General features: G+C 43.4%; 1 protein-coding gene and 1 long non-coding RNA gene across 2 annotated transcripts in view; both read right to left on the bottom strand.

The window, feature by feature from the left end:
• Positions 1–17381: 17381 nt before the first annotated feature.
• Positions 17382–67089, bottom strand: VPS37D (VPS37D subunit of ESCRT-I). Its single transcript, XM_073616572.1, has 4 exons — positions 66702–67089; positions 45311–45482; positions 36740–36822; positions 17382–21661 (listed from the first exon to the last, which is right to left on the bottom strand). The coding sequence occupies exons 1-4, from the start codon at positions 66921–66923 to the stop codon at positions 20870–20872; spliced, it is 1269 nt and encodes a 422-aa protein (XP_073472673.1). The 5' UTR covers positions 66924–67089; the 3' UTR covers positions 17382–20869.
• A 74639-nt stretch (positions 67090–141728) lies between these two features.
• The window catches only part of LOC141128925 (uncharacterized), a 52855-nt gene continuing 50404 nt past the window's right edge, over positions 141729–144179 (bottom strand). Inside the window, exons 2-4 of the long non-coding RNA XR_012241750.1 lie at positions 143812–143960; positions 143460–143598; positions 141729–143039 (exon numbers count right to left, since the gene is read on the bottom strand). This is a non-coding gene — a long non-coding RNA (uncharacterized lncRNA). The remainder of the gene's footprint in view (positions 143040–143459; positions 143599–143811; positions 143961–144179) is intronic.

Below are 144179 nucleotides of genomic sequence, written 5' to 3' on the forward strand. Positions count from 1 at the left end.
TGTAAGGGTTTATTTACACTTCAGGAGAGAATTTGTTAGCAGAGCATTTGAGTTTATAGGGAAAGTAAACAGTTTAATTCAGATTATCACTGGTGACTTGTGATGTAATGAGGACTGGGTCTACAACAAGGCCTGTAGATATCAAACCTTGGATACATTTGCCAGCAGTTGTAGTGCTGGAAGCCCCAAATTAAGACATCCAGGCTATGCTATGTTTCCTAATGGTTCCTAACTTTAATGGCACACTTCCCTGGACATTCAATGTTCCCAAAGCTTTGGAGAGCTGGCTACCCTAACTCATTGGCTGGCGAACTGCACTTTTAGGTGAGGCTTGTGACCCAACTGGTGAAACCTTAACACACATGATGCCACCATGACTGAAGTGCTTTAAATTACTAAAGAAATCTCAATTTTAATCACAATACAGACAAGGGGTTGATTTATATAGGACCACAGCAAGGCTGAAGATTTTTCTTACCACCAATCAGGTTTTCAAATAAAACATTGAATATGACTGGTCACTATAGATAACCTCTTTATCTGTGCTCCAGTTTTTGCACTAGTTCTATAAATCAGGCTTAAAGTTCATTTAAAATAAGGTAAAATTAAGTAAAAATAAAATTCTCTCGCAATTTAATTACACTTTATTTCATAATTCACATTTTATATCAGGTTGTACAAATAACCCTTTAATTCTAGTTTAACATCAAATTCAGGACATCCTAGATAGGGATAACAAATGTAGAATTTTGTGGCACATTTACAGGCTGTTGCTGAAGAGGTCTGAAGGCTGAGCTTTTATTTTGTTATTCACAGTCAACAGATTTTCTATTTTACACTTACAAACTGCACTAGAAACATGGAAGACAGTGTTTGACTAGTGCATTTGAAAACCAGATCTGCTTTTCTTTGATATTTTGATTATGACACTCGATGTAAGCTATACAATTTTAACAGAAATGGAAGTAATATTCAGACCTGTTCCTATAGAATAAAAATGTAGTTATAAAAATTATAAAAGAGCAGTAGCTTAACCTGCTATTCTAAATGGATCACCAATACACTGAACTATTTCATACAATTGTAGAAAATAACATATAATAAGTCCATTTTTAAAAAGGTACCTTCTTGTATACAAGCATTCAACTCATTCCAGGTCTTCCACAAAAAGATATTTTTTTAAGTTCTGGTTTGGATAGTTCAGGCCAATTATGAACTTCTCTTTTGGTTCTACAGAGTCTGTTTGAGAGGCCAAATAATAAGTGGCTACAGAGGCTAACCATGCTCATCCACTATTGAAATCTAACATAACAGATCAAGAACAGTGGAGGGTTAATAAGAGGCACATGAGGGAAAATGACACACCATGTTACTTATGAAGCAACAGCTGGTACTGAGAGGTTCCAAGGGTCTGTTTTTATGGAGGCATTTCATACCCAAAACACAGAAAATCTATGGAAATGTTACAGGCCCTAAAAACATTTTTTTTTACTGCTGATTATTAAGTTAAAAATAGCTGTAGCCATTAGAATCCTTCATATGTCCAGTTATCAAGGCTGTTGTCTATTCTTCTGTTTTTTGGAAACATTATGCTTGTGGGCTGTTGTTCTCAAAGCACTCATACACTCTATGCACAATTATTATGCAAGTTAGTATTTTGACCAAAACATCATTTTTATACATATTGTCTAACTACAAGCTGTATAAACTTGAATGCTTATTGGATTTAAGCATATCAAGTGATGTGTATTTATGTTACGAGGGAGGGTGTGGTCTAAGGAGATTAACACTCTATATCAAGGTGTCCATAATTATTAGGCAGCTCCTTTTCCTCAGGCAAAATGGACCAAAAGAGAGATTTTCAACTGACTCTGAAAAAAGTCTTTCAGAGGGAAGCAGCACTCTTGAAATGGCTAAGATATTGGGGACTGATCACAGAACCATCAAATGTTTTGTTGCAAATAGTCAACAGGGCCGCTAGAAATGCGTTGTGAGAAAAAAAAAAAGAAGCAAATGAACTGCCAAAGATTTGAGAAGAATCAAACATAAAGCTACCAGGAACCTATTATCCTCCAGTGCTGTAAATTCCAGAACTGCAACCTACCTTTAGTGCCCAGAAGTACAAGGTTTTCAGTGCTCAGAGGTAAGATAGGCTGAAACCTGACCACTACTGAACAAGTCACAAAGTTGAAATGTCAAGACTGGGCCAAGAAATGTCTGAAGACAGATTTTTCAAAGGTTTTTTGGACTGATGGGATGAGAGTGACTCTTAACAGACCAGATGAATGGACCTGTGGGCTGGATCAGTAATGGGCACAGAGCTCCACTTTGATTCAGAGGTGGAGGTGGGGTACTGGTATGGGCTGGTGTTATTAAAGATAAGCTAACTGGACCTTTTTGAGTTGAAGATGGACTCAAAATCAATTCCCAAACCTACTGCCAGCAGTGGTACAGGAAAAAGTCTGCATCTTTCAAGAAGACCATGATATTTATGCAGAACAATGCTCCATCGCATGCATCGCAAGTACCCCACTGCGTAGCTAGCCAGTAAAGGCCTTAAAGATGAAAGAATAATGACATGGCCCCCTCCTCACCTGACCTAAAGCCTATTGAGGGCCCTTCTTAAACAGGAGATTTATGGTGAAGGAAAACAGCACACCTCTCTGAACAGTGTCTGGGAGGCTGTGGTTACTGCTGCACAAAAAGTTGATCGTCAACAGATCAAGAAACTAACAAGACTCCATGAATGGAAGGCTTATGACCGTTATTGAAAAGAAGGGTGGCTATATTAGTCACTGTTATTTTGTTTTTTTGTTTTTTTTTTAAATGTCAGAAATGTTTATTTGTAATAGTTTAATTTTGTTGCATAATAATTCTGCACACTAATAGTTGCCCAATAATTGTACACACATAGATATTCTCCTAAGAAAGTCAAAACCTCACTTTTACTTTCTTAAATATTCATTAACATTTTGGATTGACAAAGCACTGTAGTTGTTCAATAATGAAATTAAACCTCAAAAATACGACTTGCCTAATAATTGTGCACACAGTGTACATGAAATGGTCCTTGCCCAATCCTGCCAATTCATCTGTCTGTTTTTATTTTTTCTCTGGTGCCACAGGTGACTGCCTTCACCTACCCTAATATGCATGCTCAGTCAATCGTAAAATACAAAGATTTTTTTGTTGTTAGTTGGATTGTGCCAGCCATTCCAACCATTGTCTAATGCCTCTAGACTGCTCTCTATTCACATGAATACTTTTTTTATTATAAAACACTAAGCCAATGCTTTGCTGCTATGGGCTATTGAGCTCTGACAGCCCCCAAGGTTCCTTCACCGCCCCCCACCCTCCCATTTCCCAGAATGACAATCCTAAATTTCAAGAACTTCATTGTGTTGTTCTTAAAGTGTCACTAAACCCACATCATAATAAAACTATCAATTAATACTGTATTACATGCTGTCCATACTCACTTGGGATTTGTTTTTTTCTGTATTCTGCAAAAAAAAAAACTGGTTGATCCTGCTGCTTTCTATCTTTACCTTTTGTCCCCAATTAAGCTAGGGATTTTGCATCTGTGGTGGCAACTCTGCACATGCTCAGTTTTCTAAGTTTCTGTGCTGAACATTTCCACCCTATCACATCTAAGCAGCCCATGTGACTACAGAGTAACACATGTGGGCGTATACACAGTGCTAAATGACAGCCCACTCCCTTTCTCCTCCTCCATGCCCACTAACCAGCTAAACACAATGGGGGTGGGATATTACATAGTTAGTCTGGTTGAAAAAAAAAAAAGACACGAGTTTATCTAGTACAACCAAATAAATAATTACATGTAGATTGATGAAGGCTTCACCTCTCTTTTATTCTAACACAGGCTGAAGGGGCGTGACTGGTAGGACTCTGCTCACACCATGTTATTGCCAAAAGTAATAAAATTTTTTTTTTCAAATATATATATTTGTATGACCATCTAAAATAGTTTGAGATTATTTTTACTCTGTATTCCACAGGCTGTTTTTTTTTTTTTGAACATGTGATCAGCAGCAGAGGACTAGAAGCTCCTCCTGATTATGTTTCCCTGCAGACAGGCTGGGAAAGATCTGGGTTATGTGACAGCTGTATTTCAATTATGAAAAGGGTACTTAGATGTTGTTTTTTTATATTAAATAATTATAGTGCCATTATCCACATTTAAAAATAGAAAGGACAATGTAAATTAAATAGTGTGTGTTTAGTATTACTTTATTATCATAAAAATATTGTTTTAGAGAAGCAGCTATAAAGATTTTAGTGGATGTAGTAGTAAGCACAATTTAAATATGTAAGGTTGTACTCTATCACAGCAGATGTATTAATATCCAGACATTTTATTATCTTTATTTGTGAGCAGCAATAAATAGTTTTATTAGTATAAATAATTGTACTGTATGTATATTATGGTTCTGTTAGGTTTCCTATTCCAGGGATGTATGCAGACTGGTGCAAGAAGAATCTGGCTCCAATGGCAGCCATATATAACAGGTAGGAAACCTTACAGTGCAAGATTCCCTCATTAAATTTACATTAGTCCAATGCCAGTTGCCATCAATATTAGGAGCAGGGCAATTTTAGCACTATACAGAAATTAATAATCCTTGGAAACATACAATTACATTTTTGATTTCTGTTAAATTCTGAATGCATATGTTTGTTGCTAATCTTCTTCAGATACCGCCTTCATATTAGCTTACCATACCATAACTCTTGTTTGCTGACCGTTAACACTGTCCATTTTTTTCCATATCATTCTACTGAATACTGTTGCTAAAGTTGCCATACACATTAGATCGTGACACATTTTGTTCCTCATTATAGATTTCTACATGAGCACACACTTTTTGAAAGCTGGAGTGTGCATGCCATTACCTATAAAGGTTGACTTATCTTGCAAAACAAAGCAATTGGCAAAAATTAACCAACACTGACAATGGCTATATCACTTAGGATCAGTTGACCAGAGATGTGTGTTGTGCTCTTTTGGTGGCCATACTCATGAAGATTAGCTCAGGCCTTTGACCACTTTTAAGAGAACAAGTTAGACTTATGCAAGAATCTGAATATTCAGTCTTAAATCTGTTTACCTCTAAATGATTTATATTTGCCTCTTATTCAGCTTCATTTATCCTGAGGATGACTAAGCCTAAAGAATTAGAGGTGGGAGGCCATTTGAAGACAAGAAGTTTCTCCTCTGCCAATAGCCTGACTTTATGCCACTTCCTCCTAAGTGTGTGTAACAGCATCAAATAACCAATTTTAAAATTAAAAAATATTTTTAATTTTAAACTTGGTGTGTCAAGATCAAACGCTCTGGTTTTAAGCAGTATAGCGTCCAGCAAGGTCTTCAGCATTGAAAACCCTACCACATACTTTGGTATTTCCCACTGGCCTCTATGACACTACAGGGCTCAGTACTGATTTGGGGGCCAGCGGGAGGAGCCATTGTTTTGGCATTCGACTCTCCCAGAAGTATGTAACACTGAAGACCTTGCTGGAAGCTGTACTGCTTAAAGACAGTGGAGTTCAGAATGGTCACCTGTCAGGGGTCATGCTTTGAAACATTTTTTTTTTATTTGGAAAGTAAGGCTGGGTTCACATATGTATGGCCGCATGTTCCTGTACACTGGTTCAGGTGCGAATCAGGTCTGAATTTTTTCCTGAATTTGCACCTGAACCGAACCCAAACACGCACACGACCCTTTTGGAATGCAGACCGTGGTCCCTGGACCTGTGTGAACCACCTCCATTGTCACACTCGCATAGATCAAGGTGTACAGATTATCACACAGGGTATCACTCCTTAGTGATACCCTGTGTGATAATCTGTACGCATTGATCCAAGTCTATTTCAGAAAGTTGAAAAGGAAGCACTGAAGGCTGCCCAATCAAAAGTTGAGCTTTAAAACACTTCTTTTATCTCAGCTTGAGGTGATTGTAGCCGTATTAAGCCGCTTCGTAGGGCTGACAGCTCAGGTTGGAGACACTGTACTAACAATCTGATGTTAGTACAGCGATCTCCCCCGCTGTCCTATTGTGCTCTGACAGGGGGTCGCCCCCCCCCTCCATGCTAGAACACTCCAGTCAGCAGACCTTTTTTGGACATGAGCCTTTGGCCGGCTTCTGTCGGACTGGCTGCTATACACACAGGCTGAATGTCGGTCTTTTTTTTATTGAACCAGCCGACATTCGGCTTGTGTGTACTAGGCTTTAGTGCACTTCCAACAAAAACAATTGTGTAATGTGTGTGATACTTCTTTTTTTTTGCACTAAAATATAATTTTTTGAAAGCTTGTCCTGAAAACTTATATGTTAGTGCAAATAAAAAAAAATTATAAAACGGACAGTACTTAGTTGTTTCTGTCTTGTATCTTAGCAATGGCAAATATGGTTGTCATCAATTTGTGACATGCTGGAGGCATAAGGGGGTAGGATAAATAATGCTACTGCTTCCATAATAGTTAGGATTTCCAAAATGGAAAGACATGGGTATTAGAAGATCCTGGGCTCTCAAGCACCTGTAGGTACATTCTCACAATTCCTGGTGACAATAGTAGTTTAAAGTGATCATGTACATTGTCCATGCAGGGCAAAGCAACAGGTTCACTTTAAGGGCTCTTTCATATAAGCCGTGAAAATAGGTGGTTGGGTGGCTTCTACTGATTCCAAAATGTCTATCAACAGCACTCAAAATTGTTAAAATAGGGAGCAGATGTACACACTGCAGCATTAGAACTGTCTCACGTCAGGGTGAGGCAAAAATAAACGCTGCCTGCAGACCTCAGCAACTGCTTCCACTCACTTTTTGTGAAACCCACCACAAGCTCACCATAAAGGTACTGTATACACGCCTATGGCGCTTATAGTGCGTTTTTAGGTGTGGTGCCAAAGCATTAAAAGTGATCATTTACCATTTTAACCTTGTAAAAAATAAAAAAATAAAAATCTAAGAGAAATGTTTAAAGAATGTCACCTGACTTTACTTGAATGCCTGTGAAACACATCCAAAACACTCATTAAAACTACAGGGGTAGTAATGTACGTTAAAGGCTGCTCTGGAATCACTGAATCTCTGAAGCTGATTGAAAGTCTCCATTGATGGGGGAAGAGTTGTACTGCATTGTATACAATGGATAGTTTGTGGGATCCACAAAAACAGACATTTTAAATATTGTATTCGGTCTTACTTTCTAACCTGTAGTTAACAAATGACATTTGTCACCAAAGGTGCCTCTATTTTCTGTATATATTTCCCATTGTTTAGTCCAAACATATATGCAGATTTAGAAAAACAGTGGAGATCTACTTATGCCATCTGTAGCACACATTTTCATTTCAATTCCGAATATTTTTCGATTTTTCTCTTTAGCTCTAACAGTACAATTACAGTGCATACCACTTACGAATATAGGGTAGGTACCACTTTTCCTATACCATTTCTAGTATGATGTAGGGGACTGGACTTGCTCAGAAAGGTTGTGGGATGTCATGTATTAAGTTTGCATATTAGGTGCTTAACCTTTAGAAGGTAAGTAGCCTAATGTGTTGGTTCTGTTATGGTCCCTTTCACACTGATACAGTGTGGTTTGACTGCACCACGGGTGTGGCTCAGTGTACCCATGGGTTTGGTGCAGGTTAGCTGCATTTTCCCATAGAGTTCTATTATGTTCTGCAGTTTTGGTGCGCTTTTGGAAAAGGGGAAAGTGCAGCAAACCCGCGGGTACACTGCGGTCAAACCCACACCGCATCAGTATGAAAAGGGCCTTAGTGATTGAACAGTTCCTCAAATTAAAAGCCAAACATAAAAAAATAGGAATGGACAAATGTTACCCTATGTAAAAGAGAAATGGAAGAATCACCAACAGAAGAAATAAGCATTCTAAGAACTGTATATGGTTAGCACAAGTAATTATAGGATTTAGGGTTTGAATTATTTTTCTTTATTTCAAACTTTTGGGTTTATAATTTCCGCAAATTTACCTGCAGTCCAAGTTGTCCAACAACAGTAACAGGGGTTTTGAAAAATGATAACACTGCCAGAGGTGCTCAAGATGTTGTAGCAAAAGGTATCAAAAAAAAAAAAAAAAGTAAAAACGATACAACCCATGTGAATAAAAATTAACCACTACAAGCAGGCTTGGCAGCTTTATAGTTTTTTCACAAACCCTTTTATTGTAACTTGCTTGGACAGCTTGGTAGGCACAAAAATGTAAAGATAAGTATAAATAATGGAAAGTATCACTTAAAAAATCCATCCATATTATCACAAAATGTACAGAACATTTTTCACCATAGTTGTCATTTATTATGATCCACAGGAAACCAAGATATTGGACATTGGTATAAGTATGCTGTCAACCCTCTGAGTTATCTGTCACGTTGGGCCAATGGAGGCAGCAAAATGACAATAGTAGTAGCAGCAGTAGTTGTAGTAGTAGTAGTTGGGGTTTATGAACAGGAGGTTAATTGTGTTATACCACTTTCAATTTAAAAACGTTCTGTTACACTGCTGAAAGTTTTACACATTCACCCATAGTATTAAAAATTATTATAGAAACCAGTTTATAAAAATGGTACCATTTATAATAAGGGGTGCTGTTTATCAGGCAGGCTGTAGATATAGAGTGGGGCTCAGTAATAACCAAGGCAAGGAATAAAGCATTATTGCCAAAATCAACTAATCAGATTGCAGATTTTATTGTTCTAGGTCTCCGGGCAAACTGTCACAAAATGTATAAAGAGGATAGAGACATGCAAACTGACCGAGAATGGAGTGGAGTTAAGCCCTGTACACACGATCGGATTTTCCAACAACAAAACCGTGCATTTTTTTCTGAAGGATGTTGCCTCAAACTTGTCTTGCATACACACGGCCACATAAATGTTGGCCCAAAATTCCGAACATGAGAACGCGGTGACGTACAAGACGTACGACGAGCCGAGAAAAAGAAAGTTCATTAGCCAGTGCGGCTCTTTCTGCTTGACTCCGAGCATCCGTGAACTTTTGTGCGACGGACTTGGGTACACACGATCGGAAATTCCGACAACAAGTTTTGTTGGTGGAAAATTTGAGAACCTGCTCTCAAACATTTGTGGGCGGAAATTCCGACAGCAAATGTTCGATGGAGCATACACACAGTCGGACTTTCCGACAACAAGCTCACATCCAACATTTGTTGTTGGAAAATCCAATCGTGTGTATGGGGCATAAATCGTGTCTAGAATGTTTTATAAGGAATTATAGCAGAAATAATTTTAAAGTGCACAACTTAAAACACATATTCAGGAATGGTTTTACTTGCCAAAATATTGTAACGTAGTGTCAGTTCTCATTTATCAGTGGCATGGTATCGCTAGCAGTGGTTATTCACATTCAACTAGACTTGTTCTGTATTGCTGAAGAGGTTTTGCAAGTGTTCTTGGACAATCAACATCTGTCTTTACAAATTTCATGACAGCATGGTGGTTTAATTAAGGCAACTATGTATCAGTAGTGTGACTTTTACTACTGTGGTATATGTCTGACAGAATAGGTCACGTGAATGAATGGTGAAACATCTTCAACATTCCAGAACAAGTCCAGCTGAATGTGACAATTACCATTATAAGTAGTGCTCATGCATCTGTTGTGTTCTACCTACTCCTGCAATGCTAAATGATCTCCTGCTTCCTCTTAGGACTACAAGTGGTAATACCCAATCTCAGCGCTCTCCTTTTGTAAGATCAGCCAAGTACCCTGCCCTCCTCATCTTATACGGGCAGACAAACCCAACTGCAAGTGTGACTTCACCATTCAGCTGGCAGGAGGCAACTCATTAAAAAGACAGTTTCAGCCAATACTGAAGATGAATAGAAAAACAACTTCATTACATTTGAAGAGTCACATTACTGAACTAACAAGGTGTTTTTATATATTTACCTGTAGTTCTTCTTCAAAGGAAAAGCACAGTCATGACTAAAACTAAGAAATTTTAGATTAGCAAGAAATCACAAATATGAAATGATTATTATCACACATTCCCTTAGAGAGCTACATATTTTTTTTATAGCATATCAAGTTAATTACTATCATCAATACAGCCCGAATCTGAATCTAAATTTAATACGTAGCATATACTTATTTAACTAGTTCACTTGTCAATTCAATAACATTTTGTGCCTGGCTGGACTGTCACAAGCTACTCCTAAATTTATTTTACATATTTAGATTTTCTGGGACATTTTACTGTAATGTTACCTATTTAAGTGAAAAGACATCAAAGTATAAACATAAATACACTTCATTTAGGCGCTATTAGAGCGAAGATGGTGTGCAAACTCATAAAAGCCAAGCCGATCAACCATTTAGGAATTTCAGGCTGAACTCGATGCATGGCTAAATGCACACTAGAAATATACATGTATGACCTTATCTGCAAAAGGATCTGTCATTTTGTCCAGCCACTTTTGTGATTCATACACATGGTGACACCACTTCTTCTATTATAGGCAAAGAATACAGTGGTGTCATCTCCCCACTTGCAGGTGGCTGACTGGACAATAAAGGAGCAGCAAAACATGGATAAGTCATATACTCAGGACACTCTGCTCCAGGGCTGGGACAAGGGGTGGGCGGGTGGGGTGGTTGCCCTGGGCGCAATGATTTACTGTAGAGATGGGGGTGCCTTCCTTCTTTTGCAAGGCTGACAGGAGTAATGACAGCAGCGATTGACTGCTGGGTGTAGGATCCCCTAAGCTTGCACATCCTGAACAGCCCTGGGCGCTGGATGACCTTGTCCCAGCACTGTTCTGCTCTATGTGATCAGTTTGTTTCTTGCAAGCACGTGTGCATGTAGCAGAGCCAGATTGGCTCCTACTGCTGCCACCCCCTCTTCTAGTCTGAGTGCTGCTGTGCAGGGGATCACCTGATTCTGCCTTTAAGAGTTATATAGGCAAGTTGGTATCTGCGCCAGCTCCTAATACCTTGGCCGGGACTTCATTTTCCAAAGCCTGCTTGGTGTCCACGCAGTGAACTTGGGAGCAGGGCTGAAGGCAAGTATTTTGTTAGGTGGCTGCCACTCAGGGTGGGAGAAACACTCAAAGGACACCTTGCACTAAAAGTAAAGTTGTTCTTTAATAATATTTTAAAGGAATGCACAACTACATTAAAGTGGAACTTCAGTTATTTTTTCTTCTTTCCATCTATTAAATCTTCTGTCCTTGTTGTTTTAACTTTGGATAGTAAACACTTTTTTCTGCCAGTAAATACCTTATACAGCCCACTTCCTGTTTCTTGTCTGGTAAAAAGCCTAGACTTATGACATCGCACAGCTCTCTCTCTCGTGAGAGTTTGCCTGGAAGGGGGGGAGGGGTCATAAGAGGGCCAATGAGAGCTGCAGAGCTGAAGGCGTGCCTCTGTGTGTCTGTGTAAATCCAGGAAGTGAACAGGCAGCAGCTTCAGCTGCCCACAGTTAAAATGAATGCAGCCAGACTTAGTGGAGGGAGATTTCTCAGCATATTTGGCAAATACAGAATCACAGTATATATAAAATGATATGCAAAGTGGTTGGAAGGAAGCTTTATAAAAGAAAACAAAATGTTTTTATTACAAATTATGTGAGCAGACTGCAGTTCCTCTTTAAATTGTAATTTTATATCTACCTGGAGTTCAGCTTAAAGGGGGATTAAATACACATCATGGTGAGTGTGCTTTAGCCATTATGTACAGGTAGGTTAAACAAAGGGAAGTCTCCAGCACCCTGTAGTTCTATTGGCACAACTGACATGTTTGATCAGTCTTCTTCCTAGTTTGCCTTCCTCAGTTGTCTTGATTGGTCAGCTTGGGATCACAGCCTACCTGCCAGCAATGTTGTTTTTAAAGGGTTTAGTCCAACTTTAAAGCCAAACTTTAGGCACAATAATCTTAACAGGGCTCAAGCAATAAAACCATCCTTTTCCTCAAAAGCAACCCCCCTTGTCATGCCAGGATTAGTACTGCCCCCACTGCACTTCCAGGCCAATTGGAAGTAAGCACTGCTGGTTTCATGGACCCCAGCGCTGAGGTCATGTCTATGCCCCCTTCTCCTGGCCATTCAAAAGTGAAGCCCAAGTGTTTTGTAATTGGCCCAGAGGAGAGAGGGTGGAGATACGACTGCAGAGCTCTTACATCTGAGCAGCCAGGAAGTACAATGGCAGCTCTACTAATCCCTGCATGTATGTTTAACTGCTTTAACCCTAGTAGGGTTTGTGTCCAGAGGTGGGCTTTAGTTCATTGAAATCTGGAAGCACCTATGCTTTAATGTAAATTATGCTTGATAATGGGATTATCAAGAGAACGGTTATTATATAACAATACAAAGCACTCTGATAGATAAGAGTGTACTTCATCTCTCCCTATATTTATCAGTGAAATAAGCATTTCGTGAGATGATAAGACCAAAGTACTAAGAGTCCTCTATTATCAACATAAGCAGTGTTAAACCCAAAGCAAAAAATATAATATAATGTATTTTTTTACCTCTGTTTTCACCTGGTGATATGACTAGGACCACACCGCCTGTAATAGAGTGCTCCCACTCTAGGTCAGTGATGGCGAACCTTGGCACCCCAGATGTTTTGGAACTACATTTCCCATGATGCTCGACTACACTGCAGAGTGCGCTGAGCATCATGGGAAATGTAGTTCCAAAACATCTGGGGTGCCAAGGTTTGCCATCACTGCTCTAGATGAAGAAGCACAGAGACACCTTTTGGACAGCAGCATTGTCAGTCTGGGAGGAGGGGAGTGTTAGCTGTACTATTAGATTTAGATACACTAACAAGTTGAAGCCAAACTCCAGCTAATACATTATAAGCAGTTACAGCAACATTTTTTTTCATTTTGGGAAAAGGTTTTACATAAATAAAAGCTGATCATTGTAACCATCCTTGTTAGTCTTCAATGGCTTGCCACATCCCTGTAACTGCTACAGCTTTTTCTTTTGAAAAACAACAGAATTACTAGCTGGATTACCAGGTGAAGATAAAAAGGGAAGAAAGCCTAAAAAAGAAGACTAATGCAGCCATCACATCTAAGAATTGGTAAGCTGCCATATAATAAATGTTTTCTTTTGGGTTTAAAGTGGTAGTAAAGTCCCTGTTGTTCACTTGTACCTACAGGTAAGCCTGTAGGTTCAGAAAATATCTCCTAAATGTACATCGTTTAGGAGATAATTTACTATAGTAGCAGCCAGTAATGTCACCGGCGCATGCGCACTTCACTTCCATGGACAGCGTGCCATCCATTGAGAGAGCCGTGCAGCAGGAGTGACGTCATCTCGGCTCAGCCAGTCAAACAGCCGAAGCCTGCGAACCCGGAAGGAAGACCGGGTGAAGATAGAAGCCCTGTCAATGGTGACAGAGCGCCACTGGAGGGCCTTGTAATGCGAGTCTTTCATAATGTGCTAGTAGCACATTATGCTATTATCCTGCATGGGACTATTTTGTGGGAGTTTTTCTTTGCAATTTACTACCACTTTAATATTGCTTTAAGTTTGTTTAATGCTGGGCACATTGTACCTGAAAGGTGCACGTTCACATTTAAAGTTGACTTTATAAGTTCCTATAACCTTAAAAAACTTGATCTATTAATACTGTAACATATTCTGTGTAGCTTAGACCAACTTTCTGTTGTACGTAATCAGAAAATATTAAGTGAATCTGTCAGGATTTCAGATTTTTTTCCAAGGTTGTCATACTTATCTTGCTTAGCGAGTCAATGATGTTGAACAAACATATACTGGATATGCAACAGGTTTCTCAGCACCCAATACACAGATAATTGTTCTAGGTCAGTGATGGCAAACCTTGGTTTTGGAACTACATATTCCATGATTCCCATGGACTCTGCAATGTAACTGAGCATCATGGGAAATGTAGTTCCAAAACATCTGGGGTTCGCCACCGCTGTTCTAGGTCAATGACCCATGCAATAGTAAAGAAAGGATAAAGGAGGAAAGCCCTGGAGTTTGTAGCTTTAGGAAAAAAAAAAGTCAGCAATGGTAGCTCCCATATTTATTTCTATCTTGACATTATTCAAGAAAGGTTTGCTTCATTGCCCCTCAGCAGAAATACTCAACCTTAGCTCCCCCCCCCTCAAATATATCCAATTCTAAATAAAGTTCTGAATCTTTTACAAATATTTCTGTTTTTTAAAGCTCCTTTAAATAAGTCCTTGTTATATTTGAAATCCAACATTGCTTTGTATAAAATAGCCATTATTTACAGAATAACAATATATTCGACATATAGTATATCGTAATATACCTCAGCCAAGTAAACATTTTCATGTAAAAACTTAATAAGCCCTACAGCAGCTCTCGCACTTGCTAATAAATCATTTAGGCAAATTAGGCAAACACACATCCACATGATCATGGAAAAGTCCACTTACATTTAAATGTTTCAATGGAAAGATGGTATGTCTGTAATTTTGGTATACACGTTACATCAGCATTTGTCTCTGCTTGTGATTTAATATTGCCTTGGTATGATTATCTCATTGTAGAAAGGCAACTGTACACAGAGGGGCTGATTTACTACGGCTCTTGCAAGAAACATTCCCTTCACTTAGTGAATGAGGTGAAGCTCTGCTGGCTTCCATCATCCAATCATGCGCAAGCAAAAATAAAAATATATCCCCCCTTGTGATTGGGTATTCTTTCCACCTCATTCACTAAGCTAAGAAAATGTTCCCTTTGCAAAATCGACCACAGAACACTTCTGCTGTGTTCCTTTCTGTGTTTAACTCCAATTATGCAATTGGGAGTACAGGAAAGGTATCTGTCTTTATGTTTGCTCCACAAGGTCAATGCCACCACACTTAAAGGAGCACAGTGTATGTAAACTCCTGCATCAGGCTCCTTCTGATTACTAATGACTTATACTTCCTAGGAAGTACCACCAATATTAACTGCCAAGTGACAGTAATAGCCTACCGTAATAGTCACAAATGCCCAGCACTGTAATGACAAGATTTATAGATGTACATTGTTTTCTGGCTCCTTAAGACTGGTCTGGTTGTTTTCAGGTCACAAATACCAGCTCTAAATTTATACAGCACATACATTTTCAAAGCCATAAATAATATAAATTGTTGTTGTCAGCTACAGATATTTGTCCCAGATGCTTTTACTGCATTGAGCACAAATCTTATGCAAATCAAGAACCAGTACTAAACGACTCAATCTAACACTAAAACCTTAACCTAACCTTTATTAAAGTGTATCAAAACCCAAAAACAAAAATGTAATATATTACAGCTTACCAGTCCTTAGACTGAATGCCCCTGATAACGTTACATATGACAAAACGCATTGGGCGGAGCTAGGACGTACAACACAATATTCACCACGCATGCGCGACCGATCGTGGCCATTTTGGAAATTGTCAAGCGGAGTTGTCATATGCAAACCGTAACGTTTGTGTCTGTATACTGCAGTGACCATGTGCAATTTTTTTGTTTTAATAAATGTTTTATGCTGGATTACACTATGGTTGGCTTTCCATTCTATATATGATACCTGACCCGGTGGACTAAGTCAGAGGTCTGAATAGGGGACCGGCCTTAAACCGGGAACATCTTCTGCCTTAGCGTGGAGACCATTGGATTCCGTTTATACATATATGAGCCTGTTTTGACCACCTAATCAAGGTCAAAACCATCTGGTAAGCCCTCCTATTTTTCAGCACGATGTGGAGTGATCTTCTCTGCAGGGCTTTTCAACCTATTTCCACACTCTTTCCTTACTTGACATTCCCGCTCACGTCTGGACTGCTTGCTGTAAGACTATTGAATATACCGCTCCTTATTCATCTGATGGACAGTCTTTTGGGTTTAATTACTTTGGGATTGTTTTCAATTTTACAGTAGATAAAGTTTACTGCAATGCTACAACTTTATGCACTTTGCACACATTTTTTTTGAGACTATTGCATTTTGTATGAAATGTTAGATGTCTTTATAATTTGCATCTGATGAATTTATAGCACCATTATATTTATATGCACATTGCACTTTAGCGCTGCACATTTTCTAATTCCAGTCCTTAGATATGGTAGCTGCATTTGTTTTCTGTTTTTTAGGTTTTTGTTGTTATTTTTCTCTGGTGATCCTGCCATTGAAAAACTGTACTAATGTGACAACGCTTATTCACAGTACTGTATCTAAAGCAGCAGAGCCTTGTCACCCTAGTACAAGACCACTGACCACCACCCATCTGCTCACCCATAACATGGGGTGGGGGGGTTGTAGTGCACACAGCTGGGAGCAATGTTAAGAGTACAGCACAGGTAGTTATCAGCTCGCAGTATTTCTGGCAGGATCAACGGGTATTATTTTGCACTTATCAAACTGATAAAGCAAAATACTTTCAAATGTATTTTTAACATACCAAAAGAGAGCAAAAAAGAGAAGTTCATTGAAGTTCACTTTAACCAAAACCATAAACCTAACAAATAACCCTCAACCTAACCCCAAAAGCTAAACCTTAAAGTGTTACTAAACCCACAACAGTAAAATCAGTCTGTATATGCAGTAAAGCATGTTTTGTTATACTCACAGTGGAACCTAAAGGTTACTCCTCTGCATTGTGTAAAAAGGCTGTTTGATCCTGTTTTGTCTGATTCTCCCCTTCTTCCACAGCCCTCAATCCATCTGCTGATAGTACAGAGACTTGGGGGAACTCTGCACATGCTCAGTTTGGTGTGTATAGCTAGAGAGGTTTGTTTTTTTGGGAGGGTGCATGTGATCAGCACAGGGCCAATAAGCACTGTCCAGACAGAGGGTCAGGGGTCCTGAAGCCTCATAGGACAGTCAGATGACAATTAAAACTCCTTTCACAAGCTTAAACCAGTGCTCAGCTGGACACTGATAGAAGTCACAAGACTGCTAGATACTGCCGATGGAGGAAAGGTATTTAGCAGTTTATATTTACTAAAATAAAATGCAGTTCCATGTTCTGTGTACTGTGGGAGACCAGATACGGAGGATGCAGGGTCCTGGATTTAGTAACACTTTAACCTCAACATTACCCCTAAACCTCTCCATTAGCTTGAGCCTAAACTTTAAACTACACCTTACCTTAAACCTCAAGCCCTGCCATTATTTTAGCACCTAGGATATCGTCATGATGAAAGTTACACTTTAGTACAATTTATACTAATGTGTGAAAAAGTCATATGCCAAGAACAATCCACAGTATTTTATGCAAACATACAAATTCCAATTTACTGATGCAAAACACTGAAACATCCATGTCAAAGGCAACCAACTCAATTGATAACACAAGATTGTAGACCTTCATTAATAAATTACTGGCTTGTTTTTTTTTTAATTATACTTTAACTTATAAGTAATTTTTTTTTTTAATGTCATAAAAATGCCTTTAAACATCACCACTAATCAAGGGTAATTAAAGATCATTGAGAGTAATAGCAAAATAATTTCGTAAACTCCCCTATGGTTACAAAAAGATGCATTATGTTTGTGGTGGCTGCCAACACACAGCGATTACCTTTATATTTGCCCATCAGTACAGCCCCAAAGCAACTCTAAAATTAATGTACAAATGTTAACATTCTGTTGCTTTTGTAAACAGATACACTACCTCCCAGGTGCCAATGGCCAGACCTGATGGTAGGTTTCTCAGACCATGGACTGTGAATTTTGGGAGGAGGAGGGCAGGGTGTGTACATAATCCTCACAAACAAGTAGTAGAAAATATTGGGGGCTCTGGAGAAGCAAATGTAAAGGTAAGTGGTATCTGCCGAGAGCTTAATATGTCCATTGTAAGTCTGCCTTGGTCACAAGAGTTAGATTTGAAGTCAAGCTAGTGATTACTTCTGTTGGCCATTATAGGTTGCTAGACTTTGGACACTAATTTCTGCCATACAGAATAAGCCTGAAAGCGTCCTCTTATTTTCTTTTATTCTTTTCATTTTCATTCATTTATTATTCTTTTTGAGAATTCATAACCCTTATGCTAAAATGTGTCTTGTTGAAACTCTCATGCCAATTTTACTTGACTGAAAACAAACGTAACGCGTGGAGAAGCTACAGGGAGTAATCACTAGACTCTCTGCAGCACTGGTAACACACAGCAATTCTCTCCAGTAGAGTGACTTTTTGCTGCTTGAAATTTAAAGACCAGTTGGTCCTGCACATGGAAAACATGTAACTTGTCTGCAACAGCAGCTCAAAATTAGAATTCTGCAAGAATAATCACAAAGCATGAATGTGAATACAGTATGTGGAGCCTGTATGACAGGATATCATACATTATATTACATCTTCCTAAGACAGGATGAGCTATAAATACAGCCTGTGTCCTTTAAAAAAAAGAAACATCAGGTTGAGCAGCTAAATTCACAACTCTGAATACGTAAACCGGTACATCAAAAAAGAATGACAGCCCCTTTTTTGATACATTAGTGGATCGGTAATTTCTTATTAATGAATTATAAACAATATGAAATATTCCACAAGAAATATTACAATGGATGTTTGCTAAAGATATAAATTCACAATATAACTACTAAGTGCAAAATAAACAAAAGCAGCATGTCAATTTTAAATACCTAGTCCAAGAACTGCATACGTATAAACTAACCTACATCATGGATGTATGAGATTTGTGACTCACAGGTAGTAGAAGAAATGTAAAATGCCTATGTTTTACATATATCAAAAACACTGTTGAGGCCCAGTAAGGCTTAGGGCCTACAAGAGAATACTAAGGTGGTGTTTAGCCAGTCTAACACTGTGTAATTCTGCATTTTGTAAATATGCCACTAGATGGAGATGTAATGCCACATATACAGTATATACGGCCAAGCTCATTTATTATCACTTTTTAATAGTTGGGAATTTGGTCATTATGTGTCAATAAAAATATATAAATTAACTTGCCAGAATATGTAATAACCTCAGGTTGTCTTTGCATTTTAGCCTGTTATAAATAACAATAATAAATATATGATTTACAAAAAGTGCAACGATTCAGATAATTATGTTTCACAGTCATCCTTTATCCAAACACACTCTCAGAAATGGAGTTTTGTCACTGGGACCTGGAGACACACAACCTTTGGCATCTATACCAAAAGCATCTATCAGGCACAGCTCCGAGCATTATTCAGCTTTGCTGCTTTTGTTACAATAGAGCAGGGATATGCAATTAGCGGACCTCCAGCTGTTGCAAAACTACAAGTCCCATCGTGCCTCTGCCTCTGGGTGTCATGCTTGTGGCTGTCAGAACCTTGCTATGCCTCATGGGAGTTGTAGTTCTGCAACAGCTAATTGCATATCCCTGCAATAGAGAATACAGACATACCCTTTGCTTGTAGAGTTGCCTATTACTTACTAGCCAACTATTGTAATGGGAAAACTTCCAAAAGAAATAAAGCCAGTTGGGAACAGCTACCACTTGTTGAAATAAAACTGATCTTCATGATCAGGACAGGACTTCATCAAATCACAATTTAGAAGACCTTATATTGGAGGTATGCCTACATCCCGTTGTCAATTACTAATTAAAAGAAAATATAATTTTCACACTTGCTGTAAAAAAACAAGGTTCACCCATCACCATACAGTCTGCTTAAAAGATCACTCCAGCCAAAAGTAATACTTTAGTATTTGGTAAATATTGGTGAATATAGGAGTGTTAAACCAGCAAACAGTTTCCTTCATCTCTCAGGGACTTTAGTAATAAAGAAGGCTTTAGATCAGTGGTCATCGATCCTGTCCTCAGGGCCCACTAATAGGCCAGGTTTGCAGGATAACTGAAATACATCACAGGTGATATCATTTGCTGCTCAGTGATTGCAGTATTCTAGTCTGCATCTCCCCAAGGTAATACATAAAACCTGGCCTGTTAGTGGGCCCTGAGGACAGGGTTGATGACCACTGCCTTAGATGACTCGATTTTCTTTCCTTCTGAAAATCCCTTGATTCCCCCATCAACACATTCAGTGTTGGATAGCGAAGGATCAACTTGGGTACAATCAGACTGCCCATAAATGGATCGATATTCAGCAAGTCCCTGCTAAACCAGCTGAATTTCAATCCATGTATGGCCGGCTTAAGATCTCTGTGCTTTAGTTCCCAGGACTGCACACCTGCTGCAGCCATTACCCTTCCTACTTGGTTCATCGTTTATTTCCTGTTATAGAAAATACAACAGGAGTGGGAAAACTCCACGAGCATGGAAATATGGCAAGGAGATCTACCCTAGAGATACAAGAAGCCAGCCAGAGGCACAGCCCAGCAGTCTCCTCCTATAAGGCAATATTCCCGTTTAGTTAATGTGATCTTTTAAGTACAGACTTACCATGACTTATCATCGTCATACATATAGATCGCTTATGCATAATGTCCAGTGACAATGCACACATACTCTGCGTTCACACAAATTTAACATTCATATAGATTACTCTAAAAACATCAGGCAGGCACAGCATACACAGTGATTCTGCACAGACACACTCATTTTTTGTTACACAGTAAACAACCAGGAGGGAAGTATTGAATACACAGCATTCACATACACATTTGGCGCCAAACAAAATGACTCACTCAGTTACATTCTATACAGGCAATAAGTTCACTTGGAGCCAGCCTACACCTGCACACATGTACACTCACCTTTCATACCTTGAAAAGAATCAGACGAACATCCTGCTTTGACAAAGGAACAATGTCTGCAAAAGAATCACACAGCCATACTCACCCACAGGCTCACAGACAACTACCCTGTCCCCCGTCCCATAAATTGCCCCACTCCCTTGTCCACCCGCAACCCCTCACTTATCGCTTTGGAGGGTGTTGCTGCTGCTGCTGCCGCTGGGCTCTGGACAGCACCCTTAGGTGCCGAGTGCTCAGGAAGTAGATGCGAGCGATGAAACGCAGAGGAGCCCGAGGTGGCTGCTGCTGCTGACCGTTAGATCGCCCCAGAGGTGGCACACATCCTGGGGACTGGGCATTTGGACCCTGAAAAGGAGACAGCACCTCCGCTGGGATCAACAAAGCAGGCCCCATCCCACATGGCAGAGGAGGCAGACGAAATACAGCCGGGGGCATCTGTGAGGGGGCAGCAGGGGAAGGAATAGACTGAGCACAGGCCTGGGGGGTCTGATCTCTGGGGTTGTGGGGCTTTTCCTTGGGGTTGGAAGGCAGTTTCCTTTCAGGGGGCACTTTGCTGATTTGGATGGGCAGTTCTCGGGGTCGAGAAGGCTGTTTCCCCCCTGGAGCCACATCACGAGGCTTCATTTGAAGATCCCGGTTAGGGGGCATTTTGGTGGATTGAGGGGTGGGCAAGGCCTGCTTGGGGGGCTGTTTTCTGGACTGTGGGGGAAGTTCCTGCGACTTTGGAGCCAGGTTCTGGTCAGAGGGTAATTTGGCAGGTTGTGGGGAAACTTCCCGATCAGGAGGCAGTTCCTGGTTTGGGGCTGAAGTGTCCTGTTCAAGAGTTTCTCCCAGAAGCTCAAGCATCTTCTCATTCTGGATCCTGCGAATGTGACACTGAGCCCGAAGCAAGTGGTAAGAATCCAGGAAAAGAAGGAGAGGGAGGGAGCCCTCGAGGAACAGTTGAGAGAGGGCCTGTGGTAGATAGAAGACATAACAGGGTCAGAAGAAGTCAACATACAATCAGAGAGAAAAAGAAGAACATATCAACATAATATGAATCTATATGCAAGTAAAACACGACTTATTATTAAAAGAACAATAATAATAATAATAATAATAATAATAATAATAAATGCATTTGTAATGCTTTTATCGGTAAATTTAGAATGAGGAATGCTCGCATACAGAGAATTCCCCAAATTAGTCTAAATGGGAACCACATGATGTTCTTATGCATGAGGTCCAAATGTCAACAAGGTCAAAAATAGCTCTAAAATGCCCTTGATATAGCTGGTATTGAAGACTGTACAAATGTATGCTTATCACTTGGTTCCCATCCATACTAATCCGATCCAGGTATGTATTATATGCTATATACAACATACACTGCTACTCAAAGTTAAATATATATTAAAAAAATAATAATAATAATTCAGACCATAATGCATACAATCAAAAGAAGTGCAATAAATCAATACATCAACGTATAAAAAAAACACAAACACACACACACTGCTTAAAGCCAAATACAGCAACTGTTGCCTCACAAGCATCCAGTGCTTACTGCACTGGAATTGTCCAGTTTCTACTTACATTTGGCTTAAAAAGGAAATCTCTCATTAAAACTTTATAGATGTCTGACAGAGGTGACCACTGTCATATAGGTGTAGCGCTGGTAGATTTACAATCTACCGCAGATTAGGTAAATTTAGTAAATTGTGTTTTAGGAAGTATAAAAGTTTGCCTCTGTTCCAGCTTGGCTGACGTTGTGTATGCTTCCGTGCTGACCGGTGGGTGTAGCTGTTACCATTAGTCAGTGTTGGAAAGGCAACGTGTCGAAGTGTATAGATGCTCCTCTGTCTCAGAGGCAAGCTCGGTGGAGGTGGTCCTCCGAGTTGCATTCTGGGCGAGGGTATTTATGGGACAGACGCCATGTTCTAAGGTTGTTTTGCAGCCACCTGCTGGCCCTCCTGGCCGACAGGTATGCGTTAAGGAGCTACCTCGTGGTCCTCCGATCGGGAGGCCCACGATGCTACAGCGCAGGGGTGGGTCCAGAAGCTTGTCTGGGGACTACCACCGTGGCTGGGGAATGGTCCTGAGCTGTCGGTCCTGTGTGACGAAGCTGGACAGCCGAGGAAATCCCAGGGGAGGACCCGTCTTGGAGCGATCACGCAGCGTGCTGGTCTGTAGAGGGGCCTGGTGACTCAGCTGAAGGATGTATCCAAAAGAAGTAACCATACAGCATAGTGTCGCCGGTTCGGCTTAAAGGTTCAGGCACTGTGACTGACTGTTCACTGCAGAAGATCTGATACATCCTGTGGCAGAGGATCGTGCAGATTTACCCCCCCCCCCCCAAATAATTCTGTGGCAGAGACTTTAGATTTGTGCTGCGTACTGGCTGCTAGACCGGTGAGAGAGGCCTATCCAGATGAGCAAAGAGTGTGTCCCATGAGGGGAATGCATTCCACATAGTTATCTGAATCCTACCGGGACATTTGTCACTGAGATTTTTGCAAGAAGATATTTGAGTTTCTCCTGAGAGTTTCCTTTTCCATCTCTTTCCTGCTACTTCCTAAAGTTTGTCTGTTCAATAAAGCATTGAAAACGTACTCCAGTGTCGGTGCGTGTGTCGTCCAGCAGTAAACTCAACGGAACCCCTAGACCCGGTGGCGGTGAAACAGAGGGAAGCAAAGTGAAGGTAACAGACCCGCTTAAACCAGCAGCTCCACCGTGAGTTAGTGCTACATAGGAAATCGCCACCTCTTTCAGAACAGCATTATCTTTATGAATGCCCACCTTTAAAGTGTTTGTAATCCCTTATACACTATATTGCCAAAAGTATTGGGATGCCTGTCTGTACACGCACATGTACTTTAATGGCATCCCAGTAGTCTGTAGGGTACAATATTGAGTTGGCCCACCCTTTGCAGCTATAAAAGCTTCAACTCTTCTGGGAAGGCTGTCCACAAGGTTTAGGAGTGTGTCTAGGGGAATGTTTGACCATTCTTCATTTGTGAGGTCAGGCACTGATGTGGACAGGAAAGGCCTGGCTCGCAGTCTCCGCTCTAATTTATCCCAAAGTTGTTCTATTGAGTTGAGGTCAGGACTCTGTGAAGGCCAGTCAAGTTCTTCCACCCCAAACTCGTTCACCCATGTCTTTATGTACCTTGATTTGTGCACTGGTGCGCAGTCATGTTGGAACAGGAAGGGGCCATCCCCAAAATGTAATCATCCAAAATGTCTTCGTATGCTGAAGGCCTTAAGAGTTCCCCAAGCCCAACCTCTGAGAAATAACCCAACACTATAATTTCCCCTCCACCAAGTGATTTGGACCAGTGCACAAGGCAAGGTCCATAAAGACATGGATGAGCAAGTTTGGAGTGGAGGAACTTGGCTGGCCTGCACAAAGTCCTGACCTCAACCCGATAGAACACCTTTGGGATGAATTAGAGTGGAGACTGCGAGCCAGGCCTTGTCCAACATCAGTGCCTGACCCTACAAATGCGCTTCTGGAAAAATGGTCAAACATTCCCATAGACACTCCTAAACCTCGTGGACAGCCTTCCCAGAAGAGTTTAAACTGTTATAGCTGCAAAGGGTGGGCCAATTCAATATTGAACCCTACGGACTAAGACTGGGATGCCACTGAAGTTCATGTGCGTGTAAAGGCAGGCGTCCCAATACTTTTGGCAATATAGTGTACAGTATATACCTAGTAAAGTGACTGGCTTCAGATGATACACAGAGATTAAACAAATCCTCCTGTATATGTTGTACCTGTTTATCTGCAGTCTTCCCTTCCCTACAGGCATTCAAGTTGCAGAATTTTTACATCTTGTCTGAGCTTTCAGAAAGCAGGGGGTGGGGAGCTGAAGTTACTTTGCAGCACTCAGTGAGCAGAGCTGGAAGCTGACTGGAGGGAAGGGACACACACCCCTTCACACAGAAACAGAGCAGAAGTTGTCAATCACAGGCTGTGTGCTGGTGCTCCCTCCCCTGTCACCTTTTTATCTCTTGGTGTCAGGAAAAAAAGTCAGAAGTAACTAAGGCCCCTTTCACTGTCAGTTTTTCAGGCGGACCTGATCGGAACCTCCAGTCTCTTCTATGGAGCGGCAGATATCCGCTGACATCGGTCACCATCCAATCCCGTCCAGCAAAAACAGACGGATGGCGGTACTATTCCCCATCCGTCCAGCAAATAGGATGGCATCGGATGGAAATGGACAGATGGTCTGTTTCCATCCGATTGCCCATACAGGAGAGCAGGACTGTGTCCGTGTCCGCTCTGCATAGTGTAGCGGACACAAACCTGTCATCCACCTACTCCGCGGGAATCAGCAGAGAGATCCCAAACCGAGAAAGCGAATTCCGCTTAGCTGAAGCACCCGTGTGAAAAGGGGTGAAATGCAAATAGCAGAAGAACAAGGCAGCAGACAGAAACGACACTTAGTGCTTTGACTTGAGACAATTACAATATATACAGGAATATGCTATGTTCATATTTCATGTCTGAGGTTTATGACCAAAAATTATTTTATTTTATATTTAAAGTTTTAGTAATGTTTTATTTGTATGTCCCAATTTATCTTTAAAGGGAGCTTAGAGTTTTAATTATTATATGTCTTTACTGTCATGAGAAGATTAGGCCCTAACAAGAACCTATATTTGCATATATTTGAATGCATGTAAATGTTATACACTCAGTGCAATAATGTTAAGTGTGATGTTGTTCTATAAAGCTTGCTTCCATGTAGAGTTTGTAATTAGTATATGTACAATATATAAAATAAAATCTTATTTGGTCTTCTAGTCCCAAACATTTCCCCCCTTTCCAGCACTGTATTAGATCTTGTGTCATGTTTTCTGGCACTGATGCCATGCTTCCTTACTCTGTGGATGCCAATGCATGCATACTTCACCTAGCAAAGAATATGACATTTTCGGTACACCTAAGGCTGGATTCACACTGCTCCCGGATGCGGCTCGAGCAGGGGTCCGATGCGATCCCATTCTCCGTTTTAGGGACGAATCAGGGCCAAATTTTTGCCTGAATTTGGCCCTGAAATGGAGCCAAAGACGCACAGGACACCTGTGCAATCCCTTCCGCAGCGGCCACGGAGATATGTGAACTGGCTCCATAGAGAGCCGGTCACAATCTCCTGTCATGCAAATTGGATGCGGGGAAAGCCGCATCCAATACGCACTATTGTGAACCCAGCCTAAAAGGTAACTAAGGCTGCACACAGATTGCATAGGAGATCTGTGCTGTTAGTCAATGAAACTATTTACACCTTTGCATTTTTGTTAGCAGTTCCAGTGCTATTAACAGCAAAGGTTTTATTATACATTCTGAATACAGTTATACATGCATGTAGCTACACCAGAAATGGACGCATGTGAACAAAGTCCCCAAACAAGGAAAGGTAGGTAACTGAGCAGGTTAAGTGGATGTAGTTAGAAGCAGGGAAGGCTCAATACTTGTATTTAATGCTCCTCCCATCACCTTTGCTTAGCCACTGCTCCCCCCAGAAACCCTTCCCTTCCACAGCCACTGTTGATGACCCCCCCTTTCCCCAACACCACCACCACTGCTTCACAACCACCCCCCCTTTCAACCACAGCTACCTTTATGAACCCCATATTCCAAAACCACTTCTCTCCTCCATGACAACCTGCCTTTCCTCAGCAAGTGCTCCCTTCATCAGGATCTTTACCTCAATCTTCCACAGCCACCTTTCATTCCATCCCTCCACCAACTTCCACTTTTTTCTTTATACCCCCACAATTCCACAGCCACTGCTTATGACCCACATCACCCCCATGGTTTCATAGCCACACCCCCAATTCCTTCCGCAGCTACCTTTAGGAGCTCCCCATTTTAAACCACTCTCCACCATGACAACCTCTCCTTCATCATGATCTTTACCTTCCTCTTCCAGAGCCACTTATTCTCTTTCATTCCATCCTTCCATCACCATCCCACAGCCACTGTTTCCTTCATGCCCCTGCCCTTCCACCACTACTGCTTTTAGGATGCTCCACAAGCTATGTACTCCCATGTGCTTTCTGTGTGTCCTTCAAATGCAACTTATGTATGGAGGAGGTTTCTTTAAAAACACACAATGTACTCTACGGGAGAATTCAACTCTCAGAGCAAAGCTATTCAGTGCTTTAAAGGCCTTAGCCCATTAGTTTCCACAGGAGAGCCAAAACCTGAATGACATCTATGCCATACAGTCATTTTAAATCAGGCATGCTGACACAGACTGATCGTTAAGGGGAGTGCTATCATATATACATACGCAATGCTCCAAGTATCCATGGAAGCACAAGAAGTGGAAATATTTTTTTTCCAGTATAGTGTCTTTACTATTAATCTCAGTAAACCACAAGGTAAAAAATAAAAAAAACGTGTAAATTTACTTGATTTACAAGACCATCCTCATTAGTCAAGTGCTATATGCTTCTTCTTTTTTTTTGCATTGTATAGGTTTCAAGATAATGTTTGGATTTTTTTTTGAAATGCTAAAAAAAAAAAAAAAAAAAAAAATGCTATATGCTAGTTTCAAAGCAATCATTTTGAACCTATGCACTAAATCTTCCAAAAATTTCAGTGTGATTAAATACAAGAAAAGACTGCTTCCATCAGCGTTTTAAAAGCAAACAAACAAAAAAAGAAAAAAACACAGGATTTTTACTGTAAAATGCTTTTCTCAGAGTTCATTAAGGGACACAGGTTTAGAAGAAATTCTGAAATGCATGAGTTATACTGCCTTCTATGGGAAAACTGGACACTGGCAACAAACTGTTAGTTTGCCAGTAATAACCCTACCACTTCCATCTTGATTTGGTCTTGTGCAAAAATGGTAGGAGTGATCAAATGACAGAAGAGTGGTGTGTACATCACTTAATAAACTCAAAAAATATGTAAAAATCCTGGTTTCTTAATCATTCAGTAAAGGTCACAGAGTCAGAAGAAATTCAAGACATGGTACATCCAAAAGCAATCCAACTGAGAGTCAGCAAACACAAGAAGCAAAGCACTAATAAGCCCACAGGAACCTTGTCCTTAAAGCCTCATACACACTACTAGCTGAATAAAAAAAAAATGACAGCTCAGGTCGGAGCCTCTGTATTAACAATCCAATGTTAGAACAAAAATCTCCCCTCCTGTGCTATTGTGTTCTGACAGGGGGAAGCCCCCCGCAAGAAACTCCAGTCAGTACTCTCAGCCATCTGCTGAGCATGCTGATTGGGAGCCGGTCAGCAGACCTTTTTTGTTCATGACCCCTGGCCAGAAGCTGGCTTGTGTCAGACCGGCTGCCGTACACACGGGCCTAATGTTGGCCAGTTTCAACTGAACCGGCCGATGACGCTCGACATTCGGCCCGTGTGTACTAGGCTTAAGTCTGTAGGCTTGAATGATGAGTTGCCTAAGCCACCTAGAAATGGATGAACGAAAAGGCAGGTAGCCTCTTACGGAGACCTTGAGCAATGACAAAAAGAGTCAGTCTGAAAGAAGCCACAGCCAAGAGATAAACTTGAAGAGCTTGTGCCATATCCAAACAAGGAAAATCTACTTAGGATGTACTGAAGCACTATAGTGAAATGCAAGTACAATGTCCTGGTAAAAGGAAGAAACTACCTTGGGGAGAAAGGAGGCCCTGAGTTTCAAGACAATCTTGTCTCTGTTTTGCACAGGAAAAAAAAGGTAAAACAAAGAGGTAACGGCAATGACAAAGGCGACTTTTGTGCTTTGTGAGAGTAGACAGAATATATCGGATAGGTTAAAAGTACAGTTTTTGAAGAGCTTTCAAACCCAAGTTGGGGTTAGGTTATAAAAAAATATCCCAAGCTTTGAATATCTCACCGAGCACTGTTCAATCCAACATCCAAAAATGGAAAAAAGTATGGCACAACTGCAAACCTACCAAGACAAGGCCGTCCACCTAAACTGCCGGGCAAGGAGAGCATTAATCAGAGAAGCAACCGAGAGGCCCATGGTAATTCTGGAGGAGCTGCAGAGATCCACAGCAATTGAGAATCTGTGGCAAGATCTGAAAATTGCTGTTCACAGACACTCTCCATCCAATCTGACAGAGCTTGAGCTATTTTGCAAAGAAGTATGGGAAAAAATGTCACTCTCTAGATGTGCAAAGCTGGTAGACACATATCCCAAAAGACTTGCAGCTGTAATTGCAGCAAAAGGTGGTTCTACAAATATTGACTCAGTGGGGCTGAATACAAATGCATGCCCCCTTGCAGATATTTATTTTTAAAAATGTTTGAAAACCATTTCTAATTTTCCTTCCACTTCACAATTATGTGCCACTTTGTGTAAGATCCTAATAAAAATAAATTTACGTTTTTGGTTGTAACATGACAAAATGTGGAAAATTTCAAGAGGTATGAATACTTTTTAAAGGCACTGTAAATGGGCAATACCCTCAACAAAGGCATTTACCAAGGAATGAAAGGCAAGCAGCATTTGTAAAAGATTCGCTTGAGAGAATATCTGACCTATATTAGTACTCAAGGCCAAATGTTGATCCAGACCAGACTGGAGAAAGGTCAGAATGTTACCCACAAAGCATTCCTGGGATAAAATTTTCTTGCTTCCCACAATGCAAAGCGCAATGGTAAATCTTGCAAGAGGTGGATTTCCTAGCCTTTAGGAGTATAAGAATAACGGAATTTAACAGGTCCCTTATCTGTTAGAACAGCCACGTCATTAAAGGCAGCAGCTTTGAAGCAGGATGGTAAATTTGGTCTTAGGACAAAAGATCCATGTGATCTGAAAGAGCCCATGGAGTGTCTGCCAGTAGTCTGATGAGATCGAGTACCACATCCATCTAGGCCAGTTCATTGAAATGAGTATCATCAAAATATCCTCCATCTCAATCCTGCGCAGCAGACAAAGGTTCAGTCTGGTTTTGCACGCCTGTGACATAAGTCTTGAAACAGCTCTGGGTAAAAAGACTATTGTGCGAAGTCCAGATATTGATGAGTGAGGAAATCTGACTGCCAATATTGTACACCTGGAATGTGTATATCAGACAGGGCTGGATCGTGAAGTTCTGTCCAAGCCAGAATCTGATTGGCTGATCTTTGAGCTGTGAGACTTCTGGTTCCTTCCTGATGGGTGATGTATGCCATCACTGTAGCATTGTCCAACTTAATCCAGGTTAGACGGCCCTGCAATCAAGAGGGCCAGCATTGAAGGGATAACAGAATCACTCATGTATCCTGATCAGGAGATGAGCTACCTCTGTTGACCAAGTTCCCTGCATCGAAAGGTTATCCAGGCCTCCTCCCCAGGCGGGCATCCATTGTGAGAATCTTCCAGACATAGAAGCATTTCCTCACTTCCAGGGCTAGATTTGTGAGCCCCCAGGCCAGAGATAACCTGGAAAATCAGGAAAATCAGGAAAATCTAGAGACAGTTTCTTCTTGTCCCATACAGCCAGAAGGTTGATTTGCAACAATCTGGAGTACAACTGGGCCTACAGAACTGCCTCGAAGGAGGCTATCAAGCCCAGAGCCCTCACACAAAAGCAGAGAATTGGACAGCTACAAGACTGGGAGCAGAGAGTCAGACGTTTGTCTTGCTAAAGAAAAAACTGAGTAGTATGTAAGAGGAGACCTACATGCTGCAAGCACTGACTTCTGGATGTGGAGTTCAAACTGATTGTCTGAACAGAGTCTGAACAGTTTATTAGATATTGACTGATAAAGTCTGTGTCGACTGTTTTCTCCATAGGAGGTCATCCTGATATCTGGCTACTGGGATGCTTTGTAAATATAGCAAGACTAGTACAGAGGTTAGTGCCTTGGTGAATATTATAAGTGTAGTGAACAGATCAAAGGGAAAAGCAACAAACTAGTAATGATGCGTGCCCACCGCCAAAAGTAGTCATCATTGATACAGTGAGGGAAAAAAGTATTTGATCCCCTGCTGATTTTGTACGTTTGCCCACTGACAAAGAAATGATCAGTCTAATTTTAATGGTAGGTTTATTTTAACAGTGAGAAACAGAATAACAACAAAAATATCCAGAAAAACACATTTTTAAAAAAGTTATAAATTAATTTGCATTTTAATGAGTGAAATAAGTATTTTGACTCCCTTCGCAAAACATGACTTAGTACTTGGTGGCAAAACCCTTGTTGGCAATCACAGAGGTCAGACGTTTCTTGTAGTGGGCCACCAGGTTTGCACACTTCTCAGGAGGGATTTTGTCCCATTCCTCTTTGCAGATCCTCTCCAAGTCATTAAGGTTCCGAGGCTGACGTCTGGTAACTCGAACCTTCAGCTCCCTTCACATATTTTCTATGGGATTAAGGTCTGGAGACTGGCTAGGCCACTCCAGGACCCTAATGTGCTTCTTCTTGAGCCAGTCCTTTGTTGTCTTGGTCGTGAGTTTTGGGTCATTGTCATGCTGGAATACCATTCCACAACCCATTTTCAATGCTCTGGCTGAGGGAAGGAGGTTCTTACCCAACATTTGACAGTACATGGCACCGTCCATTGTCCCTTTGATGCAGTGAAGTTGTCCTGTCCCCTTAGCAGAAAAACAACCCAAAGCATAATGTTTCCACCTACATGTTTGACGGTGGGGATGGTGTTCTTGGGGTCATAGGCAGCATTCCTCCTCCTCCAAACACGGCGAGTTGAGTTGATGCCAAAGAGCTCTATTTTGGTCTCATCTGACCACAACACTTTCACGCAGTTCTCCTCTGAATTATTCAGATGTTTATTTGCAAACTTCAGACGAGTCTGTATATGTGCTTTCTTGAGCAGGGGGACCTTTTGGGCGCTGCAGGATTTCAGTCCTTCACAGCGTAGTGTGTTACCAATTGTTTTCTTAGGGACTATGGTCCCAGCTGCTTTGAGATCATTGTCAAGATTATCCTGTGTAGTTCTGGGCTGTTTCCTCACCGTTCTCATGATCATTGCAACTCCACGAGGTGAGATCTTGCATGGGGTCCCAGACCGAGGGAATTTGACAGATATTTTGTGTTTCTTCCATTTGCGAATAATCGCACCAACAGTTGTTTCCTTCTCACCAAGCTGCTTGGAGATGGTCTTGTAGCCCATTCCAGCCTTGTGTAGGTCTACAATATTGTCCCTGAAATCCTTGGACGGCTTTTTGGTCTTGGCCATAGTGGAGAGATTGGAATCTGACTGATTGATTGATTGCTTCTCTGGACAGGTGTCTTTTATACAGGTAACAAGCTGAGATTAGGAGCACTCCCTTTAAGAGAGTGCTCCTAATCTCAGCTTGTTACCTGTATAGAAGACACCTGGGTGCCAGAAATCTTGCTGATTGATAGGGGATCAAATACTTATTTCACTCATTAACCACTTCAATACAGGGCATTTTCACCCCCTTCCTGCCCAGGCCAATTTTCAGCTTTCAGCGCTGTCAAACTTTGAATGACAATTGTGTGGTCATGCGACGTTGTACCCAAATTAAATTTTAATCTTTTTTTTCCCCCACAAATAGAGCTTTCTTTTGGTGGTATTTGATCACCTCTGTGTTTTTATTTTTTGCACTATAAACAAAAAAAGAGCGACAATTTTGAAAAAAACACAATATTTTTACTGTTTGCTATGATAAACATCCCAATTTTTTTTCCTCAGTTTAGGCCGATATGAATTCTACATATTTTTGGTAAAAAAAAAAAAATCGCAACAAGCGTATATTGATTGATTTGCACAAAAGTTGTAGCGTCTACAAAATAGGGTATAGATTTATGTCATTTTTATTATTCATTTCTTTTTTACTACTAATGGCGGCAACCTGCGATTTTTATCGTGACTGTGACATTGCGGCAGACATATCGGGATACTTTTGACACTATTTTGGGACCATTGACATTTATAAAGCGATCAGTGCCAAAAAAAAAAGGACAGATTACTGTATAAATGTCACTGGCAGGGAAGGGGTTAACACTAGGGGCACTGAAGGGGTTAAATGTGTGTCCTAGGGAGTGATTCTAACTGTGAGGGGAGGGGACTGATGAGAGGAGGAGACTGATCGGTGTTCCTATATACAAGCAACGTACGATCAGTTCTCCTCTCCCGACAGAACGTGGATCTTGGTATTTACACACCGAGATCCACGTCCCTGCTCTGTGATGAGCAATCGCGGGTGCCCGGCAGACATCGGCGAGTGCATGTGCGATGCCTGGAAGCTGAGGATGTCATATGACGCCCGCCCGGAGGGACGAAGACGTCATTTTACAATACGGCGGTAGGCAAGTGGTTGAAATGCAAATCAATTTATAACTTTTTGAAATGCGTTTTTCTGGATATTTTTGTTGTAATTCTGTCTCTCACTGTTAAAATAAACCTACCATTAAAATTATAGACTGATCATTTCTTTGTCAGTGGGCAAGCTTACAAAATCAGCAGGGGATCAAATACTTTTTTCCCTCACTGTAGCTTGAAAGATCCCTAAGCCTGGATCCTCCTCTTCTCGGATCCCTCTTCTGTGCTCCTGGCTCCTTCCTCCTGTCAAGCGCCCCCACAGCAAGCAGCTTGCTAGGAGGGCACCCGACTTGAGTCACAGCTCCGTGTGTCCATTCAGACACGAAGCTGTCATTTGGCCCCACCCCTCTTTCTCCTGATTGGCTAACTGACTTTGATTGACAGCCGCGGGAGCCAATGGCGCCGCTGCTATGTCTCAGCCAATCAGGAGGAGAGTCCCGGACGGCCGAGGGACTCGTGGACATTGCTAGACAGAGATGGGGCTCAGGTAAGTATTAGGGGGGTGCTGGGGAGGCTTCTGCACACAGAAGGCTTTTTATCTTAATGCATGGAATACATTAAGATAAAAAACCTTTTGCCTTTACAACTCCTTTAAATCTGATTTTAGAAGCACCAAAGAGGCTGTCTCAAGTGGCTTACACAGTAAGCATTTTTGTACTGCTGCTCAGCTGACCAACATTTAGGCCAAAAGAGTCCTCCACATATGTAGGAGGAGCTTCAACACAGTAATGTAGGGCAACAGACAAAATCCAAAGGATCATTTAGGATCATTCCAGCTTACTTAGACATATTCATGGCCCAAACCCCCAAGGTCTGGTAAATGGACAAGACAGCAATGGCGAGATGCAGAGCCTGCAAGGGAAAAGAGGAACTTGGAAAGGGTTTCCAGTCTTTTTCAACCGGGCCTTTAAACTACTGAATGTCCTCAACAGGAATAGTTAGAGTTTTGTTAAGGTAAGAAATGGCCGGGTCCACTTCTCCTCAAAAGGATATTGTTTCGCAAAATGCTGGAGAGAGACAAATAGCTTGGGAAGAGAGGACCAATCACTATATGAAACTGGCTGTAGTAGAGAATGTACCCAGAAAGGTTTTGAGCCCTGACTAGTAACTTTAAGGAATTCAGATGCAGGTTGCTCTAGACATGCATGCATCGTGTTAATAAGAACCTAAATGGTATCTTTAAGCCTAGGAGTTATGCAAGTAGACTGAATCTCCTCAGGCACAAAATAATCAAAAAAGATAAAGTAAACTCTTCATCATCCTCAGCTGTGTGTGATGGAAAGGCCCACAGGACCAGTTCCCTTGCACTTAAGTATATGTAAGAAAACGGAGGCACAAGAGCACAAGAATCAGTAAAAAAATACCACATTTATTGGTAAAAACATAGGACACTTACATCAGAGTTGCCTGTGTTCGTCTCAGGGTACAGAAGGAAAATGTGCGTGTACCTCCAGGTGTGTGGCGGTACACAATTCCTTTCTGCACTCTGAGCTGAACACAGGCAACTCGGTTGTAAGTGTGCTAGGTTTTCACCAATCAATGTGGTACTTTTTAAAATGATTTCTGCCTCCTTGCAACTCTGTTTTCGTACATATACAAGTACTGCATCGGTCTCACATCTGTATTAGAAGCTGCAGGATCAACTTTTTCTGCTTTGCCATCACACCAAAAACTCTCTTGGACTGTACGTGAGTGTTTACATTGAGCACTGAATATATTTATGTGCATTTACAGTACCTAAACAAGTGTTTTGTTCCCTTGCACTTATGAACCACCACCACAGACAGAAGAAGTGGTTGCATGACCTTCTGTGACTAAGTCATTGTAGGTAGCAGTGAGGAGGACTGATTCTGGGACCCTCAGGTAAGCCAGCAATGATCTTTCTGAGGCCAAAGGTGAGAAAGGGAAAGGAATGGACGCATACACAGGGCAGTAAACTTAATGCAGCTTATTGTAGCAGTGGCCTGGAGAGCGCCCTGCAGCTAAAGGACAGCAGTAGGGTACTGGAAAGTGCCAATGCAGGACCCAGTGAAAAGATCACATTCTAAATTGTCTTTGCCCCTCTGGTGGGTATGCTCCCAGGAGATTTGGGTATCTGGAGAGCACCACATGCAAAGCCCAGTGCCCAAAGGTCACAATAAATGCAGACTCTGCATTGTCAACATAGCCGGTCCAGGTACAGCCTGCAAGGCAGGGGGTTCTCTTGGCACTGCAGTTAATGAAGAATCCAGATTTTAAAAAATGTTGTTGTTTTTTAAAAGAAAAAACTGTTCATGTTTCTTCTCTAAAGGAGAAAAAAAATGTAAATTCTCCTAGGACACCAGCAAAAAACTGAAGCATGGTGGAAGTGGGAGAGGTTATTCCTGTTGACCAATGTTTTTTCGTTGCCAGTGTCCAATTCTCCTAAACGTGGAAGTATAACCCATACATCTCAGAATTCCTTCTGACTTTGTGTCAATGATTAAGAGAAGTGTTTTGTGCGTTTTTTTATTTTTACTATTTCATAAACTTATTTGTAGATCTTTTCATGAAACAAGAATTGTGTGTAAGAACATTCAACATATTTTGTGGTAGTTTATTGCCACAGCATAAACCATACCTCCCAACATTTTGAGATGGGAATGAGGGACACCTACTAGAAAATGTATGTAGGCATAAGACATGCCCCCTGCCACACCACCTTAAAGGAGAATTAACCAAAAAAAAAGGTTAAGTGCTTTTTTACCACTACTATTTCTTTATATTGGCTTTTAAAATTTAAAATTGCAGCAATTTAGAAATCGGATGAAAGCACTGAGAAACACTATTTGAAAGATAAAAAGTGCATTTTATATACAACTATATAGATCAGACCAAAATGAGGGACAAATGAGGAGGAAAGAGGGACAGAGGGACATTTCTCCAAATCAGGGACAGTCCCTCAAAATCAGGGACAGTTGGGAGCTATTCATAAACCAGTGATTACATTAAAATATTTTGTTGATTAACTTTGCTTAAATAAATATCCCATTCCATTTTGGAAAAACATCCATCATTTGTGTATATTGTACATATATAAATCCAGATCCTTTACTATTTCAATTCCAAGATGGATAAATAAAGCCTCTTCTATAATAAAGGAACAAGGAATCCTGGTCACCTTTAGGTTTCCAGTGTAGTAGTACAGAAGAGCAGAATTAGATAAGTTATTCTGGGCAGTAAGACCCAGAGAAAGACGAATACAGAACGTGGTCATATGCAATGTAGCATCTTTGCCTCCGACCCATCTTTTCAATGGACATTGATACTGTATGTATTGCAAAAGGCACATAAAAGCCAACCTATCTGCACTGAAGCATCTTTACTCCTCATTACTTTAACTGACATTGATAATGACTGCAATAGGCACAGAGAAGCCACCCCATTTGCATTGCAGCATATTTGCCCTCCCCATTTCTTTACTTGACATTGATGCAATAGGCACAATAAAGTAACAAAATTAATTTGTACTGCCATGGCCTGCTCCATCAGACACTAGCTGCCTACAATTTCATCTTCCCTTGTAAAGGACTAGCAGGTACACAGCTTTGACCAAATAGACTATTCCCCTATTTACTGCAGGACCATGAATGGTGTAGCTGGGTACCCTGCTCATCCACCAGGCTCTAAGTTCCTGGTTACATTTCCTCATGGAAAATCTGGCACTGAGAAGACTTGATCTTCCTTCAGACATGTCCTGCACGAAACACAATTATTATCAATTACATTTTGTTACTTTTACATGAAATGACACTGACCTCACATTCTGCCTCGGTACTCTGCAGCTCCTCCTGCAGGTGGCTGAGTGCAACATGTGGATTACATTCCTGCAAGAGGCACTCTGGAAAAGAGAAAGAAAAAAATTATTTTCTTTGGTGTACTGTACATTTTACCCTGGCTCCAAAGACTCATTTCTATTGATCACATTACAAAACATTTGGCAGACTTTGAGGGTGATGTGCTATCTACAAGAGGAGGAAACAGAAGCACAACACAGCTGAACAACTGACCTACTGATTTTTCAAACATAATGCACAGGGGGACTTTATCAAGTAGATATGTAACATTTATATTTTATCAATGCAGCTCCAAGGTTTTCCCCATTCAGATAAAAGTAAAACAGATTTTTACTATGAACTGTATTGGATCAGTACACTTTGCAGAGATAAAGTACATGCCCTAGGATTGCTATCCTGATTCTGGTTTCACTACCTAACAAGTCAATGACATGAACAAGCATGCACTGTAATGCCCTGTACACACGGTCGGACTGTGTGATCGGAGCTTGTTGTTGGAAATTCCGACCGTGTGTAGGCTCCATCGGACTTTTTCCATCGGAATTTCCGACACACAAAGTTTGAGAGCTGGATCTAAAATTTTCCGACAACAAAATCCGTTCGTGTAAATTCCGATCATGTGTAGACAATTCCGACGCACAAAGTGCAACGCGTGCTCAGAATTAAGCAGAAGAGCCGCATTGGCTATTGAACTTCATTTTTCTCGGCTTGTCGTACGTGTTGTACGTCACCGCATTCTTGACGTTCGGAATTTCCGACAAGATTTGCGTGACCATGTGTATGCAAGACAAGTTTGAGCCAACATCCTTTGGAAAAAATCAGATGGATTTTGATGTCGGAATGTGCAATCAATGTCCGACCGTGTGTACAGGGCATAAGAGTACAACCTTTCAGGATTTCATTGGCTACTTGCTTGTTACTCATTTACTGACTAGGTAGTAAAACCAGGTCAGTTATACAGATGAAATTTAGTTTGTTTTTTTCTTTTTTTGCCATAGCTACAGTCACATAACATACCTGTAAAGAAGTATATCCCATGCCCCCAAAGGCTGATGGTTCCTGTTGCAGTCTTGTGCACATAACTTAACTGTAATAAAGTTGCAGCCCACAACCTGCAGGCTGATGGTTCATGTGGAAATCTTCTCTCCAGTGATGCACAGTCCTCTTCACAACACTGAACTTCCAGAGGGGGTTAATAGCTTTGGATCTATTACTGAAGAAAGTCCCAACAGGCACCCACCCCCTTCTGTCCCCTCCTTCATTGATAAAAGTTTTAACATTATTTTGACAGTATGTAATGTTCTGTGAATGGGGGAAAGGAGGATGAATGATAGGATCCTCTCCATCAATTCACAAAAAGTGTTGCATTCTGTGAAAACAATGTAATAACTTTTATCAATGGAGGAGGAGACAGTCCCGTTGGGACTTTCTTCAATGCACTTCAGTTTTAGATCCAAAGCTATTAACCCCCTGAGTGCTAGAAGTTCAGTGTTGTGAATAGGACCAGGCATCACTGGAGAGAAGATTTCCACACGAACCATCAGTCTGCAGGTTATGGGATAAACTTTATTACAGTTAAGTTATGTGCAGTTGTAGCAAATTCCGGAATTCGGAAAAAAAAAAATGGAACTTCCGCTTTAAGTGCAGGTGACCCCCTGACATGCATGTCATTTTTTGGGGGGGGAGTGGATATCCTCTTTTTTTAGAGGTATCCAGCTCCCACTTCCTCCCGGGGCTCCGCGGCACCGGAAGGAAGATCACCTCTCCCCCCTCCCTCCCTGCAATCTTCTGGGACACATCACAGGTCCCAGAAGATTGCCCAGCCATTCACAGCGCTCAGCGTGGCTCTCGCATGCGCAGTGGGTGCCCGACTGTGTAGCCACAGCTGGGCGCCCACAGTAAGAATGACGGCGCTGTGGAGAGGAGGGGGAGAGGAGCGGAGCTTAGTACGCCCGCATCACTGGACCGTGGGACAGGTGAGTGTCCAATTATTAAAAGTCAGCAGCTACACTTTAAGCTTTAAAATCTGGGAGCCTATATGTTTGAAAACAATTCACCTTTGGTATCTCCCATATCCCTTTCCTGACAGGTTGTCTGTAAAGTGAATTTATTCAGGTCATTAGTAGTTAAATAGGAACTCCAGGCACCGCCATCTTGACTAAGGGAAACCAACAGTGAAGCCTTGCGGCTTCACAGTTTGATTCCTGCTGCACTTTGCAAATGGGCTGCAGTCTTCTGGGACCTGTGAAGTGTCCCAGAAGTCTGCGGGGGAAAGGGGGGGACGAACTTCCGGCTCAGTTTGCAGACAAGCAGAGCTTCCCCTTTTGGGTGGAGCTTTGCTTTAAGTGGACTTGTTTGTGATGTCGAAGATGTTTTTTTACTCACACAAGTAGCTTCTTCAGCTGAAAAATCTAATTGGCCAACTAGCGAAATGTCAACATTACAAATCCAGTTGAATGTCACTGCTACTGGACATCTAGACAGGTTCACTTTATTTATTATTTTATTATAGGTACTTATATAGCACAGTCAATTTACGCATCGCTTTACACATATATTATACATTCACATCAGTCCCTTACCCTCAATAAGCTTACAGTCTAAGGTCCCTAACTCACATTCATACACACACATATACTAGGGCCAATTTAGACAGGAGCCAATTAACCTACCAGCATGTCTTTGGAGTGTGGGAGGAAACCGGAGTACCCCGAGGAAACCCACGCAGGCACAGGGAGAACATGCAAACTCCAGCCAGGTAGTGTCGTGGTTGGGATCACTTTAACATTTTCTTCTCACACAAGAGCATGAGAAAATAACACATGATCAAAAAAGTGTTTTATAGAACGTACAACATTCCATAGCAGCAAAAAAAACCATTCTATTTAGCATATTATTTAATTCAGAGCAGCAATGAATTGTGTAAAATCGGATTTGTTGCTTCTGGCAGCTGACTACCAAAAGATGTCACTTTTCTAAATGTAAACATCTGGTTGCTCTGGGCAGCTTTAAACACTCCAGGTATTTTTGTACACTTGTAGATGAAGAAAGCTCGATATTCCGCAATGAATGAGTTTATTAATCTAGGTGTGGTACAAATAATGCAGGGCTTACGTGTTTCAGCGTTTAGTCTTAATCGCGTGATTAAGGAAACACGCCAAAACGCGTAAGCCCTGCATTATTTTGTACCACACCTAGATTAATAAACTCATTCATTGCGGAAGATCGAGCTGTCGGCTTTCTTTCATCTACAGGATTCCTCATGTGCTAGGAGGACAATCGAGCTGCCGGCTTTCTTTCATCTAAATGTTTGCTCGGGTGCTAGGACACTACAAGCCAGTGCACCAACTGCTCACCACCTAAGGGAATTATCACAGGTGTTTTCTATTATATTTATTTTTTATACACTGACCCATAAGTTTATTTCCTGAAAACCTTTGATGACTGTAGCACATGTGGCAAACACAAGGCCCACGGGCCCAATCCGGCCCGCCAGGCTATTTCATGTGGCCCTTGCACCTCTTCTGCAGCTGCAGCACCCCCCTCGTCTCCACCCCCACCTGGTCTGGAGAGGACAGAACTCCTCTCACTTCTCCGTGCAGCCGAAGGGAGGCTCGTCTCTGCCCTGTTTCAGCAGTGGGCAGCAGAGGGGAGGACAGAACTCCTTCTACAGATACTGCACCTCTCTGTGCAGCCGCAGCACCTCCTCATCTCTGCCTCCCCTAGTCTCAGCATTAAGCAGACTCTGGCAGATGACTCCAGCCCTCCTCTGGTCCTCCTCCAAATCCTGCACTTTCTGCTTTTGTGCTCCACCCTCAGCTTCTTTCCGACAGCAGCACATCTTAAAGGTGGTGCACTGTGATGTAAGGGAGGGTGGGGGACTCTTGACATCTGGTACAAGGGGGAGGTGCTCTGGACATCGGCTTATAGTTGAAAAGAAGGGTCACACACTGCTGGTATAATCCACAATAAACTTTATTGGAGACTGCTTAGACAGAACTCTGAGGCAGATATAACTGGCCCCTTAAGGTCAACCACAATGCTGATGCGGCCCGCAATGACATTTTTTGAGGTTGACACCCCTGCTGTAGAGGGTAATAAGCTACTTTGTAGGGCATAAGTATAACCTGAAACCTACGCTTTTAGTCAGGGTAACAAATACAGCTCATTCCCAAACAAAAAGAGCAGGGGCACAGCTGCACTCGTCAGGGTGCCAATTGTACACAATGTTTCAACTAATATAACAAACCTAATAGGAAAGTTTCTGATAGCCAATACATACAACACGGTGGTACTTCCATCCATGCAATGAAAAGGTTAGACATAAGAATTCTTGAACCATGGTCAAGAATTCTTTAGCCCAGAAGCCGTTAACAAGAATTATCACCCAGTAGCCATTGTTAGCTTTGCTAGCCCTGGTGCTGTGCCACTAACCATCTCCTTCAGCCAGGAATAGAGAAGGGCTGACTTGCTCCAGCTTATAATGCACATTGCAAGGGGCTGTGAGTAAGCTATTCCAGTACAGGAGAGGAGCACAACTTTGCAAGAATGAAGGCAAGGCTGGCGTTTAACTTTAAAACTGTACTTACTTCCTAACTCTTCTCTGCTCTATTCAAAACTTACAAAAAAACTTGTCTGGAGATGAGCTTCCAGTCTCTTGAGCTTATTTGCTATTCTTTACGAATGAGTCTTTTCAACCATTGAAAGCACGGGTAACCCTTAGGTGATCTGCATACTTTCATTCTGTTTATTTGTCTCTTGGACCATTAATCCCTATCTATTTCCAACAAGATGCCTCAACACCCTCCATGCCTATCCATATCCTTTAAACAGTAAGGTTCTGGAGTCTTGGAAACTTTTAAAAGTGGACTCTACAAGAAGCCAAGAGGTTAATGACAATTGTTTGTGCCCTTCCACTACCTTCCACAATGTATTAAAATACATTTAATTGGCAAAGTGCATGTCATGAGAGAAATCAATGGTTTGACGTTGCTTATGATAAATGCTTGAGGGTTCCCACAACATGTTTCGCCCCACCCCTAGGGCTTAATCATGGTCTCCACACAGGTGAAACAGAGACGGTACATACTGTAACTCAATTATGGTTGTGATAAGAAAGAGCAAAACAAGTATTGATACTTATTCAAATATTTATATTAACTAAATGCCACCCATCTCTGAATTTAAAGAATAGGTATGGCCAAAGCTATTTTGGCACTACTTCTCCTATGGATCACAGGAGTGCAGTTCATTCTGCACTCCTGTGACCGTTTTTTAACGGACAGCAGGCTAAAGCCCATTGTTGGCTGATGTCACTCAGCCAGTCCAGGCTCTAGATTGATGCCGAATTTGTAGTCGGAATCCACCCAGGTGTCTGGACCGGCAGCTAGCTCTGCCACTCAGCGAGCCACTGGGTGACTGAGCAAGCTGCTCCTGCCTCCTTCACAGTCTGGTGCTCTAGCGAGCACTGGATGGTGCAGAGCAGAGAGCCAGTGACTGACAGTCACTGCTCTCTGCTCAGAGTGGAGGAGAGATCTGAGTAATCAGTGGTATTTTGTCTTTACTTTCACAGCATTTTTCTTTCAACTTTAATGATTAAGGCAGCAATGGCTACTTACATTTTTCTCTGCTCTCAGGGTCACAATAAAAATTAGCCATAGTCCTCTAAAAAGGCACATTTCTAATATGAATGGTACTTGGCTACAAAACCAACGGTTAAACATAACTATATACAAAGCAGCCGTTCCACTCACTAGCTTAAAGGAACACTGAAGGCTGGGGTTATTTTGCCATCTGTGTCCCTTTGGAAGTCAATTACACTCACCATGTTAATTATGGTGTAAAGAAGTAACTGCCGGTTCACACATGGGAAACACGACTTGCAGGTCGACTCTGTGAGGTGACCTGCACACGACTTCAGCGGCGAATTGCAAAACGACTTCTGTATAGAAGTCAATGCAAGTCGCCTGAAGTCGCCCCCAAAAGTAGTACAGGAACCTTTTTCTAAGTCGGAGCGACTTGAGTTGATCCTATTAGAACGGTTCCATAGTAAGTCGCTAAGTCGCCTGACAAGCCGCCCCTGTGTGAACCGGGGCTTAAGGTTGGTGTAAGTGTTACCCTTGATGGTAAGGTGTGTAAAAAGAGTGTCACACAAACTTTAATATGTCTTGATTTTAAATGCTTACTTTACTAGTACTTAAAGTAGAATTGTAACCAGGCAGCAGACATTCAAATATTTACTTACTCCTTAATCACTTGAGCACTGGAAAGGTTTTACCCCCTTCATGACCAGGCCATTTTTTGCTATTCGGCACTGCGCTGTTACTTGCTCAGTTATGTAACACTGTACCCAAACAAAATTTATATATTTTTTCACACAAATAGAGCTTTCTTTTGGTAGTATTTTATCACCACTGGGTTTTTTATTTTATGCGATATAAACTAAAGTAAGACCGAAAATTTTGAAAGCGAAACAATATTTTTTACTTTCTGCTATAAAACATGTCCAATAAAAAAAAATGTTTAAATCTAATTTCTTCATAAATTTTGGCCAAAATGTATTCTGTTACATGTCTTTGATAGAAAAAAAATCCCAATAAGTGTATATTGATTGGTTTGCATGAAATGTATAGCGCCTACAAACTATGGTATATATACTGGAATTTTCATTTTTTTTTTATACTACTAATAGCGGCAATCAGTGACTGCAATAAAGCGGCAGACAATCTGACACTAACTGATGCTGGACGGAACTGACTACTTGCCACTGACATTAATACAGTGATCAGTGCTAATACTATACACCGTCACTGTACTAATGACACTGGTTGGGAAGGGGGTTAACATCAAGGGCGATCAAGGGGTAAATGTGCGCCTATGTGTAATGTGCGTAAAGTGTGCTGCTTTTACTACTAGATCTCTGTTTCTCATCCCTGGAAAACTGACAGATCACTCCCTCTGTACAGAGCTCTATGTTGTTTATCAACACAGAGCTCTGGGCTGTGATTGCACACAACCAATCAGCAGCTCCCAGCCACAAATCACTGGCCGGGACTTGATGACAGGCTCCTGCTGTGTACAATCACAGCGGGTGGCAGGCATGCATGCATGCGCCTTAAACCCGGAAGTATGCAGCAACGTACGGGTACGTTGCTTTGCCTACAGCAGCCGCTCACCCACAGTACATTGCTGGCAGGCGGTCAGCAAGTGTTTAAGGTATAATTAAAGGCAAACTTTTTCTTTTTTTTTTTTTTTTTTTGGTATGCATAGAGTGGCATAGGGTTAGAACTTCTCTCAGGTTTTTATTCCTGTTTGTGTCCCTGGAGCTGGGCTACCCAGAGAAAGTAAAACAGACACTTTAACTGCAAACTTTGAGGATGAACTACTACCCAGTGGCTGCAGTTACAATGGTCAGTAAGGGCTTAAATTAAAGTCTTTTTACTTGTTAAGAACAAGCAAAAATTTGAATTTTGACTGTCTGACCAAAGATCTACTTTAAAATAGAAGTATGGGAATCAGGGTTATTGCACATTTGTACTTACTTAGAACCGAGCGATCTAACACCGCAGATCGCTCGGTTCCCACAGCTCCCTGAGCAGAGAGCAGTGATTGTCAGTCACTGCTCTCTGCTCTCTCCCCTCCTCACTCACTGGAGCACTGGGCTGTGGAAAGGGCTGGAGCGGCCGGGTCAGGCTCTCAATGGCTCGCTGAGAGGCTGAGTCGGGTGCCGGTCCAGGAATGTAGGCGTATCCCGACCCCAGTGTTGCGATCTTGCCTGAGCCTGGTCTGGCTCTGTGACGTCAGCAGACAGCAGATTTCAGCCCACTGTCTGATAAAAACGGGTCACAGGAGTGCAAAACGAACTGCACCCCTGTGATCCACAGGAGAAGTACAGCCAAACGAGCTTTGACTGATCTTCTTCTGGGACACCCCCAGGTTAAGGTTTAAGTGCCGGTTCACACTGGTGCGATAACACTGTGAATCCACTGCGTGTTCCCGCATCGCATGTCAGTTCACACTGCCATATGCGATTACGCTGGGGAGTGTCAATACATTGTTAACGACACCCCCAGTTCAGCTTGCATATCGCACTGCGAAATGACAGTTCAGACATGAATCGGATCGCATATGTGTGAACACACATGCGATCCGATTCTGGTCCGAACAGAAAAAAGGGTCCTGTGCGTGTTTGCACCGAATGCGGTGCGATATCAGCCATACTATCTCTATGGCTGATATCGCACCACACAGACATCGCATGTAATGTGAACGGCAGTGCGCTGCGAATTACATGCGATGTCTGTGCGATGTTTGGCATTGCACCAGTGTGAACCGGCACTAATGGACTGTGAATATGATACAGCCAAGGAAATAAGTAAAACAAATGATACAGAAAAACACAAAATCAAATTTGATGTGTCATGAAGACATGGACATAGACACACAAAACTCTGAATGACCATTCCGAGCTTATATAAAATTGACAAATTTTGTACATCCTTATGCATAGTAAACATAAAGGACATTACTTACGGATTTTTCGTAGTTTCCCACGACAAGATGCACATGTCTCACGTAACAGCTGGTACTTAATTGCCAGATTGGCCTTCCCAGTTTCCAAACGTGGGCGAAGAGACAAGTTTTTCTGAGCAAGATCAAAGTTAGAAGCCAAAGAAATTTTCCTCTCCTCTTGGAGTGCTTGTACCTGGGTGGGAGGTATGAGTTACAAAGTACAAGATGCAGGCTTTAGAAACTGAATATAAAGAAACATAGGTATAAACATTGTGTGAAAATGGAAGAAAAGTAATTTGGCACAAAAAAAAAAAAAAACACACACAGTTATACAGTGGGGACGGAAAGTATTCAGACCCCCTTACATTTTCCACTCTTTGTTATATTGAAGCCATTTGCTAAAATCATTTCAGTTCATTTTTTTCCTCATTAATGTACACATAGCACCCCATATTGACAGAAAAACACAGAATCGTTGACATTTTTGCAGATTTATTAAAAAAGAAAAACTGAAATATCGCATGGTCCTAAGTATTCAGACCCTTTGCTGTGACACTCATATATTTAACTCAGGTGTTGCCCATTTCTTCTGATCATCCTTGAGATGGTTCTACACCTTCATTTGAGTCCAGCTGTGTTTGATTATACTGATTGGACTTGATTAGGAAAGCCACACACCTGTCTATATAAGACCTTACAGCTCACAGTGCATGTCAGAGCAAATGAGAATCATGAGGTCAAAGGAACTGCCTGAAGAGCTCAGAAACAGAATTGTGGCAAGGCACAGATCTGGCCAAGGTTACAAAAAAATTTCTGCTGCACTTAAGGTTCCTAAGAGCACAGTGGCCTCCATAATCCTTAAATGGAAGACATTTGGGACAACCAGAACCCTTCCTCGAGCTGGCCATCCGGCCAAACTGAGCTATCGGGGGAGAAGAGCGTTGGTGAGAGAGGTAAAGAAGAACCCAAAGATCACTGTGGCTGAGCTCCAGAGATGCAGTCGGGAGATGGGAGAAAGTTGTAGAAAGTCAATCATCACTGCAGCCCTCCACCAGTCGGGGCTTTATGGCAGAGTGGCCCGACGGAAACCTCTCCTCAGTGCAAGACACATGAAAGCCCGCATGGAGTTTGCTAAAAAAAAAAAAGAAGGACTCCAAGATGGTGAGAAATAAGATTCTTTGGTCTGATGAGACCAAGATAGAACTTTTTGGCCTTAATTCTAAGCGGTATGTGTGGAGAAAACCAGGCACTGCTCATCACCTGTCCAATATAGTCCCAACAGTGAAGCATGGTGGTGGCAGTATCATGCTGTGGGGGTGTTTTTCAGCTGCAGGGACAGGATGACTGGTTGCAATTGAGGGAAAGATGAATGTGGCCAAGTACAGGGATATCCTGGACGAAAACCTTCTCCAGAGTGCTCAGGACCTCAGACTGGGCCGAAGGTTTACCTTCCAACAAGACAATGACCCTAAGAACACAGCTAAAATAACGAAGGAGTGGCTTCACAACAACTCTGTGAATGTTCTTGAATGGCCCAGCCAGAGCCCTGACTTAAACCCAATTGAGCATCTCTGGAGAGACCTAAAAATGGCTGTCCACCAACGTTTACCATCCAACCTGACAGAACTGGGGAGGATCTGCGAGGAGGAATGGCAGAGGATCCCCAAATCCAGGTGTGAAAAACTTGTTGCATCTTTCCCAAAAAGACTCATGGCTGTATTAGATCAAAAGGGTGCTTCTACTAAATACTGAGCAAAGGGTCTGAATACTTAGGACCATGTGATATTTCAGTTTTTGTTTTTTAATAAATCTGCAAAAATGTCAACAATTCTGTGTTTTTCTGTCAATATGGGGTTCTGTGTGTACATTAATGAGGAAAAAAATGAACTTAAATAATTTTAGCAAATGACTGCAATATAACAAAGAGTGAAAAATTTAAGGGGGTCTGAATACTTTCCGTCCCCACTGTACATTCCCATTAGATAGACAATGGATAGACCATTTAAATCCACATAGATTTACAGGAAAATATATCTTACTCTGTATTTAGGACTATATACAGTGACACCAAAATGCATATATCTGCACCTGACCCTAACAGGATTTGCAAGCCAAATGTGCTGAGGTCAATAACCCAACACATTTGGCTTCACCTTGCAGGAATATAATGATCGAGGGATCTACCATTATTTGTGTCCAAAGCCACAGGTTCATCAGGGTGGCAATCCAAGTTCAGCTGCTATTGGCAACTTGGAATGCCAAGTTAGTATTGGAATCTGTAACACGCTACTTTTACTGTATCTTTACTTTGTATGCTTACGCTAAAAGCCAGATGAATTCAAAAGTTCCTCACCAAAGAGGCTCTTAACGGCAAACTTCTTACTGGATCACAAGAAATCATACTGTAGTTAAGTACTACAGTCATGCCCCCCCCCTTTTTTTTTTCTGGCCAGCCCCTAGATTCATGCAATGAGCCAAGCAAGAAGTTCTAGTGTTTCCACTAATAACTGTACAGGTTTACTTTAAGCCCTGGTTCACAGTGCCACGACTTGTCATGTGACCTGAGAGTTTGAACCATTCTAGTCGGTGCAACTCAAGACACTCCAACTTAGAAAAAGGTTCCTGCACTACTTTTGGTGCGACTTTAACATGACTTGCATTGATTTCTGTTAAAGAAGTCGTATGGAAGCTGCAATGAAGTCACGCAGGGATGTCCGATTCAAAGCTTTGACAGTGTGAACAAGGGCTTAAGCAACGCTGTCACCATGCAAAAGATATCCAGCAAAGTCAGATCTGATGTGTAAAAGAACAAGATAAATGTGTACCTTTCTCACTGCCCATGTCACCAAACTCTGCTCCAATGCCATGAAATGGTCCACCGAAAAATCTAGGAAACTGAAACATCCAGGAATGTCAAACTCCTGAGTTCCCTGTAGCCTTCACTAATTCCTTCTGCTGACCACGTCATCACTACTGTATCTTCTAATGCTTGGAAGAAAGTTGCTGGAGACCCAGGATATCAACTCTACCAAAAGTGTCAGTTTTCTGGGTTGAATTCAGGGCACCATTTCACAGCATCTGAGATGAGTTTGAAAGCATGAATAGCAGAAGTGTAAGTATTTCTGCCTTCTTTATGGCTTTGCTGGGTGTTTTTTTGTATAGAGACAGGGCAGTTAATGGCGCTCTTTTCTTTAATGGTACTTTTTTAAGTCAAATTTAAATATATATATATATATATTTTTTTTAGGGGTGAGGGGTTGGAAACGCTGTCAGGTTTTAATTGCTGTCTATGTCCCCATTATGGAAATTCATTTTCTCTAAGACCCCATACACACAGATTTTCTGCAGATTTTTGTCTTCAGATTTACCAAAACCATATAATATGAGGTCAAACCTTAAGAGTTTCAAATTGTATGCAATCAGACAGGCCCTTCCACTACATGGTTATGGTAAATCTGAAGACAAAAATCTGCAGAAAATCTAATAGTGTGTATTGGGCCTTATTGTCTTGATCACTAATGTCACTGAAAATCAAAATGAGTGTAAATTCAAAAATTTGAGTTTCCACCAGAACAGGAATAGAGGGGGACTTTTCAAATGGAGCACTTGTTTCTGTGACAACTGGCCATGAGGGGGATATCCGCAGGAAGCGAAGTCCACCCTAATCGGACACAGATGGCAAAAAACTGACGTCAGTTTTAACCCTCCCTTAATCTATGCAACATTAAAAAAGTTTTGGCTTTAGATATACTTTTATATAAGCGAGCCATAGATGGGAAGATATTATCCTGAAGTCAGTGGCTGGGAAGATATTTACTTATCCTTGCATGACTTGTTTGAATGTTAGGACCAGCTACAATAGTTACCTGGCACAAGGCCCACAGAGAGGTTTTGCAACAGAAACTTTGAAAGACCTCAAAAAGCACCAATGACTGCTCGAGTTATGAGGAAATCAGTACTGAGGGACATTGCTGACCTTCCCCTAAAACGCTGATTGACTGGTCATCTCTTCAAACAATACTTCAAGTCACTGAACAAGCATGCAACTTAGTTTTCCAGAAAGTATTGAAGCCTTTGGATGAACATTATAGCCATATAGCTAACCTTTTTAACAAAGAAGTTTAGTAAAGACAGCCTGTGTATTTTCGGTACAGACTTCCTATAAAGGTATGAGAATAGGCCCCATTATTACAAGCGTTGCTTGAAATTGGGAACATCGCTTGCTTTTATCGAGTTGCATATTAGTAGCCTATATGAGTGTTTTATGCTACTCAGTTCTTCGCTTACCACCCTTACACCCATATCAATCTGACCACTTCTGAGTTTGTTAAAGGAATATGGGACTTTGTGACACTTAATGAGGCACATCTATCTCAGCAGGTGGATGAATAGTCTCATGTACTTTTAACTGTAATTAAGAAAACCTGTAGAAATTATTTGGCCCCCTTCACACTAGGTGCTTGGCCTGGGGGCACGAGTGAGTCTGATGTTTGGGGCAGTATGCTCCTCCATACTGCCCTACACATTAGTAGCATTCGGTGCATTGTCCAAACATAGCAGCTGTGAGCCTCTTTTTTACTTTTACAGGCTGCTGGTAGTGGGGCTGGACTGTGCGTCTGTGCCTTCCACCTGCACCGAAAACTTTGGAGTCATTAAGGCTAAACACACAGTGTACATTAGGCCTTAGTTTTTAGTAGCAGTGACAATAAATATATCATTACAACAGGTTCAGCTTTTGGGTGTCTAATGCCTCGTTTCCACTGAGCGGATTGGTTTGGTTCGGAACAGTACACTATTTTGAGTGTTTCCATTATAAAAGCGGCCCATACAACCGAACCGAACCACACCATTCTGGGTCCTGCTTCAGATGTGGGGCCATAGAAAATGGTATGGTTTGGTTAGGGCGGAGCTACAATACATTCCACTGATTGGCGGACGTGTGATGCCATGCTAGGCATTTTTTCTAAACCCACGTATGGCCCCTGGCGGTCCCACTTGCAGTGGAAACGCTCACCTGAATGGGTAAGACCATTCTAGGCCTTCCAAACTGTACCGACCCGAACCGATCTGCTCAGTGGAAACGAGGCATAACTTAAACTGTGTTATATACATTTTGAATTGCATCAGTTCCCAGATGATTGAAGCATTTATGTATTCCTAACTGACCTCTGTAGCTGCAGACACTGTGGAGAAAATAATCTCCAGATTTTACAACAGAGGCACTAAAATCACAGCTCCTCTCACTTTTTCTCTGACAGCATAGACATAGCAGCCTGCCATCCCTCTAATGTGAACAAACAGGTCCTGCAAGCTGTTTTAAGTTTTAAAAGATATCCAGCTGCCCCCTGGCTTCACTGGCCAACCGCCATAGCACGTCTGTGTTTAGCAGTAGTGAAATAAAGAGGCTTGCCTCTGGGCTATAGCAGCAGTCGCATCTGTTGACTCTTATGACATATGTTTGAAAGGTAGCAGCTCTGCAAAATCTGCCTCTCGTGAAACAGCTGTGCTTTTTATTTGCCTGACAGAAACAAATCAAAGAATTGAACTACCGATCAATATTTGTTCAATGTTTTCTAGAGTTCACCTGATACTGTCCTCACAAAACAAGCAATAACTGTAGAATGCCATCGCCAGTATCCGGAATCCTGAAAGTATCCAAGAAACTTGAAATGAGAAAAATATGCAGGTTGCCATTGCTGACTTCCTGATGAATATGCTAGCAAAGAGGGCCAGCACAGAAAAAGTCAGAATGAAGTGAGAATTCTTATGCTGCATACTGATTTCCGGTCAGGGACTTAAAGGATACCAATGCCACTGGATTAGCATGACAGCCAAGTAACCAGTGTTATTATAAGGAGCAGCTTTCATACTTTATCACTATATGTTTTCATTAAAGTGGAACTTTAGTTAGAAAATCCAGTCCTGCTAGATCACTTCAGGCCGACCCCTTTTGCAGATATAGCTATGTTAAACATTAAAAATAAGTGTCTATACTGTTTAAAATCCAGTAATACACTGTTTCACATGCTCAGTTGCTCTCTATTTTTAAGGCACTGCCGAATTTGTAGAGGCCGATCTGCTGACAGCCTTAAAATGGAATAAACCCTCCTATCCTTTACAGCCAAGGAAGCTGCTTCTGTTTAATCTGCAACTGCCATGGTGCTGCACGTGTGGTCAGATATGACACCAGCCATTTGATGGTTTGACAGTTTGGTTGAGGGACACAAACAAATGTGACAGTTAGCAATGCCTGGATTCCAGGAATGTAACTGTTTTCTGAAACCGTTAAAACAATTAATTTAGTTCCACTTTATTTTATTATTATTTATTTATGTGGAATATATGTTCCCTGGTAAAGTTCTGCTTTAAGCCTCACTGAGCACAAACATATTTCTCTATTTATGAATCCTTTTGTATCACCAAAAACTTCTACTAAGTTATAGAACCTGCTGTGTTGGACTCAAATTAGTACACAATATTGTATAGTATAAGGAACCCAACTTATACTATACTTGTGCCATGTTCACACAGGTGTTGAATTTTAACACTGCCTTTGTGTCAAGCAACTCTTTTTTAATGCCCTCCTTGCTGTGTTTCTTTTTAAACATGCCAAAAATGCTATAGGTGCATTACAATAAAAGTCAATGGTGTTGCTTGCAAAGCTTTAATGCCTGCTGAACTCTGTAGGCAGTGTTTTTTTTTGTCTCACCACAACGCGAGGCAACTCATTGTATACAAGTGTGCAGCTGTATCCACTCGCCATTTTAAAATCAATGAAGAGAGCTGCCAGACTGTTGGGGAACACCAAAAACAAGAGCCACAAGGCCTCTTTTGGCTGCCTGTCGAACAAGGCCTTAGCTCTGGTTCACATAGAATGCGGCTTTGAAATCTCACTACTTCAGCTGAAGTAGCGCAATTTCATGTGCGGTTTACTGACATCTGATTTCATGCACAGATGTCAACGCAAGTCGAACATAAAATCGTCAAAAATAGTGCAGGAACCTTTTCAGTTCCATAGGCACAAATAGGGTGTTAATGGGGACTTAAAGTGTATGTAAAGACAAAGTTGTTTGTTTTCATTTTGGATAGAGTAGCAAATTATTTGCTGTGTTCTGCTGGGGAGAATTCTTTTTGCCTCATCTTCACCTAGGCATGGATGTAGCGGAATTTCACCTAAAAAAAGAAGGTTCCGCCAGTCCTCCTCCTCCCCCAATCCTCTCCTACTTTTGGATGTTTTTTTTTTTTTTTCTGGGAGTGGGTACCTATTTCTGATAGGTATCAACTTCTATTCTGGCACAGGCAGGCACAGCGGAAGTTTGGCCTCCCTCCTCTGCCCGCAGCCTCCTGGGATAAGTCACATGTCCCAGGAGATTGCGGGACTAGTGAGAAAGCCCAGTGTGTCTCAAGCATGCACAGTGGGAGGCCAGCTGTGAAACATCAGGAAGTCACAGCAGGCTTCCCACAAGCAAGATAGTGGCGCCGTGGACCTAAAGACTGGTAAAAAACTAGCCAAGGTGCAGGGGTGGATCCAGGACGGGGGGGGCAACAGGGCGATTGCCCCCCCCCCCCGAAAATAGTGAACAGGCTGTCGGTGGCTGAGTGGGCCACTGCCACGGGTGAGTAAGCAGAGAGATGACATCTCTCACCAGTGGCAACAATATACTGTGCCTCCCCAATTAAATTGCCTTTTTTTTGTGTAGTAGCGCGTGCTGATGCCGACCCCCCTCGCACATTCCACCAGCCGCTGCTGCCACAGGACACAGGGCAGCGGCACCAAAACTGACAGGCTATGTGAAGGGACACAGGCAGAGCCGCAGCTGCGGGGGATTTCCATCCCTTCTTCTCCTCTTTGAGCCGAGCAGCTCTCATTCACCGGGCAATGCCTGCTCCTATTGGCTACATTCAAGGCCAATGGCTAGGAAACTAACAACTAGAGGATTATGGGACATGTAGTCCTGGAAACCAGCAGGCCCCAGGATGAATTCCTGAGAGAGCACTGCAGCCCCAAACATGCCAAGTGGGAGGGGGAGGGGGAAGAGGAAGAGGGGAGAGAGGACTGTGAGAGGAGAAGAGGGACCATGAGGCCATGAACTTACCTCGGGGTGGGGGGATGAGGGGGGCGGGGATGCATGCTTCCATAGAGGTACAGGACCTTATCACTGGTTGCTCCCACCCTGTCCTCCCCTCCACCTGGCTGTTCCCACTTTGTCCTCCCTTCCACCTGGCTGCATCCACCCTGTCCAAGACTGCCATTACTGTGCAGGCACTGGCAGCAGAGAGATTACATCATCTCTCACTGCCCGCCCTCACTCTGGGACAACAGGGACACTGTCACTGGCCACTGGCAAGTGACAATCCGCATCTGGTGGCAGGCAATGATGGCAAGTGACACGCTAAGGGCTCCCACTGATTCTGCATTATAGTGAGTTGAACTATTTCATTATACATTACAATGTAATAATAGAAATAATGCGCTTCAATCATCCTGACACCATAACAACCATGGTGCTGTGGTGATTGAAGCTCCAACACCAGGCATTGCCCCGACAAGTTGCCCGCAAAAATTTTGGCAGTGACCCTCCCGAGAATAGACTCTGGATCCGCCCCTGCCCGGGTGATGACGGCGCTGAATCCCTGGGCTGGTAAGTGTCTGTATATTAAAAGTCAGCAACTACAGTATTTATAGCTGCTGAATTTTAATTTCCTTTATAACTGACCGGAGCTCTTCAAACTGCCTGATTGAAAGCAGAACAAAGCCACAAACTACTTACCTCCTCTCCAACAATCCAACATCTACAAGGTCCCTCACTGACTCTCCTCTGCTTCTTCCAGGTGCTGGATCTTTGGCTGCTTTGATTGGCCAGCAAGGGATCACATCACTACTGCACATGCATAGGAGTTCATTTACCCTGGCACACATGCAGAATGCGGAAAATGTACACTTAGATGTGCGGGCGCAGTTTACATTAAACATACGACTACAAATAGGCAGGTAGATTTGTTTCACTGCAGTTTCTTTTTTACACTTTTTATTTTAGTTTTACTTTTCTTTTCTTCTCCACTTTAAAACAACTATATCCTTTTGTGTAAAAGGGTGGGGGGGAGGGGTTGCAGATGTGAGGGTGTCCATTTTATGAATGAAGGCACAATTTAAGTAGGAATTCCAGGTATGGATATTTTATATATACATACATACAGTGGATATAAAAAGTCTACCCATGATATAAAAAAAAAAATGAGACAAAAATAAATTATTTCAGAACTTTTTTCCACCTTTAATGTGACCTATAAACTGTACAACTCAGTTGAACAACAAATGTAAATCTTTTAGGTGGAGGGAAGTAAAAATAAAAAAATTAAAATAATTGGTTGCATAAGTGTGCACACCCATAAAAGACTACTTTGTTGAAGCACCTTTTGATTTTATTGCAGCACTCTTTTTGTGTACGAGTCTATCAGCATGGCACATCTTCCGCACATCATGGCACATCTTGACCTGGCAATATTTGCCCACTCTTCTTTGCAAAAACACTCCAAATCTGTCAGATTGCGAGGGTATCTCCTGTGCACAGCCCTCTTCAAATCACCCCACAGATTTTCAATCGGATTCAGGTCTGTGCTCTAGCTGGGCCATTCCAAAACTTTAATCTTCTGGTGAAGCCATTCCTTTGCTGATTTGAACGTATGCTTTGGGTCGTTGTCCTGCTGAAAGATGAAGTTCCTCTTCCTGTTCAGCTTTCTAGCAGAAGCCTGAAGGTTTTGTCCCAATATTGACTGATATTTGGAACTGTTCATAATTCCTACCTTGACTAAGGCCCCTGTTCCAGCTGAAGAAAAACAGCCCCAAAGCATGATGCTGCCACCACCATGCTTCACTGTGGGTATGGTGTTCTTTTGGTGATGTATGAAGAAAAATATCCAAGCCTAGCTAAATTAAGCAAAAACACATTTAAAGTCTCCCAAAAGCATGTGGGAAAATGTGTTATGGTCTGATAAGACCATGGTTGAACTTTTTGGCCATAATTCCAAAAGATATGCAAAAACAAGGCACATGCTGCCAAACATATCTTTTGGACTTATGGCCAAAAAGTTCAACCTTGGTTTTATCAGACCATAACACATTTTTCCACATGCTTTTGGGAGACTTCAGATATGTTTTTGCACAGCCGGGCTTGGATGTTTTTCCTCGTAAGAAAATGCTTCCACCTTGCCACTCTACCCCATAGCCCAGACATATGAAAAATACAGGAGATTGTTGTCACATCTAGCCAGTACTTGCCAGATATTCCTGCAGCTCGTTTATTGTTGCGATCTGCCTCTTGTCAGCCTCCCTGACCAGTTTTCTTCTCGTGTTTTCATCAATTTTGGAGGGACGTCCAGTTCTTGGTAGTGTCACTGTTGTGCCATATTTTCTCCACTTAATGATGACTCTCTTCATTGTGTTCCATGGTATATCTCATGACTTGGAAATTCTTTTGTACCCCTCTCCTGACTGATACCTTTTTAACAATGAGATCCCACTGATGTTTTGGAAGCTCTCTGCGGACCATGGCTTTTGCTGTAGGATGCGACTAAGAAAATGTCAGGAAAGACCTACTAGAACAGCTGAACTTTATTTGGGGTTAATAAGAGACACTTTAAATGATGGCAGGTGTGTACTGACTCCTATTTAACATGAGTGTGAATGTGATTGCTTAATTCTTAACACAGCTACATCCCCAGTTATAAGAGGGTGTGCACACTTATGCAACCACATTATTTTAGTTTTTTAGTTTTCATTACACCCCCCCCCCCCAAAAAAAAAGATTTCAGTTTAATTTTCAATAAATAGAGATATACAGTTGATAGGTCACATTGAGGCACACTAGTGCTAATTGGATGTGGGTTTTCCCAGCTTCCAATTCGCATAACAGGAGATTTTGACCGGCTCTCTATGGAGCTGGTTCACATATCTCCAGGGCGGCTGCAGAGCGGCTTGCACAGGAGTCCTGTGCATCTTTGGCTCTGAAAACGAAGAACAGGGATGCACCGGACCCCTGCTGCGAGCTGCATCAGGCAGCAGTGTGAACCCAGCCTAAAAGGTGGAAAAAGTTCAGAAATAATTTATGTGTCTCAATTTTTTACATTTGAAACGTGACATTTTAACAGGGGTGTGTAGACTTTTTATATCCTTTGCACAGTGCCTTGAAAAAGTATTCACACTCCTTGAAATTTTCCACAATTTGTCATGCTACAACCAAAAATGTAAACATTTTTGGGGGGGATTTTATGTAGAACAACACAAAGTGGCATATAATTATGAAGTGGAAGGAAAATGATAAACGGTTTTCAAAATGCTTTACAAATAAATATCTGAAAAGTGTGGTGTGTATTTGTATTTAACTCCCAAGTCAATACTCTGTAGAACCACCTTTCGCTGCAATTACAGGTGCAAGTCTTTTTGGGTATGTCGCTTTGCACAGTCAGTGCACTAGACAGTGACATTCTTGCCCATTCTTCTTTGTAAAATAGCTCAAGCTCTGTCAGATTGAATGGAGAGTGTCCGTGAACAGCAATTTTAAAGTCTTGCCACAGATTTTCAATTGGATTTAGGTCTGAACTTTGACTGGGCCATTCTAACACATGAATATGCTTTGATCTAAACCATTCTATTGTAGCTCTGGCTCTATGTTCAGGGCCGTTTTCTCGCTGGAAGATGAACCTCCGCCACAGTCTCAAGTCTTTTGGAGACTCTAACAGATTTTCATCTAAGATTGCCCTGTATTTGGCTCCATCCATCTTCCCATCAACTCTGACCAGCTGCCCTGTCCCTTCTGAAGAAAAGCATCCCCACAACATGATGCTGCCACCATCATGTTTCACGGTGGGGATGGTGTGTTCAGGGTGATGTGCAGTGCTAGTTTTCCGCCACACATAGTGTTTTGCTTTTAGGTCAAAAAGTTAAATTTTGGTCTCATCTGACCAGAGCAGCTTCTTCCATGTTTTCTGTGTGTCCCACATGGGTTCTCGCAAACTGCAAACGGGATTTATTATGGCTTTCTTTCAACAATTGCTTTCTTCTTGCCACTCTTCCATAAAGGCCAGATTTGTGGAGTGCACGACTAGGAGTTGTCCTGTGGACAGATTCTCCCACCTGAGCTGTGGATCTCTCCAGCTCCTCCAGAGTTACCATGGGCCTCTTGGCTGTTTCTCTGATTAATGCTCTCCTTGCTCGGCCTGTCAGTTTAGATGGACGGCCATGTCTTAGTAGGTTGGTAGTTGTGCCATACTCTTTCCATTTTCGGATGATGGATTGAACAGTGCTCCGTGAGATGTTCAAAGCTTGGGATATTTTTTTATAAACTAACCCTGCTCTTAACTTCTCCATAACTTTATCCCTGACCTGTCTGATGTGTTCCTTGGTCTTCATGATGCTGTCTGTACACTAAGGTTCTCTAACAAACCTCTGAGGGCTTCACAGAACAGCCGTATCTACACTGAGATTAAATTACACAGATGGACTCTATTTACTAATTAGGTGACTTCTGAAGGCAATTGGTTCTACTAGATATTAGTTAGGGGTAACAGAGTAAAGGGGGCTGAATACAAATGCATGCCACACGTTTCAGATATTTATTTGTAAAACATTTTGAAAAACATTTATCATTTTCCTTCCACTTTACAATACGATAATGATCCACACTTGCTTCCGCATCCTCTGCCAGGTATAATTTTATATATATATATATATATATATATATATATATATATATATATATATATATATATTATTGGTCCAAGCTATAACTTTGTATAAAATATCAATACCAGGGATCGTGGAGGGAAGGATTTAATTGAGGCAGTTCCTCAAGGAATTGTGTCCAACGGTCATCTCTTTGCTCAAGGAGGAACAGGTTGTTAGATTAGGAGTATTTATTATTCAGATCACTCATCAGAGTGATCTATTATTATTACTCAAACTCATCAGACCCAACGTGTTTCATCCACAAAGACTTCAACTGGGGTGTTACACCCCAGTAGGGTCTTTGTGGATAAAACGCGTCAGTTCTGATGAGTCCACTCCATGTCATTGCGCCCCTTTCTACTTTTTTTCAATGCTTATGTGATCACTACAAGAAGATGTTTTTATTGATGCCCATTATCCCAGTATCTATGTAAGTTTTTACCTTTTAATAATATTCGTGGCAAAACGGTTTTACACTATGTTGAGGTCTCTTGGTTTTTTATGGATGTTCGAGCTTATAATTTGACAAGTGGCCCGGCTGGTGTGGAGAACCTGGCTGCCTACTCTTAAATACCATCCCTGTGACTACCATACTGACCATCATTACTACATGCTTGGTTAAAGCTTCCTCATGGTAAGTGTATTCAATCTCCTCTTCTGGGTGGTGGATGTACTTGTCGTGGTGACTGCTTAAGTCAACGTTTGGATTTTTTCCATAATCACCATTGAATATGAACTTTTGTCTCTCTTCACTATTTTGGACTATTTAAACAGATGATGTTATGTCACTAAACTTTTTCCATTCTGCATTGTTCACTTTATTATGCTGATATGTTATTATTATTAGCTGTTTATTTATATTTAGCGCTGCACTTTTTGTACCTCCTATAATAAGGCTTATCTGTAGGTACAGTAACTATCTCCTAAACTTGTGGTGTTTAGGAGATATTCACAAGGAATGCAGCCGGTGATGTCACCAGCGCATTTACTCTGAAGAAATGGTATACCCGTGTGGTACCTTCAAAGTTCTGTGTCGGGGCTCCCGTGCACATGCGTAGGACTGACATCATGGCAGCCCAGACCATTCATACAGCTGGAGCCTGTGAACTCAGAAGGAAGACTGAGTGATAATAGAAGCGTCAGGGTGCCGTGACAGCGCTCTGCTGGAGGGCTCCGTGTGCCGGTAAGTATGCCGTTCATATTAGCACATTTTAACTTAAACCTGCAGAGGGCCTGATTTTTTTTTTGTGTGGTGGTTTAGTACCGCTATAAAAATGTTACAGGAAATCTAACACTCAATAACAAACTAAATAAAAAAAACAAAAAAACCTTTAAATGCCTGGTTCATCGGTTTGCATTGTGTACTTTATAGAATATTTTGCACTTTTGCACTCATTCTTTGATTGAATGCCTGGATGCTGCAGATAACTATTGAAAATAGGGTGAGCGACATCAAATTTAGCAATACACTATAATAAATCCAGACACTAACAGACTTGGTAAAACATAGAATTAAAGGACATGACATGCTTGGTTTTTCAGAGAGCCAGCACCATCAAGTTGCTTTCACACTTGAGCTGAGCGTCTTTGGTCGTTTTTACAGGCTTTGTTTTAAGCGGTTTTGCTTGAGCATTTTTTTATTATTATTTTTAGCCAATAGAAAGTTAATTACCAGGTGAAAAACAGATGTGCAATATACATGTTTTGCACTTTTTTGGACATTCCGATTGAAGTCTATTGGGGCCAAAAACACGTAGGCTGGGTTCTCACATAGTGCGGATGCGGCTCACAGCAGGGGTCTGATGCATCCATCCCTGTTCTCCGTTTCAAGGACCAATCAGGCCCGAATTCGGACCTGAAACTGAGCCAAACACACACAGGACCTCTGTGCAATCCACTCTGCTGCCACCACGGAGATGTGTGAACCAACTCCACTGAGAGCCAGGCACACTCTCCTGTCATGCGATTTGGATGCGAGGAAGCATCACATTCGCACTAGTGTGAACCCAGCATTAAAGTGTTTGCAACCGTAAAAAAATTGGATCCTGTTACTTTAAAGCATGTTATACAGCTCAGTGCTTGTGCTGTCTAATTTGGCCCCCTGTATCACCTGAAATACCTGGCTGATCCTGCCTGGCTATGATCTCAACCCCTGTAAACTGACCACGGTTTATCATGGCTGCTGGGCCCTGACACCGTGGTCAGTTTACGTGCCTCCATCAGCCGCAGCTCTCCTCTGTCCTCTCTCCCCTGTCAGCAGATACCAGTGACCCCCCCCCCCCCCCCCCCGCTGAAATAACTGTAGAAAATACACACAGTCCCCTCTGTTAGAAAGTGTCCTATGCTGCAGTGTCTGTTCTTTGTAAAAAATATGCCCATTACTTCTTGATTTCACAGCGCCCCTCATGTGACTCCTTGCTGCTCCCCTTCTCCCTACTGACGTTAGCAGGGGATTGCCCCCCCCCCCCCCCGCTCTAGCTGTCAGATCGGGAGAGGGAGCAGCGAGGAGTCACGTGAGCGCTGCTCTGAAATCAGGTAGAAATGGGCATCTTTTTTACAAAGAACATACACTGCAGCATGGGATGCTTTCTAACAGAGGGGATTGTGTGTAGTTTACTAGTTTACAAAGTGGCTTAACAACAACTTTAAGCTTGTAGCTTAAAAGAAGCTCATGTACTTTTTCACGCTACAAGCTTCAAGCGGCCTTACACTTATATGTGGAAGGGCACAACTGAATGTGTGAATGGGGCCTAATAGTTATAGGTCAAGTTACATTTTAAAATGGAACTAAACTCAAAGAAATACTAACCTCTGCATTCCAGCGATGTGGCAGTTAAAGAGGAACTCCAGTGATATTTGTGTTTATTAAAAGTCAGCAGCTACAAAAATTGTAGCTGCTGACTTCTAATAAACCGACACTCACCCGTACCAGGATCCAGCGATGTGCTCACTAGAGCCATTCTTTCCATCGGACCTTCTGTTCCCAGCGCTCGCATCTCAACTGTGGGTACCTGGCTGTGACAGCCTGCAGCATGCGTACTCGAACCACACTTGCGAATGGTCCCATAGTCTACTGGGAACTTTGATGGGGGGGGGGGAGAGAGCTTCTGCTTCGATCGCATAGGTCAGTGATGGCGAACCTTGGCACCCCAGATGTTTTGGAACTACATTTCCCATGATGCTCAACTACACTGCAGAGTGCATGAGCATCATGGGAAATGTAGTTCCAAAACATCTGGGGTGCCAAGGTTCGCCATCACTGGCCTAGGTGATCCGAGCAGAAGTGGGTACCTGTCAAAACAAGGTACCCGCCCCCCCCCTCAAAAAAGCCATTACTGAAGGAGGATGGGGGAGGGGGCCTTAAAGCGTAGCTTCCTCTTTTGGGCTGCCAGCTGTCACCTTCTCTCCAGCTAATTCCAGATACCAGGTTTTTGGCCTCTTAAATTACATCATTACATGCACGGGAGTCCATCATTCTGACACAACTGGAGTTTGCCATGAATGCAGGTAGGTCATTATTTGTTATTGTAGAGGCATTGCATGTCCCTTCTGCAATAAGGAGCTGCCTGCTCAGTTTTTTGTTAGTTCTATTTAGCTCCACTTTAACGAGACATACCTCTACTTTCACAGTCCTACAAGTCACTAAACACTATTCCTCAAAAGAACTTAAAAATATAACCATAAATAATAATAATGATAAACTTTATATAGTGCCTTTTATATACTGTCTCAAAGTGCTTTACAATAGAAACAAAGACTAATTATGTTGTAAAAAAAAGGAACAAAACAGGAACATTTAGCTGAAAGCTGTCTGAAAAAGAAAGATTTAATTTGAAAGAGTTTAAAATCGGAAATTACCCCAAAATGGGAAGTTCCGCCTTATGCCCACTCCCACTAGTCGGATCGATGCAGCGATCCACCAGAAGTCCACCTCCCCCCCCATTAGCGGTAATGCCATTTTTTTACTTTTTTGGGGGAGGGGGTTGCGGGTACCAGGTTTTGACAGGTTCCCACTCCCACTTTTAGTCGGATCGATGTGGCAATCCACCAGAATTTCTCAACCCCCCCCCACCCCACCTGCAACCTTCTAGGACATGTCACAGGTCCCAGAAGGAGGCTCTGAGGAAGAAGGTATTCCTTTGAAACGCGTCAGTGAGCAGTGGTTCTCGTGTCTTCTCCTTTGTCACCTGGAGACTGTTGATACCAGACCGATTAAGGCTTTTACATTGCGGTTTTCTTTTTTCTTGTTTCACAGGTCCCAGAAGGCTGTGGGACCATTCACAAAGCGCAACGTGAATCACGCATGCGCAGCCAGCTGTGAAGCCGAAAGGAATCACAGCCGGCTGCCCACAGTCAACATGCTGGTCCCGGGGACCAGAAGATCGGTGAAAAAAACAATTTGGGCTAGTATGGTGCTGGACCCCTGGACAAGCAAGTGCCCTTTTATTAAAAGTCAGCTCATTGGGGTTGGAGACCGCGTGGGACTGACTCAGTAAGTCACTAGTTGTGGGTGGGTGATGGAGTGGGCGAGGGAGAAGGTCTTGCTTCCAATAGTTTGTGCCCAACTTGAAAAAGATGGGGAGTCAGTCCTTTATTTAATGGGGCCTGGGCTGCTATCTCTGGGTACTACCTTAAGGTCATTTCCACATGTGAACTAGGAAGAGTAGGTAAAAAGGAGCGCCTGATGTCCAGTAAATGCAAGTTGAAAGGTAAATTTTAATGTGATACAAAGCAGCCCAGATCCACCTCTCCTTGAGTCCCTCCCTTCTGCCAAGTGCCCCCAAATTAGGTAGCTTGCAATGGGGGCACTGGAGCCACTGCTCTGTGTGTCTTGTGTGACACAGAGTCGCGGCTTGACCCCCCCAATTAGCTCACTGACTTAGACTGACAGCAGCGAGAGCCAATGGTGGCCCACTGCTGTCTCAGCCAATGAGGAGAGAGAGAGACTTGGACAGCCAAGACTCTTCTGCAACATCGCCGGATCAAGATGGGGCTTACGCAAGTATTAGAGGGGGCTGCTGCACACAGAAGGTGTTTTATCATAATGCATAGACTTTAGAACCACTTTAAGGCGTTTATTGGAGATTGTAACAACATTGCCTCAGCGAGCACAGTCGACACTCAGACAAACATCCGTCTGCCCTGAAGAAGGGGGAGTCTTTGTCTCCCCGAAACACGTCGGCTTGTCATGTCATGTGTTACAAACTCCAATAAACGTCCTCAAAATCACCTTCCAATTTACTTGACACTGGGTGCTCCTTTCTACCTACTCTTCCTTTTATCTAAAGTCAGCAGGTACCGTATTCGTAACTGCCAACTTAATTTTTTCCAGCAGGTCAAAGAACCATGTTGAAGAAGGTGCCTCTCTGATTTTTATATACACACACACACACACACACATATACATATAAACTCTATGAACTTGTGTACAGTATCCCACAAAAGTGAGTACACCCCTCACATTTTTGTAAATATTTTTTCATGTGACAACACTGAAGAAATTACACTTTGCTACAATGTAAAGTAGTGAGTGTACAGCTTGCATAACAGTGTAAATTTGCTCTCCTCCCAAAATAAGTCAACACACAGCCATTAATGTCTAAACCACTGGTAACGAAAGAGAGTACACCCCTAAGTGAAAATGTCCAAATTGGGCCCAAAGTGTCAATATTTTGTGTGGCCACAATTATTTTCCAGCACTGCCGTAACCCTCTTGGGCATGAAGTTCCCCAGAGCTTCACAAGTTGCCACTGGAGTCCTCTTCCACTCCTCCATGACGACATAACAAAGCTGGTGGATGTAAAGACTTTGTGCTCCTCCACCTTCCATTTGAGGATGCCCCACAGATGCTCAATACGGTTTAGGTCTGGAGACATGCTTGGCCAGTCCATCACCTTTACCCTCCACTTCTTTAGCAAGGCAGTGGTCCTCTTGAAAGTGTGTTTGGGGTCATTATCATGTTGGAATACTGTCCTGCAGCCAAGTCTCCGAAGGGAGGGGATCATACTCTGCTTCAGTATGTCACAGTACATGTTGGCATTCATGGTTCCCTCAAGGAACTGTAGCTCCCCAGTGTCAGCAGCACTCATGCAGCCCCAGACCATGAGACTCCCACCACCATGCTTGACTGTAGGCAAGACACACTTGTCTCTGTACTCCTCACCTGGTTGCTGCCACACATGCTTGACACCGTGGGGGTTATTTACTAAAGGCAAATCCACTTTGCACTACAAGTGAAAACTACAAGTGCAAAGTGCACTTGAAATTGCACTGAAAGTGCACTTGGAAGTGCAGTCACTGTAGATCCGAAGGGGATATGCAAGGGAAATAAAAAAAACAGCATTTTGGCTTGCACATGATTGGATGATAAAATCAGCAGAGCTTCCCCTTATTTCAGATCTACCCCTCAGATTTACAGCGACTGCACTTCTAAGTGCACCTTCAGTGCAATTTCAAGCGTACTTTGCACTTGTAGTGCAAAGTGGATTTGCCTTTCGTAAATAACCCCCCATGTGAACCAAAATAACTTTATCTTGGTCTCATCAGACCACAGGACATGGTTCCGGTAATCCATGTCCTTAGTCTGCTTGTCTTCAGCAAACTGTTTGTGAGCTTTCTAGTGCATCATCTTTAGAAGAGGCTTCCTTCTGGGATGACAGCCATGCAGACCAATTTGATATAGTGTGCAGCATATGGTCTGAGCACTGACAGGCTGACCCTCCACCCCTTCAACCTCTGCAGCAATGCTGGCAGCACTCATACGTCTATTTCCCAAAGACAACCTCTGGATATGTCGCTGAGCATGTGCACTCAACTTTTTTGGTCAACCATGGTTGAGGCCTGTTCTGAGTGGAACCTGTCCTCTTAAACCACTGTACGGTCTTGGCCACCGTGCTGTAGCTCAGTTTCAGGATCTTGGCAATCTTCTTATAGCCTAGGCCATCTTTATGTAGAGCAACAATTCTTTTTTTCAGATCCTCACAGAGTTCTTTGCCATGAGGCGCCATGTTGAACTTTCATTGACCAGTATGAGAGAGTGAGAGCGATAACACCAAATTTAACACACCTGCTCCCCATTCACACCTGAGACCTTGTAACACTAACAAGTCACATGACACCGGGGGGGAAAAATGGCTAATTGGGCCCAGTTTCGACATTTTTACTTAAGGGTGTACTCAGTTTTGTTGCCAGTGGTTTAGGTATTAATGGCTGTGTTGAGTTATTTTGAGGGGACAACAAATTTACACTGTTATACAAGCTGTACACTCACTACTTTACATTGTAGCAAAGTGTCATTTCTTCAGTGTTGTCACATGAAAAGATAGAAGAAAATATTTACAAAAATGTGAGGGGTGTACTCACTCTTGTGAGATACTATATTATATATATATATATATATATATATATATATATATATATATATATATATAATTTTTTATTTTTATATAAATGTTTTTATTTTATAATAATACAAAAGGGTCATTATCAGCCAGCACCACATAAATCGGCACAGACTTGTAGACATCCAACACAGAATGACATCGGTGTACACAAACCAGTGTATGAAAACACAGCTAATGACTAAAGCCTTACGAGGGAGACCATCATGCAAGTAAACAAACATATAAAACACACAAAGACCTGACGGGAGAAATAGAGAGAGAGAGAAAAAAAAAAACCCTGAATGACAATAATGAGGAGGAGAGAAAAGGGAACAAAGGAAAGATGTAAGGGGAGGGAGACGTAAAGAATAGACAAAAAAAAAAAAAAGACAGACTGAGGGATCAGCTCACCAATACAAAAGCATGTCACCACCAGCAGGCCTGTAACACAATAACAAAACACTGGTGTAGGGTATGGGAGCTGAGTAAAGCGAACGGTGGGCTATAGGTGAATGGATGTGGCAGGTGTGATCGGCCAATAAAACGTAGAAGACCTGGCACACATCTGCACACCCCGAGAGGAGGCCTGTACAGAGGCATGACAAAGAACGCTACAGGTTCTGTGTACACCATCCTAGAGCTACAGGCTGGCTGGAAGCAGGAGATGTGGGTGGTACAGGCCCTAGTCTCTGCCCATACACAGCCAGATGGTGTGTTTGTTGTAAGCCTCTCGGAATATGGATGGAGGAATGATGCTGCAAGGACCTGTGCCTTGGTGTGGAGGGTTCCCTGGTTGGAAGGAAGGGAGGGAGGCCAGGCCTTTGACGAACCTTCATCCATAGCACAGGTTTCTCCAACACAACTCCATCCATGGAGACGGCAGGTTCTGTTTATTGACAAACAAGTGCAGATGATGATGATGATGTCTATGGAATGGAGAGGAGGAGAGGCACAATGAAATGTGTGACAATGGCAGGAGAAATAAGACACACAGGGGCCTAGGGGGGAGCTGATGACCACCAAGGCCCATGTATAGGTCTATATAGGTGACAGTTGATGGCCATAGGATGGAGAAGGTGGTCAGGCACCATGGATGGAAGGGGTGTCTATGGCACAGGTGATGGGGGCTCCATGTATAGAGATGTGGTCCTGAGGATGGTTGGTGGGGTGGATGATGGTCTCCAGGCTCAACAGGCACAGTCTGCATCCTGTCCATGTCTCCTCCTCAGGTGATGTATGAACCCCCATCCATCCAGACACCTCTCTACACCCAGCGGCTCCCTCCCCGGCCGGCCTGCCGGCTCACCTGCTCGCTCAGGCGGACGATACGTTGCAGCTTCCCCTCGTCCTGCAGCAGCTGCCGGAGCTGTTCGGTGCTGAGCACCCCGAATCGGTCGGCCTCCGGGGAAGGCTCAGTGCGGGTGGCGGGCTTCGAGCTGCCGGCTTCCGTGGACGGGTGGGGGCGGGCGGCCCCGGGCTTGGCGCTTTCGTGCTCCGGGGACGGATGGGAGCGGCTCCCCGGGTTCATGCTTGCCGGGCTCCGGGTCCACTCTCAATCCCGCGGTCCCCGCAGTCTGCAGCGGGGGGGTGCACTACCCGGAGCGGCCAGCAGAGGGCGCCCGGAGCCTTCTCTTCTGTGTCCGGCTCGCAGTGTATAGAGCTGCCGCCTGGAGCCGTGTCTGCCTATACACAGAGCTAAATATATACACCATCCGGGCACAGCCAGACATACCGACCTACACCGGGCTCTACAATCGGCATTGGACGGACACTCACCCGCCAGGGGGCGGGGGGAGCGCCTGACAGCAACGCCGGACCGCCCAGCAACCGGCTGACTGAGGAACTTTGAGGAGGAACTTTATGTGAAGAGATTGTAGGAACAAAGAAGTCAGCTGCCTCTAAAGATGGAGAGGAAAAGTCTGAGGAAAATTCTCACAACATTCCTATGTCCTTCCACACACTTTGTCTGCTTTTAACATTTGATTTTGGAATTTACCGAACAAAAACCATATACACTGGTAGAAATTTGTTCATCGGAGAAAACATTTCCATCCTGCTCCTTCGAATTTTCTCATCAAACATCAATTTGACCTACTAATGATTTGAAAAATGGACAAACTTTCTTAGAACATTTTTTTACCAAAGAATTTTCATTCAAAATTCTACCCATGGTGGTTCAGGGGATTCCCATCGTCTCCTTGGAGGAACGAGTCTTGCTTTATGCGGACCATATGCTCATATATCTCAGGGACTCGCGGACAACCTTGCCACAGGTTCTGCAAGTAATCCAGAGCTTTGGCCAGTTCTCTGATTGCGGGTTTATTGGAGCAAATCAAATCTTTTTTTGATAGATGAGACTCCTGATTTTGTGCTGCCTCTGAATTGTTCTCTGCAGATCACCTCTAAATTTAGGTATCTATTTGTGAAAATTCAACTTCCTTTAGCTAGGTTTTTACAAAAATAATTTGGCCCTCTGTATTTCCTCCTTCTGTTCCAGAATGGAAGGAGGAACGGAATGGACCTACTAAGTGATTCAAAAAATGGACAAACTTTCCTAGAACATTTTTTCCCAGAGAATTTTCATTCAAAATTCTACCCATGGTGGTTCGGGGGATTCCCATCATCTCCTTGGAGGAGCGAGTCTTACTTTATGCGGACCATATGCTCATATATCTCAGGGACCCGGGAACGACTTTGCCACAGGTTCTGCAAGTAATCCAGAGCTCTGGCCAGTTCTCTGGATTTCTGGTTAAATGGAGCAAATCAAATTTTTTTTTTTATAGATGAGGCTCCTGATTTTGTTTTGCCTCTGAATTGTTCTCTGCGGATCACCTCTAAATGTAGGTATCTAGGTGTGAAAATTCAACTTCCTATAGCTAGGTTTTTACAAAAATAATTTGGCCCCCTGTATTTCCGCCTTCCATTCGAGAACGGAAGGAGGAACAGAATGGACCTACTAGTGATTCGAAAAATGGACAAACTTTCCTAGAACATTTTTTTACCAAAGAATTTTCATTCAAAATTCTACCCATGGTGGTTCAGGGGATTCCCATCGTCTCCTTGGAGGAACGAGTCTTGCTTTATGCGGACCATATGCTCATATATCTCAGGGACTCGCGGACAACCTTGCCACAGGTTCTGCAAGTAATCCAGAGCTTTGGCCAGTTCTCTGATTGCGGGTTTATTGGAGCAAATCAAATCTTTTTTTGATAGATGAGACTCCTGATTTTGTGCTGCCTCTGAATTGTTCTCTGCAGATCACCTCTAAATTTAGGTATCTATTTGTGAAAATTCAACTTCCTTTAGCTAGGTTTTTACTAAAATAATTTGGCCCTCTGTATTTCCTCCTTCTGTTCCAGAATGGAAGGAGGAACGGAATGGACCTACTAAGTGATTCAAAAAATGGACAAACTTTCCTAGAACATTTTTTCCCAGAGAATTTTCATTCAAAATTCTACCCATGGTGGTTCGGGGGATTCCCATCATCTCCTTGGAGGAGCGAGTCTTACTTTATGCGGACCATATGCTCATATATCTCAGGGACCCGGGAACGACCTTGCCACAGGTTCTGCAAGTAATCCAGAGCTCTGGCCAGTTCTCTGGATTTCTGGTTAATTGGAGCAAATCAAATTTTTTTTTTTATAGATGAGGCTCCTGATTTTGTTTTGCCTCTGAATTGTTCTCTGCGGATCACCTCTAATGCCGCGTACACACGGTCGGACTTTTCAGCTACAAAAGTCCGACAGCCTGTCCGACAGACTTCCGGCGGACTTTCGGCGGACTTGCGGCAGACTTTCTAACGAACGGACTTGCCTACACACGACCACACAAAAGTCCGACGGATTCGTACGTGATGACGTACAACGGACTAAAATAAGGAAGTTCATAGCCAGTAGCCAATAGCTGCCCTAGCGTGGGTTTTTGTCCGTCGGACTAGCACACAGACAAGCGGATTTCGGGGTCCGTCGTAGTTACGACGTAAAGATTTGAAGCATGTTTCAAATCTAAAGTCCGTCGGATTTGAGGCTAAAAAAGTCAGTTGAAAGTCCGGAGAAGCCCACACACGATCGGATTACCAGCCAGCTTTAGTCCGTCAGCGTCCGTTGGACTTTTGTAGACGAAAAGTCCGACCGTGTGTACGTGGCATAAATGTAGGTATCTAGGTGTGAAAATTCAACTTCCTATAGCTAGGTTTTTACAAAAATAATTTGGCCCCCTGTATTTCCGCCTTCCATTCGAGAACGAAAGGAGGAACAGAATGGACCTACTAGTGATTCGAAAAATGGACAAACTTTCCTAGAACATTTTTTTACCAAAGAATTTTCATTCAAAATTCTACCCATGGTGGTTCAGGGGATTCCCATCGTCTCCTTGGAGGAACGAGTCTTGCTTTATGCGGACCATATGCTCATATATCTCAGGGACTCGCGGACAACCTTGCCACAGGTTCTGCAAGTAATCCAGAGCTTTGGCCAGTTCTCTGATTGCGGGTTTATTGGAGCAAATCAAATCTTTTTTTGATAGATGAGACTCCTGATTTTGTGCTGCCTCTGAATTGTTCTCTGCAGATCACCTCTAAATTTAGGTATCTATTTGTGAAAATTCAACTTCCTTTAGCTAGGTTTTTACTAAAATAATTTGGCCCTCTGTATTTCCTCCTTCTGTTCCAGAATGGAAGGAGGAACGGAATGGACCTACTAAGTGATTCAAAAAATGGACAAACTTTCCTAGAACATTTTTTCCCAGAGAATTTTCATTCAAAATTCTACCCATGGTGGTTCGGGGGATTCCCATCATCTCCTTGGAGGAGCGAGTCTTACTTTATGCGGACCATATGCTCATATATCTCAGGGACCCGGGAACGACCTTGCCACAGGTTCTGCAAGTAATCCAGAGCTCTGGCCAGTTCTCTGGATTTCTGGTTAATTGGAGCAAATCAAATTTTTTTTTTATAGATGAGGCTCCTGATTTTGTTTTGCCTCTGAATTGTTCTCTGCGGATCACCTCTAAATGTAGGTATCTAGGTGTGAAAATTCAACTTCCTATAGCTAGGTTTTTACAAAAATAATTTGGCCCCCTGTATTTCCGCCTTCCATTCGAGAACGGAAGGAGGAACAGAATGGACCTACTAGTGATTCGAAAAATGGACAAACTTTCCTAGAACATTTTTTTCCAAAGAATTTTCATTCAAAATTCTACCCATGGTGGTTCAGGGGATTCCCATTGTCTCCTTGGAGGAACGAGTCTTGCTTTATGCAGACCATATGCTCATATATCTCAGGGACCTGCGGATGACCTTACCACAGGTTCTGCAAGTAATCCAGAGCTTTGGCCAGTTCTCTGGATTTCAGGTTTATTGGAGCAAATCAAATTTTTTTTGATAGATGAGACTCCTGATTTTGTGTTGCCTCTGAATTGTTCTCTGCAGATCACCTCTAAATTTAGGTATCTAGGTGTGAAAATTCAACTTCCTTTAGCCAGGTTTTAAGAAAATAATTTGGCCCCCTGTATTTCCTCCTTCTGTTCCAGAACGGCTCAAAGGGTTAATCTGCCTCTCTCTTTGATGGGTCGTGTTAACCTATTCAAGATGGTCTTTTTTTCAAAATTTTTAAATATTTTAACAAATTCCCCAGTCTTGATACCGAAAAGTAAATTTGCCGAAATTGACTCAATACTTACTAGTTTTTTAGAGCACCACAAGTCCCCTAGAATGTCGCTAGCCACCCTACAATTACCAAGTAATAGGGGAGGTCTGGCACTTCCTAATCTCTGTATGTACTATCTTGAAGCACAAGTCAATTATGTATATTGGTGGAGGTTCCCACAGCTTAAAAATGCCACTACCGCTAAGGAAGCTAACATAGTTTCATCGTATGAAACTCTATCCAGTTTTTTGTATAGACACTCTTTACCAGTAAAAGAAGGCACTACCATTCTTAAAATGTCCCTCTGAATCTATGCCCAATGCTTTAATATATTAGGGGAGGATAGCCATATAAGCTCCCCTAACTAACCTCTTTGGCATAATCCTAGATTACCTCGCTTCCTTTCACTTTCCTGTGGTCTTCAGTGGGCAAGCCAAGGTCTACGGTATTTAAATCAATTATATGAGGCCGGTACATTTAGTCAAATTCTACCCATCTATAACCAGCCTAAACTGGTTATACATCAGTAGAATTTTAAACCAAAATTTGTATGGAAATTCTCAGAACATTTCTTTGTCCTTCCAAAGACTTTGCTTTTAACATTTGATTCTGGAATTAATGGACTTTACCGAATGACAACCACATATACTGTTAAAAGTTGCTTCCTTTGAGAAAAATGTTTCATCCTGCACCATCATTGTTTCTCTTCACTGCAGTCAAAAAATGAACATCCATTTAACCTACTAAGGATTAGAAAAATAAACAAACTTTCTTAGTTTGAATTTTTTTTTCAAATTTCTACCCATCTATGACCAGCTTTAAGCTGGGGATACTCCAGTAGAATTTCCAACCACAATTTGTACAAAAATTCTCAGAACATTCCAATGTCCTTCGAAAGTAGTTCAAGATTTTGTTTGCTTTCAACATTTGATTTTGAAATCTACGGACTTTACCAAACGAAAACCACATACATTCCAGGAAAATATTCCTTCCTGCTCCTTCAACTTTTCTTGTCACTGCAGTCAAAAATAAACATTGTTTAGAAAAACAAACAAATATTCTTACAACTTTCTTAACCACTTGCTTACTGGACACTTAAACCCCCCTCCTGCCCAGACCGATTTTCAGCTTTTAGCGCTGTCACTCTTTGAATGACAATTGCGCGGTCATACAACACTGGACCCAAATGACATATTTATCATTTTTTCCTACAAATAGACCTTTCTTTTAGTGGTATTTAATCACTGCTGGGTTTTTTATTTTTTTGGTAAAACAAAAAGAGATTAAAAAAAAAATTACAAAACTGTTTTATATTTTGTTAATAAATTTTGCAAACAGGTAATTTTTCTCCTTCATTGATGTACGCTGATAAGGCTACACTGATGAGCACTGATAGGCTGCATTGATGGGCACTGATGGGCATGGATAGGCTGCATTGATGGGCACTGATAAGGTGGCACTGATGGGCACTAATAGGCGGCACTGGTGGGCACTGATGAGGTGGCACTGGTGGGCACGGATAGGTGGCATTGGTGGGCACTGAGAGGTGGCACTGATGAGGGGCACTGAAGGGCATTGATAGGTGGCACTTAAGGGCACTAATAGGTGGCACTGATAGCTGGCACTGATGGGTGGCAGTGATGGGCACTGATGGGTGACAGTGATGAGCACTGATGGGTGGCAGTGATGGGCACTGATTGGCACTGGTAGGTGACACTGATAGGCAGCACTGCTAGGTGGCACTGATTGGCATCACTGGTGGGCATTGATAGGTGGCACTCTTGGGCATTGATAGGTGGCACTGATTGCTGGCACTTATGTACTGGTGGGCACTGATTCGTGGCACTGGCAGGCGGTACTGGTGGGCACATATGAGGCGGCTTCGCCTCTTCCTCTTCGGGACCGATGTCTCTTCAACAGAAGCCAGTGATCGGCTTTTTTTTCTCCTCACACTGTCAGCGTGAGAAGGAAAAAAAAAGATTACTGCTCTTCTGTTTACATCATGTGATCAGCTGTCATTGGCTGACAGCTGATCACGTGGTAAAGGGCCAGGATCAACCCCTTACTCCGATCTGTGATCACCCGAGTCTCATTGACTTGGGTGATCACAGCGCGCTCCGCGCGCGTGCAAAGGGGAGGACATCTATTGACAGCCTCCCAGCAAAGCAGATCCGCGCTGTAGCGGTCATTCGGCTATAGCGCGGATTTGAAGGGGTTAAAGAGGTTGCATACTCTGAAAAAAAAAACTTTTAAGACATAAGCATAATGAGCTAGTATGCATCGCTCATTATGTAATACCTTAGAACAAAGCTGTTGCATCGGTGCCAGCACACCGCTGACATCTTTCCTGGAGTTACTTCTGGGTCCGCGGGCTCCGGAGCTGCGATTGGCCGGAGCCGCGATAACGTCACTCCCGCTCATGCGGCCGTTCACGGCACGGGGCTCGGAAGGAACAGCACCCAAGCCCATTCCTTTAGAGCGCATGTGCCAGTGATGTCACCGGCTGCATGTAATGGAAATATTTTCTAAACGGTACGCATTTAGGAGATATTTTCGCTACCTATAGGTAAGCCTTATTATAGGTTTACCTATAGGTAAGTGTAAGGAGAGGAAGTTTACTTTATGGGCCTTGCTTTGTGCACTGGTCCAAATCATTTGGTGGAGGAGGGTTATGGTGTGGGGTTGCTTTTCAGGGCTTGGCCCCATAGTTTCAGTGAAGGGAGCTCTTAAGGCATCAGCAAGACATTTTGGACAATTTCATGCTCCCAACTTTGTGGGAACAGTTTGGGGATGGTCCCTTCCTGTTCTAACATGACTGCGCACAGGAGAGGATATAGTAAAAGGTTACACTCATTGGCTAGCTGTTTTCCCCCTAGAAGATCTATCAAAAATCCAGCACTCAGCTGAATGAAGATCTGCCCAGCATCTGAGGTAAATCTTCCTGGCAACAGCAGACAGTTTATAACCTGAAACACAAAACAGAAAGAACCAGCAAAGCCAATCTAGAGAGACATGACTCAACAGTCACCATAGACCTCTATTAGGAATATAATTACTTTAAAAACCAATTGGGTGATAGGGGGGACAATCCAAAAGGGCCACTTTTCTATTTTTTTCTTTTGTGGCTCTAGCAGGAAGCTCCTGCACAAAGGCAACATTTCAAACTGGATCACTGCACAGATCTGGAAAAAAATACACAAAGCACACCAAAATTCACAGAATATGCTCTTGGGTTTAGATACATTTTGCATATTCCAAGCAAATCCACTAATAAGGAAACCAAAACATCACTAACCCCCCTTCCACCAACACCCCCCCCCCCCACCCCGATGCCGGCTCTTTAAGTGAGCTGTGATGCCAAAGGTCAGTAGGAGAGGCCCTTAATCATGCGGCACTGTGATTGGCCGCACGGTAATGACTTCATCAGGAGCCTATTCATTTGTAGTTGATCGTGAGCTGTTGGTGACAGCTCAGTCTCATTTCTAGGGGTGCCGATAGAGCATGTCCCAGAACAACACAGCAGCACATATATGTGGAGGCTGGGCAAAAGGGCCCACTTGCTGTGATGCCACACATATGTTTAAGGCTGTTGGAAAGGGAAAAGTATATTTATCGTGGCCAAATTTAAGGCACCCAGCACAGAAGACAATTGTAAAGATTAGGGTTGAGCTGGGTTCGGTCTGAATCCAGGATAGATCTGTTATTGCTGGGTAAATGAGGTCTGGATGGGAGATTCCCCCATGTATACAGAGGGGTAGGGATGCTCCTAACATTGACCTGAGATGGGTACATATTAGATCAATTATGTCACAAGCATCCCCAGGCTTGTAAGTGCAGCAGTGGGGTGTGGAATTTCCTGCCTGCAGCTCATTGGCAGCAATGACAGCTAACATCCAGGTTCAGACCAAACCCAAGCTCATCCCTAATTAATCCCTTACAAATGTAATTCATTTATATAAAAAATGACAACACATATCATAAAAGCATATGGTGGTAAGAGAAGGATTATTTTTTTTCTCAAAAAATAGGTGTAGGTACTCATACCCCCCCGCCAACTTCCCGACCCAGAAGTAAAGTAGCACGCTCGGTACGGCCATGTAAGTAGTGGGTGTGGTCAGGGCTAAGAACTGTACAGAGATGCCCCCCCCCCAAAAAAAAAATCATGCCTACATCCATTATTTCATATCATGATATTTAAAACTAAAATTAAATTTACCAGGAAGTCAGATTTACATGCAACAGCACCTTGTCTATTTGCAAAATTATATGACATACTATTATGTTCAAATCCAGGGGTCCAGCAAAGGGCAGTATAGGTGTGGGCTAGGGCAGTATAGGGGCAGGCTAGAGTAGTATATAGACAGGCTAGGGTAGTATATAGACAGGCTAGGGTAGTATATAGACAGGCTAGGGTAGTATACAGACAGACTAGGGTAGTATATAGACAGGCTAGGGTAGTATATAGACAGGCTAGGGAAGTATATGGACAGGCTAGGGTAGTATATAGACAGGCCAGAGTAGTATATGGACAGGACACAACAAAAAACAAAATTGCCCATGGGACTTTTAAAGAGTACACCTCAAAACGTGCCAAGTAAAATTTAGAAATTATTTATTAACAAACATTTAAAAACAACATGTAATACAGAAAAAAGAAAATATATTAAGCATCAACATATTAATAAATTTTACATTCATGTAATAAACCTTTCCGTGAGGCCTGGATATGTCATGAAAATGACTGCCAACAGTCTGAGATAGCTGTGCTAGGTCTCGACACGTTTCGTGAGAGGAGTCTTACTTCTTCGGGAGAAGCAAAGATAGATGCCTGGAGATCAAAAGCACAAATGAATAAATAAACCAGTACAAAAAAAAGGGGGGAGGGGTACCAAACATTTACATATAAGATCCAGTATATTTCACTTACAATTTGTTGTTTTTAAATGTTTGTTAATAAATCATTTATAAATTTTACTTGGCACGTTTTGAGGTGTACTCTTTAAAAGTCCCATTGGCCATTTTGTTGTGTGCATACTATTGGGGACTGAGTATCACCTCTACCCATCTCATACCAGCTCTGTTTTTCTTTGTAGTATATTGACAGGCTAGGGCAGTATAGGGGCAGGCTAGGGTAGTATATAGACAGGCTAGGGTAGTATATTGACAGGCTAGGGCAGTATAGGGGCCGACTAGAGTAGTAGGGGGGCAGGCTAGGGTAGTATAATGGCAAGCTATGGCTGTATAGTAATTTTTGAGCGTTACAGGTTATGCAACATTTGGCCATCCAGAAGTTCAGCAGCAACTACTAGAAAAAATGATGCACACCCTTTTTGTCCTGTCTGCCCCTAGATGACACAAAAAACTGCTGGGAAAAAAAATCTTGGGCGTCAGTTTGGTGCCCATCTAAAGTGCCACCTGGGGCCAATAGACCCATGGTAGGGCCACCCTGCTCCAACACCAACTTAGTTCCTTATGTCTTGCAGAACTGGGGTCCCTGATCTGTATCTCAACCAAGACAATATCTTCATTTTGCCTGTGGACATGCAGGTTTCCTCCAGATACTCCGTTTTTTTCCCACACTCCAAAGACATGCTGGTAGGTTAATTGCCTCCTGTCTAAATTGTTCCAAGTATAAGTGTACAAATTGGCTATGCACATTCTGCATGCCAGGCGCAAGCCCATGCAAATGGGGAGGGGAACGGTCAAAATTTGCAAAGCAAATCCTTTGATAATGCTCTCAAGTACATCAGACATGGTTTCCAGAGAGCTGGCCCATAGAAGAACTAATACATGACATTGATACTGATACAACTAAATGGGTAACATACAATGCCACCAACAGAAGAGCATTCAGAAGGTTCAGGATTACAACCAGGTGATTGGGGAAATTCATTCTCATTAACTAGTGACTTTTGTCACAAAAAAAAAGGAAGTGAAGCAAAATCTAAAATGTTAGAGGTATTAGAGCTATCACCAGGACAGTGGTAGAGGGTGATCTCCCAATGGAGAAATCCATTTCAGTGAGAACTGTCTAAGCTGAGATTTCCTCTCACTTTCTGTTGAGTTGTGATTGAGACAGCAACAGAAGTGATCTTCTCAATTGTAACACAGCAATAAAGCTACTTTCACACTGAGGCGTTTTACAGGCGTTTTTGCGCTAAAAATAGCGCCTGAAAAGCTCCTGTAAACTGCCTCTTCTGTAGCCCTAGTGTGAAAGTCCGCCCTCCACGTCACTGGGGACCCGATGCGCGTGCCCGGCGACCATGATGTCCGCTGGGCAACCGCGATTGCCCAGTAACAGAGCAGGACTGTGGATCTGTGTATGTAAACACACATATCCACATCCTGTCAGGGGAGAGGAGATCAATGGAGTCCCCTCCCCCTACAGTTAGAATCACTCCCTAGGAAACATAATTAACCCCTCGATCACCCCCTAGTGTTAACCCCTTCCCTGCCAGTCACATTTATACAGCAATGAGTGCATTTTTATAGCACGGATCGCTGTATAAATGTGAATGGTCCCAAAAATGTGTCAAAAGTGTCCGATATGTCCGCCGCAATATCGCAGTCATGATAAAAATCGCCGCCATTACTAGTAAAAAAAATAAATAATAATGCTATAAATCTATCCCCTATTTTGTAGACGTTATAACTTTTGCGCAAACCAATCAATATACGCTTATTGAGATTTTTTTTTTTTACCAAAAATATGTGGAAGAATACATATCGGCCTAAACTGAGGAAAAAAATTGTTTAAAAAAAAAAAATGGATATTTATTATAGCAAAAAGTAAAAAATATTGTGTTTTTTTCAAACTTGTCACTCTTCTTTTGTTTATAGCGCAAAAAATAAAAACTGCAGAGATGATCAAATACCACCAAAAGAAAGCTCTATTTGTGGGAAAAAAATGATAATTTAATTTGGGTGCAGTGTTGCATGACCGCGCAATTGTCATTTAAAGTGTGACAGCGCTGAAAGCTGAAAAATGGCCTGGGCAGGAAGGGGGTGAAAGTGCACTGTATTGAGGTGGTTAAAGTGTATGTCCAGATTCGAAACCTCTGTAAGGTTTTTACATCCTGGGCTCTGTTGAAGAGAATGACCCTAACTTCCTTTCAGCAATACAGGCAGAAACAAAATAGCTTTTCTAGTAGACCCCCTTTCATGTTTTATCTATCACCGGTACGTTACTTTGAATTTGCCACTGTGCACACGCGCCTCCGCGAGCACCGTGAGTCGGGTCGCGGGTCCCGCGGACTCGATCGCCGCAGGGATACCCGCGATCGCCTCGCGGAGAGGACGAACGGGGAGAGGCTGATGTAAACAGCCTCTCCCCATTCTACCTAGTGACAGTGTCACTGATCTCTGCTCCCTGTCATCGGGAGCAGAGATCAGTGATGTGTCACAGCTAGCCCATCCCCCCTACAGTTAGAATCACTCCCTAGTACTGACTTAACCCCTCCCCGCCCCCTAGTGGTTAACCCCTTCACTGCCAGTGTCATTTACACAGGAATCAGTGCATTTTTATAGCACTGATTGCTGTATAAATGACAATGGTCCCAAAAATGTGTAAAAAATGTATGATGTGTCCGCCATAATGTCGCAGTCATGATAAAAATCGCTGATTGCCACCATTACTAGTAGAAAAAAATTATTAATAAAAATGCCATAAAACTATACCCTATTTTGTAAATGCTATAACTTTTGAGCAAACCAATTGCCCCCCTGCCCCAAAGCACCCACCCCCCCCCCATGCTGAGGGCATGTGGCCTGGTATGGTTCAGGAGGGGGGTGCTCGCTCATCCCCATCCCCTTTCCTGACCTGCCGGGCTGTGTGCTCCGATAAGGGTCTGGTATGGATTTTGGGGGGACCCCACGCTGTTTTTTCGACGTGGGGGTTCTCCTTAAAATCCATACCAGACCAAAGGGCCTGGTATGCTCTTGGAGCAGTACCAGTATGGAACCCATACCGTTTCTTTTTTTCAAATTTGGCATTGAGTTCCCCCTATAGATTCATACCAGACACAAAGTGCCTGCATTGTCGGGATCAAAGTCGGATCCCCGTTCATTGAATTCGGACAGATGTCGGACTTCAAGTCGCAGGGCAAAGTCGGATCCACAGTTGTACTACTGTTGTGTCGTACCAGTGTGAACCCGGCCTCAATAGCAAAAAGGGTCTGGCTGTAGGATGGACTAATGAGGCAGGTTAATGGTAACCAGGTGAGCCATTGTGGTAACAAAGAGTGGCTGGTAATTAAGCAGCTTCTGAGCACTGAAAGAAAAGAGCTGCTTGTTAAGTAGAAAGAGCCCAGCCCTGACACAGTGAAAGCTAATCATCAACAGAGGTAAGTACAGCAGGGATCGGGGGGGGTGGAGAAGTTGTATGGTGTTAGTTCACCTTTTTCATAATTTTTTGTGAAAAGGTGAACTTACACTTTAAGCACGTGTTATTTTTTTCCACTTGTTTTCCTTTATTTTGACTTTTTAAAATAATAAATAAAATAATTTAAAGGTTGGATAACAGGTTTAGTGTAGTATAACAGTTTTGTTATTTAAATAGTGCATTTTTATAGAGGTATATACATGAAACCAGAAAGAGGGACAACTGAGGCGGAAAGGGGGGGCTGAGGGAAAAAGAAAGATAGTCCCTTAAAGTTGTTGTAAACCCTCACATATACCCAGTGAAGTGACTGGCCTCAGGTGACACACAGAGAATAAACTAATCCTCCTACATAAGTTCTGTTCATCTGCAGTCTTCTCGTTCAAAGTTCAGACATTTTTAAGCTTGTCTGAGCATTCAGAAAAAAAAGGGAGCAGGGAGCTGAAGTTACACTCTGCAGAGTTCAGTGATGAGAGCTCTGAGAGCTGATTGAAGGGAAGGGACACACCCACCTCTTCACAGAGCACACAGGAACAAAGTTGAGGCTGTCAATCAGCTGGAGCTTTTTTCACCTTTTTTTCTCTTGGTGTGAAGAAAACGTGTTAGAAGTGACTCATGCAGAGGAACAAAGTAGCAGACAGAAATGTGCTCTAGACTGAGGCAAATACACTACAGAGGGATATGCTTTGTTCATATTTCATGTTTGACACACAGAACACACGTATGGTAGCCTGAACCAAGCTGAGGAAGCACAGTAGCAGCATGTGGCTTTGGGACTATTTTATAGGCAGCACCACCAAGAGAGTTGGCTATCCCTCAGACTATAGGTTTGTCTGGATTAGAAAGACGGCTTCCAAAAACATCAGAATATATCCTGAATATCCAGAATTTAGCCCTGTACTGTATGTCAATTGTATTTAAAGCAGAACTCCGGGCAAAAAACATTTTCCATGTCCTTTTTGCTAATCTCCTACCTTCACCAACTATGTCATCCATGTTCTTCTACACTCTGTAATTCCTCTCCATTTCTGGTCTATGCTGCCCATGGAGGAGGTGTCCTCCTTCTCCTTTCTCCTCCCTCCTCTTCCTCTGATCCTGCCAGTCACCACCCCTCCACTCTGTCCCCGCCATCTCCGTGCAGAGTGGGAATTATTATCAGAAATCAGTTGTATGACACAGCGGGGATCTCTGGCTGTGACGGGTATTGTATATGAGAACACCGATCACTGATGTCCCGCCTCCCGCCAGTATTGTGATTGGCAGCGCACTGTTCCAATACCGGCGGGAGGCGGGACATCAGCGATCAGTGTTCTCATATACAATACCCGTCACAGCTAGAGATCCCCGCTATGTCATACAAGCGATTTCTGATAATGATCCTGCTCTAGTGGTCCCTGATATGTGGCACTGGTGGTCCCTGACATGGTGGTCCCTGACATGCGGCACTGGTGGTCCCTGACATGATGTGGCACTGGTGGAACAGACATGCGGCAGTGGTGGTCCCTGACATGTGGCACTGGTGGTCATTGAGATGCGGCACTGGTGGTCCCTGAAATGTGGCACTGGTTTGCATTTATATTAAATGCACTAAATGTATATTATATTATTGTGCATTTATATTAAAATGCTTTGCATTCATAAAACTGTAACCTATCATACTGTGTGTTACTGAGTAGCTGGCTGCAGAATGAGGGGTGTGATTGATGTTAAAGTGGGCTTGTTCACATTTACATGTACAAGCCTAGTGTACCTCCCACATTCATTGCAATTCCAAGGATTCTTGGAAAATGTAGTCTGATTACAGATTAGGGCAGTGGTTCTCAACCTTGGCCCCTTGATAAAATTTCCCAAGTTGTGGGGACCCTAACAGTAAAATTATTTTCGTAGCGTGTGTTGTCAGCACCCAAGGCAAGACAAGTAATTTGCACCCCTAACCCACAGACATTTAGCGCTCCCCAAGTCCCTTCCACTCGTACAGTATTAAAACCCCTTATGGTACATTTTAGGATGTTCCACTCTTTCTCTTTGTTCTTCTTTCTTTCCCTTTTATCTCTCTCTCTCTCTCTATGCTAATTTCTTGTTTTTTTCCCCATCACTTTCTCTAGCCATCTTTCTTGTTCTTTTTTCTTATTCTTTCTCTCCCCTTTTTCTTTGTTCCTCCCCCTCTTTTCCTCTCCCTTCCATGTATTCTCTGTTTTTATTCGTTCTCTTACTCCTTGGTGGGGGAATGGGATGAGTGGCAGTGCTGGGGGGAGTTCTAAACAGCCAACTTAGGTGTTCTTGATCAAGGTCATCTGCTGATCTGAGAACTGTAGTGGGGACTTTTAATGGCAACTATAATCACAGGTAGTGTTACTCACTGTGTCTCTGGCTTCACTGTGTCTCCGACTTTGTGGTGTCTTGTAGCAGTGACACCTATGCTGAAATCAGGAGATAGGATCTCCTCCAGCCCCTCCCACTTCACATTCCTCACTAGTCAGCTGACCTCTAGTCTCTGCCCCAGCCATGCTGTGAACTAAATGGGCGGCTGCGAAGAGGCTCAGTGAGCGGCTGCGGGATCCAGGAACAGCCCAGCTGGACATCTGCGAAAAGGCTAGGAGAGCAGTGTGGGCTTCAGAAACAGCCCAGGATTTGGTGACCCGGAGTGTAAGCGCAATGTTCACGAAGAGCGCTTTTTCAAACAATAAAGATATTTTGAAACATCCATGAGCATAAGAGCCCTTTCACACCGGGCCGCCCATAGCGTCGGCGGTAAAACGCCGCTATTTTTAGCGGCGTTTTACCGTCGGATTAGCTGCTATTGCGGCGCATTGCGGTCGGTTTTAACCCTTTCTCAGCCGCTAGCGGGGGGTAAAAGCACCCCGCTAGCGGCCGAGAAAGGGTTAAAACCGACCGCAATGCGCCGCAATAGCAGCGTTTTGCTGCCGGTATCTCAGCGCTGCCCCATTGATTTCAATTGGGAGCAGTGGTGGAGGAGCGGTAAACACACCGCTCCTTCACCGCTCCAAAGAACCTGCTGGCAGGACTTTTCCTGACGTCCTGCCAGCGCAGCGCTCCAGTGTGAAAGCCCTCGGGCTTTCACACTGGAGACAAGGCTGCAGCTGTTTGAGGGCGGATTGCAGGCGCTATTTTTAATGCTATAGCGCCTGCAAAACGCCCTCGGTGTGAAAGGGGTCTTACTATTATTAATAGCATGGTTTCAGTTACAACATTATTACTACTGGAACATTGTAGCACTAAAAAGCAGCAGAAAAAATAAATAATATAACTTAAAATAACTCATGAAAAATAAAATAAAAACAGAAAGAAAGGGAGAGATAGAAGAAGAAGAAGAAGGGAGTCATCATAGCAGCCTGTTCACAAGCTCAAGGGGGATCCTCCTGGAGATGCCATAGCTCCCAAACATGATTATGATATATAATTTTCTCTATCAACTCCACATATTTAATCCTAGCATACAATACGTCTGAAGTGGGAGGGAAACGCCTTTTCCAGTTAAGGGCGATAAGACGTGAGAATGTGGAGGAGCAGTTTCTTATAGGTTCAGCAATTTTCAGCGGAGAGAGGCCCAGCAAGAAGAGTTTTGGGGTCATAGGGATGGGCACCTCAAAAAAGGCGACCCAACAGCTGTTGAGTTAAATGCCAAAAAGGGGTAATCAAGGGGCAGTTCCAATATACTGTGTGAAGGAGGGTACCTTTATCCCTATGACAGCGCCAACATCGGTCTGAGCTAGTAGGATAGATGGCATGGAGAACATCCAGTGTCAGATACCAAAAGTAGAGAATTTTATAGGCATTTTCCTTATAAAGAGTGCAGAAGGAACTTTTAGCTTCCTGAGACCAGATCACCCGCCATGCCTCTAGAACGCCTTCTTCCATCTGAGCTTGTACAAGTGTTTACCTTGAGCTGGAATGGAGTAGGCTTTCAGTATCTGGTAAATGTTGGAGATCAGTCCCTGCCATGCAGAGCCTTCCAAGACAATGCGTTCAAAAGAGGACGGAGAGGAAAATTGCAGGTTTGAAGCTATATATTGGGCATAATGGTTGATCTGCAGATATCCATAAAACACCTGGTGGGGTAAATCAAATTTGTCCTGAAGTTCAGCAAATGGCAATAATTTGCGAGACCTAGGGTCTACCAAATGGCCAAAATGAAATAAGTTTTGCAATGCCCAGGGCAAGGACATCCAGTTAGTGAGGAGATCAGGCACCTTGGGATCATAGAGAAAAGAGGTCAACAATGATTTTTCAGATTTAAGCGCATATTGGCATGAAAGCTTATGCCAGATCGTTCTAAGCTGGGACATGGCTCCCAACATACGACTAGGATCTACCTCTGCATTCGCGTCCCAAAGTAGGTTATTAGGATGTACAGGCGCCAGCCATATCTTTTCGATTTCTGTCCATTTGTTATATGAGCGCTGAGTAAACCAAGAGCCTACAGCACGTAATTGGGTTGCTTAATAATATTTTATAAGGTTGGGAAATGCTAGACCACCATCTAAACGTGACGTCATAAGCACTGAGCGGGGTATCCTGTGCCTTTTGTAGTTCCAAACATAGTGAAGCAGATCAACTTGTAATTTTTTCAAGTGTACATAGGTGACAGGGATTGGTAGTGTTTGGAACAGATATAAAAGCTAAGTAAAAATAGACATCTTAACAGAGGCAATACGTCCCAAAAGGGAGATGTGATGTTTCTTCCATTGTTGCAGCGTTGACCTAATAAGTCGATAGAGAGGGAGAAAATTTTCCTGGTATAGTGTATTAAACTTCAGGGTGATATAGACCCCTAGATATTTTAAGCAGGTAGATTTCCAAGTGTAGGGGAAACAAGTCATTAGGTGTTTAACTTCATGTTCGTGTATGTTAACCGAGAGGGCCTCCGATTTAGACGTATTTATTTTATATCCCGAGAGGGCTCCGTAACGATTGGGTTCAGCATGCAAATTCAGTAGGGAGATCCTGGGTCAGGTCAGAGTAAGGATAATATCATCCACAAACAATGAGATTCTAAATTCCCTACCTCTAACCGATATGCCCTGAATGTCCATATCCATATTCTATGGATAGATGCAGCCAAGGGTTCAACACACAATGCAAATAACAAAGGAGAGAGTGGACAGCCCTGTCGGGTACCATTAGTTACTTGAAAGGAAGAGGAGAGGGCATAGGGAGTTTTCACTTGGGACGTCAGGTTGCTATAATGGAGTTGGCTAGCTCTTAGGAAAGCCCCTCTAAATCCTATGTGGCATAAAGTAGTGAACAGGAAAGGCCAGCCAAGGTGACCAAAAGCCTTTTCTGAATCCAAGCTAAGTATCAAGGACGCTGCACACCCTCCCTGTTTGCCACGTCGATCAAGTCTATGACTTTTCTAGTATTGTTCCTGGCCTGACAAAGGGGAACGAAGCCTACCTGATCTTTATAAATCAGGGAAGGGAGAACAGTATTTAGGCGGACTGAAAGACGTTTGGTAAAAAAATTTAAATCTGAATTCAGGAGGGCTATGGGCCTATAGCTAGCAGACAGGGAGGGGTTTTTATCTGGTTTAGGAATCAAAGTTATAAAAATCTCTGCATTTCAGGTGGAATAGGGGTGTCTTGAAGAAAAACGTCTTGAATAAAAAAGAGTTTGCACATATGGGGAAGTAACAGAGAAGAAAGGACTTCTAGTCTAGACCGGGGGCTTTATGGGAAAGTAGGGTTTTGATAGTTAACTCAATTTCTTCCTCAGTGATGGGTGCATTAAGAGAGAGAAGATCAGAGGACTAGAGTCTGGAGACCCCACTCTGCTCGAGATATTGATGCATGCGGTCGATTAGGTCATAAGATGGAGGGTCATGAGGTATACCAGGGTTATTGCATACCTCCCAACTTTTTGAGATGGGAACGAGGGACACCTATTAGCAAAAGTATGTAGGCTTAGGACACATCCCCTACCACGCCCCCTTTAAAGGAGAATTATACAAAAAAAACTCACCAGTCCTTTTTTTGTCACTACTATTACTTTATACTGGCTTTTGAAATTTACAAATGCAGCAATTTTGAAATTGGATGAAAGGTTTAGCACTGGGAAACATTTTTTGATAGATAAAAAGTGCATTTTATATACAACTATATAGATCAGACCAAAATGAGGGACACATGAGGAGGAAGGAGGGACAGAGGAACTATGTTCCAAATCAGGGACAGTCCCTCGAAACCAGGGACAGTTGTGAGCTCTTGTTATTGTATAAATCAGTGTAAAATTCCTCAAAGAAATGAATAACACCTTGAGGGTGAAACAATAAACAGCCTAACCTATTCTTGATTTGCTGTCATATGGGTACGGTCACGCAACTTTGTAGCTAATAGAGAGTGGGCCTTATTACCTTTTGTCCTAGTATAGCTGTTTCAGCCTAACCAAGGCTATTTCTACTTGGCCCAGCGCCAAGTCTTTTAGAGACCTGCATAAGCGGATACGTTTTTTGAGCAAGAGTAAGGATGGGGCAGTATTCAACCGGTGCTCTAAGGCCCTAGGTTCCTTTTCAGTTTGCAATTTAACAGCCCGGGCATCTTTTTTCAAAGCTGAAGAGATTGCGATGCATCGACCTCAGAGAACAGCCTTATGAGCTCCCCAGAGAGTGGAAAGAGATATGCCAGGAGTATTGTTTTCAACAAAGTAAGATTTCAAAGTGGACTCCAGCTCTGACCTAAAGCGAAGGTGTTGCAGGAGGAAGTTATTCAATTGCCAGTGGCAAGGCCTATGATTAGAAGTACCTAAGGATAATGTGAACAGAATAGGAGCGTGGTCGGACCACAAGATCGGAAATATGCATGCAGATTGCATGATTCTAAGGATAGAGTTATTAACAAAAAAAAAAAAAAATAGTCTATGCGTGAATGTGTGCGATGAGGGGCGAAGTAAAACACGTACTATCGATCCCCAGGGAGGAGAACCTGCCAGGCCTCACAAAGGGCATATCTTCTAGTGAGTTGACGGAAAAGCTGCGAGTCTCTAAGAACTCGGGTTTGCGAGCCCCGGGGGTCCACCACGTGGCGATCGAGAGCAGCAGAATGGTATGAATTGAAGTCTCCCTCTATAGTCAGATATTCATGATCTGAGCGAAAAAGACGGAAAAGAACTCTAGTCAGGAAACTAATTTGTCAGACATTCGGAACATATAGGGCACAAAAAGTAACTGCTTGCGTCTGCCATAGGCCACGTAAGATAAATAGCCCCGTGGATCGATGTAGGATTCAGAACAGGTAAATGGGGAGCCACGTTTAAAAAAGTATAGCAACACCTGCTCTCTTGTGAGGGTTAAAGGCCTGATAGGCCCGAGGATAATATTTGGACCTGAATGCGAAGAAGCCCCCCCTGTTAAAATGAGTCTCTTGAATTAAAATGGCATCAGCCCCGAATCTCTAAATTCCCTAAGTGCCAGATGCCTCTTTCTATTAGAATTTAGGCCATGAATATTCAGTGACAAAAACATAACCATTGTGTTGGATAAAAGCAGAGAAGGCAGCAGGATAACCGTAGCCAAAGGAACTTATTCTCCAGAGAGACCCCAAGCAGATGGAGAGAGCCATATGATGAACTGATGGAGAAGAGAAGAAAGAGAAAAGGTTGGAAAGAAAAAAGAAGTTAGCACAACAAAACATAAAGAGTGTACAGCATACATTATAAACAAATTGTAACAATCCTATCAGGCCTTAAAACTATAAAAAGTTCCTGTATGTCCACTTAACCAGAAAAAGGGTCAGGGGGACACAGAGGTGGTCAATAGTGAGGGAACTTTGAGAAATTAGGTAGAGGGCATTAGTGAAGAAAGAGCCGACCGCTCTCAGGTCTCATCCAAACTGAGCCCATAACGTAACACCAAGGAAACTACAGGACATATGGGGACTATGAAAATGCCATTATGGAGGATAGAACCATGGTCAACAATTAGGTATCAGTTTAAAGAGTATATACAGCAGGGATTAGAACCTCAGGCAGTTAATCCATTTCTGTATTTAGTAGCCTTGCGGGGGGTATCCGGTCCTCGAGATCGCTTAGCTGGGGAGACCTTTTGCCATACTGTGGGTAGGTGAGGGGATGTAGACACAAGGTCCCAGTCAGGAAGCTTAGGGACGGGTATCTCCAAGGTATCGCAGAAAGTGGGCAGATCTGCAGCGCGATGAGGCTGAAAGGGAATCCCCAACGGTAAATGTCCTCTTCCTGTAGCATGCATAGAAGGGGTTGGAGGAGTCTGTGATTTTGGAGGGTGATCCAGGAGAGATCTGGGTATAGCTGTATTTGGATGTCTTCAAAGACCACTTTGCGGATAGAACGGCTTTTCGCATGATGTCTTCCTTCAAAGGATAGGAGTGGACCCTGCAAAAAACATTTTGTGGCTTAGAAGAGGGACCCTTAGGTCGTAAGGCAAGGTGGGCTCTGTCCATCGCAATGTGTTTAGTAGAAGACTCTCCCAATAAGTTGCCCCTCACCCAGATGTTATTCCTTCATCCTCTATTGTCTAAGTCCTCAACATGACTTTACATATCTCTTAGAAGGAGACGATGATCGCCCCCTTGGAGTTGGGTGCGATGGACTGCCAATTTGGTTTCCTGTATCTCCTTTTCTGCCACCTCGACTCTATCCGCCAAATGTTTATGATCTGTGGGGAGGGCCTGGATCTCTGTGCGGCATGTGGACTTGACATCCTCAATTAGCTGCTTAAAGTCCTCCTTGGTAGGAATAGCTTGAAGATAAGATTGCCAGGAAGTGGGCATTTGGTAGAGAGGAGTAGTTGCCATCAGCTGAGGAGGTGGATGAGAGGGAGAAGGCAGCAGTAGTTGTGCCGCATGGGCAGCATGTGGAGCAGGCTGCAAAGAGGGGTCCCACGGTTCATACCAGATTGGGGAGTGTGGAGGTGAGGGGGCAGGCGTGGTGAGTCCCCCTTTTTGAAAAGAAGCAGAGGAACGAACTGCTTGAGCAAAGGATGTGAGGGGCTCTGCCCCCCCCCGGGAAGAGCTGGGGTCCCAGAATCTAGGCTACCTCTGAGACTTGGGAGAGGCAGGTGTGGAGATGGAAGCATTATGGGATGTATGGCTCCCTGTAGGACTGGTCAGCGGCACATGGTGGGCCTGGAGGAACAGAAAAGTCCATGTCACAAGGATGTGGGGGAGCCAGGGTTATACCCATGGATGCAGGGATCTGAAGCCATCCGCAGCAGGCGCCGGAAGGCGTCCGTGCATTGTGTATAGGACAGAGGCGTCTGGCCTGATGGGGCGGCCTGTGCTCCGCGTGGCGCAGCCATGGAGGGGGCCGCCAGAGGATATAGACTCACCGCTCCTGCTGAGGTTGGTGGACGTCTGCACTCCGGAGCCAGCAGTGAGAAGTCTGCGGGGGCCCTATTCATTGTGGTGGTCAAGGAGGCGAGCCGAGGAGAGACTCGGGAGCGGGAGGGAGAAGAATCCGGCACCACCTTGTCCGTTTCGCCCGGCGGCATGTCAGCCGGGATAAAGTAATCACGGAGGCTGCTAGAGGAACCCGGAGGGGGGTTGTGAGGAGCCCCGGGCTTTGGTAGAGCGGATGGTCCTGGATCAGCCCATGTAGCAGGTGAGGAAAGTCCCCTACTGTGCTGTGTAACTGCGGGCTAGGAGAGAGCTGAGCTCCTAAGCGTCCATGCTAGTCAGCTTACTGTCACGCCCCCCCCTTGCGGTTTTCCTAATAATTTCTTAGGAAAGTTTAATATGTTTTTTTATAATAATATTTTATAAAAAATACGTTTTTATAGCAAAAAAAAAAAAAAAAGTGACGAGAAGCCAGCTAAGTGAAAGACAGAGAATGCGAATAACACAACCAAAGCGAGGCATAATCATCTCATTGAGAGAAGACAAGCACTGATCCACAGCTTGCTTTAAACTGTATGTCACGTGAACTCTGAAGGTAAGTGCATTAACATAAGGATGTTTGATGAAGGACTTGTTAAGACAGCACAGCCTATATTTAGAAAGGAGCCCATTAGCATGAGCCCATTCTATACTCTAGGTATTTCAAATATATATATAAATGCAAAAAATACATACAGTAAATAAATAACTAAATAAATGCTGTACATTTCTTCAATACCTGTCCATTTCCCCACGGTTCAAGAATCTGCAAGTACAAAAAAATGCCTGCTGATCTTTCAAAAATGAACCCAGCATCTAAGGCTAGGTTCACATATATGCGGGTCCAGTTTTGGTGCAGAGTCTGGTGCGGTTTCCATTCAGGGGTTCAGGTGGGATTTAGGTGCGATTCAGGTGCAAATTTGAAGCTGAAATCGCACCTGAACCAGACTGAAAATCACACAGGACCTTTTTAAAATCCGCACCACCAGACTAAAAGAGAGCAACCGTTGGGAGATATATTGACATCGCTGCTAATCTAAAGTGCAACTGCAGCTATATGACACCAGGGGACAGTACTGTATGACTGTATAATCACTTATCAAGGCAGGACTAACATTTGCTAAATAATGCTGGGTAATCAAGTATTGCATTTTCTATGCTTCATCATAGTTTGAAGAGAGACTTAAAACTGCAAGAAGGCTTCAAATGTGGCTGCTGATCTATAAGCAAGGTCAGACTCTTTAGTTATAGCAGATTGATCACAGAGGTATAACTCAACAGTACTCAGACCCACAAGAATTTGATTTTTGTCCTGTTACTAAATACTGTAGCTATGGGAAAGAGTTATATCCCGGTAACACGTTCAATATATAATATACACAAGGCAGCAGTTATAGCAGACTGCCAAGAAAGCTGTCACTGCAGTGCTAAAGAGTACCTGTCAGGAAAGAGATATATGCTGCCATTGTCACCCACTTGTTTCTAAAAAACAAGTCAAGGATGGATAAAGTATTTGGGCATATAAGTCAGCACCAAACCTGCAAACTTATTCTGGTGACTTACCAAGTGTGAAAGAAGGGTAAATGGATGACAACTTCAGAGTTTTGCACTTTAAATTCCAGCAATGGCAGCTCTTATGCCACGTACACATGACCAGTTTTGCCGTCGGAATAAACTCCGAAGGTTTCTCCGACGGAACTCCAACGGAATTCCATTCAAGCGGTCTTGCCTACACACGGTCAACCCAAAGTCCGACCAAAGTCCAACTGTCCAGAACGTGGTGACGTACAGAACGTACGATGGGACTAGAAAAAAGAAGTTCAATAGCCAGTAGCCAATAGCTTCTGTCTCGTACTTGCTTCAGAGCATGCGTTGTATTTGGTCCATCGGAATTGCATACAGACCAGCGGTTTTCCCGATAGGAATTAGTTCCGTCGGAAATATTTAGAACATGTTCTATTTCTAGGTCTGTCAGAATTTTTGAAAAAAAAGTCAGATGAGGCACACACGATCGGAATAGACGATGAAAAGCTTCTGTCTGACTTTTTCTCTCGGACATTCCGCTCGTGTGTACGCGGCTTTACAGTATATTTATATCCTGGCTGGGTCCCTTTAATAGTTATGTAATGTCATGGGTCTTTGCAGTGGAATTACTTTTAAGATGGAGTTTGTAGAGCTGGGATTTTTGTGAAAAATATAGTATTCTATCTACTATTGCTACTGAAAATACAATTGGCTTACAGAAAAATCCTAGGCATGCTGCATTGCATACCTCCCAACTTTTTGAGATGGGAATGAGGGACACCTATCAGCAAAAGTATGCAGGCAAAGGACACACCCCTTGTCATGCCCCCTTGAAGGTGAATTGTACTAAAAAACAAGATTAGTTAAGCACACAAGTGCTTTTTTTACCACTACTATTCCTTTATATTGGCTTTTGGAATTTACAAATGCACCAATTTAGAAATCAGATGAAACGCTTTTTGATAGATAAAAAGTGCATTTTATATACATCTATATAGATCAGACCAAAATGAGGGACAAATGAGGAGGAATGAGGGACAGAGGGACATTGCTCCAAATCAGGGACAGTCCCTCGAAATCCGGGACAGTTGGGAGCTATGGCATTGGGACAGGAGCTTTGTCAAATACAAAACAAATGATCTGTGTGTGCTGGTGTATTTCACTTAGATATATCAGCTCTGTCTGGGGCTCAGTGAATATGTTAGTGACTGCCCAATTGTGAGGTCATGAGCCTGAATTCCCATATCCAAAAGATTTCAAGTATTAATAGATTTTGTACAGTTGTCCTAAAACTAGTTCCTCCCGCTTCCCACTAGGTGTTATACACTATAATATTCATAGATGATGCAGTGCAACCTGCTGGTTGAACGAAAAAAAACTTACACAATTCCTCCATCCACAAATTTGAGGTAGTTGGGGGAATCCACCCCACTGAGCTATTCTATTCTGACAGTGGGGAGACTTTCCCGCCATCGGAATACTGATCAGTGTTGCCGGCTATAGTCTGCAGCACTGATCGAACAGGGAAAATCCAACAGCAGTTATACAGAAGTCGATCGGTACAACCTTCCTGCACATACATGGACCGCAATTGGTCTTGCTAAACCAGCTGCATTTCAATCCATGTATTGCCAGCTTTACCTTTAGCCTCGCACTGCCATGAGTATGGCTTTCCCATGGGAATAAATGAGGCTGTGACGTTCATGCACAGTATGAACAGCTTTTTTGTTTTTAGGGTGACAGGTTTCTTTTAGCAGCGGGGCTTTGCATATGCTGCTCTCCCTTTTGAAAAGTTGGGAGGTTTTCCAACAAGTTATATTACTACATTTTCTTTCTCTAAAAAAGGCAGTACCAGCACATAAGTCTAAAGCCTCGAACACACAATCGGATTGTTGGCCAACAAAGCATCAGACTTTTGTTTGAAGCGCGTGTGCCATGAACTTGTCTTGCATACAAACTGTACACAATTGTCGGCCAACAAACACGAACGTAGTGACGTACTACGTGGAATTTCAGCTCTTGAGCGCCACCCTTTGGGCAACTTCTGCTAATGTCGTTTGGTGAGCATTGATTCAGAGCATGCGTGTTTGTACTTTGGACTTTTGCGTGACAGACTTTTGTACAGACGATAGGAAAATCTGACAACAGACCGTTGTCCGCTGGAAAGTTGGCCAACAATTGTCTGATGGAGCGTACCGTCGGTCGGATTTTAGGCAAACAGTCTGTCATCACATAATTCCCTGCCGAAAATCCGATCGTGGGTATGAGGCTTAACACTACCCCAATGCGGTATGCTTAAGATCATGATTTTAAATGCATCTTCTTGCAATAAGAAGGTTCTGTTTGTTCCTTAGCAGTTTCCTTAATTATCTCCTGCAAGTAGCCCCAGTGAGCTTTGCTTTAGAAAATTGCAATTCTGTGGTCATGCCATTAAGTGAAACTAATTTGGTAGGAACTTGAAGAAATGCAATACATATTACTGGAATCCGAACTCCATTTAACTGCATTAAAAACATTAATATATTTCCCTATAACTACTTTACCAAGGGCAGAAAACAAATTAATACAGTTTGTATGTAAAATATGCAAACTGCACTTAGAACTGTTTGGGAAAAAATAATTGCTTTTGTAAACTGTTACTTATTTTTTAAAATGAATGGTACATTATTAAATGTTTTATGTTAAAGAACTACATTAAGCAATATTCGCATCCAAATTGGTAACATAACATAGCCCCAAGTATGTTTTTTCCAGAAAAACTACAACCTGCATGCCTACAAACCACAGGCCTCTGTTGTACACACGTTTAAGAAATTTTAAAAAGTTGCTGTGTGTGACCACTCCTTGTTTTTACCATGTCATAGCTTTTAGTGGGGATATACTGTGTGCACAGCTCTTACAGACTCCTACTGAAGATTAAAGTGTTACTAAACCCAGGACCCTGCATTCACAATATTTGGTCTCCCACAATACACAGAACTTGGAAATGCAATTATTTTAGTAAATATAAATACCTTTTCTCCTCAGCAGTGTATAGCAGTTTTGTAATTTCTATCAATTCCTGGTGAAGCTTGAAGGAGGAGTTTTTCATACTGCACTGAGCTGTCCTATGCGGCTGCAGGGCTCCTGAACCTCTGTCTGGACAGTGCCGATTGGCCCTGTGCTGATCACATGCACTCTCCCAAGAAAAAAATTCTCTCTAGCAATACACACCAAACTGAGCATGTGCAGTCTGACTCCAAAGGCTCTGTCTTATCTGGACTTGTACAGGGGGACAGTGCAGGGAGGGGAGGATCTGTGCATACAAGATCAAATAGCCTTTTTAAACAATGCAGAGGATTAACCCCTTAGGTTCCACAGTGAGTATAACAAGCATACAGACTGATTTTACTGTTGTGGGTTTAGTAACAATTTAACGTCTCTACTGGGAGATTTATGCATTTCAGGACATCCATCCAAACAGCTCTGCCTTCATTTTATCCAGAGAGCTCTGCCTTCTTCTTTACATTCAGTTTCCACTTGCCACATGTTTTAAGTTAATATTGTAGTATTTACCTACTGGTCTAAGGCCCCATTCACACTTTCAATTGGGCCCGTTAGCAATTGCATGTGGGCGAACCAGCAGGAGTTCCTGGCACTTAGCTGAGGATGGAAGCCCAATTGAATGACTAAATGCAATGGGAGGTTGAAAGCTCCAGCAGCTAATCGTGGCTGCTTCCATGTAATCGTTCACCCCCACTGGGTCTCCCTCATGTATTCATTTAAGGCCCCATTAGCAAGAGTGAATTGGACCTTAAGCAAAAACTTCTTTTGTAGTTTTCAATAGATTGGGGAAAGGTTAGAACTTCGGTCATGATTTTATTGCAGTGTGAAGATTAACTCTTTCGATTTTTCCTGGGGACCATTGTCTCCCTCATTGTAAAGTGAGGATAAATTCATTATGTTTTCACCGCAACGGGAATAGAGGACAAATCTACCAATGGGGGCACTTATTGTGATGACAATTGGCTAAGAGGGGATTTCCCCAACGTTGGGGAGATTTCTTCTCACTTTACGTGTGTCTACAGACATTATATATACAGTATCTCACAAAAGTGAGTACACCCTTCACATTTTTGTAAATATTTTATTCTATCTTTTCATGTGACAACACTGACGAAATGACACTTTGCTACAATGTTAATTAGTGAGTGTACAACTTGTATAACAGTGTAAGTTTGATGTCCCCTCAAAATAAGTCAACACACAGCCATTAATGTCTAAACCGCTGGCAACAAAAGTGAGTACACCCCTAAGTGAAAATGTCCAAATTGGGCTCAATTAGCCCTTTTCCCTCCCCAGTGTCATGTGACTCGTTAGTGTTACAAGTTCTCAGGTGTGACTGGGGAGCAGGTGTGCTAAATTTGGTGTTATCACTCTCACTCTCTCATACTGGTCACTGGAAGTTCAACATGGCACCTCATGGCAAAGAACTCTCTGAGGATCTGAAAAAAAGAATTGTTGCTTTACATAAAGTTGGCCTAAGCTATAAGTAGATTGGCAAGACCCTGAAACTGAGCTGCAGCGCGATGGCCAAGACCATACAGCAGTTTAACAGGACAGGTTCCACTCAGAACAGGCCTCGCCATGGTCAACCAGTGAAGTTGAGTGCACGTGCTCAGCCTCATATCCAGAGGTTGTCTTTGGGAAATAGACGTATGAGTGCTGCCAGCATTGCTGCAGAAGTTGAAGGGGTTGGGGGGTCAGCCTGTCAGTGCTCAGACCATACGCCGCACACTGTTTCAAATTGGTCTGCATGGCTGTCGTTCCAGAAGGAAGCCTCTTCTAAAGATGATGCACAAGAAAGCCCACAAACAGTTTTCTGAAGACAAGCAGACTAAGGACATGTGTCATGGAATTTAGTAGACCAGACTGTGTGGACTGCACAGAGGAAACCAGAAACGTATGTAAGTGCAAAAAATGTTGGTGTTTATTAAATAGGTGGCAAGTACGTGAAATATAAACAGTGCAAAAACAAACCACAGACCCACAAACAATAAATAGTATATACAGACAAATGGAGATACCGGAATCATAAACAAAGCCAGGCCGAGGTCATACACAAGGAGGTCAGCAGATGGGTAAGGACGGGAAACCAACAGGACAGGGAGAGGATGGATAGGCTGCAGGGCAGGGATCCAAGGGAACCAGGAAACAGAAGGGACAAGTACAGGATGGGCTCGGGATAGGGATCAGATCAGGACAGAAACAGGCTCAAGGTCAGGATTACAGGCAGCAAGATCAGGGCACAGGGAGAGAGAGACACCAAGGCAAGGATGTGAGGGCTTGTCTGGGTATTTATCAGACTGTAGTGATCTGACCTCACGTTACACCTGAGCGCAGAAGGTGCTGCCTGCTCCACACTGCCGAAATACACCCGCTGGTGGACACCGGTATTACGGCCCAAGGAAGCAACAGTGCCACCAGCAGGTGAGTCCTCTTATTACAGGTCCTGGATGTTGGAAGACACCCACTGGTGGACACTGGTACTGTGATCCAAGAGACCGACAGCGCCACCAACGGGTGAACCTTTTCATGACAGTACCCCCCTCAAAGGAGCGGCCTCCGGATGCTCCAACTAGATGAAATTGTCCAAAGTTAGTGGCCTCACACCAAACAACGGATGAGTGCACGTCAGGCTGGGCATCAGGTACTTTAGACTGGGCAGCGAATACGTCAAACCCGACAGCGGGCACATCAGAGCAGACAACGGGCACATCAGAGCAGACAGCGGGCACATCAGAGCAGACAGCGGGCACATCAGAGTAGACAGCAGGCTCCGGGTCGTCGAGCTGGGCAGCAGGCTCCGGGTCATTGAGCTGGGCAGCAGGCTTCGGGTCATCAAGCTGGGCAGCAGGCTTCGGGTCGTCAAGCTGGGCAGCAGGCTCTGGAACATTAGGCCAAACAGCGAGCAACATAAGGGCAGGCTGGATGACAGGCACCGGCTCAGCAGGCTGGGTAATGGGACCCGGCCCAGTGGGCTGGGTAATGGACCCCGGCCCAGCGAGCTGGACACCGGGCACTGGTCCGGCAAGCCGAATAACGGTTACTGGCTTAACAGGCCAAGTGACGGACTCCGATTTAGTAGACTGGGTAAAGGGCACTGGTTTAACAGACTAGGTAATGGGCACCGGTTCAGCAGACTGGGTAGCGGGCACCAGTTCAGCAGACTGGGTAGCGGGCACCGGTTCAACAGACTGGGTAGCGGGCACCGGTTCAGCAGACTGGGTAGCGGGCACCGGTTCAGCAGACTGGGTAGCGGGCATCGGCTCGAAACGACGGGCAACGAAACTTCAGGCTGAGATACGGGCAGCGAAACTTCAGGCTGAGACACGGGCAACAAAACTTCAGGCTGAGACACCACTATCAGGACATCAGGCTGGAAGGCAGGCAACGAGACACCAGGCTGGAAGGCAGGCAACGAGACATCAGGCTGGAAGGCAGGTACCAGCACATCAGACTGGAAAGCGGGCATATCAGACTGAGAAGCGGGCACATCAGACTGAGAAGCAGAGACATCAAGCTGGAAGGCAGGCATCAGGACATCAGACTGGAAAGCGTGCACATCAGACTGGAAAGCGGGCACCGAGATTTCGGGCTGGAAGGCAGGCATCAGGACATCAGACTGGAAAGAGGGCACATCAGACTGGAAAGCAGGCACATCAGACTGGAAAGCGGGCACCGAGACATCCGGCTGGAAGGCAAGCACCGAGACATCCGTCTGGAAGGTGGGCACATCAGACTGGAAAGCGGGCACATCAGACTGGAAGGCGGGCATTTCAGACGAAGGCAGGCACCGAGACTTTGGGCTGGAAGGCAGGTATCAAGACATCAGACTGGAAAGCGGCACATCAGACTGGGAAGCGGGCACATCAGACTGGAAAGGGGGCACATCAGACTTTGGGCTGGAAAGCAGGCATCAGGACATCAGACTGGGAGGCAGGCACATCAGACTGGATAGTAGGCACATCAGACTGGAAAGCGGGCACTGAGACTTCGGGCTGGAAGGCAGGCATCAGGACAGACTGGAAAGCAGGCACATCAGACTGGACAGCGGGCACATCAGACTGGGAAGCAGAGACATCAAGCTGGGAGGCAGGCACCGAGACATCCGGCTGGAAGGCAAGTGCGAGACATCTGGCTGGAAGGCAAGCACCGAGACATCCGGCTGGAAGGTGGGCACATCAAACTGGAAAGCGGGAACATCAGGCTGGAAGGCAGGCATCGAGACTACGGGCTGGAAGGCAGGCATCAAGACATCAGACTGGAAAGCGGGCACATCAGACTGGAAAGCGGACACATCAGACTGGAAGGCAGGCATCAAGACATCAGACTGGAAAGCGGACACATCAGACTGGAAAGCGGACACATCAGACTGGAAGGCAGGCACATCAGGCTGGAAGGCAGGCATCATGACATCAGACTGGAAGGCAGGCACATAAGACTGGATAGCAGGCACTGGGATGGCAGGTTTAGGTGGGTCAACAAGTTCAACTGGCACGAACGCAGGCTGGAACAGGTTGGTTGGTGTGGAGGCAGGTTGGGTTACTGGCAGGATGGTGTGGGTCGGGAAGAACTTTCGTTTCTTTTTTGGTTTAGCCACTGCAGCTTTGTACGTAGGTGCAGGGTCGTAAGAAAAGAATGAAGCTGGGCAAAAGGAAGACCAAGGAACAGTGACTGGAGGAGGGTTCTGTGGGGTTGTTGAAGGTGGAGGAGAAGAAGCAGGTGGATTGAAGGCAGGATAGGTGCTACACTTGGAGACGGGGTAATAGTATTTGGTAGGGAGCTGAGTAAACTGGGCTGTAGCTGAGGTTGCCATAGGCGACAGGGAGATAGATTCTTGGGAAGGCAGGTGATTAATGGCAGGGCTGGAATGTTGAGGCTTAGCTAAATGCAGGAGATCTGACCATGCCTGTCGCACAGGTTGAACAAACGCTGATTCACACACAGTCTGACTAACCAGGGATTGCACTGAATGGATGCAATCAGACACCTGCTGTTACCAAGTGGAATAACGTTCCATAAAAAAGGCTGGATCATCCTCTAATAACCATACCAGGGATTCAACTTGGCCATAATTGAAGGGGGGAGAAAAATCATCGCTTCCTTCAGGAAAACATGACAGTGCTGCCTTTGCACATAACTGGATTAAGGGCTGAACATCCTCAAATGACATGTCGCCCTGATCCACTAGGGAATGAGCTGATCCGATAGTTTCCATCAGCTGATTCACTAGGCCACCCTTTTAAAACCTGGCGACAATATTCACCATCCTCTTCAGCCAGTAGAGAATAATAAATTATTTCATTGAAATCCATATTGACAGAACTAACAAACCAGGATGGTTCCTCAATGCAGCCACGTCTGGTCAGGGATGGCCTTGGTGTACTGTCACGGAATTTAGTAGACCACACTGTGTGGACTGCACAGAGGAAACCAGAAACGTATGTAAGTGCAAAAAATATTATGTTTGTGAAATGTAAACCGTGCAAAAAACAACCACAGACCCACAAACAATAAATAGTATATACAGACAAATGGAGATACCGGAATCGTAAACAAAGCCAGGCTGAGGTCATACACAAAGAGGTCAGCAGATGGGTAAGGACGGGAAACCAACAGGACAGGGAGAGGATAGATGGATGGATAGACTGCAGGGCAGGGATCCAAGGGAATCAGGAAACAGGAGGGACAAGTACAGGATGGGCTCGGGATAAGGATTGGATCAGATCAGATCAGATCAGAAACAGGCTCAAGGTCAGGATTACAGGCAGCAAGATCAGGGCACAGGGAGAGAGACACCAAGGCAAGTATAAACAAACAGAAAATACCGCGCTGTGATAAAATAACCAATTGATAGTGTTTGACTAGAAAAAAGTAAAAAATACACCTAAAAAGCTGCTGCTATACGTGAGATACACACCTGTTTGGATAAATAAAAATAAATAACAGCGCTAAGGCAAGGCAAGTATGTGAGGGCTTGCCGGGTATTTATCAGACTGCAGTGATTTGACCTCACCTTACACCTGAGCGCAGAAGGTGCTGCCTGCTCCACACTGCTGGAATACACCCGCTGGTGGACACCGGTACTACGGCCCAAGGATGCAACAGTGCCACCAGCAGGTGAGTCCTCTTATTACAGGTCCTGGATGTTGGAAGACACCCGCTGGTGGACACTGGTACTGCGATCCAAGAGACCGACAGTGCCACCAACGGGTGGACCTTTTCATGACAACATGGATTACTGGAACCATGTCCTGTGGTTTGATTAGACCAAGATAAACTTATTTGGTTCAGATGGCGTCAAGCATGTGTGACGGCAACCAGGTGAGGATTACAAAGACAAGTATGTCTTGCCTACAGTCAAGCATGGTGGCGGGAGTAGCATGGTCTGGGGCTGAATGAGTGCTGCCAGGACCGGGGAGCTACAGTTCATTGAGGGAAACTAGAATGCCAACATGTACTGTGACATACTGAAGCAGAGCATGATCCCCTCCCTTCAGAGACTGGGCTGCAGGACAGTATTCCAACATGATAACAACCCCAAACACACCTCCAAGACAACCACTGCCTTGCTAAAAAAGATGAGAGCAAAGGGGATGGACTGGCCAAGCATGTCTCCAGACCTAAACCCTATTGATCATCTGTGGGGCATTCTCAAATGGAAGGTTGAGGAGTGCAAGGTCTCTAACATATATACAATATATATATTGTGGGGTGATTAGCTCGTGGGGATCACCTTTTCTTGAAATGAAGGTCAGCGTACAGGCAGTTTCTTTAAAATCTGGTGGGTTGCCAGGTTTATTTACAGGTGGTTTGCAAAGTCATAAAAATAAACAAAAACAGTAAAACAAATTTGCCAATAGCCTTTCGTGAGGTCTAGGGTTGTTATGTAACAAGCCTTCCCAACCTGTCCACGAGTTCGTCGACCCGAGGCATCGGGTATGCATCAAACTTTGACACACTGTTGAGTCATTACAAAACCTGATAGTGCCATCAGGTTTTTGGACCAGCACCATGGGGCTCGACCACTCACTGTGGGACTCTTCTATCACGTACAACTCTAACATATTTTTGATTTCCTTCGCAACTGCCTCTCGCCTGGCCTCTGGGATTCTATATGGCTTTACATTTACGCGAACCCCGGGTTCTGTCACTATGTCATGCTGGATCACGTTGGTCAGTCCGGGTAAGGGGAGAAAAAGTCTTTATTTTTGTACACAAACGCCCTAACATCATTTTGTTGTGCAATGGACAGGGAATCCGTTATGGGGACGTCAGGTGTCACAGGTACCCAGTCTGTGGGAGGCGGGGGATGCGGCCAGTAAAGTCTCTCTGTCCTTCCGGGGCTTTTTAAGATTCACATGATAAATTTGGTGTGATTTTCCCTGGCTGGTAGACTTTGTAGTTTACCTCCCCCGCCCTTTCGACAACCTCAAAGGGTCCTTGCCACTTGGCTAGGAACTTGCTTTCCACTGTGGGCACCAGTACCAACACTCTGTCCCCGGGGATGAAAGTATGGACCTTGACACCCCAATCATAGACCCTCCTCTGAGCCTTCTGGGCTCGCTCCATATGTTCTCGTACCAGGAGCAGGACAGCTGAGATTCGATCCTGCATCAAAGAGACATGCTCTATGATGCTTCTATATGGGGTGGCCTCTCCTTCCCACGTTTCTTTGGCGACATCTAGTAGCCCCCTGGGATGTCTACCATACAAGAGCTCAAAGGGGGAATAGCCTGTGGATGCCTGCGGAACCTCACATATGGCAAACATGAGATAAGGTAGCAAAAAATCCCAGTTTCTCTCATCTTTGTCGACCTCCTTTTTCAGCATACTTTTCAAAGTTTTATGAAATCTTTCGACAAGACCATCTGTTTGGGGGTGGTAGACAGAGGTACAGAGATGGGAGATTTTGTATAACTTACACAGTTCCTTGGTAACCCTGGACATAAATGGGGTGCCCTAATCGGTTAAGACCTCTTTTGGGATCCCCACTCGACCAAACACCTGGACTAGATCTTTGGTGATAGCCTTAGCCGAGGTATTACGCAAGGGAATGGCCTTAGGATAGCGCGTCACATAGTCCAGGATTACCAAAATATGCTGGTGGCTCCGGGCAGACTTCACTACTGGCCCCACCAGGTCCATGCCAACTCTCCCAAACGGAACCTCGATTATTGGTAGAGGAACAAGGGGACTGCAAAAATGTGGCGACGGTGCCGACATTTGGCACTCAGGGGAAGGTTTCACAATACTCCCTGACATCTGCATACAACCCGGGCCAGAAAAATCTCTGGGCGATTCTCTCCCTGGTCTTTTCGATATATCGAGATGTCCCCCCATTACATGACCATGGGCCAGGTCTAGCACCACCCTACAGAAGGGTTAGGGAACCAGTAGATGTTCTACCACGTCCTCTCCCCATTTTATCACCTGATCCAGTAAGTGGTTTTTAAGGGCCATGTAGGGGAGAGACACCCCCCAATTAGGATCCACTGGTTCCCCATTCACCATCTTAATGTTTTCTATGGCTCTCATGATGGTGGCATGTCGGAGTTGCTCGGTACAGAAATCCTCTCTCCTGACCTCTAAGTCGAGTACCACATTCTGGCTACTCTCATTTTCAGGGTCAGAGGTGTTCTCCTGTTCATTACCCTCAGGCTGGGGACTAGCTTCCAGGTCCTCCAGCTCCCCAGCCATGATGGGAAAGGAAGAGGATCTCCAGCTTCCTTGATCCCACCAACAGCATCCCCTTCCTTTTGGCAAAAAGCATCTGGTGAGAGTTCCCGTGTTTCCCCAGCAGGGGGAGCTCTAGCTACCAGCCTCCCTTTGCTCTCCCATAAATTCAAAAAATGGGGAAAATCTCTCCCCACTAAAGCTTCATGAAGAAGCGAAGGTACCACCCCCACTGAATGTGTTACACTGCCCCAGGGGGTACCAACCTCAACCACCGCTGTCTGGTAGTCCCGAGTGTCCCCATTATCAGAACAGCTGAGCGATCTTGTACCCCTGAACACACCGAAGTGGGGCGTAGACAGGTTCACCAAGTCCTCAGTAGCAATGTACCTCTCCACTAAGTCCACCAACTGGGTTGCAGTTTTGGGGTCTCCCTGTCCGACCCACTTCCTCAGAGCAGCAGGGAGCGCATTTCAGGTACCGGTCCATTACCACACGCTCCACGATTGGAGGGCCTGTTACCACTTCCTGGTGAGGTGGACCAGGTCGAACATTTGAGAACAGGGTGTCAGGTTGCTGGAGTAGCTCCACTGATGCATGCGCTGGGCCTGGACCCCCATAGTGACACCCAAGCATGCGAGTATCTCTGTCTTCAGAGTCTCAAAGTCCTGGACCTTATCCGGTTCCAGATCAAAATAGGCCTTTTGAGGTTCTCCTGTCAGAAATGGGGCCAACAGACCTGCCCACTGTTCTTTTGGCCATCCTTCGCGGACAGCGACTCTCAAAAGTCGCAAGGTATGCCTCGACATCATCGGCAGGTGTCATTTTCTGTAGGTGGTAGGAGGCACATACCATCTTTGGTTCCACTGGCACAGGAGGTGCGAACCCCTTTTTCAGTTCCACTAGAGCAGGGGTATTCAAACTACGGCCCTCCAGTTGTTCAGGAACTTCAATTCCCATCATGCCTAGTCATGTCTGTGAATGTCAGAGTTTTACAATGCCTCATGGGAAGTGTAGTTCTGCAACAGCTGGAGGGCCGTAGTTTGAGGATCCCTACACTAGAGCCTCTGCAAACTGCGGGTTCATCTCCTGCCGGGCCACCTGTTGTGCTGCAGCGGCCTCTGCGACTTGGCGGTTGGTTTTCCGCTGAGCTGCATTGGCCTGTAGCAGAGCCTTTATCATTTCCTATATCTTCAGAAATTGCCCGCTGAATCCACCACATGTGGGGCGATTAGCTTGTGGGGATCACCTTTTCTTGAAATGAAGGTCAGCGTACAGGCAGTTTCTTTAAAATCTGGCGGGTTGCCAGCTTTATTTACAGCTGGTTTGCAAAGTCATAAAAATAAACAAAAACAGTAAAACAAATCCGGTGCTAAACTAAACAGTACAGTGCTCTCTATACGGTGTGGGGCTGGTCCCCGTCACCCACAAAACAAGAGGTAAAGCAAGCTATCGTTTTCAGTCCAAACAGGGCTCCTCTCTCTCAGATTCCCTTCTGAGTCTCAGGCCAGAGCCCTGCTGTGCTCTCTTCCTGGTCATTTAAAGTTCACCTGAGCATGAACTCAAGTGGACCACAAGACCCGGACCGGAACCAAGCCTGCCACAAAGGCTGTAAAAATCCGTGCCGGATTCTGGTTCAGTCTGTGACAATAGAACAAATGCGAGGTGAAATATACCGATAATTGATTACCTCACCTCGCATACCTTTTTTTTAGGCTGAAAGTGCCCCCTCAGCTTATACTCGAGTCACCGCCATCTGCCTACCTGATCAGCGTGTCATGTAGACAGATGGCGGCCAGCGTGTCATAAACACATGCGGCGGCCATTCCAGTGTTCAAAATCCGTGCCTCCTCCTCGTCTGTGATAGGCAGAACACCCAATTTCCCAGCAGTCAGTGTTCAGCCTATCACGGACATCCTCTCATCCTCGTCTGTGGTATGAGGATGAGCGGATGTCCGTGATAGGCTGGACACTGACTGCTGGGAAATTGAGTGTTCTGCCTATCACAGACGAGGAGGAGGCGCAGCTTTTGAACACTGGAATGGCCGCCGTATGTTTTTATGACACACTACCACACTGATCGGCGCAATGGTGGCAATGGTTGCTGCAGATCGGCACACAGAGGCTGCAGATCGGCACACGGAGGCATGCACAGGACACAGGGAGGTATACACAGGACACAGGGAGGTATACACAGGACACAGGGAGGCTTGCACAGGACAGAGTGAGGTATGCACAGGACACAGTGAGGTATGCACAGGACACAGGGAGGCATGCAGCTGCAGATGGGCATTGTTGACCCTCTTTTCCACTTACAGTAGCTGCTGCATTTCTCACCCTCGGCACCCTCAGGTCAATAAGTTTTCCCAGTTTTTTGTGGTAAATTAGGGGCCTCGGCTTATATTCGGATCGACCTATACTCAAGTATATACGGATATACGGTATATACAGTGGCTTGCGAAAGTATTCGGCCCCCTTGAACTTTTCAACCTTTTGCCACATTTCAGGCTTCAAACATAAAGATATAAAATTTTAATTTTTTGTGAAGAATCACCAACAAGTGGGACACAATTGTGAAGTGGAACGAAATCTATTGGATATTTTAAACTTTTTTTAGCAATTAAAAAACTGAAAAGTGGTGCGTGCAAAATTATTCGGCCCCTTTACTTTCAGTGCAGCAAACTCACTCCAGAAGTTCAGCGAGGATCTCTGAATGATCCAATGTTGTCCTAAATGACTGATGGTGATAAATAGAATCCACCTGTGTGTAATCAAGTCTCTGTATAAATGCACCTGCTCTGTGATAGTCTCAGGGTTCTGTTGAAAGCGCAGAGAGCATCATGAAGACCAAGGAACACACCAGGCAGGTCCGTAATACTGTTGTGGAGAAGTTTAAAGCCGGATTTGGATACAAAAAGATTTCCCAAGCTTTAAACATCCCAAGGAGCACTGTGCAAGCGATCATTTTGAAATGGAAGGAGTATCAGACCACTGCAAATCTACCAAGACCTGGCTGTCCCTCTAAACTTTCATCTCAAACAAGGAGAAGACTGATCAGAGATGCAGTCAAGAGGCCCATGATCACTCTGGATGAACTGCAGAGAACTACAGCTGAGGTGGGAGAGTCTGTCCATAGGACAACAATCAGTCGTACACTGCACAAATCTGGCCTTTATGGAAGAATGGCAAGAAGAAAGCCATTTCTCAAAGATATCCATAAAAAGTCTCGTCTAAAGTTTGCCACAAGCCACCTGGGAGACACACCAAACATGTGGAAGAAGGTGCTCTGGTCCAATGAAACCAAAATCGAACTTTTTGGCCACAATGCAAAACGATATGTTTGGCGTAAAAGCAATACAGCTCATCACACTCAACACACCATCCCCACTGTCAAACATGGTGGAGGCAGCATCATGGTTTGGGCCTGCTTTTCTTCAGCAGGGACAGGGAAGATGGTTAAAATTGAGGGGAAGATGGATGCAGCCAAATACAGGACCATTCTGAATGAAAACCTGTTGGAGTCTGCAAAAGACCTGAAACTGGGACGGAGATTTATCTTCCAACAAGACAATGATCCCAAACATACAGCAAAATCTACAAAGGAATGGTTCACAAATAAACGTATCCAGGTGTTAGAATGGCCAAGTCAAAGTCCAGACCTGAATCCAATCGAGAATCTGTGGAAAGAGCTGAAAACTGCTGTTCACAAACGCTCTCCATCCAACCTCACTGAGTTCAAGCTGTTTTGCAAGGAAGAATGGGCAAGAATTTCAGTCTCTCGATGTGCAAAACTGATAGAGACATACCCCAAGCGACTTGCAGCTGTAATCGCAGCAAAAGGTGGCTCTACAAAGTATTAACGCAAGGGGGCCGAATAATTTTGCACGCCCCACTTTTCATTTTTTTATTAGTTAAAAAAGTTTCAAAAATCCAAAAGATTTCGTTCCACTTCACAATTGTGTCCCACTTGTTGGTGATTCTTCACAAAAAATAAAAATGTTATATCTTTATGTTTGAAGCCTGAAATGTGGCAAAAGGTTGAAAAGTTCAAGGGGGCCGAATGCTTTCGCAAGCCACTGTATATATATTGTATCTAACCAAAGTGAGTACACCCCTCACATTTTTGTAAATATTTTATTATATCTTTTCATGTGACAGCACTGAAGAAATAACACGTTGCTACAATGTAAAGTAGTGAGTGCACAGCTTGTATAACAGTGTAAATTTGCTGTCCCCTCAAAATAACTCAACACACAACCATTATTGTCTAAACCGCTGGCAACAAAAGTGAGTACACCCCTAAGTGAAAATGTCCAAATTGGGCCCAAAGTATCAATATTTTGTGTGGCCACCATTATTTTCCAGCACTGCCTTAACCCTCTTGGGCATGGAATTCACCAGAGCTTCACAGGTTGCCACTGGAGTCCTCTTCCACTCCTCCATGATGACATCACGGAGCTGGTGGATGTTAGAGACCTTGCGCTCCTCCACCTTCCATTTGAGGATGCCCCACAGATGCTCAATAGGATTTAGGTCTGGAGACATGCTTGGCAAGTCCATCACCTTTACCCTCAGTTTTTTTAGCAAGGCATTGGTCGTCTTGGAGGTGTGTTAGGGGTCATTATCATGTTGGAATACTGCCCTGTGGCCCAGTCTCTGAAGGGAGGGGATCATGCTCTGCTTCAGTATGTCACAGTACATGTTGTTATTCATGATTCCCTCAATGAACTGTAGCTCCCCAGTGCTGGAAGCACTCATGCAGCCCCAGACCATGACACTCCCATCACCATGCTTGACTGTAGGCAAGACACCCTTGTATTTGTACTCCTTACCTGGTTGCCGCCACACACGCTTGACACCATCTGAACCAAACAAGTTTATCTTGGTCTCATCAGACCACAGGACTACAGGACATGGTTCCAGTAATCCATGTCCTTAGTCTGCTTGTCTTCAGCAAACTGTTTGTGGGGTTTCTTGTGCATCATCTTTAGAAGAGGCTTCCTTCTGGGATGACAGCCATGCAGACATATTTGATGCAGTGTGTGGCGTATGGTCTGAGCACTGACAGGCTGACCCCCCATCCGTTCAACCGCTGCAGCAATGCTGGCAGCACTCATACGTCTATTTCCCAAAAACAACCTCTGGATATGACGCTGAGGACGTGCACTCACTGGCCACCATGCTGCAGTTCAGTTTCAGTGTCTTGGCAATCTTCTTATAGCCTAGGCCATCTTTATGTAGAGCAACAATTTTTTTTTTCAGATCCTCAGAGAGTTCTTTGCCATGAGGTGCCATGTTGAACTTCCAGTGACCAGTATGAGAGAGTCAGAGCGATAACACAAGAGGTTTAGGCATTAATGGCTGTGTGTTGAGTTATTTTGAGGGGACAGCAAATTTACACTGTTATGCAAGCTGTACACTCACTACTTTACATTGTAGCAAAGTGTCACTTCGTCAGTGTTGTCACGTGAAAATATAGAATAAAATATTTACAAAAATGTGAAGGGTGTACTCACTTTTGTGAGATATTGTATATACAGCAGGTAAAATAAGTATTGAACATGTCACCATTTTTCTAGGTAAATATATTTCTAAATGTGCTATTGACATGAAATTTTCACCACATGTTGGTAACAACCCATGCAATCCATACATACAAAGAAACCAAAACAAATAAGTTCAGAAATTAAGTTATGGGTAATAAAATAGAATGACACAGGGAAAAAGTATTGAACACGCTAACTGACTTTTATTTAATCCTTTGTTGGCAATGACAGCTTCAAGACGCCTCCTGTATGGAGAAGCTAGTCGCATGCATTGCTCAGGTGTGATTTTGGCCCATTCTTCCACACAAATAGTCTTCAAATCTTGAAAGTTCTGTGGGCCTCTTCTATGAACTCTGATGCCCTGTACGCACATCCGGTTTGAGCATGCGTCATTTTTGGTACGTCGGAACGCATACAGATGAGCGGTTTTCCCGATAGGAATTTGTTCCATCGGAAAAATATAGAACATGTTCTCTATCTAAGTCTGTCTGAATTTTCTACGTAAGAAGTCCGATGGGGCATACACACGGTCGAAATATAGGATGAAAAGCTCCTATCGGACTTTTTCTGTCGGAAATTTCACTGGTGTGTATGTGGCATTATTCTTAGTTCTTTCCATAGATTTTCTATTGGATTTAAGTCAGGTGATTGGCTGGGCCATTCTAGCAGCTTTAGTTTCTTTCTTTGAAACCAATTGAGAGTTTCCTTGGCTTTGTATTTGGGATCATTGTCTTGCTGAAATGTCTACCCACGGTTCATCTTCATCATCCTGGTAGATGGCAGCAAATTTTTATCAAAAATGTCTTGGTACATTTTTCCATTCATCCTTTCTTTAATGACATGAAGTTTGCCAGTACCGTATGCTGAAAAACAGCCCCACACCATGATGTTCCCACCTCCAAACTTCACTGTTTGTATGGGGGTGTTTTTGGGGTGATGTGCAGTGCCATTTGACCTCCAAACATGGTGTGTATTATGGCATCCAAAGAGTTCAATTTTGGTCTCATCTGATCAGATCAGATTCCCCCAGTATTTTATAGGCGTGTCTAAATGTGGTGCAGCAAACTTTAAACAACCTTCAACATGCTTTTTCTTCAGCAATGGAGTCTTGCGTGGTAAGCATGCATACACGCCATGGTGGTTGAGTGCATTACTAGTTTTCTTAGAAACAATTGTACCTGCTAATTTTAGGTCTTTCTGAAGCTCTCCACAAGTGGTCCTTGGCTCTTGGACAACTCTTCTAATAATTCTTTTCACTCCTCTGTCAGAAATCTTGCGAGGGGCACCTAGTCATGGCTGGTATATGGTGAAACGATGTTCTTTCCACTTCCGGATAATGGAGCCAACAGTGCTCACTGGAACATTCAGAAGTTTACAAATCCTTCTGTAACCAATGTCATCAGTATGTTTTGCCAGAGGCGTAACTAGAAACTTCAGGGCCCCGGTGCAAGAAATCATGAAGGCCCCCCCCAAAAAAAAGCATGATTCTGATACTTTTTTTTGAGGGGGGTGGCAACGGCAGTAGTTGAGGGAGGGTGGCAGCAGCGGTACTTGAGGGGGGTGGCAGCAGTGATGTTGATGGGGGGTGGCAGCGGTGGTACTTGAGGGAGGGTGGCAACTGTGATGTTGAGGGGGGTGGCAGCAGTGATACTTGAGGGGGAGGGGTAGCAGCGGAGGTACTTGAGGGGGTGACAGCGGTAGTACTTGGAGGGTGGCAGCAGTGGTACTTGGGGAGTGGCAGTGGTGGTACTTGGGGGGTGGCAGCGGTGGTACTTGGGGGTGGCAGCGGTAGTACTTGTGGGATGGCAGCGGTGGTACTTGGGGGGGTGGCAGTGGTAGTACTTAGCTCTGCAAAATGTCACTTGATTGACTTACTGTCAATCAATCGATTCCCCGGGAATTTCGTCACTGTGCCTTCTCCCGCCAGGATGCCTTGCCTCATGGGTAGACACCGCTACAGGTACTCCATGCAGCCACAGAGAGGAGAGCTCCTCCCCCGCCTTATCTCATTTGGTGTCAGCAGGTCTGCTGACTTAAATTTTTTAGTGTCTGCCCCGCCTCCCTACATTCACTATGTCTCTGGGTAGGCGGGGGCATGGCGGTCCACAGTCTCAGCTCTACCTCTGCCTTCTCCGTCTCCCCTCAGCGGGCGAAAGCTCCCCTCCCCGCGGCGGATAAACAGCAGCCAGAGTGGACTGTGGACACACACTCACACAGTGACAGGACAGTCAGCCGGTCAGGTGGGCTCCTCACACTGGTGGGCGGTTGGCGGGCCCCTCACACAGGCGAACGGGTGGATGGCGGGCCCTCCGGAATTGGCAGAACTACAGGGTCCAGTCGCAAGTATGACTGTTGCGACCCTGATAATTCCGCCACTGTGTTTTGCAACAATAAGGTTGCAAAGAATTTGAGAGAACTCTTTGCTATTACCCATCATGAGATTTTTTTTGTGCAACACCTTGGTAATCAGACACCTTTTTATAGGCCATCAGTTGCGACTGAACCAGCTGATCTTAATTTGCACTGACAAGGAGCAGGATTGCTTTCTATTTGCTAATAAATGGCAGCTGGTGTCTTGGCTTTCCATGCCTTTTTGCACCTCCCTTTCTTCATGTGTTTAATACTTTTTCCCTGTGTCATCCCATTTTATTGCACATAACTTAATTTCTGAACTTGTTTGTTTTGATTTCTTTGTATGTATGGATTGCATGGGTTACTAACGACGTGTGGTGAAAATTTCATGCCAATAGCACCTTTAGAAGTCTATTTTCCTAGAATAATGGTGACATGTTCAATACTTATTTTACCCGCTATCATTCTTGTTTTGCTGTTAGAGTGGTGACATCACTATCCAGTCATGTAAGAGTGTATGAGTCTATTGCAGCATTTCTCAACCTTTTTCGTAGCACCCTTTAAAAGTATGCAAAATCTCGGGGCACCTCAGTCTAAAATATAAAAAATGTGAACGTTACTTATCAATATGTTACTTATCAATGGCAAACCTGAGCCTGGGACAATTACATATCTGTCACATCAGAAGCTTCCCTTCACATTAGAGGTTTCCCTATCACATCAGAGATCTCCTGACCCACCCGCAATTAATGACGCTGCCCAAGGACCCGTGCACCCTATGGGAACAAGGATGGCGGTCCAGGGTGCCCTGGCAACCTGTTGAGAAACACTGGCCTAGCTTGTGGACCCAAGCATAATCACAGAGTAATGCCGCGTACACACGATCGCACATTCCGACAACAAAATCCATGGATTTTTTCCGACGGATTTTGACTTAAACTAGTCTTGGATACAAATGGTCACACAAATCTTGTCGGAAATTCCAAACGTCAAGAACGCGGTGACGTACAACACGTACGACAAGCCGAGAAAAGTGAAGTTCAATAGCCAGTGCGGCTCTTCTGCTTGATTCGGAGCATGCGTGGAACTTTGTGCGTTGGAATTGTGTACACACGATCGGAATTTATGACAACGAATGTTGTTGTCGGAAAATTTGAGATCCAGATCTCAAATTTTGTGTGACGGAAATTTCCGATGGAAAATGTCCAATGGAGCCTACACATGGTCGGAATTTCTGACAACACGCTCTCATCGAACATTTTCCTTCGGAAAATCCGACCATGTGTACAGGGCATTAGAGATCACATGTTTCTCCACACCTGGAATTTCTGGGTATTATAGGTGGCTGCAGGGGAGAAAAGAGTTGCAAAGAAGCATCAGTAATGTGAGTAAAAGGGGGTCAGTGGGTCAGGGGGAGAAGAGCCTTGCAGAGACATTGTCACTTTGCACTGCATAGGAAATGTGACAGTGTTTCTTTAAAGAAGTTCTCTTACTTCGCCCTTTCACAGCATATTGACAGTTTATCTTGAAAGAACGAATTCCAGGGTCTGGAGATTGGCTCCTCCATAACTGCAGCTGGGAATGGTCGAAGCCAATGTGTGTGGGTGCCATTTTAAAATGGCACTAGGAAAAAAAAGCTATTATTCCAGAGCCATAAAAATAATAATAAAACACTACCTGTGACTTAAGTGCTTAAATTGAACTTCACATCTTAACATACTACATAAACCATTAAATGTCACTCAACAATTTATGTGAACAAGCATTTACAACCTATGTATATGGAAGTTGAGAATGTCTTTGTTCTCTGGGTGTCTTATTTGGCTTTCTGTTGGAAATCTTTATACATTTGTTAACTCTCTTAAATTGCCAGCCTATATCAGCTGTATTTTGAGTCCTCTGTGTTTGCCACCCCCCCCCCAAAAAAAATAATTCTTTGTTGGGCTTGTCCCTCACTGTTTTTATGCCCTCACTAGCAGAAGTTGGGGCGTGGAGGTCTCCTTGGAGCATACAACTGCAGTTAACGATATACTGCACGTATGTCATGTTATAAAGCTTATTGGTTATGAATGTGACATTGTGTACGTATGGAAATTAATCAATTCTCAAATATCTGGGTATCATAAAGGTGTTTCCACCTTTCCACACTGATGATCAACACCCCTAACCCAATGCTAGAACCAGCAATTTTCTCAATGAATAATTAATGGCCATCCTATAGAGCAGGGGTCAGCAACCTGTACATCGCAGACAGGTAGATTGCGGTCTGGGCTTTCTGATCCACCTTTCCAGAGCATCAGAGTGCAATGCAGAGGAACTACTTGCACAGTTGGAGCTGTAGTAGGGGGCAAGAGCTACATAAGCCGATGCCTCCTCTGTAGTGCTGGCTCCTGTCCCATGCGGAGTGATACCAACTGCACTCCAACTCTTATCCCAGCTAGCGGTCACCAGAGTGGTGCCAGCAACAGGAAAGAAGAGATCTTCAGGTCAGTGTGAAGCAATACACTGGGCATAATAGTATAGGGCTGCTTTAACACTGATGCGGTTTATCCACACCGTGGATACTGTGCAGTATACATGCAGCTTTCCTGCGGGTTTGCTGCACTTAGCCATAGACTTCTATTATAGCCTGCTGTTTTATCACCCCCAACTTTACATGTGAAGAAGCCCTAAGGGTGCTGCTGCTAAATGCAACTAAAGGCTCATTCGCAAGTGCAGCACAAGTGTGATATGTTGCCTGATTTAAACCCACGATTGCAGTCATTTGCGACACAGTAGTACAGCAATTAGAGGTTTAAATCAGATGTGAGGAGGTGACACTGTGCCCGGATATCTTTGACTTCTCCCATGTTGTTCAGGTAGCTCTCAACTTCTTTAAGGTTGCCTACCCCTGCTATAGAGGTTAGATTGTGCTGAATTTTGGGATAGTTGGAAGTACTATCTGTATGTCCTAAAAGTGCAGCTCTAAATACAATTACCCCTTGACAACGACACCTTTGATAAATACAAGGTACTGTGGTCCATCTGGCTCCGCTTCTCTGCCTCTGATGCTCTTGCCAACATGCTGCCGACCCCCCTATGATCACCCTGACATACAACCTGATGGTGGGATGGGCAGGGCATGTACCTACGGGTCCCCCCTCCCCTCTCGTTGTAACTCTTTTCTACGACTGTCCCCACAGCAGCCCTAACGCTCTTCTTTGACTATTTTTTCCTCATTCTTCCCATGTTTCCTCTTCCTTCCTCTTTCCCTTTCTTTTCAATTCTCGCCCATCTTTGGGTCGCTCCCCCCTTTCTTATTCTTGTTTTTTTTATTTTCACATTTTTGTACACAATTTTATTATGAACAACGGGGCTCTTCTAGCCGGAAGTACTCTTTGTCCGAAGTGACAGTCGTCAATGTCAATAATAAACTGTATGACGATAGGAGTTAACCTATGGGCGATAGCCATTGGGCTGACTCACCACACATGTTCACTTGCGATTGTCACCAGATTCTAACTTTAGACGTTGTTCCTTGTATTGTCTGTTAAATTACCAATAAATATATTTTCAACCCTAAATAAAATTACCATGTGCAAAACACCATATATAACATGTGATGTCATGACATGTGCAAAACCTTTGAAGTGAACAGAAAATCCAATCAAAATATTATTCAATCCAAAAATGTCCTTATCACTAAAGTGCTCCTGTGTAAACAATTCATGCCAGTGTCCAACACTGGATGGATCGATCCTGATGGCACAGTGCTCAGATATTCACCATTGGGACACCTTCACCATAAATAAGATGGGGACTTTTCAGATCACCAGCTCAGGAAGATCATTTAGCGCTTATAGGGATCTCTGATCCTCAGATGGAAATCCGGAAATGTTCCCCAGCCAGCCTCATTATGTTCCCCTTATGGTGACAAGATGATCCAGCTCACCATCTCAGATGGGATGGATCCTCAGAGTTAAAATGGGTAAAAAACAGAGAGACGTTACATAGTGTAATATGTAATGTCATCAGGGGTACCCTGATGTACGACCCTCCCTATTGGTGCCTTGTGGCAGTGTTAAAGCAGAGCTCCACCCAAAAGGGGAAGCTCCCTTTGTTTGCACCCTCCCACCTTCCACTGCCACATTATAGACGCTGTTGTGCCCTTATAGATGCTGTTGTGCCTATATAGCTGCTATTGTGCATCTAAATGGGCACAACAGCAGCTATGGGGCACAATAGCAGCTTTATGGGCACAATACCATCGTTATGCTATTGTGCCCTTATAGCTGCTGTTGTACCCATATAGCTGTTGTTGTGCCCATATAGCTGCTGTTGTGCATCTATATGGGAGCAACAGCATCTATATGTGCACAATAGAATAAAGATGCTATTGTGTCCATATAACTCATATTGCATCCATATAACTCTTATTGTGACCATACAAATGCTACTGTCTCCTATTGTGCCCAGTGACACTGATCTTGCAGCACTGCTGTGAATCCCGCAGGCCGCAGCTGCCAGGACTCAGAGTGACCAGGAAGTGGCATCAACAGCATGCCTGAAATTCCAGCCGGAACTATAGAAGAGGCATCAGCTTATGCGGCAGACAGATGCCTCTGCGGAACTGCTGCTTCGGGGGGGGTGAGGGAGGGATGATCTCTCAGACAGTGAGTTAGATGTCAGAGAGCAGCAGCAGTCAGCAGAGCAGACTCAGAAAAAAGGCCAGGCAGACACCAGTGTTCGTTGCCGATTCCGGGGGGGGGGGGGGGGGGGGGCACTTGCCCCTGCCTTGTGGATGCCCATGTCTACAGGATAGATTGTATTGAATTAATAAAAAATTAAATAAAGCTCTGTGTGTGAATCAGGACTTGGGGCTCATGGTTTATATATATATATATATATATATATATATATGGCTGGTGCTGTGTGCAGGCAGCCTATGTTATGCTATGGGAACACTGCAGCTGTATGATCACTGCCCCAGCTTGTAATTTGACAGATGTGTGGGTGCAGCCACTGTGTCCACATAGAGTAACAAGCTTCAGCCACATGAACAAACCACTCATGCACATGGCCAGAGGACCTGTGTGAATGAGCCGTTTACTGTCCCATCCCCTGCTCTCCTTCCTGAAACAATCCCCTAGTGTGTCCCACAGCAGGTGCAGCCGGCAGAAGGAAGAGGAGGAAAAGCTAGCAGTGATGAGGGGGAGTGGGGGCACACGGGGGGGGGGGCAGGCATCAGAGTGAGGGGGGATTGTGGAGATCAGAATGGTGGGGAATGGGGGGAGGGGGGCAGATACTGGAGCCGATTTTCCTATGGCTGCCCCTTCAGCACAGCCAGCGGGAGGGAAAGGAGAGGCCGGCTGCACCTTGAGTGCCATCATTAATTGCTTCAACCTCCAAGGATTATGAACTTTGCTACCGTACATTTATCTGGTGATTATATCGGTTGAATTGCATATATGGAGTGGATTGAGGGCTCTATTCCGCTAGTTGTATAATATACTGTATATTTGTTTATCATTTGACATTTGTTATCTAGCTATTTGAGTTATTGGTCTATCCATACTACTTGTTTTTTTATTCCATAGATTGACATTGTGAATATCATTTACAAATTTAATACTACCTTTTTGGTGTGGTACCTAGCAAAACCTATATTGGATATTGTTGTTTTTTCTCATGTTTTTGTTTTATAAACGATGCGCTACCAGTAAATCCATTCGGCCAGTGAGGGAGCCTTATTCTTTTTGCTTCTTCTCTCCCAAACCATCTTCTCTATGCGCATGATTAAAAAAGTGGATGGATATGAGAGATTTTAGGTATCTATATGCAATATCTATAGAGATCCTATGATCATTGCCTTGTCATCATTATTAATAGTTAATCTATAACTAATAAGAGATCATTCCAAGGTGGTAATTTATACCACTAGCAGTTTGGTGCATATATTGCAGTGAAAATAGCTTCAGTTTTGCTTCAAAATTTGGGTGCGTGGAGAGTAAACGTGCTTGAATCTGATGCGCCACCAAGTTGACATGTCACAGGAAGTGGTAATTAACCTCCCTGGTGGTATGATTATGTCTGATTTTTGAATGTCAAAGTGGTACATTGTTTTGCATGGAAATTTGTTATTTTATATTGTAGGCCCGTAAGAAATAACTCACTTAAATCTGTCCAAACAAGAGTCTAGTAGACATCCCGGGTATGATAAAGTTTGAAACACAAAATCATAAATTATAATATAATAAATAACTAAAACTAATTATAAAAAATAATAATATAATAATACATTTTTTCAATAATGTAATCAAATCAATAACACTGAAATTTATTCAAACAAGGGTGCAATATTACTAGTCACTGTAATGCCCCGTACACACGGTTGGACATTGATCGGACATTCCGACAACAAAATCCTAGGATTTTTTCCAACGGATGTTGGCTCAAGCTTGTCTTGCATACACACGGTCACACAAAGTTGTCGGAAAATCCGATCATTCTGAACGTGGTGACGTAAAACATGTACGTCAGGACTATAAACGGGGCAGTAGCCAATAGCTTTCATCTCTTTATTTATTCTGAGCATGCGTGGCACTTTGTGCGTCGGATTTGTGTACACACAATCGGAAATTCTGACAACGGATTTTGTTGTCGGAAAATTTTATAGCCTGCTCTCAAATGTTGTGTGTCGGAAAATCCGATGGAAAATGTGCGATGGAGCCTACACACGGTCGGAATTTCCGACAACAAGGTCCTATGACACATTTTCCGTCAGAAAATCCGACCGTGTGTACGGGGCATAATACTAGACACTGCAGATTGGTTTAGTAAACATGCCAGGTATGAAACATTTTGAAACATGGGACTGCACAAAGTCTAACGTCACAATCAGGACAATGGAAAGCGACCCTCTACGTCAAAATCGGTTTTAGACCAGCTAGAAAACAGCGATCGTGAATTAGAATCATAAAACATGTAACAGTTCAAGTATAAAAGAGATAAAGATGATGTAGAACCTCCACCAACTTCAATGTGCATAAAGAGAGCACACCACACCCAGGTGCAATCTGCTTACCAGAAGGATATAAAAAACATGCAAATTAATCATTTATAGCAGGGGGTCAATGATGGATTCAAATGGCACATACCAAGCGTGATAGGCAGGTCATAAGGATATCCAGGTACATCAATCTTAGAAAAACATCAGGACTCACATGAAGAGATGCCTCTGATGATATCCACATAGGATGAAACATGTCAGGCTGGCCGATGCAAGCATGCTGAGAGCCGTGGAGTTTATATGTCAAGACGTTTATTTTTACCTGTAAGTAGACTACAATAAAAACTGTGTGTTTTACATCTATGGGCTTCACTATTGTTGCTTTTTCCTTCCATTTGGGTTAAAATCCTGTTGGTGAATGCACATTACATCCATCTCTTCATGTGAGTCCTGATATTTTTCTAAGATTGATGTACCTGGATATCCTTATGACCTGCCTATCACGCTTGGAATGTGCCATTTGAATCCATCATTGACCCCCTGCTATATATGATTACTTTGCGTGTTTTTCATATCCTTCTGGTAAGCAGATTGATTGCACCTGGGTGTGGTGTGCTCTATTTATGCACACTAAAGTTGGTGGAGGTTCTACTTTATTATATTTATCTTTATTTTTTTTATACTTGGACTGTTACATGTTTTATGAATCACTGAAGCGCTGCATTTTGGACTTTTATTTTTACTGCTTTTTTCCTTTCATTTTTGTTAGTGCAGATATCTGTTCACCCTGTTTTACCAGTGAATTAGAATCACTTGCAGAATTGAGCGATAGTGATTAGTGGGGAAATTCATCATCAGACACTGAAAGTGATGACAGCGACGATTCTGCGACTGAGCTCAGTGCTGCGTGATCCGTACCACAGTCAACAGAGCACCAAGTTCGCACATCACTGAGCTCAGTCGCAGAATCTTCGCTGTTGTTACTTTCAGTGTCTAATGATGAATTTCCCCATGAATTACTATCGCTCATTTCTGCAAGTGATTCTAATTTACTATCTCTGTTTTCTAGCTGGTCTAAAACCGCTTTTGACGTAGAGGGACGCTTTTTGGATGCCATGGATGTTCTCAAGTTTCCAGGCAGAAACAATGGCAGAAAGAATGATAAAAGTGCAGGCAGGGCACTGGACAAAGCACTAGGGACAAAACCTGAGGTGAAAAGATTTGATATAGTAATGTAATCTGCAGATTACAACGTATTGTGTGTGTTGTTTTTTGTACTTTTTTGAGTTTTCCACCCCATGCATTGGGACGTTCTCAGGGAACGGAGCCCGGAACACTGATATATCGGGTGGAGGATCTGGTTGGAGGATACAGCGGGAGGACATCGCAGGATCCTAGGGACAAGGTAAGTGTCTGTACTTGGATACTGTGGTGTAATCCCGAGTGTGGCCCGGGGTTACCTCTTTTGGTACTGAAAATGAACCCCGAGCCACACTCGGGATTACCACTAGGGAGGTTAATTAGGGCCTCTTGTAAAAAACGCCACAGGAGTAAAAAAAAAACACTTTTTTACTGATTAGATGTATTGTAGTCTATGAAACAATGCACACAGATGAGTGAAGATCAGTAATACCGGGTGGCACAGTGGTGTAGTGGGTAGCACTTTCACCTAGCAGTTAGGGTTGCTGGTTCAAATCCCAACCACGACACTACCTGCCTGGAGTTTGCATGTTCTCCCTGTGCCTGCGTGGGGTTTCCTCCAGGTACTTCAGTTTCCTCCTACACTCCAAAGACATGCTGGTAGGTTAATTGGATCCTGTCTAAATTGTCCCCAGTATGTATGAATGTGAGTTAGGGACCTTAGATCGTAAGCTCCTTGAGGGTAGGGACTGATGTGAATGTACAATGTATATGTAAAGCACTGCGTAAATTGACGGCGCTATATAAGTAACTGAAATAAATAAATAATACCACGAGTACAGAGTTGTAAAACAAAAATAGAGAATTCTACAGTTGAGTGCAGTAATTTATACGCATACGCGTGTTCACGCGTCTAAAAGCATGTGTATAAATGGCTATATTACACTGGCAATGAAGAAGACTTTTACTGGTCTATACGCTAAAGGACCTTTATTCGCCTATACACGTGTTTACGCAAAGGCCTTTACAGAACATTTTACTTACTTACTGTCAACAAGATCCTGAGTATAAATATCAGTAAACTATTATGCCCGTGTGCAACTGACCTAAGCAGGCATATAGAAAGTGGAACATTTTTGGAAGTGCACCAGCCTTTGGTAATCCCCCCTATGTTCCTAGTACTGGACTGATTCCTGGTAGTGAATGGGTTAAGTGTTACCTGTTTCCACATGTTTCTTTGCCTGGTTGTGTTTGCTCCAGCTGTTCACAAAGACCTTTGTACTTATTTTCTCTCAGTTAAATGAAGCTAGCAATTGCAGGTGACGTGACTGCCAGCAGATAAAAATCAATACAAAACATGGAAATAGCCTTAATGTTCAACATCGAAAATCCGGCATCAAATTCTACTGATTTTCTTACAGCTCTGATGGAGGAATGCTTTAAAAAACTGAGGAAAGTATATTGGAGAAGTCCAAGGTTCTCCAACGTCATATTCCAGTCTATACATTAGTTAACATACCTCTGGAATCTGTTATATTGCCTTAGCTAACACATTTGTGTTGCTGTCTCCAATCCCCTCTCAATAATGTATATTTTTGTGTTAAATAATAAATTCACTCCAAACACAACTTAACCGTGTCACACCAGTGTTGTATCGCCTCTTTAGCACCTGTTTTTAACCCCTTGGACCTCGCACTAGTGCGCCGCAAGCACATGCATTGTATGCAGCTGCAGGGAACTTGGAGAGCAACAACATTAACCACTTAAGCCCCGAAGGGATTTACCCCCTAAATGAAAAGGACATTTTTTGTGAGACGGCAACGCGTCACTTTAACTGACAATTGCGCGGTCGTGCCAGATTTTACCCAAACAAAATTGATGTTCTTTCTTTCCCCACCTCTGCAGTTTTTATTTTTTGAGCTATAAACAAAAAAAGACTGTCAATTTTGAAAAAAACAATATTTTTTTTCTTTTGGCTATAATAAATATCCCCCCCAAAAAATGAAAAAAAAAAATTTTCCCTCAAAAAAAGGAAAAAAGGGGGGTTTGGGACTTTGTATGAGGCATGCAGCTGGGAAGGTAACACAACATAATACTGGTGAGAATATCTAATGAATGCACCATATATGTGACCGCATCGTATTGCATAGTAACAAGTTGTAAACAGTAAAGTGTAATAAATCAAGGAAACTTTAATTCATAATAAGATACATAGTAATAAAATGTCATAAAACAGCATGATGGCATAGCAGCCTATTGTGGTCATAATGGTACCATAGTAAAAAATCATCAGACTATTTATTGCATGTGAATGCATCATAGTATTAATAATGTCTGGTGAATGGACCACATTTGTGTCCAAATAGCCTGCATGTATACAGAGTAATATAGTAAAGCATATAAATACATGTTCCATAAAACTGATCCACAATAACAATGTGGCCTAGCAACATAGCAGCACAATGTGGATCGCAATGGTGAGATAAAAAACAAATTCAAACTTATAGTTGTGTGTCTTCACAGTAACATAGCGGCAGTTGGTGGGGTCCAAACGGCATAATATGATAGAAGTATAAGGAGGTTATTAGTGTGAATATCATCTAAAAGCTCGACGCGTTTCATGGATCTTTCCAATCTTCAGGAGCAGATGCAATGTAGCTGTCTATAAAAAATGTATAAGGAGATTTTCAGGGGCTGACCACAGGACAGGCAAGAAAAGATTGTAATAAGATCTTAAAGTAGCAATGGTAACTTAAGACCATAATAGATTACTTACAAGGAACCTATGTAGATGGGTGGAGGGCACCGAGGGTGTGAACCTGCCAGGGATATGAGTCAACAATCCCGGGAGCTGAGGCGGTCTATAGGAAGCGCCAGCTGCAGGGTGGCTTGTTTTCTGCTCTGGCAGCTGGTTTCCTTCTCTGTTTAGCCGCCCACGTGGCGTTGGCGGTTACCTATTGGTGGCATTTTCGTATATATACTCCCCCTAGTTGGATACACATTCCCTGTAAACACTTCCTACTGGTGGCCATTCAGGTGGCATTTTGGTTTCTTGGGAATCACAGGTAATATCATGGCTACTTTTTGCCCTCACTATTGCTGTTACACTCCCCCTTTTTGGTACAGGCATATACACTGGAGCTTTACCTTTCTCTACTACATTCCCCCTGATTGGTCATTACATTATCACCTACTTGTACAAATTCTCTCCCTTTATTTCCCCCCTAAATTACTAAACATTGTAACTGTTATACCCTTTGGTTCATTTTGATATCCACATATATTAATTTATAATGAAAACTATTCTATTTCATTTATGTCTTATTTTATAGTCACTTTTAGTATTTTCATTTTTATAGGTTAAGAATATGTGGTTACCACGTTTTAAGCTCCTCACAAACACCAGTTGCCCTTTGGGGTTTTCTTCAGCTGCCCCGCTAGGTACCGCCTCAGCTCCCGGGATTGTTGACTCATATCCCTGGCAGATTCACACCCTCGGTGCCCTCCACCCATCTACATAGGTTCCTTGTAAGTAATCTATTATGGTCTTAAGTTACCATTGCTACTTTAAGAGCCTATTACAATCTTTTCTTGCCTGTCCTGTGGTCAGCCCCTGAAAATCTCCTTATACATTTTTTATAGACAGCTAAATTGCATCTGCTCCTGAAGATTGGAAAGATCCATGAAACGCGTCGAGCTTTTAGATGCTATTCACACTAATAACCTCCTTATACTTCTATCATATTATGCCGTTTGGACCCCACCATGTTACTGTGAAGACACACAACTATAAGTTTGAATTTGTTTTTTATCTCACCATTGCGATCCACATCGTGCTGCTATGTTGCTAGGCCACATTGTTATTGTGGATCAGTTTTATGGAACATGTATTTATATGCTTTACTATATTACTCTGTATACATGCAGGCTATTTGGTCACAAATGTGGTCCATTCACCAGACATTATTAATACTATGATGCATTAACATGCAATAAATAGTCTGATGATTTTTTACTATGGTACCATTATGACCACAATAGGCTGCTATGCCATCATGCTGTTTTATGACGTTTTATTACTATGTATCTTATTATGAATTAAAGTTTCCTTGATTTATTACACTTTACTGTTTACAACTTGTTACTATGCAATACGATGCGGTCGCATATATGGTGCATTCATTAGATATTCTCACCAGTATTATGTTGTGTTACCTTCCCAGCTGCATGACTCATACAAAGTCCCAAACCCCCCTTTTTTCCTTTTTTTGTATACATTTTGGGGATGGAGGTACATTCCTTTAAATGTCCTCATATAAAGTCCCATTTAGTTAGTTTTCTCTTTTTCAAATTTTTTCCCTCAGTTTAGGCAATATGTTTTCTTCTACATATTTTTGGTAAAAAAATCACAATAAGCGTATATTGATTAGTTTGGGCAAAAGTTATAGCGTCTACAAAATAGGGGATAGATTTATGTTATTTTTATTATTATTTATTTATTTTTTTACTAGTAATGGCGGTGATCAGCGATTTTTGGCGGGACTTTGACATTGCGGTGGACAGATTGACACTTTTGACACTTTTTTGTGACCATTGACATTTATACAGTGATCAGTGCTATAAAAATGCATTGATTATTGTATAAATGACACTGGCAGGAAAGGGGTTAACACCAGGGGCGATCAAAGGGTTCAGTGTGTCCTAGGGAGATGCTTTCTAACTGTGGGGGGAGTGGACTGACTGGGAGTACAGAGAGATTTTATTTATTTTTATTATTTATTTATTTCAGGTACTTATATAGCGCCATCAATTTACGCAGCGCTTTACATGTACATTATACATTCACATCAGTCCCTACCCTCAAGGAGCTTACAATCTAAGGTCCCTAACTCACATTCATACATACTGGGGACAATTTAGACAGGATCCAATTAACCTACCAGCATGTCTTTGGAGTGTGGGAGGAAACCGGAGTACCCGGAGGAAACCCACGCAGACACAGGGAGAACATGCAAACTCCAGGCAGGTAGTGTCGTGATCGGGATTCGAACCAGCGACCCTTCTTACTGCTAGGCAATAGTGCTATCCACTATACCACTGTGAGAGATCACTGTTCCTAATCACTAGGAACAGAAGATCACACTGTACTCCTCTAACAAAACGGGGATCTGCTTTGTTTGCATTGGCAGATTCCCGTTCTGCCTCTCTGTGGAGCACCTGTGCGCCCCCGCTGTATCTATTTCACAAAGCGCCATACCGGTATGGCGATTCACCCAATAGAGTCGCCCTGCCGCAGTATATCTGTGGTGGGTGGTCATTAAGTGGTTAACTCATAGTGCCTGCTGAAAGCAGCAGGGGGTATAATTCCTGCCACGGCTGCAGCATGTGTACACCCCCGGCCACAGCCTCTGCTGCTAAAGAGGGTAGCATTTGAAGAGCAGTAAAAGTGTGGCTCAGCTGCATGCTTTTACCGACCCTCAACGTCGGTAACGAGCCTTTAATCCAAGCCTGCATATGACATGAGATTTGTCCTGTTTAGAAAAAGATTTGATTTAGTATGTGACTAGGGTGCAGCCAAGGAGAATGAAAATAGTTTATTGTGAGCTATCCAACAACATACAAACAGGCCTGGCGGGAAGGCACAGCTGACCGGAGCCACTTACAAACAGTAGCAAAGGATCAAGGTCCTGAAATTATGCCGACAGCTTCTGCAGCAAGGAGCAGGAATGCGGTCTGGCCGGTCCACACCCAAACAGGAGGCTTCCTACGAGGAGATAGTGTAGTCCCTGTGCTTTCCCTACTCCTCAGGAACCTTTCCCTGCCACTCTGTCCCTGCCAAATGGGCAAGCTGTCCCTGCACTAATTACTCGCATAAGGTGAAAATAGGAAAAATAGGCATGCGGCTCCTTTAAGAACTCAAACTGGTACTCTCGTGTGCTTTGAAAATAAGCTCATAACATTTGGGGCCCCATAGTGTATTAAGTTTAAAACCATTTTATTTAGATTACAAATGCACTTACAAAACTTCAATAAACAGCGGGCCACGGCTCCCGCAACACTTTCGGCTGTCAATCATGTCACCTGGCTCCCCCCTATTTGTGTCGTCACGATCACGTGACTTCTTCAGAGGAGTACAAGTCTGCATGAGAGTACCAGTCTGAGTTATTAAAGGGGTCGTACACCTATTTTTCCTAACGTCCCATATACCACTACTGATAAGATCAGGAGTAGTACCTGTCAGAAACCATGAAATCAAGCAGAGACAGAAGTACAGTTAAATCTTTTAATTAATAATAAAAGTAAAAAGAACAAACATAGTCAAAACATAGACAAAGTTCAGTGACCGGAACGGATAGTCAGCCAAGCCAGAAGTCAGGGATCAATGTAGTGGAACAGCAAGCAGGATCTGGAGCCAGAAGGGATGTCAGTAAAGCAAGTCTTGAACAGGATTGCAGGAGTTTCTGTGATGTTGACCAAGGCGAAGGCAGAGAACCTGTCAGAGGGTTAGCAGAGTCTGTCAGAGCCTGTCAGTATCGGCGCGTCCCAGTGCGTCTGCGCGGTAGAGCTGCACATCAACACGTACAGGCACATGATCGGCAGGTACGAGCGCGTGACCCGAACGGGTTAGCACACGTGGGTACACGAACGCATGCACGTACAGCGGGACGTCCCCTTTGCGGGCCTATATAAAGGCAGCTATGCCTTGTGCTTATTGCTGGTTTGTCTTCTCAGCTCCCAGTGTTCCCGTTTATTCTCTGCATACCTGTTCCTGCCTATAGTGACCCGGACCATTCGACTACTCTGCTTATCTCTCTCCAGTGTTTGACCCTCGGCTTGATTAAGGACTCCTCTGCTTATCTTCTCTCCAGTGTTTGACCCTCGGCTCGATTAAGGACTCCTCTGCTTATCTTCTCTCCAGTGTTTGACCCTCGGCTTATAAAAGGACTTGCTACTACGATTACCTGGTGTTTGACCCTCGGCCTGCTTAAAGGACTTGTCTTGCTTAATCTGGTGCTTGCTACTACGATTACCTGGTGTCTGACCCTCGGCCTGCTTCAGGACTTGTCTTGCTTAAACCTGTGCTTCTCCTCAGCTCTGTTCCTGGTTCCAGGTCAAGTGTTGGAGTCCCTGCCAAGCTTCTCTCCATTTCAGCAACCAGTCCACGTTACACGGGTTCTACACGCCTAGAGACACCTTGGTGACCCGCACACCTGCTGGCAACCCGTGCCTCTCCGTGCCTGATACCCTCTGTGCCACCTTCAGGGGTATCTCGCACCTAGTTGCTAGAGAAGCCGCTCTCAGCATTCCGGCCTTGGTGAGTACCTGACAGTACAAACCAGCCATGTCAGAGGCCTACAGAGCCGGCTCTCCCCTCGAGGCCCTCTGCCAGCAGGTTACAGCCCTTACACAGGCTGTCCAGAGACTGCAGGATGGATACTTCCAAATTGAGGGTCGCCTTCAACACCTAGCAACTTCCTCGGCACCTTCAGCTTCACCCAGTGGGGTTTCCTCTTCCCAAAGCCAAGTCAACCCAGTCATGATGACCATCCCTGAACCTAGGGTTCCCATTCCAGAACGGTTTTCCGGAGTTCGAAAGAAATTCAGAGCTTTCAAAAACGCTTGTCAGCTTTACTTGGCCCTTCAACCCAGGACTTTCTATTCCGAAACTGTAAAAGTGGGGTTTGTTATTTCGCTTTTATCAAAAGAACCTCGGGCCTGGGCCCATAACCTCTTGGAACAGAAAAGCTCCCTGTTAGATACGGTAGAAACTTTTTTCAACGCTATGGCACAGCTGTATGACGACCCACAACGCACTGCCACAGCCGAGTCCATCTTACACACCCTGACCCAGGGAAAGAGACCAGTGGAAGACTACACCGTTGAATTCCGGAAATGGTCTGGGGACATCAACTGGAATGAGGCTGCTCTAAAATACCAGTACTGCCAAGGTCTATCGGAAAACCTAAAAGATGAATTGGCTCGGATGGATACTCCTTCTTCCCTGGAAGAATTAATACAACTAGCAATTAAGCTTGACAGACGCTTGCGTGAACGCCGCTCTGAACGCTTCCAGTCCTCACGACCAACCTGGATGTTACCTCGTGTTCCTCCTGTTCCAGCACCCTCTGCCGTACCTTCCTATTCCTCGGACCACGAACCTATGCAGTTGGGATTGGTACGTTCTCCGCTCACCCCTGATGAAAGACTCCGCCGGCGCCAAGCCAACCTTTGCCTTTATTGTGGGGAAGCCGGTCATTTCTTACGCAACTGCCCTGTGAGACCCAGTAAGTACCAGCCACAGTACACTATGAACTTTCAAGTTACCGGCTCTACCCAATCTCACTTTGTCCTTCCGGTCTCATTACAGGTGGCGGAAGAGGAGGCTCGGCTGCTCTCCATCATTGACTCCGGAGCATGCAGTTGTTTCCTGGATGCATCCCTGGCTCACACCCTGCATATTCCCCTCCAAGATAAGAAACAACCTCTGTAGATACATCTAGCCGATGGATCCCTACCATGCTCGGGACTTGTTACTCAAGAAACCAAACCTATTCTCACCTCCACAGACTCTGGCCACCAAGAATTCCTTTGCTTTAACATTATCAGTTCACCCATGTTTCCTGTTATCCTGGGTTTCCCCTGGTTACAAGCTCATGACCCTCAAATCAGTTGGTCCAAGAAAGAAATTCTCTTCTCATCTATATACTGCTCTCAACATTGTTTCGTGCCTACCACCAGCACACCGGCCTCCTGCTTGGCCCTTCAGCCAATACCAGACAATCTTCAGCATGTCCCTGCAGTATACCATGAATTTCTGGACATTTTTGACAAAAAGAAGGCCGACAGCTTACCACCTCATCACTCCTATGATTGTCCCATTGACTTTTTACCTGGATCCGAGATTCCTTTTGGTCGCATATTTCCACTATCTGAGACTGAGTTGGAAGCTCTTCGTTCCTATATTGACGAAAACCTGGAAAAGAAGTTCATCCGCCCTTCCTCTTCTCCAGCTGGGGCAGGTATCTTTTTTGTCGAAAAAAAGGATGGATCTTTAAGGCCCTGTGTAGACCATAGAGAACTTAATAAGAACACTGTGAAGAATAGATACCCGCTCCCTCTCATCTCTGAACTATTCCAGCGCTTCAGAACCGCCCAAGTGTTCACCAAACTAGACCTACGGGGAGCATACAATCTTGTTCGGATACGTGCCGGGGATGAGTGGAAAACGGCTTTTAGATCCAGGTTTGGGCACTTTGAATATCTTGTGATGCCTTTTGGACTCTGCAATGCCCCGGCCACGTTTCAACACCTAGTCAACGACATCTTCCGTGAGTACCTAGATAACTTTGTGATTGTATATCTTGATGATATTTTGATTTTCTCCACCTCACTAGAAGTACACCGCACCCATGTAAATAAGGTACTCTCAGTTCTCAGGAAACATGGTCTATTCTTAAAGGGGGAGAAATGTGAGTTTGAAAAGACCACCATCCAGTTCCTTGGGTTCATCATCTCCACAGAAGGGGTCGCAATGGACCCACAAAAGGTTAGAACCATCCAGGAGTGGTCAACTCCTTCAGATAAAAAGGGAATCCAGCGGTTTGTTGGCTTTGCCAATTTTTACCTCAGGTTCATTAGAGGATTCTCTTCAATTATTTCTCCCATTACTCGACTCACCCGCCAGCAAGCCAAGTTTCAATGGCCCCAGGAAGCCCAAGAAGCCTTTGATAAATTGAAAGGTCTTTTTACATCGGCTCCCATTCTACAACACCCTGATCCAGCCTTATCATATGTACTGGAAGTAGATGCCTCCGAATCAGCGACAGGTGCAATCCTGTCTCAGCGGAGCGGTCCAAAGGCCCTTCTTCATCCAGTTGCCTTTGCTTCTCACAAGTTAAGCCCACCTGAAAGAAACTATGACGTCGGTGACCGTGAACTACTGGCTATGAAATTTGCTCTGGAGGAGTGGAGGTACTTGCTGGAGGGTGCGTCCCAACCCATAATGATCTTTACTGATCATAGGAACCTGGAATATCTCCGAACGGCCAAGCGACTTCGACCTCGACAAGCCCGATGGGCGTTATTTTTCTCCAGATTTAATTTCCACATCTCCTACCGACCGGGTTCCAAGAACGGAAAAGCGGATGCACTCTCCCGAATGTTTCCAGACGTCAATGAGGCAACTGAGCCTGGGACTATCTTATCCCCACATAACTTCCTTCTTATCCAGCCTGATCTCGAAACTGCCATTAAAGAGGCATCCAGTCAATGCACAGAACCTGAAGTACCCTCATTAAGGAAGAGGGATGGCCTACTGTGGGCCCAAAATAAAATATTTGTTCCTTCTCCAGTGAGACTTCAAGTATTACAGAACTTCCATGACCATAAGTTGGCAGGGCACTTCGGAATCCGGAAAACCTCAGAATTAGTTCATCGCTCCTACTGGTGGCCGGGTTGGAGTCAGGACTGTAAAAACTATGTCCAATCCTGTATTATGTGTCAACGTAACAAAGGGTCGAACACTAAGGCTTGGGGGCTCCTGAGACCTTTGCCTGTCCCTGAATGTCCATGGAAGGAAGTCTCTATGGACTTCATTGTAGAACTTCCCCCCTCTGAAAAATTCACTACCATCTTAGTGGTGGTTGACCGCCTCTCTAAGATGGCACACTTCCTGCCCATGATGGGCACCCCTTCTGCTCTGGCTGCAGCAAATATTTTTATCAAACAAATCGTGAGGCTTCATGGTGTTCCCCACAACATCGTATCAGACAGAGGTATCCAATTTACCTCAAAATTCTGGAAGGATCTCTGCAAATCCCTTGAAATAAAGACCTCTCTCTCCTCAGCATACCACCCACAAAGCAACGGTCAAACAGAAAGAACGAATCAAACTCTGGAACAATATCTCCGTTGCTTCTGCTCATGTTCCCAAGACAACTGGTCCACTCTCCTTCCTTGTGCAGAATTTGCTTACAACAATTCCACTCATTCTGCCATTAACCAAACACCTTTTTGGGCTAATTACGGCTTCCATCCTTCCTTCTTGCCAGATTCCTTCTCTGAAGTGTCAACCCCTGCAGTACAAGACCGGATTAACTTTCTCCAAACCAATTTTTTACAGATCCAGGAAACCATGAAGAAGGCCCAAGACAGTTACGAGAAGTACTATAACAGAGGGAGAAGGCCAAACCCAAGTTTCAAGATTGGGGACAAGGTATGGCTATCTGCTATTAATCTTAGATTGCCCTGTCCATCCCGCAAACTAGGTCCAAGGTTCATTGGCCCTTTTGAAATTAAGAAAGTGGTGAACCCCGTGGCTTTTGAATTAGCTCTTCCTGTCACATATAAGATACATCCGGTATTCCATGCATCTTTATTGAAGCCAGTGGTTCCTAGCCCTTTTTCTGGAAGAACGGAACCACCACCTCCTCCAATTGAAATTGAAGGTGAAATGGAGTATGAAGTGGAGTCGATAATGGACTGTAGAAAAAGGGGGGGACAGATCCAGTATCTTGTTAAATGGAAAGGATACCCTCCAGAAGATAACTCCTGGGAACCTTCCAGCAACTTACACGCCCCTCATTTAATACATAATTTTCACAGGAGACAACCAGGAATCTTGCCCAGATTGGGCATCCGGAGGCTGCCCCTTGGGAGGGGGCACTGTCAGAGGGTTAGCAGAGTCAGAGCCTGTCAGTATCGGCGCGTCCCAGTGCTCCTGCGCGGTAGAGCTGCACATCAACACGTATGGGCACACGATCGGCGGGTACGAGCGCGTGACCCGAACGGGTTAGCACACGTGGGTACACGAACGCATGTACGTACAGCGGGACGTCCCCTTGGCAGGCCTATATAAAGGCAGCTATGCCTTGTGCTTATTGCTGGTTTGTCTTCTCAGCTCCCAGTGTTCCCGTTTATTCTCTGCATACCTGTTCCTGCCTATAGTGACCTGGACCGTTCGACTAGTCTGCTTATCTCTCTCCAGTGTTTGACCCTCGGCTTGATTAAGGACTCCTCTGCTTATCTTCTCTCCAGTGTTTGACCCTCGGCTCGATTAAGGACTCCTCTGCTTATCTTCTCTCCAGTGTTTGACCCTCGGCTTATAAAAGGACTTGCTACTACGATTACCTGGTGTTTGACCCTCGGCCTGCTAAAAGGACTTGTCTTGCTTAACCCTGTGCTTGCTACTACGATTACCTGGTGTTTGACCCTCGGCCTGCTTAAAGGACTTGTCTTGCTTAATCTGGTGCTTGCTACTACGATTACCTGGTGTCTGACCCTCGGCCTGCTTCAGGACTTGTCTTGCTTAATCCTGTGCTTCTCCTCAGCTCTGTTCCTGGTTCCAGGTCAAGTGTTGGAGTCCCTGCCAAGCTTCTCTCCATTTCAGCAACCAGTCCATGTTACACGGGTTCTACACGCCTAGAGACACCTTGGTGACCCGCACACCTGCTGGCAACCCGTGCCTCTCCGTGCCTGATACCCTCTGTGCCACCTTCAGGGGTATCTCGCACCTAGTTGCTAGGGAAGCCGCTCTCAGCATTCCGGCCTTGGTGAGTACCTGACAGAACCTCTGGACTGGACAGCTTAAGTAGGTAGGACTGACGAGCAGGATTTCATCAACGGCTGAGTAACTGTGGAGAGATAGGAGCTGGCAAGTAGCCGACAGCTGAGCGGCCACTCAGAGAAGGAAGGGCTGAGCCCAGCCCTGACAGTACCATCAGTGGCATCATTGGAGGAGAAGCTGGATTAACCCCCATTGGAGAAAGTGTAAGTGACCTGATTTTGTGCAGGTTCAAAGTTTAAGGTGAATACACAGGCACAATGATGGTGGGAATCACTAAGTATGGTCTGATGAACTTAACTGCTCTTTTCCCTGGAGACTTGGCAGCAGCGGAAGCTAAAGGCTCTTGCTGCTGTCAGTAAAATCCTACAGTCTTGAGGAAGGACATTTTGACAAGGGGGGACATAAATTGAACTTTTAAGTACACGAAGGGTGTGAATAAGGTTTAAGAGGGCAGTATTTTTTATGCGTAGTTGAGATCAAGGACATGATCTCAAACTTGAGGAGCAAATCAATTTTTGAAAGTTTTATTTTACAAAATCAGTAGTTAATGGTTAGAATGGACTTTCAGCAGAGGTAGTGAGTCGGTCAGCAGTAAAGCCCCATTCACACCTGAGTGTTTTTTAGCTTGAAGATCTATAACACTCAACATCAAGCATGGTTTTCAACTGTGCCTGTTCACAACTAAGCGTTGGGTCCCTTAAAGTGGTTCTAAAGGCAGGACATTTTTATCTTAATGCATTCCCTGCATTAAGGTAAAACATGTCCCAGTAATTGTATCGCCCTCTCACCTCCCTATATATTTACCTATCTCGAGCCAGTTCTGTGCCCGTCTGCAGCGGCACTGGTCTGTGTTCCTCTCCTCACAGGACACAAAGGCAGCAGCAAACACAGAGGTAGCGGTGTGAGCCACTGGCAAATCCTGTGAGGAGGGAGCGGAAGGCAGGGCTGAACCGCGCTGTGTGTCTCTATGGACAAACACATCCTGCCTTGGGAGCTAGCCCACAAGTGTGCTCCCATAGCAAGCAACTTGTTATGGAGCCACACGAAGAAGAGGTGGAGCCAAGAACACCAGCTGGGAGCCCAGAAGGGGAGGTTCCGGGCCTCTCTTTGCAATTCACAGAGCACGTAAGTATACCCATGGGTATTATTTTAATAATAAAAAAGTACTTTTACAACTGCTTCAAAGCTTGTAGCCCGAAAGAGTACATGAGCTTCTTTTGAGCTACAAGCTTCAATTGTTTTTGGCTCCAATAGACTTGAAATGCCTCAAAAAATGTGCAAAAAATGTGCCTATTGCGTGGTTTCCCCCTAGTGACTATCTTTAGTAAAAACTTCTGCAAAAAAATTCTCAAAAACTGTACATGCTACAAAAAAGCCTGTAAAAACAACCAGAGATGACTAGCTCAAGTGTGCTTGCAGTGAATTTAAACATGCTTGAAAAAAACATGAATCTTTAGTTAGAGTTAAAAAAAGAAAGACAAAAAAAAGGGGGGCGACTTGATGAACTACTTGGTCTTTTCCTGCTGTCATTCTTTTATGTTTCTAGTACAGGACGGTGAACGGTATTACATATGAAAACAACAACTGTGTCGCAGATTTAAGTTACTACCTATTCACATTAAGCTGGTAAGGCCCCTTTCACAGGAGGCGGACTCCGTTTCTACGGAGCCCACCTTGGTCCGCCGGCTCAGCGGGAGATCAGTCAGTTGATCTGCGCTGAGCCGGCGGATGACAGGTCCCTCTCTGCTCACTGAGCGGGGAGGGGCTTTTCAGGCGCCGCTGCCGCCTATGGAGGGATCGGATGAAAACGAACAGCGTGTCCGTTTTCATCAGATCTCACCCGATCCGATCTGCCAGCGATGGACCTGGACGTAGAGCCATCCGTCTGCTTTTAGCGGATCGGACCGGGTCGGATGTCAGCGGACATGTCTCCGCTGACATCCGACGCTCCATAGACTAACATGGAGCGCCCGTTCAGGTCCGCCGTCAAGACTGACAGGCGGACCTGAACGGTCCGATTGTATGAAAGGGATTTTCTCTATCTGAGGTATGAGAAGATAGCATGGATAGGGAGACAACCTAGAGAGCTAGAGAGAGGAAGAATTCATTGTATAAAGACCATGCTGTTTTAACTGAATGCTCCTCAGTAAAAGTTCCAAATTAACTGTAAATTACCTGGTCTTAAGATCTTTAAAGGGGAGCATCCAAAAGAACAGGGTCTGTAACACAAAAGGGGATGAAGAGGAGAGACTAGAAGGCCACCATACAATGGGCTAATCATACAGTGGAGTTGGTGGGAAGATGTCCAACATTCCGTTGCTATGAGTTACCAGGACTGGTGGGATTGCTATAGAAGCCAGTGGAAACCTAGTACCAAACATGGGGGACAGTGTCCCCTGGTAGTAAGGGGGTCGATGGTCTAATCCCCTCCTAGTGTTTGGTGCCCCACATGCATCCGGGACAGGGAACCTAGGGTCCTAGCTGGAGGTACTGGCAGAGCTAACGCTGTTCAACATTGTCCCTGGGAGTAAGGTGGCAAAGCATGGCTCAGTAAGGTACAAGGTACATTTTGATTGCAGGCAGTGCAGGTCAAACACAGCCTTTTTGGTCAATCTCCTTTAGATGGTGGAGTGGCACTGCTGTGTCCCCTCAGAAGTGCTGCATTCGGGAAGGAATGTGTACACAGTATCACAGGAAGAGTGCATCTTAGTAAAGTACTTGGTATATTAAGTGTGTTTGTCCAAGCGGACAGCTCACTTCTAAGTTTGGGGTGCCGCCTTACTGACGATTTTCGCATGACCGCAACCCCACTTAGTTCCCGGGCATTAGCGAGCGTGTTTGCAAAGGATCCCCATTTAGGGCAAAGTAGGCCCACCTCCAGCAGTGCCTGTGTCCTCTCTCTCTTCCTCTTTCTCTCTTCTTCCCCTGTGAAGTCGTGCCACACACTTCATTCACACCCAGGAAGAGGGGAATGACAGCTGCAGTGTGAGGGCAGGGCTTCTCCATTGCATTAGCATTACATTATTATATTAGCTATATCAAAATTCACAGCACACTTATGTCCTATGTGCAACGTACTTCCTGTTATTTCTTTTTCGTAAAATTTGGCAATACAAACAGATAGAGGGTTTCTGGCTGAAACTCATCCAATAAAATGGACGGCCAATTTTTAGCTTTCAGTGCTGTCACATTTTGAATGACAATTGTGTGGTCATGCAGCACTGAACCCATTCAAAATTTTTGTAATTTTTTTTCACACAAATAGAGATTTCTTTTGGTGGTATTTCACCACTGGGTTTTTAATATTTTGCTAAATAGACAAAAAAAGACGCGTTTTTCTTAATTTCTGTTATAAAATTTTGCAAAAATAATATCTATCTTCATAAATTTAGGTCAAAATGTATTCTGCTACATTTCTTTGGTGAAAATAACCCAATCAGTGTATATTATTTAGTCTGTAGGAAAGTTATAGAGTCCACAAACTATGGGATACGCTGTATCTAAAAATTGATCAATCCTGATGTACTGATACCCTCTCATTTCTTGAGGCCCAAAAATGCCAGGACAGTACAAATACCCCCAAATTACCCCCTTTGGAAAATAGACCGTCAAAGGTATTTAGTTTATTTTTTTACATACTGTCACCGGGGCACTACAGTGTTAACATATAACTGGTGTGGTGTTGATCAGGGACACTGACTGGTGACAGTATGTAAAAAAAAAAAAAAAATGTTAATATTTTTTAAAATTTTTTATTACATTGTTTTATTTTTTATGATTTGTTTTTCTAACACACTGTGACCAGAGCAATACGGTGTTACCATAGTAACACTGTACTACTCTGAGGAAGTGATCAAGTTTTTTTTTTTTTTTACACATTATTGCTTATACCAATGAATTTTATTGGTATAAGCAACCATTTTTACTGATTGAAACTGGTCCATTCAGTGTATTTTGTTGTGATTAGCTGTGATTTTGCCCTGTGCAGCCTACATGACTATAATGCCACACATGTGGGCATATACACAGGGATAAATGACACTCCTCTCCCTTCCTCCTCCTCAATGTCCTCCTATTTCTAAACACTATGGGGGTGGGATATAGTATGCTGATTGATTACATTCACAAAGGTACTCACAAAATACTTAGTTTTAATATAAATCAATAATAAATATATCACATGTAATTGCTAATACCTGTAGAGCGGGGGTCAGCAACCTGTAGATTGCGATCTACCAGTAGATCGCGGACAGGTGACTGGTAGATTGCAGTCTGGGCTTGCTGAACTACCATTCTAGAGCATCAAACAGAATGCAATGCAGAGGGACTACTTGAAAAGTTGAAGCTGTAGCAGGGAGCAAGAGCTGCATAAGCTGATGCCTCCTCTGTAATGATTATAACAATTGTGCAGCGCCAGTGAGAAAATTTCTGCAAGGCTACAGAATTTAAAGAATATATTAATAACTGTTAGTGCTCATATTAAATAAATCTATGAACAGAAATAATGATCACATCTATAGTAATAATGTCCGTGAAAAGAGACCATATAGTGCAAAGACTGAACAGTTGTGATCATATATGATAAGACTGGATCAAATAGGAAAATTGTAGTCCCTTAAGACATAAATGGATGTGAAAGACAGCCACCACTGATTGCAGGAAGGCTTACTGGAACAAATGGACCCAAATGGGCATATGCCCAATGAGTCGCCAAGGCTTGTGGTGTAAACACCAGAGGATGGATCATCCACACGTATGGTTTATGCCAAGATGGGAGATGCCTCCATATATTGAAAAGGGTTCCCCCTGGGCTCTGCTTAGAAAAACCGGTGTCCACAAGTCTCGGTGAGATGTGTCTTTAACCATGTAACATGCAGTATAACCGAGAAGGAAACAAAAAACTCCACATAAACCCGTAGGTATACTAAGTTTAATAAAAAAAAGTGGGAATATTCACATTTGGGAAGAGTAAAACAAGCGCTTGTTTTTATGAATAAAAGCAATGCAATGACATCAGCAGAGCTTGCGCTGATGCGTTTCGTCTAAGGAGACATCATCTGGGATATGAGCTTGCTCTAGTCATTGAGTTTATAAAGAAAATATGACCCCAAAATTGTGAATGCCAACCTGTGCCTTGATCTTGGCTTCCAAAGTGTATGACTGTGGTCACTTCCTGTTTACCAAAAAGGCGCCTGTGTGTGCATGTCAAGCCTCACTATGAAACATGGGCTGGATCATGCCTGGTCAGCATAATGCTCAGAGGGATGTGGTGACGTGAGCAGATCAAGCTTCACCTTTGACAGCTGAACATCCGCATCAACGACACCATCCATCTCCATAACGAAAATCAAAGATGTGGTGACGCGAGAGGATCAAGTCTCACTTTCGACAGCGCGTTGAACATCCGCATCGACGATACCATCAATCTCCCTATTGACAGTCGTGCACAGACCGAACTTCACTGTAACCAAGCCACGCTTTTAACATAACATTAGCATCCATGACAACATTTATAGGAAATGTTGCATCTCAGAGGATGGTGACACCACCATCTGATGCAAAATCGAATGTACTTCATAAGGGCAAATATTTACCATAAAGAATATTTAGCATAAAAATAAGTTGGATACATGAATTTAAAACGTAAAAATGGGTGAATATTAGAATAGAAGCCAAGATTGATCACAAAGTTGTATAACCACATACAATAATGATTAAAAATTTGTAACTATGATATTCATATAAACATAATATGACAATGTAGAAAACATAAAATCGAAGGGATGTGTAAAAAATATATGAACAATATATACAAAAATGGGAAAATGCATCCTGGACATAATGAATATCTCATATTTGTTAATGAAAGCATTAATAACCCATTCTATATTTAACCCCAAAGGGGAATGAGACTGGAGTTCATATATCCAGAACGTTTCAAGGCCTTCTCTGTAGTGCTGGCATCTGTCCCATCCTGAATGCAGGAGTTTTGGTGCTCTTTCAGAAAGTGCACCACACCTGCAGGATATAATAGAAGTCTATCGCAAGGCGCAGCTAACCCAGCAGCGTTATAGGAGGCTCAGAACAATAAGAGTTGATTTACATTTTCAGTTTAGGGGTTGGTGTTTTTACCACCCCCGCCCCAACCACACTCCCTTTAGTTGTAGTGGCCAGGGGCATACACATGTTGCAGCCACAGCATAAGTTATACGCCCTGTCATGGTTGGTGGATATAGCAATTGCTATACCTTTTTGGGCTTATGTCCACACCGTTTTGCAGAGCCTTCTGAATACAGTCATACCCTTAAATCCTATACTGTAAATTATTTATTGGGTCTGCCTTTTTTGGGTATCTCCAAGCATGCAGGGAAGCTGATGGCTTTTGTTTTATTAGCAACAAAAAAAATTATGCCATCCTGTTGGCTATCCACCTCCACATACATTCCTAACTCTGATCCACTATAGTCAAAATACGTAGGATGGAGCACCTGACTGCTTTGGTTGAAGATTCAATGTCGGAATTTACAAAAATGTGGGATACTTTGGATAGTTCAGATTATTGCCCTGAACAGGCACCTTTAGAACCCTAGCTAGGTATCTCTTTTTATTATTATTATACAGGATTTATATAGCGCCAACAGTTTGCGCAGCGCTTTAAAACATAAGGGCAGACAGTACGGTTACAATACAATTCAATACAGAAGGAATCAGAGGGCCCTGCTCGTTTACAATCTTTTATGTCAACACAATCCGAATACTTGCTGTATGACCCTCTGATTTTTAAAATCCATGATGTTCCAAATAGGCAAAAATTTCCCTCTCTAGATGTGCAAAGCTGGTAGAGACATCCCCAAAAAGACCTGAAGCTGTAATTGCAGCGAAAGGTGGTTCTACAAAGTATTGACTCAGGGGGGCTGAATACAAATGTACCCCACACTTTTCACATATTTATTTGTAAAAAAAACTTGAAAACCATTTATCATTTTCCTTCCACTTCACAATTATGTGACACTTTGTTTTGATCTATCACATAAATTCCCAATAAAATATATTTACGTTTTTGGTTGTAACATGACAAAATGTGGAAAATTTCAAAGAGTACGAATACTTTTTCAAGGCACTGTATATAATTGATTACATTATATATTTTAGGATATATAAAGTCTTGCTGATGTATGATTTCAAATGCTTTTATAGGTTCCATATATGGCAATTAGCCTCCTTTGGCTTAGGGTATATAAAGCCATTATATGCTGTAACTACTTGTGGATATATCTTACCAAATTGCACTCTCCATTAGATCCTATGTGAGGCAAAACGAACGCCAGTGCTCTCAGATCAGTTTACATGTAATGACTTTAAAAGTGCTGCTTGAGCCAGGTGGAGTTTAGACCATCACAGTTGAGATAACTGGAGTCTTACTGCACCACTCCAAAAAGGGGCAGATGCTCTAAGGCTGGGTTCACATATGTGCGAATTGGATGCATTTTAAACCACATCCAATTCGCATGACATTTAAATGTGACCAGCTCTCAATGGAGCCGGTTGACATATGTCCCGGGCAGCCTTGGTGCGGTTTCAAAAAGAGTCCTGTGCATTTCTTGGATCCAGTTGAGGTGCAAATTCAGGCAAAATTTGCAGCTGAACCAGTGAACAGAAACGCACTGGACCCTGGACTGCAAACCGCAGCTGCACATACATGAACCCGGCCTGAAACACATAAGTGACAGCAGAGACATGGCAAAAAAGTCTTGCATTTTGCATACCCTCTTATTCCATATAAAAGCCCTGTATTCTTTGCCAAGGTTCCAGCGATGTGATTTATGTTCCTGATAATTCTCCTTTCTGGACACCTCTGGATGAGGTCAAGTGACCCTGGTTGAGGATGATCCTGCAGTTTTCCAAACATTGTGCTAATTCTGTCTTCCCCTATCTTGGTTTGTAAGTGCAATGCATTTTATAATCTATAATTATAGACACTATCCAGTGTCCTCTGTTGTTTCTTTTAGTGTTACCCTACAAATTACCTATGGATTGTTACAGAGCTGTAAGGTGGTATTTAGTTGGTCTGTAGTGAGCTTGTTTTTTTCCCCCTATTTGTTGCTATTGCTGATGTGTCCATGACAGTCTGGGCTCACAGGAAGTGAGTTGAATTTTCCTAGGCGTTATTAAATCTGAAAAACTGGTGACATCTAGCGGTGGAAAGGACTGCATCGGATTGAAGGTAAGTATTGCAGAAAAAGCTGTTTATTTTTTCACATATTCTTTATTTCAGTCTGGAGAAGGGCACATAGGTACAATGAAACAATATCAGATATCACAAGAATCCAACCGCACAACATATAAAAGGCGCCAACATCACAAAGACAGGCTTTGCATTTACCAAAATATAGATACAAGCGTTCTGGATGCTATAGGCTAAAAGCAGAACTTTCTTCACAGTCAGAACGCTAGGAAAAATTTTATTCCCCATGCAGTGGGGCTGTGCCTGCAGTGCATGGGTTAACTGCCCATTTATGTCTAGGAGATATACTTACCTAATCTGCCGATCATCCCAGAGCAAGACTGGTCCCTGCTGCTCCTGTCCTGCCCTCTGAGTTGTCACAGGAAGACTGGGTGAGAGGGTCGCTGACCCACGCATTATAGCTACCAGTTACAATCAGATTGTATTGCCAGTAGAGATGAGCCGAACACCCCCCCGGTTCGGTTCGCACCAGAACCTGCGAACGGAGCGAAAATTTGCACGAACGTTAGAACCCCATTGACGTCTATGGGACTCAAACATTTGAAATCAAAAGTGCTCATTTTAAAGGCTAATTTGCATGGTATTGTACTAAAAAGGGTTTGGGGACCCGGGTCCTGCCCCAGGGGACATGTATCAATGCAAAAAATACTTTTAAAAATGTCCGTTTTTTCGGGAGCAGTGATTTTAATGATGCTTAAAGTAAAAAAAAAAAAAAAGTGAAATATTCCTTTAAATATTGTACCTGGGGGGTGTCTATAGTATGCCTGTAAAGTGGCGCGTGTTTCCTGTGCTTAGAACAGTCCCTGCACAAAATGTCATTTTTAAAGGAAAAAAAGTCATTTAAAACTGCTTGCGGCTTTAATGTAATGTCGGGTCCTGGCAATATGGATGAAAATCAGTGAGACAAACGGCATTGGTACCCCCCAGTCCATTACCAGGCCCTTTGGGTCTTGTATGGATGTTAAGGGGAACCCCGCACCCAAATTAAAAAAGGAAACAGCAGTATACAGACTCCAGCCAAAAAATCTATTTTAAGCTTTTTGGAAAACATAGGGAAGGGTTATCACCCCTGTGATATTTGTTTTGCTGTCTGTGCTCCTCTTCAGAAGATTTCACCTCACTTTTTGTCCCAATGACAAATGTTTTTTGAAAATTTGGGTTTTTTTGTGAAACAAGGATTGGTGATAAAGCATCAGTGGAAAGGAGAAATGTTTTTCCCATATTAACTCTTACAGGAGAGAATTTCCCTTCCTAGGGGTAGATTTCATCTCACTTCCTGTTGTCTCCTTCCGTTTGCAAGTAGGAGTCGTTTGTAAGTTGGATGTTTAAAAGTAGGGGCCTGCCCTATATACTCAGCAGAAATTTGGGCCTTAGGTGTTGTTGTGGCCACAACACTGTAATCCCTCACAGGGCCCTGTTGTGAAATATTAGATCAAGAATTGTAATTACATGCCCCTGTTGAACAAGGGGCAGAAAAATTGGGCCTTTGGTGGTGGTGGTGGTGCTGGTGCCACAACACTGTAAGTCCTCACTCGCTCTTGGTGGGTGCAGAAACGGGCCCTGCTGTGAAATATTAGCTCAAGAATTGTAATTACATGCCCCTGTTGAACAGGGGCTGAAAAATTGGGCCTTAGGCACTGGTGCTGGTGCCACAACACTGCAACCCCTCACAGATACTCTAGTTGGAACGCAGGAACGAGCCCTGCTGCAAAGTATTGCATCAAAAATTGTAATTACACGCCCCTGTTAAAAATTGGGACAACACTGCAACCCCTCACAGATACTCTAGTTAACGAAAAATCCTGGACAGCCTGCTTAATCTTGATTAAGCACTGACTTCAGTGTGAAACCTGTCAGTTTCCTGCTTTGTGATGCTGTGGCATGTATTTTTATGATCATATTTAAATAAAGATCGAAGATTTCTTTTGAGTGTGGCTGTCCAGGATTTTTCGTTTACTTCTTAATTACCAGCATTGCCTGCACCTGTTACTTCCAGCATGGAGAAAATGTTTGTTCCTCACAGACCTCTTTCAGAGCAGTGATATCTCTCTCTCTCTCTGCTACTTCTGGACTTTGCTCACACATTCTTCAACATTGGCCTTTATCAAAGACAAAAATATCTTTGCCTTTTATTGCTGCCAGCTGCCATTCCTTGTTTGCCATTCTGGTCACTGCCTGAAGGTTGCCAAACGATGTCATCTCCTTTGCTTCCTGCTAGGCAGAATCCTTTCTCTGCAGCTGCATCCAAGTTTGCTTGGACCATTTAAAGAGGCAACGTTTAAAGTCAACCACACCTACCATTTCACCCCCCTCCCCTTAAAGTGACTTTTGCCAAGTTGGAGGTTTCACACAAAATCAGATAGCTGCAGGCACCGAGATTGTGTGTAAAACTGGCAGGCAGACTCCTGCCTGTCAGGTGGATGCATCCAGGCGGAAGTGCTGCAGCCGGATTGCCTCCACACCCCCCCGGTAACAGCACCCCCCCCCCCCCCGCATGTCCCATCACATAGGGGACAAAAAGGGAAGAACATTTTTTATTTCTTTCCCTAAAAAAATAAATTTACACCCAATCACATAAAATCCCCCCCCCCAATAAATTTTGAGCCCCCCCCTACATATTCACACATACGGACATAAACACACACGTTGGTGCCTACACGTGAAAATGTCTTTTGCGATACACGTTACATATCACTTTGCACGCTGGAGTGAGAGCAATAATTCTAGCACAAGACCTCCTCTGTAACACTAAACTGATGACCTATGGAGGCGTCTGAAGCGTCGCCTATAGAAAATATAGGGTATTGAAATTTGTCACCTTTTCACGAGCACACACAAATTTAAGGTTTGACATGTTGGGTATCTGTTTACTCAGTGCAACTTTGTCTTTGATATTTAACCAAAATGTTCGTAGTTTATTCTGTTTGTTTGCCCTAAAATTCACTTTAGTGTATTTTATACAGAAATTTTGCATTTCCTAGACCTTTGCGGCGACATAAAAAATTGGAACTACCACAATTTCATTCTCTAGGGTGTCTGCTTTCAGAAAATATATAATGTTTTGGGGGTTTATGTAATCTTCAGGCTTAAAATGATTTGTTAAACATGTGTGCAAAAAAAATGCAAAAATGGTTATGGCAGTGAAAGGGTTAAAGAGGCCTTTACCAACCACCTTATATATTTAAGTGAACTGTGCCAACAGCTTAAAAAGGGAATCATTCTGTTTTTACACATATTACACATATTGTATTGTGCGCCAACTTAAGGGCCCCAACTAAGCCAGCAGAAGAACCAACCTTAAGACTGTTTAAACAGAGGGTCTATCTTTTTAAAAGTACTGGTGTGCCAGAGATGTAACAGATGTTCCCAGGCTTAAACCTAGACTCTCCTGACTGAGGGACTACAAGTGAGCTAACCAGTTAATTTCTTCATATCCATACATGTCTTGCTTGGGGGGAGTGATCTCCCAGTTAGAGGGCTATTGTTTATACCCTCAGTCCTGCAGGACAGATGGTCACACTTTAAAGAGTATTTGACCATACTGTATTGTTCTTGTGTTGATTCACTGTGCCTATTTTTTTTAATACTTTTTATTGAGTTTTCTTGTGAAAAAAAGGGTTACATAATAAAGCCTCTGGGCATACCCCGGCTTAAACAACATACATTGTAACAGTCCTATAAGTTCTAATATATTCTATTGAAACAACTACAACCTTAAACTACTCATGTCATCAAATTGGGGAGATACAGGGAAGGACTTATACTTCAGGTGACCACTTCAGGGAGAGATGCTGAGGTTGAAGATAACTTATCTAGGTGTACCTTCAGATAACAGCAAAATTAGGTCTTCACCGCTACAATACATTTAGTTAAAGTAAACAAACAAAGGGATCCAGATCCTATTGTGTTGCGTTTGTGATGTCTGATTCTTCTGTGCCTATTGTTTAACCTTTTGAACTGCTATAATGCTTTACTTTTTTATTGCTTCCAATACAAGCTGGTTATTCCCTTTTATCACAGTTGGTGTGTTTATTTCTTGTTTAGCTGCCAGGAGGTTCTCCAGTCAAGGTATTATTTCAGTCAACAAGAGTGGGGCTCCATTTAGGGCCAAGGGAAGAGCAGAGGACCCAATTCTATCAGCGGCTCCTTCGGAAGCAGGCAGTCAAATGTCACGAGCTAGTTCTGTATAAAGATGAAAAAGTGTTAATACAAAATGTGTACCACTTGCTTCTTCTATTGTTAAATCTATGAATCCACACAAAAAAAACTATCCCAAACTGAGAAGGCATCCTACCAGAGTCTATCACTAGGAGGGAAGGCAAAAATAATATTCACCTAGGTCAAGAATGGTTTAAAGTTAGGATGAAGAGCCAGAGATGTGGCAGACCAACAATCTCTGCATTGGAAGCAATGGTAAACTGTAGAAGTAGACAAAAAGGAAGGGCGTAAGACATGGGTAAGGAACAGCAAGACACAGGACACAAGTGGGGGTGAAGGTCAGGGTGAGGAGTGGAAATGAAAAGAAAGAAAAAAAGAGCGCACCAGCCTAGTGCATTATCCTTGACAGATTTATTGATTAAAAACAAGATAAAATCTACTCACAAAGGTCGAAGAGAAAATCGCATTGTATATGACACAGAGGCGAATAATCCAGTGGTAGCAGTTTTCCAGGTCCCAGGAAGGAGGCGTACGGACTACTGCTGGCTAACGCGTTTCGAAGGTTACCCTTCTTCATCAGAGCCTGGAAAAATGAGAAGTGGAAAAATGGGGGTTGGAGTGGGACCAGAGGGGAGGCATCCATGGATCCAAACCAATATATAGCTGAGTGTCAAAAGCCTGGTTTTCCAGTAGCAAGGAAAGTGGGTGTATAAATTAACCTGTAGCAAGGGCATTACCATATTCCTGCAAAGAGGGAAATCTACCCAATAAAACCATGTCTTTCTTAATTTCTCACCTTTGGCGGTGTTGATCAAATGAATCAAGAGGGAGCTTTGTAGTGTCTCCTAAACATGTGGATCAAGTGCAGTAAAAAGGTTGCAGGGCTGTTTCCAAGACCGACATCTGTGTATTTCTTAACATGCCACTGTACCGCCTCCCAGAAACCTTGAAGAGACAGAAAATCCCAAAAGATATGTAAAAACTACCTTTCTCTTTCTCACAGTGCCAACAGATTGGAAAACACTTGTGCAGGATGGTGGGTACTCTATACCATCTGGATAAGATTTTAAATCTTAATTCCCGTATTTTATTCGCTATAGATGATTTGTGGGTGAGGTTGAGCAATTGTGAGAGACAGCCAGCGATCCCTCTCCCACTTGAGAA

The sequence above is a fragment of the Aquarana catesbeiana genome, linkage group LG02 (assembly GCF_042186555.1).
Source record: "Aquarana catesbeiana isolate 2022-GZ linkage group LG02, ASM4218655v1, whole genome shotgun sequence".
In the NCBI taxonomy this organism is placed as follows: Eukaryota; Metazoa; Chordata; class Amphibia; order Anura; family Ranidae; genus Aquarana; species Aquarana catesbeiana.

Bases quoted from the DNA above. Each gene is read 5' to 3' on its own strand.
- VPS37D (XM_073616572.1), bottom strand. From the start codon at position 66,923: ATGAACCCGGGGAGCCGCTCCCATCCGTCCCCGGAGCACGAAAGCGCC. The intron at 36,823-45,310 runs GTAAGTAATGTC...TCTCTTTTCCAG, and splicing joins TGGGAAACTACGAAAAATCC to AGTGCCTCTTGCAGGAATGT. The intron at 21,662-36,739 runs GTCAGTGTCATT...TATCTACCACAG, and splicing joins GTACCGAGGCAGAATGTGAG to GCCCTCTCTCAACTGTTCCT.